General features: G+C 45.1%; 9 protein-coding genes and 2 long non-coding RNA genes across 20 annotated transcripts in view; 7 read left to right on the top strand and 4 right to left on the bottom strand.

The window, feature by feature from the left end:
• LOC111859957 (alpha-actinin-1-like) overlaps positions 1-10,367 on the bottom strand; it is a 30,081-nt gene extending 19,714 nt beyond the window's left edge. For 3 of the 5 annotated variants that reach the window (XM_023843164.2, XM_023843161.2, XM_023843163.2), the window contains exons 1-3: positions 10,001-10,367; positions 1,659-1,773; positions 1,286-1,405 (exon numbers count right to left, since the gene is read on the bottom strand). In XM_023843164.2, the coding sequence (XP_023698932.1) occupies positions 1,286-1,405; positions 1,659-1,773; positions 10,001-10,102 (337 nt within the window). In that variant the 5' untranslated portion in view covers positions 10,103-10,367. The remainder of the gene's footprint in view (positions 1-1,285; positions 1,406-1,658; positions 1,774-10,000) is intronic. The other 2 variants (XM_023843160.2, XM_023843162.2) reach the window with 1 other exon arrangement.
• A 6,244-nt stretch (positions 10,368-16,611) lies between these two features.
• Positions 16,612-22,162, top strand: LOC111859946 (thioredoxin-related transmembrane protein 1-like). The gene is made up of 8 exons (XM_023843134.2): positions 16,612-16,829; positions 17,085-17,200; positions 17,503-17,548; positions 18,402-18,530; positions 18,769-18,814; positions 19,836-19,937; positions 20,324-20,393; positions 20,747-22,162. The coding sequence occupies exons 1-8, from the start codon at positions 16,636-16,638 to the stop codon at positions 20,932-20,934; spliced, it is 891 nt and encodes a 296-aa protein (XP_023698902.1). The 5' UTR covers positions 16,612-16,635; the 3' UTR covers positions 20,935-22,162.
• A 475-nt stretch (positions 22,163-22,637) lies between these two features.
• LOC111859949 (uncharacterized) lies at positions 22,638-35,431 on the top strand. Its single transcript, XR_002841929.2, has 3 exons — positions 22,638-22,738; positions 25,938-26,146; positions 35,009-35,431. It is a non-coding gene; the product is annotated as an uncharacterized lncRNA (long non-coding RNA).
• Positions 22,648-37,252, bottom strand: LOC111859948 (nidogen-2). Of its 5 annotated transcripts, none has more exons than XM_023843139.2 (19): positions 36,650-37,252; positions 36,279-36,581; positions 35,423-35,664; positions 34,709-35,082; positions 34,170-34,301; positions 33,652-33,897; positions 33,300-33,500; positions 32,962-33,189; positions 30,795-30,929; positions 29,918-30,046; positions 29,560-29,685; positions 27,959-28,234; positions 27,087-27,256; positions 26,558-26,687; positions 25,962-26,133; positions 24,816-24,973; positions 24,233-24,356; positions 23,703-23,815; positions 22,648-22,725 (listed from the first exon to the last, which is right to left on the bottom strand). In XM_023843139.2, exons 1-19 carry the CDS (start codon positions 36,842-36,844, stop codon positions 22,700-22,702), a joined length of 3,480 nt encoding a protein of 1,159 aa, XP_023698907.2. In that variant the 5' UTR covers positions 36,845-37,252; the 3' UTR covers positions 22,648-22,699. The 5 variants fall into 5 exon arrangements, with proteins under 5 accessions (XP_023698907.2, XP_023698906.2, XP_023698905.2 ...); XM_023843138.2 differs by lacking the exon at positions 22,648-22,725 and adding an exon at positions 22,834-23,219; XM_023843137.2 differs by lacking the exon at positions 22,648-22,725 and having other exon boundaries at positions 23,468-23,815.
• A 6,306-nt stretch (positions 37,253-43,558) lies between these two features.
• On the top strand, positions 43,559-46,050 carry LOC111859947 (prostaglandin E2 receptor EP2 subtype-like). Its single transcript, XM_023843135.2, has 2 exons — positions 43,559-44,688; positions 45,453-46,050. Exons 1-2 carry the CDS (start codon positions 43,891-43,893, stop codon positions 45,726-45,728), a joined length of 1,074 nt encoding a protein of 357 aa, XP_023698903.1. The 5' UTR covers positions 43,559-43,890; the 3' UTR covers positions 45,729-46,050.
• A 25,484-nt stretch (positions 46,051-71,534) lies between these two features.
• On the top strand, positions 71,535-78,177 carry psmc6 (proteasome 26S subunit, ATPase 6). Its single transcript, XM_023843132.2, has 14 exons — positions 71,535-71,676; positions 72,064-72,143; positions 72,973-73,012; positions 73,181-73,233; positions 73,322-73,389; positions 73,981-74,095; positions 74,181-74,268; positions 74,458-74,519; positions 74,626-74,749; positions 75,142-75,203; positions 75,351-75,471; positions 76,905-76,985; positions 77,713-77,784; positions 77,876-78,177. The coding sequence occupies exons 1-14, from the start codon at positions 71,592-71,594 to the stop codon at positions 77,992-77,994; spliced, it is 1,170 nt and encodes a 389-aa protein (XP_023698900.1). The 5' UTR covers positions 71,535-71,591; the 3' UTR covers positions 77,995-78,177.
• Positions 78,178-79,688: 1,511 nt separating this feature from the next.
• Positions 79,689-85,150, top strand: styx (serine/threonine/tyrosine interacting protein). The gene is made up of 11 exons (XM_023843133.2): positions 79,689-79,931; positions 80,363-80,395; positions 81,362-81,415; positions 81,615-81,712; positions 81,848-81,908; positions 82,013-82,049; positions 82,231-82,270; positions 82,393-82,443; positions 82,595-82,667; positions 82,789-82,882; positions 83,755-85,150. The coding sequence occupies exons 1-11, from the start codon at positions 79,785-79,787 to the stop codon at positions 83,826-83,828; spliced, it is 762 nt and encodes a 253-aa protein (XP_023698901.1). The 5' UTR covers positions 79,689-79,784; the 3' UTR covers positions 83,829-85,150.
• A 6,318-nt stretch (positions 85,151-91,468) lies between these two features.
• On the top strand, positions 91,469-98,854 carry LOC111859966 (GTP cyclohydrolase 1-like). The gene is made up of 7 exons (XM_023843178.2): positions 91,469-91,482; positions 91,875-91,978; positions 93,450-93,559; positions 94,802-94,857; positions 96,827-96,858; positions 97,129-97,213; positions 97,349-98,854. The coding sequence occupies exons 2-7, from the start codon at positions 91,939-91,941 to the stop codon at positions 97,476-97,478; spliced, it is 453 nt and encodes a 150-aa protein (XP_023698946.1). The 5' UTR covers positions 91,469-91,482; positions 91,875-91,938; the 3' UTR covers positions 97,479-98,854.
• A 302-nt stretch (positions 98,855-99,156) lies between these two features.
• On the bottom strand, positions 99,157-102,197 carry cgrrf1 (cell growth regulator with ring finger domain 1). Its single transcript, XM_023843177.2, has 6 exons — positions 102,030-102,197; positions 101,440-101,576; positions 100,908-101,085; positions 100,548-100,695; positions 100,360-100,467; positions 99,157-99,976 (listed from the first exon to the last, which is right to left on the bottom strand). Exons 1-6 carry the CDS (start codon positions 102,131-102,133, stop codon positions 99,629-99,631), a joined length of 1,023 nt encoding a protein of 340 aa, XP_023698945.1. The 5' UTR covers positions 102,134-102,197; the 3' UTR covers positions 99,157-99,628.
• Positions 102,198-110,300: 8,103 nt separating this feature from the next.
• LOC111859968 (uncharacterized) lies at positions 110,301-125,188 on the bottom strand. The gene is made up of 3 exons (XR_002841932.2): positions 124,670-125,188; positions 123,930-124,050; positions 110,301-111,169 (listed from the first exon to the last, which is right to left on the bottom strand). It is a non-coding gene; the product is annotated as an uncharacterized lncRNA (long non-coding RNA).
• On the top strand, positions 123,377-130,112 carry bmp4 (bone morphogenetic protein 4). Of its 2 annotated transcripts, XM_023843179.2 has the most exons (4): positions 123,377-123,557; positions 126,464-126,586; positions 126,995-127,359; positions 129,046-130,112. In XM_023843179.2, exons 3-4 carry the CDS (start codon positions 127,002-127,004, stop codon positions 129,903-129,905), a joined length of 1,218 nt encoding a protein of 405 aa, XP_023698947.2. In that variant the 5' UTR covers positions 123,377-123,557; positions 126,464-126,586; positions 126,995-127,001; the 3' UTR covers positions 129,906-130,112. The 2 variants fall into 2 exon arrangements, with proteins under 2 accessions (XP_023698947.2, XP_072558895.1); XM_072702794.1 differs by lacking the exon at positions 123,377-123,557 and having other exon boundaries at positions 126,469-126,586.
• Positions 130,113-141,537: the final 11,425 nt, after the last annotated feature.

The following is a 141,537-nucleotide window of genomic DNA, read 5'->3' as shown; positions in this document are numbered from 1 at the left end:
TGAGCTACGTTAACATTACAAACTTTATTGCTCAATTCATATTTCTTGCTCAGATCAGATTTGCCCATCTTGACGGTTCACATTCATAACTGCAAATGATCTGTATCTAACTGACCTCCTCTGTCCTCCGGAACGGCATGCACACACACATCGATACATTTTTGCACAAGCCACCTGCATCACCCACAACAAAGAAATGCTCAGCATATTTGAATAGGCAAAAAACGATACGAATTCCGACCTGATCGTTCCCATTCATGCTGCATGGCCGGGAATCGGATACGTATCTGATCTAGGACAATGCATGGAAGTGACTCAAACCTGATCTGAAAAAACTGAGTTTCTGCATCCACACAGCCCCAAAAACATCAAATCTGTCACATTACGGCAAAAAAACAGACTTGAGTCAGTTGAGTCACTGTCAGTCTGGTAATGTGAACATTGCCTTAGTGTCAGTGCAGGTTTAACGTTACGGGCTGTGAAAAAAAAATTGGAAAAAAAACAACAGAGTACCAAGATGCCCCTATTTACCAAGTTCCTATGCTCTCTTATTGTCCGCTACATGTCTGCACACATCCTTGTGACCAGGTATGCAAACACCCAGCCAACTTTCCTTCGCTATACTGTAGTCCTTTGGTCTTGCATTTGTGCTGAACAGCTTCTCACCTATTTCCCCAATTCAAATACAAAGGGAGCTCAGACTTGACAACTGCTATTCAAAAGCCAGTAGCGAAAACTGCAACCTGACCGCCTTCCAACCAATCAAACTCAAAAAATGCCTCTGGCACCTCTTCACTGCGCTGCCTGTAAAATCCTAGACTTTTAACATGCAAATTGTTAAACCGCTGGCCACAAATGGCATTTTAAATGTAGTTACTCGCATATTTTACATGCATATTCCCATTAACGTTCATATGTCAGAATGCAGCAGCCCGCTGTAGCTATCTCTGCACCCATTATGTGCACTGTGTGAGCCGGGGGGGGGGGGGGGGGACGGTGCAGCATGTCACCACCAGCACAGCTTCAGCTTCAGATTCCAGGTGTACATCTCGTATTCCCCGCTAAGCATAACTTGCGACTGCGTCTGGCCAGCCACGCCTACACAGAGCCATAAAAACCCAGCAAAATGAGGCGTCATTGATTATGTGACACGGATTACTGCCCAACAGCCGAAATCGAACTGACTCGTCCGCCCCCACATAGAGCAGCAACCCAATTAAAATCGAAAGCCTCGGCCTTCCGACCGCTCTGGCCGGGGCCCATGGGCGGACAATGCCGAAATCACCTTCAGCTCCGATGGACACCAGCTTCACTCCTTTTCTGGTGATGAAATTCAGAGCCTTGTTGACGTTGGAGATCTTGTGTACTCTCATCTTCCCCCTCTCTGGCTTGGCAAGCCTCTCCCCTAGGGGCAGAAAGAGAAAAACAATGGTGTTTATCACTGTCCACCGATGAGTTGCACTTGTAAACATCTACCAATACATCACACGTGATTGGTGCATCACTGACCCCTCCCTTTTTTTTGAGCCACCCAATCCAGTACTAAGTTGTTAAGGATTTTTTTTTTATCACATCGCCACTGTTGGGTGTTCCAGAGACCCCAGATGCAGCCCCATCACCATAGAGACACCAGGGGGACCGGGGCACAGAGAACAGACCTGAGATGACCTCCAGCAGCAGCATCAGCTTCAGGCCATCCCGGAAATCCTCCTCGATGTTCTCGATCTGCGTGCCCGCCTTCCTCAGGTGGGAGTTGCACCAGGCGGTGAACGTCTATTGGGGGGGGATAAAGGGGACGGAGGTGAGGACACTCCTGGAAGAGCAGAGGCTCCACAAAGGGTGTGCCACTCGGCTTCCTTACACAGAGAGTTTCTATTCTAGAACCTGGTTGCCATGGAGTTCGTGTGAGGGGGAGACTGCGTTGGAGACGAGCTCGCCTGCGCTTTCGGCAGGCAGAACCGCATGCAGATCCCCGCATCCAGCACCAGCTCTGACATACGTACGCAGGCAGTGCGGGAACCACTGAAGTTCTGTGCACCCAAAACACTGAAGTTACCAGATAACCCCCTGCTCGCCTTGGGGCCTACCGCCATGGGGTGGATTACAAAGACGCTAGGATGAGCCTTTCGGTTCACAATGAACTTCTGGTCCTTCAGCAAGCAGATGAAAATCCCTATAAAGTCTTTCCACTGCACTGGAGTTATAAGCAGATCATTAAGGCTGAAACTTAGCTGAAGGTTCGTACAGTTTAGGGGGTAAAATGACTGCGTTCTAGATTAGCCCTGTACACGTGTTATAAAATTGAGGCATGTATTCAAAAGATACAACCCAGGGTACTGAAAGTGAAAGTGTAGAAGATGAAGGACTGCGAGAGGGGCATCCGGCAGCTACAAGAAGGCGTGGTATTTTCTGAAGATATTTTAAGCCAAATTATTATGTACTTATACTGTCAGTTTAACAAACAGAAAAACATTAAGCTAATGGCAATATTACAAAATAAATCACTCTGGCAAATCGCATGAAAGTCCATAATGCCTTTACCCCCCCCCCTCAGTGAGTCTGAGAGATTAAGGTGCACATTGAGATCAATCAGCCATCGCTCATATGCCTCTTGAGCTAGAACACGTATATGTAAGCCCATTCCAACAGGAGTCTCCTGGCACGCCCAGTGCATGCGTACGTACGTGTGTAAGGCAGCCTTAACGTTAGCATTACAACCGTGAACAGGCGCTAAGGAAAATAAGAATTCTCTGCCTAATGATTCCCTAATTATTACACTTTATATATTCTCTCAGTGAGCCACCCCTGTCCTTTTCATCTTATGATCGACAAACCATCATTACCATAACAAACAGAAAGCCTTCTAATTTATACTTTGTCATGGGTGCATGATTTTCTGCTTTAATAACCAGTTCTGTAACCAACAGTTCTGCTTTCTGTTACTTAACAAAAACATCCCCATTTCGACAGAGTTGCGATAGAGACCTAACTGTCAGTCTGATTAACTATAACCAGCAGCCGTCTGTGGTTATTGCCCGGCTGGTAAGGAATCATTGCCCGGCATCCCCTCTTTTCCAGTTCTACCTACACTGTGCTGATGCAGGAGTTTATTTCTGGGTGTTGGCCAGAAACCCGCTCGCGGTGCTCGGTCAGTGTCACCGGGCTCCGCCCACACCGCATGGTGCCTGAGCTGGCGTTTGGCTCGTGGTTTCAAAACATTTCCTACACCCAGCAGAAAGCACCTTTTGGTAAAGTTACACCACAATAACGCTAACGACAATCAGTGTGCTCACACGCACACACACGCTCACACGCACGCACACGCTCACACGCACGCACGCACACACACAGCAGCTGGGGTTACCCACTCTGCCTGGCTTTAATATGGTTCCCGCTCATCTCGCTGCCCTTTGATCTGATTCAGGGTTTAATATTCAGCTCTACCACCAAAAAGGAAAGGCCGGGCATCAAAGGAGTGACCCCCCCCCCCCCCCCCCCGCCGTAAACCCCCACCACATCCCATCCCTTCTCCCTTTCGGAAAATCTGACGCTCGTCAAGGGCCCTACTACCCGTCACCAACCGGGCAGCAGACTCCTGTCCATCGGAACCTTAAGATAGCACCTAATTGTGTGGTACACTCAACACCAAGATGTTCAGTTGGACGTTGGGATGTATGGGAGGAGGAAGGGGTGTATGGTACAAGCCTCCAATGTTAAGTCCCGTGGCGGAACATTATGATGTGACAGTGTGGCCATTTTGGGGTGTCACCCTAGCCTAGCGGGTGCTAATCTATTTGGTCGCATTAAAAAAAACACAAGCATGTTTTCACGTCAGTGACACGCAAGCTTCTGCGTGGTTCGGCTTGTTCGAATATGCTGGTGCACGCAAGTTGTGTGACAGCGTGCTGAGCTGCATGAGTCTCTGTACAGATCTCTGTCTTGAGGCTTCCTGTGAGACCCGCTATGAAATACTCCCTGTTCTGAGAGGGAAAAAAAAAAAAGACAGAATGCAGTCAAGGAGGTTGCCATAGTAACCGCAAAAGCTGAAAATTCATAAACGGAAGCGTCATGGCACAGCATCTGCCAAACTGCATGTCCTGCTCTCTCATAAGAAGTGTAGACGTGCACTGCTGGGTTTGAAATTATCGCCCTTTCCACCGAGGGAGGAGCATTTCCCATCTTACGCCTCGCTAACCCCAGTTACATTATCGCCACGGTGACAAACGGTCAGGATGTTCAGATCGTAAAGAAAGGACGTTCCCCTCATGCCACTCGTGTTTCTGCTTAAGTGCTGATAAATTCTGCATCCGTCGCATTTCTGGCATGTATCTTCATTGAGTGTGTAAAATGCTGAAGTAGCTAAGGGAAAAAAGAGACAGTAATTCTCTTAATCTTGACGGAAACAGTCGAATAAGAAGTGAAGAAAGAGATGAAGGTGAAGATGATATACAATTATTTCAGGCAAGCGGTCACGATGCTGCGATGTTGCATTGTTCAGTTAAAATGCGACATCCACAGCTTAGGGTGCTTCTGCAGCTAGTCCATCAGAGCATTGGTACAAATCCTACAGTAGATTCCCAAGGGGAAAAGGCAAACCCAGAGTAATGTACATTTAAGAGTGAAACAGAGAGGAAGACTACGAGGTTTATAGGAGTCGTTAGCCTGAATGTTAAGGATGGGCCAGAGTCTGACCTAAAGCTCACACCGTAACCATTTAGGGAAAACATCTTAATTAAAATGACAGCAGCAGTTTATCTGTGAGAAGATCCACATTTTGGCAAAGGCCTGTGTTTGTACTGCTCTATCAGCAGCACAGGAAGCAATCGTAGCACCGAGAGGTAGTCAGCATGAAAGTAACCGTTACGGTGCGGAGTCGTGGTGTCGGGGTAATGGAAACGCCGTTTTACACCTCCACCGCTGACAGCCTCGCTCGGCCAATCACACAGGGAATACAGGCAAATCTCAGGCGGCCAAATAACAGTCACGGAGCCATCCATTTCCTCACATGCTCGCTGCGGGGCACGAGGTGCAGCCCCATTAGTCAGACTGAAAAAGAGGGGAAGATGACAGAGAAGAGGAGTCTGAATTCAGGACTTTTTAATAATGCAGTCTGGTAAGATGTCAATCATTATTCCATCCATCCTCTAACGGCCTGTCCTGGTCAGGTTCCGAGGTTGACAGGATGCCATCATCATTCAATCATTATTGAAAAAGGAAAAATATATAGTAACTGGTTCAGACTGTTTAGTTGATTAGTCTTGCTGTACTGCAGCTCCCAAAAAGGTATGTTTTTCATCTGTGTAATTCTGGGTTTAAAATAAACTTTTTTTGAAGGAAAATTATCGGCCATCAGTGCAACAATGAATCAGCGGCCCGGTGTGACTCTGCTCGCTGTTCCGCTGAGCCCTGGGAGTACAGAGACGCGTCACGCCAGGCCGCAGCCCAGCAACGGTCCCAGACCGTGCGAGACGCGGAGGGTCCGGCTCCGGCCCGTCTTATCCCAAACTGCCTGCGCGTCGTTGGCATCTCAGTCACCATAAATGGTCAGAGACCGGCCTGAAAAGCAGAAATCTCTGGAATGTGCTGGAAAGAAACTCCGGGATGTTAGCGGTATGTTTGTCTTTGATTCTGCTCACTGATGTCAAGGAAAAACAGGCTCGTTCTCATCTGATCACACTCACTGCTTTCAGGCACTTTGAATTTCCCATGTAATGGATCTGCGGACGCTACCAATCGGATTACTTATTTAAGTATTGCATTAATAAATGAAGCAGGTACTTATTAACTGAGGTGTATGACGATACCCCAACAAGCATTAAAATAACGAGACCGTGCATAAGGATTAGAAAGTTCTAGGCACGCCCGACCTGCTCTGGGCCACACACTTCCATCCTCTCCCCATTTTGTCGAATCATTCCTCATTTTTCATGCATGTGTCAAAGCTCTTGCCAACATTTTTTCCCCAAACAATTCCTATTTAAAATATCTTCCCCGGGCTCCACCATCACTACGCTGTGGTATTACAACTATTGTGTGTTTAATTAAAGCATCCAAATCGATCTAACATTCTCCATATTCGCTAATTCACTGCTCTGTGCTATTTAAGGAAAGGTACACAAACAGGGTCACTGTGCTGCCTTTTTAAGTTTGAACTATATCAGTGTAGAGGATCTGCGTCTATTTATGATAATTACAAAACTGGTCATTTAGCTGCAGTACAGAAGGTAGGTCTTCACTGATATTCCGATGGTCACTAATTGTGTCTCACACTACTGCACTTTAATTGTTTATAGAACCCTTATTCAGCGTAACTGATAAATCTGAACTATTCCCTCATAATGGATCATAACTTGTGCATGACTGCAAAGAAAGTCTGCTTTCACTATTTACATAGTGTATGACAATCAGTGTTTTGATTTTACTTTCTCTTCGTTATGTCATTTTATTGGAACTGTGCCAAATCAATACTCAGTAATTATTAATTTTATTGTTCCCAGACTGATATTTGCTTTAGCGCATAAGTAGTTTAATAAATACCCAGTGAGCGGCCAAAAATGGGGATTTCCCATAGATGCCATTTCACATCTCCCAGTTCCACAAATCAATGGCATTCTCTAAAGTCTAGCCACTGAAATAAATATTTGACCCAATTACCGGCACCAAACAGAGTGAAAAGCCCCGCCCAAGTCTTTCTGCTGTACGGACTCAGGGTGGTGCTCCACTGCTTCGCAGTCATTCATCTCTACTTCCACTCAGTTTAGTTCAGTTTACTCTTACACATCACCCTTCTGAATACAGTCACCCCACAGAGCTCAAGAAAGATCTGGTAACAAAGCCAACAGTGGGTTTGGAATGAACTAGTGCAGAAGAATGAATGACATGACAGACAGACATAACAATGAATGACAATAAAATGTCATGTGATACTAAAAGTCAAGTGGAAAAATGAAAAAAGATAACAGACACTAAACAAAAACTTGTCTTGTGGTTATAGGGGAGACAAAAAACAACTTCTCTGGTTTCAAGGGCAGTGGGCTACCTAACCCTCTGCAAAGCTGATCTTAAGTCTAACAGATGATGTTTTACCTTGGAATAAACCATGACTATCACAGATGTGGTTATTCTATACCAAAAACATTGATGAGAACCTATAACCAAATCTATATTCTGGCACCTATCAAACAAACACAAAAGCAAACCAAGAAGTCAAGCGTATTTCCACAAAAAAAAAAGAGAGCGACAGATCTATACCCTCTGAGGCACAGACTTTTCATGTGGATAAGGCCTATACTCTCAAGATTTTTAGCTGTTTAACAGAGTGCCACTTTACCTTCTTAAATTAAATTTCTTAAAAATTATTTTTAGTCATTGTACTGCAGCCAGACATGGAAACAAAAACCACACATGTTTATAATTCAATCTGGGCTTCGTGCATATCAGCTCTGTCAGAACTTCAAAGGGTGTCAGAGCAGAAAGCATCACTTTGACTGATTCTCATATCACACAGTGCTTCGGAGATTCAAAATGATCCAGCGCACGTCACCCTGGGGACGACAGGGAGACCGGAAAAGACAAAAACAAGAGGGCGATACTGCGGAAGTACAGAGACCGAAGAATCCAGTGGGTTTGGCTGCCACAGATTCAGCAAGAGAATCGTCTGGTTTGAGCAGGCCATCTGTAAGGCTACCAGACTCGCAGGAATAACTAGGAAGTGTCTGATCCCAAAGCGTCCTGACAAATCGCTGCATGATTTCAAGGAACTGACAAGTCAAGTAATTTCTTTCCAAACAAATACCTTTGAGTATAGATTATTTCTGCACATGTTAGAGTGGCATATTAAAACTGTTTCATTACCTGGTTACAGGAGTCGTACCAGTGAGCATTTAGCTACATTCCGAAAGACTCTTTAATGTTTCTGAACAGCACAGTCACAAAAAACAATGGACCAAACCAGATAATGCTGGGAATATCCACATTCTACCATTACAGTACAGGACTGTTATTGTAAAAAAGCTGAAATCACCAGGAGACACTAAGATAAGGTGACTTTAAGGTGTGATTGGCATCATTTCCTGTGGACATTGAGGAAATAGTCTGCTGATGAACAAAGGGAATCGTTTTGGACGGGATCCCCATCCAGCACAGAAACACACCGGCAGTGAGGCTGAGCCGTATCTCGCGGGCAGGGCGGCACAGACACAACGTGGATAGGAGTCAAAGACGGATGCGGGGTGGTTCCGCAGGAAGCTGGTGCCGTTCGTTCCCAAGGAATTCCTTCAGTTCACTCCAGGTTCAGAGAAGCTCAGAGCGCTGACGTATGCTGCACAGGCATGTGCGCCAAAGCGCCAGTATCCCAGAACACCCAGCGGCGAGGAAGCTCTGCCTCGCGTGATGCAGATAATTACCTGAGGCATCGACACATCATGCTGCATTAACTTTGCCTTCCAGTGGACTGGAACCAAGCCAGGTCGGCAAAAATGGGCCCTCACACGGTGATGGGACAGCAAGAGCCTTCCATTACTGCATCTGGCTATTCTGGGGGGGGGGTTCCATTGCATGCACCATCACCTACCCCTCCCCCTCACTCTGCCAGTGGTTTATGCCATTCCTACTTAATCTTAGCCTCTCATCAGTGACATTCGGGTAACATCATTTTTTTTTCTAAACTAACCAATAAAAATATATTTTCCCATGAATCCCAGTAAGAACGAGCAAACCACATTCAAGTACAAACTGTGTAAGCGTTATTTAATGCTATAGTAAATATCTGTATCTGATTTTACAGGTTTTTTTTTCAGCCTTGATGCTGTTTGCATGAATTATTTGTAAAACTTTCTAGTGGTAGGCCATAAAGACACAACTTTTCATTATAAAAAGGATAAGATTTTTTTTCTTGAGCTTATTACCATTTTGGGGTACACTAGTTCTCAGGAATGCCCAAGCCAAAAACCACAAGGCTTACTCAGAATCTTAAAATCAGAAAAAAAGTTTCCATTCTAAAAACCAAGTAAAGCGTGGGAGCGACTGATCAGGAAAGGAGAAATATTTCACATATTCACTAAATTCCTCAAATGTCTTATAAATTGCGAGGAAGACACCCCTCGCGATTTAAGGACTCGGTGACAGAGATTAGCTGCCAACAGTAACACGCAACGTAAGGCGCCCTTTTAATACAATCTGATCTAATGCAATCTATCCCCCTCCATGATAAGATTCAGGAAGTAAACATTAAATGTTAAAAAGGTGTGGGTCCGATCTGTCTGTCTGACATTGAAACTGAGTGCTCGGGAGGTGGACGTTATACAAAATACAGTCACTAAGCACTCTAAACACACGATTTAGGAAATAATTAATAACACGATCTGGGCAGTTTAACTACACATGGGCGATATTGTGATGTATGACTCACCGACACAAGTCTGAGCTGCTCTGACAGGCGAGATTTTAGGTAGAAATTTTTAATAGCTTTGGGCGCGCTTTCTTTACAGTCCTTAACTATAAAGATTTTCGTATGTAAATAGAGAAGACATACTAAGAGACTGATTTTAAAAACCTTCCCAGTGAAGAGAAACTAATTCGCTTATAATGCTGGGAGTTTAAATAAATTCGTAATCTCTTTTTTTTTTTTTATCAGCACAAACATGACGAGAGAAAGAAAAAAAGCACACCAACAAGACATTACGGCAGTCGTTAAGTCCTTACGAATATAAATTACATGACGGAAAACAAACTAAACATTTGGAATTTAAATAAACGGAGTAGAAACGCCGATGGCCGGTGGTGCAAAACCGCGCTTATTTGCCAAGTAAACCGGTCAGAACTATATCGGTGTGATAAAAAAAATGCATCGTCGCACCGCAAAGAAAGAAAGCGGATTATTCAGGAGGTACGCGCGGTGGGCAGTGAAGATGAAGGAAGCCCAGGAACTGCATGCATGTTGCTGCACGTCGAAATTATACGAGCACCTCTCCTTTTTAACACATGCAGGATCACTTAATACCTTTCTCTGCTGCTTCTCCCACGCCGGGTCCAAGAGGAGATCCCGGTCCCAGTCATCCTCCTGCTGTCTGTAATCGTTAGTCTCCCCATCGTAATGATCCATAGTGAAATACGCGCTCTCCTGCTCACGGTGCTGCCCCAGTTGCCTCCACGGTGAAATGATGTTGCGGCGACGCAGCTCCCCCGATCACTGCCGTCTGAGGCGAGGCGTCGGGCGTCACGATGCCGCTGGCTAGATCCGGCTGCCTGTTTATCTCCGTCTCTTTATCTGGACACACACCGAGCCCAGAGTCACATCCGACCGCTCCCGTCACAGGGCCACCGTAAGGCAAATAGGTGGTGAGAACTTTCTCTAAAAGAATAAAATAAATCCATGACGACACCGGCTTCCTGATTGGTTGGAAGACTTTTCTTGAACCCGCCCTCCAGCCCTGCTGGCGACATGATTGGACGGTCTGCCTGTCAGTACAGTGATGGATTATTCCCAATACTACTGGCTATGCTCGCCGTCCACAGCTCTCCGTTGCATAGCCCGTGCGGTTGCACACCCACTCAGATATTCGGCACCCGTCCATTCTGTGCTTATTGGAGTTTTAATGAATGCCGTCTCCCTAACCCTCTGGAAATATAATCCAGGCCTCGGTATTTTAAATCACTTGAACAGCCTAGGATGTAACTCTCCACCTTGACATGCAAAGCCAAACTGATAAAAAAAAGCGCTGACATAGGCCATGTAAATAAATGCCGGAAATATCTTGCAACACTAAAATGTCCTTGGAAAAGTATTCTGTTTGTTATTGCCGAAAATCCAGCATCTGTATCTATGTTGCCTGTAAACAACATATATGACGTATTCAAAAACACTTCTGTTCATTAAAATTCAAGGGTTATAATGAACCACTTCATTAATTTTACATAATTTAAAAATACGCAGACACCTTGGAAAGTACAGTAATACTCACACTATAAAGGTAATTCAGAACAGTGATATTTTTGAATTGTGGTACACCACACTATCACAGCTAAATACATGTAAGATCAGACCCAGAACTGCGGCCACAGGAGTTCAAACCTGCCACAGAGGCTGGTTTTGTAAAAATAAGCCACACAAACATTGTCATGGACTCTGAGGGAAACAGTACAAAAGACAGACCAAAGGTGCCCAAAAATGCGAAGACTTTAAAACCAAGTTTCATTGAAATTTACTGCACCGGTGTGAGAGTATACCTCAGACCGGGCATTTACACTTCTTGGTGTCAGTTGTGACATTTGTAGCCAGAAGATTACTTATACCAGGCTAATTCTTATACCACAATTTAATAATTATTTTAAGCAATTATATTTTTATCTCTCCCTTTTGAAGAATAAAGACATTGCTCTATACTTTTTCATGCTCGCGAATATGTATCCTAGCAACATGGCTATCTGACAGTTGCATAACAGACAGAGAAGCAAGTTTGGGGGTGAATATTCAATGCTATTGTGGAAGATTCCTCTTTTTGGTTCACTTTGTCTATTAATTCAGACGTAGCTATTTCTGTGGCGATATAGGAGTAATTACATGGCCGTATTCACAATTTTGGTCATCTGCACTTCAACATGAGCAAAACCATGTAATTGTGCTCCTAGTAATGTCTGTAGTATATATTTTTTTGCTTTAATTAAGGGTTACTCACACATGTACATGGTTCTATTTATATATTTCATTTGTGGTGACACAAACTTGCTTGATATTTTTATATGGACCACAACATGTAGAAATAGTGATTGATGGGCTACATTTGCAGCAGATGGACTGTATGCTCAAACCTCCTGGGCTCTTTGCTGCATCACTACCATAAAATTTACAGATGGGAAGTGTAAAAATGTATGCAAGTCACTTTGGATATTTTTGGCTGTCTAACAAATATGGGCTGCCTCAGTTTTAGTGAGGTCAGTGTAATCCCAGACATTTTTCGTCCCACTAAGCAGGGTTGCATTCTTCACATCTAATGTCTCTGTTTCCCCCAAGTCACCCACCCTGAATTTACTTTCCAAAGTATGCGAACGGCCACAACGGACTGCCAAAACTTGGGCTGCAATGTAAACATGACAAACAGTAGGCCAGGTCTCCCTGCCTTGTAAGGTAAGACTTTGGTTCACAAAGCCATAGACATGCGTTGTGGCCACAGCCCCCCCGGAGGGGCAGAAAGGTGGGAAGCTCCTGCTTCCTTATATGGGCAAACTTACAATGGATGAGCATTTGGAAGGGTGATGTCATAGATAAAATGCAAGGAATGCTCCCTCATTTATGGATCGCTACTTAAAGAGGAAGCATATTTATACAACTAAGAAAACTTCCTCGGTAAGTGCAATCCAGAGCGTTGCCGTGATAGTCTAAAGCACTGAAGATTAAAGTGTATAATTAAAATGAATATTTCTATAACCATCACATAAGGCCCATATTTTTCCCTTCTTTGATCCAATATGCTAGCATTGCATATACTGGATCTTATGTGATTCCTATACAGACAGTTAATGAGCCGTTTAAAATTAAACCATTTAATAAAACGGTCATGTTCTCATTTCCTCCAAACTAAACATGTGTCAAAAGACCTTTCAGAAAAGACGAGTAAACGGTGAGTCTTGTGAAGTCTTTTGCACAACTGACCTAGAATCATCACTTCCTAAATGCTCTCTTCCCAGAATCGACAAATGCAATGAAGTGAAATCATGCAGTACATAGTTCCCTGTCCAAATACCTCTTCAGTCAGGATTGTTTAATGCACTTTAGAAACCATTAAAATCACACATGCAGAAAGGTCACCACGATTGCATTTGAAGGCCCAGGTCTGATAGCAGTACAGTATTTGTGTGTGTGAAGGTGGAGCCTAAACTGACAGGAGCCATAAATTGTTTAAATGAGCTGAATAAGGCTGAGCTCCATCTGCTCTGCTCTTCCTGCTGCTCCTTTTTGTAATACAGATACTGCAAAGCACAAAGATGAACCTTCAAATGGGGAACTGAAAATCAATGAGGAGTTCATAGTGAAGTTTTATGCTTTACGTTTCACAGGAATATTAGGTTTACCAAAGGCCGGCACTGAATAGCATGCACTTTCCAAAGGTCCATTCTCCTCATATCTGTTTTGATGACACATTCGCATTCCGAGTGTTGAATTGGAGCCTAGCCTGGGAAGCAGAGAGCATTAGGCAGGCCTCTAGTCCATCACAGGTCGCATGAGAACATTACTATACCTTTGTATGAGAGGCTTTAAATGTGGCTGAAACGTGGATAAAAATAGCGTGCCTTGTTCTTCTATGATTCACGGGGAAGTGCACCTCTTTGATTTCACATGTGCATCGCACGCACACATATGAAATCCTCTCATTCATCGTTCTGTTCCACAAAACGTTTCACATCAAGAATCTACCGTGTAAGCTACGGTCGCCTTCGCTGAATAAGTGTCCACAGGAAAGGTAAACGACATCAGGAACTGTCCCCAGTCACGTGACATGTTCCATTCTGCAACAGACAACAGGCAAATTTCATTGGGTTAACGGCCCACACCAATCAATGGCGATAAGCTTCCAGACCCGCGGCTGCATCACTAAAGCAGAATATTCCCAGATGAACCTTGTAACTCACATGCAAATCCAACAGACACAGATAAAACTCATCAAATTCACTAGCGGATTTCAATTTCCCTTGCGTGAGCCGGTGTTAAAAAAAAAAAGTTTTAAAAGCAATTTACATCATTTAGTTAAATAATGATGAAACCAAAGCAAAGAAACGTTTTTTGTCATTAAATCTAGAACTTTATGGGGGGAAAAAAACATATAAATATAATCTAAATTTGATAACTTTAATAAAATGAACTTGTAGGCCGCATAGTATGTAGAAGTCACTGCCACCCCTGGTAAATTTAATACAATCAAAACCACTAACGGTCAGAGCGTGACATGCGTCCGCTGCAATAGTACGAGGTAACGGTGAAAATTAGGTTTCAGAAGCAAAAGTTGTTAAATTTTACAGTGAAGTAATTTCAAAAAGGATGTGAAATATGGAAGCAGAAGTGATAAAAACAATGACGGTAGTCTACATTCAGAAGCAGAATAAATTGATAACGGAGGGAACCACAAACATCGCATAGTTCAGACTGAAAATTCTTAACGCTGGTACGGGTAAAATCAGACACACGTGTCATGTGCAGCGGAGATGCTTAAAGATACGGTTAAGTTTCCCCAGACATATGGACAGAGAAAAACCATATGTGCCGAGACTAATCCTTCAAGCGGTTAACATGTTACGAACGGGACACCAGCTGAAAGTGACGCTCCGACCTCCCAGAGAGAGATCAGGGAATATGATAACTGAAGCAGAATAAAATATGGCCTTTACACAATGCTACATCCTGGGCCAAAAGAAGCTGGAGAAAGAATCATACATCATATGCAGGATGGCTCCCAGATGGGAGGATCGTATTCTGAACAATATTTCTACGGTGAGAAAAAAATTGGGAGAATGCCATGTATGGCAGCACACATATCCAAGAATACACATATGAAAAACAATCTCGTTAACACATGCATGTGGTTTCCTCAAAACTCCCCAAATTACATATGTAAATATATTTCATGTATACAATGTATATTATGTTATTATTTAAATTATACATATTTTTTATTTCCATATAAAAGCACAATCTTTTAAGTGTATAATAATCAGTGATACTTTCAGTGATTCAGTATTTTGAAATACTTTTTAATTGGTTTTAACCTTGAAAAATGTAATATTGCATGTGTCAGATCATAAAATATTATTTTAAATAGCATTTTTGTAATGTTCTGTAGATTAAGCACGCTCCCTTTTCTCAGAGTACGCTGGCTCCTCCTGCTGGTAAAGACGATGCAATGCAGGTTACGATTATCCCCGCGTGGTAGTGTTTGCGCAGTCCAGTCTTATGTCAATCAGTGTGCATTTTGAATAAGGACAGTTAGAAAAGAGGTGATTTTTTTTTAAGTTTACTGATGAGTTAAAGTGATCTCTTTACCTTTGGAAGGCTTCCATCACCAGAGATTTTTTAATACACAATGTACTGTACACTTCTTACCGTACACTCAGTTAGTTACCCTGTACTTGTGAGTGGTTGGAAAATGGATGGATGCATACGCAATGTATTGCTTTTTGTGTTTTTTATTTTATTTTTCAAGACCCATCTGTGAGAGTTTTACCGTGGGGAGCTCATTGGCCGCGAGCTTCTATCAAGACTAATTGGTCTATTGCTCCAGTCCACCTCAGTCCTCACCATTTTTGGTGTGTGTGTGTATATATATATATATATTCCCAGTACCTATCGTACACAAATAGTTTGTACGATAGGTTTTGAAGCCGAGCGCACGTAAAAACAAGAAAAACAAGGAGCGCATGTGTGCCATATGATTTTTGATGATACTTGGCGCTCGTAATCCAGGACTTGCTCGGTTTCCAAGTCAAAATTTATTAAAAATCTTTGCTCGTCTTGCCGAACACTCGTAAACCGCGTTACTTGTAATCCGAGGTTCCACTGTATCATGGTTTTCGGTCAATGTTGTCTTTGCAGGTTTTATGGGAGTGTAACGCTAAACCTTGCAGTTGTCTGTATAGAGCAACAGATGGGTAAACCTGCACTGGGAATCATCTGGTTGGCCTCCTTGATCTTGAATATAGAAGTTGATCCTCTGTGTTGGTCAAGCATTCATGTGTGTACGAGTGATCAATCAGGAGACTACAGATGACCCCATAGTACAAAAACAAGAAATGTCATTGTGAAATCGCATATGTTAGGTTTCCATTGTCCAGCAAAGGACAAACAGTCTAGTTTTGCTTGTAATTTACCTTAAGTATCCTTTTCTTTTGTACTCAGAGGTTATGTTAAAAAATTCAGTCATGTTTTTAGGATGTCCTAATTCCTGTTTTTCTTTTGGATGTCCAAATAGTAATTAACAGCAAAAGAAGACACTGTGGTGACACACCAGAATCTGCCTGAAATATGAAGTTGCATTTGGGGCTGTTAGCTTTATTTAACTTTAAAAATGGCCTGTGATAGCAAGAGATTAAGTGCACGTCGCTGGAAAAACACATTTCTCATGAAAGTGAAAAGTAAGCATCAAATTAATATATATAAACGGTTATCAAATGTGAATGGATGTGCCGGATGCTAATGAAGGATCAAATGATATACTATGCAGCTACCTAATGATGAAGCATTGTTAAGTTATTAAATATCAAGTTATTATTCGTAGTGAGTTATTAATAAAGCCTTAGTGTCATTAATAAGTCGTCGAAAATCATTTCACTATTGAGGTTTAAATACTTCTATGAACCAGTGCTCTGAGTGATTACTTTATAATTATGCTTAAAATGGTGATAACAAACCATGCCGGTAGATTTAGCTACTCTCGTTACACATCACAAGACCTAATATAATTACTTTGAACTGAAACCTCCACCGAAAACCTTTTCTAGGTAAAAGCAGATTTTTTGTTGTTGTATGACAGTTTTCAGCGGTTGGCGTTTCCGCGGAAACAGCTGCCGCGTCTGATTGGCGGAGAGCGAGGAGGGCGGAGCGTCGTGCTAGAATACGGCGTTACGGAAGCCGCAGTGCTGCACCCGAACATGGCGCTCCTGCCCGCCCGTGTGCTGGAGGCCGCCCTTACCCGGTGTCGATCGGCGCCGCACCTTCTGCTGTTTTGCATCGTTTTTGCCGTTTTGCTTAAGTCGCGTCCCGTGCTAGGCAAAAAGAGTCAGCCTAAAGAGATCACTGACAGTAACTGGGAGGAAATTCTGCAAGGAGAATGGATGATAGAATTGTAAGTTTCATTACTTCCCACACATGCGCAAAAAAATGTTCTGGACGTGGGCTGAATGGTATACCTGTGATGCCCGAGTAGGCGATAATAAGTCGATATAAAGGATAATTAGAAAAATAAAACTCAGGAACCGCACTGGATTTAATAGTCTTTTAATGCCAGGTACTGCTGTGAAAATTTTGTAACCCATTTCCTGCTGAGGAGTACCTATAAATATATCTTGATTTAGGGTTCCGTTCTTATTTTTATTGCCAGCTTTGCTCCTTGGTGTCCAGCCTGCAAACAACTGCAGCCAGTCTGGGATGAGTTTGCAGAGTGGGGAGATGACCTGGGCATTAACATCGCCAAAGTGGACATCACTGAACAGCCCGGTACTGTAGAACCCAACGAAGTCATATAGCGAGGCTATTAGCATCAGATCTTTTTAAAGGTGTGCATCTTTAAAGTCTTTTAATCGCTGGATTAAAACAGATCCCCGGTTATCGCTGGCCTTCTGTCCCGGGCGTGCTGTTTTAAGCGCTCCGATTAACCTTATTAAGGTCACGATTAATAGGGTTGGGCATTAAGAAACAATGGTGACTCGAACTCATGCAGTTGCTGTTTCGAGATTGTGTCTATCTGGCTGGTCTTGTATCTGACCTCTTTATTGACATACTGCATGTCTCTGCTGCAGGCCTGAGTGGGCGATTTGCTGTCACATCCCTTCCTACAATCTACCAGTGAGTTCCTCATTTGACCTTACTTCAAGAGAGCCTGTGCTGAATGTTTAGATTATCACAGCAGCAGACAGATTATACAGTACACCCAGTGCTTTTGAGTGGTGCAGCAGAGGTTTAAGTTTGGTCTAAATGAAGGATTCTCTCCCACATTTTCACACTGATTATAGGTAAGCATTCATACAAGATTTCTGAAAGTATGTCACTCGCAGTCTGGCTGCTCTGCTCTTTCACTTGTTACTCATCATTCAGTTGAATGCAGCACTTGAACCTAAATTGTCTCTGATAACTCCATGATTATCACCCCTACGCCGCTTTGGACGAAAGCTTCTGGTAAATAAATGTAAATGTAATGGGCTATTTGTGTGCTGCTTGTGAAACTTGCACCATATGAGGTAATGTTGTATATTTTGCTAGAGGACGTTTGTTTTTTTATATATATATATATATCTCCTTGTGCCTTGCACTGGGATAAGGGTGCTTTTTTTTAGCATGTTAAGCCCTTTTGTTCAGGCATTCTTCAGGTTGTTGGCCACATGGTGGTCAGGATCAAAACGTAAACGATTGTTTTGACTTGTCAATGTCAAAACGTAGTTATACGTGGAGAATGGGAGACTTGCTTCTGGATTCTGCATTTATTATTTAGCCGATTGGTTATTATTGTTAGTGAAGCACCGCTCTGAAAGCAGGGCCAGCCAGGGTTAAGGACCTCGCTCAAGGACCTGATTGCGAAATCTCTTTGCCAACCATGGGATTTGAACCAGAGGTCTTCTGGCTATAGTGGCCTAGCCTGCTGAGCCACATATCACATCCCCGTGCCTTCAGCCTCGGTTTAAAACCTCGCTGTGCATTTCAGCTGTAAGGACGGCGAGTTCCGGGTCTACGATGGAGCCAGGACCAAGGATGACTTCTTGGGCTTCATCGATGAGAAGAAGTGGCAGAACATCAAGCCCATGTCCTCCTGGCTGGGACCCTCCTCCTTCCTGTGAGTGTGTGTCGGGCCTCCAAGGCGTCTGTCCTGTGGATGCGCATAGATCCTTTGGTGTCCTTGTGCTTTTTGAGTTCTAGTGGCACTGATTTCCAGGGATGTCCTTCAGATAAGTTAACTGTCTGCTGCCGCCTTCTGTGCTTACAGCATCCCTTATCTAATGCAGCCGTGTCAGATGATTCAGGAGTTGCATGGTTGTCTGATACTGTACCTGCTTCTCGTGTTCATTTTGCAGGATGAATGGCATTTCTGCAGTCTTCAGGCTCTCGGTGTCCATTCGGGTACTGTGACGTGATATTTCATTTTTGTTTTTCACTGAACGTTACCCACATTTTGTCACCCTACCGTTCTAGGTATGCACCTTAATAACTAACCTAACGGATCATTTAGCTTGTCATCAGGTATCAGGGTTAAAATGTTTGCGTGACGATCCCTGCATGTAGTGTAAACTGGGTTAATTACGTTGACTTTCCCAGTTGGCTGGTGTATTTTGTGCAGTGGAGAATGTCTTGTCATATAAAGTTTGTTCCCTATGCTCGTTAATGAAGTTGTTAGTGATTCTGTCCTAGTGCAAGGTAGGGCTGTACGGTATCACATCGTAATGTATTTATGGTTTTATGGCACATGCGCAATAATCACCAGGGCTTTAGATGACGGGTGAAACATTTGTCCAGACCCCAGATTTTTGGTACTATATGGACATTTACTTACACCCACAATTTTGTAAGCAGATTAGTAGTATGCCTAAAACACTAATGAGATGCGTATTGTAACGTCAAAAAGTTAGTAGTCTGTATTAATTCGGTGTATCCCTATGTTATTTAAGTTTGGATAGCAGAGCACGCCACATGCTCCTGTTTTGGTAAATCATGAATGGGTTGCGCACTGAAGTGGCGGTGAAGAAAGGGACGGCTCATCAGCCATCTTTCAAACATCTTTTAAAAGCAGAAATTGTGGATAAACACGGTAAAGACATTTCGGGTTGTGTCGGTACTTTTTGCAGTTTAAAGTCCCACACGTTTATTAAACATAAGGATGTGCTGAATTTCTACAGATTACTGACATTTTAGGCGTATTCTAATCTGCTTACCAAATTGTGGTTGTAAGTAAACGTTCGTCGAGTACTGAAAAGCTGGCGTCCGGACAAACGTTTCACCCGTCATGTAATTTCCTGGTGGTTGTTGCGCATGTGCCGTATAATCGCGAGTACGTTATGATGTGATGTCATGCAGTCCTAGTGCAAGGCAGCCCTTTCCGTCGCTTTGTAACGCCGTGGCTCCTCTGCCTTGTTCTCCTCTCCAGCAGTGGCACAGCTACCTGACGGAGCAGCTTGGCCTCCCCGCCTGGGGCTCCTACGTCCTCTTCACCTTGGCCGTGCTCTTCACTGGCCTGGCCCTCGGTCTGGTGAGTCCTCGCTGTCACAGTCCTGCAGACCGAGACGCTTCTCTGCGGCCCATGGGCGATGGGGACACACGCAGCTCTACCCGTGGTTTTTAGTAATGGCTGACTGGCAGGTTTGTGAATGGATCAATGAATGAATGAAAGACGCCCAAAGCGCTTCACAGAAGCAATGGGGAGCCACTTCAACCGCCACCACTGTGTAGTAGGGCTGTCACTGTGTAGTAGGGCTGTCACTCTGTAACCGATACATGAACATGATGTGAAAAATTCATATTCGAACTATAATTAATCCATTGGAATTTTAAACTGTCATTGTAGCCTATATTCTGAGGCTCCAGCATGAATTATGTGGTCTCCTTCATCCCCTCATACCCCTATGTCCTCCTCAGATCCTGGTGATCATCACGGATTTTGCCTTCTCCTCCCGCCGCCCCGATCCTCCCCCTGGATACTACCAGCGTTAGTATCCACAACTCTGTGCCTGAAACTGCTGACTGTATCCGCTTATTCTGGGATTGCTCAGTTTTGCTTAAATTCTGTTTTTTGGGGTTTCTGAAGAAAGTCAAGGGACTGTATATTTGTTCCATGGGTTATAAGTGTAATTTTATGTTGATATGTTTTATATTTTATACCTGGGGAAATGTCTGTGTACTGTAGGTAAGCCAGAGAACAGAGAACCGGTCTAACAACAAGCTTGACTGTTTAAAATTCTACTACCTGTAGTATGCATGTAGTTACATGGTGTTTGTGCTTGAGAATGTGTTTGTAAGCTTAATATTCCTTGCTTGTGTCATTACCGTCTTGTGATTCAGGGAGACGGCTCTTGGAACGGGCTCACTTGACAAAACTGGAGGAGGATGAACTGGAGGAGAATGAGGAAGAGGACGAGACTGAGGAAGAGGAGGCTGGCGGCAAGCCAGAACTCAGGGACGAGGACTTCCAGGAGGAATCTCTGCGGAGGAGGTTCCAGGGTCCTGGCAGGGAGGAGGAGGACACCTAGAGGCCAGGATGGGTACTGCAGATGTACCTAGAATGGCCCACCGGGGGATGGGGCACGAGCACAGGCGGCAGAGTTGTATCTTTGTGGGGCTGCCCTGTGAGTTTGGTGTGGTGTGTCCTCCCGGAGCAGCTCACCTGCCCTCCATCGCTCCCTCCCTTCCACTCCCTCCCTTCCACTCCCTCCACGCATGTTCCCCTGGAGACTGTTAACTGTTACTCTTCGGAAGCAATACTGCAGTTTCCTTTAATAGGGACATATCGTGCAGTATTCTTTTTTATTATTGGGTTTTTGAATTTGCCTTTCTTCGCTAATGTTTCTAATTTTAATCTCTGCTAGCTGAGTTGTGCCTGGAGCGCTCTCCCCATGTGCCGGGCCTCCCCCGCCACGCCCTGGACTTCCCGCTGCCCTCGCTGTGGTCTGTTTTTCCACTTATCAGCCAGTTAAATGGCCGCCTCAGATCCCCAGCAGCGTTCCGTCTGGGTCTGTGGGAGGTGGAAGCGTTTAACATCCGCGCTAAGCGATCCGCCGTGCTGGAGTGCCAGAGCGATGCACGCAGCACCATAGCCCACTTCCTGCAGCAGAAATGCAGTAAATGTTAAAGCCTACACCAGCCTCTCATTACTTAGCTCATGTGCCCATTTCATGTCAGTTTGTTGAAATGCATTAAAAGAAGTCCCCCCTCCCCCCCCCCCCCCCCCAGTTTGGAACAGCGCCCTCTACTTTCTGTCTTGGTCGTGAATTTTATAATGGAGTGATCAGCTTTATGTAAATTGGAATAGTTACTTGGCTCCCACAGTGCTGCAGATCCCATGTGCTGTGAGAATATTCTGTAACTTCCATGCTAAACACTAGAGGGAGTTATTCCTTTTAGGATGGTGAAATAAAAGCAGGCAGTTGTTAAACCTAAGACTGACAATTTACATGAATGCACCAAGCAACCAAGTGCAGAATTGAGGAAATCATTCTAAAATTAATATTCAACAAATGGCAATTTTAATGTGAGGTTTTAGTCATTCCTATCCATGCCCTGCACTGTATCCCTAATCATGCCCTGCACTGTATGCATAATCCCCTCTTTAGAGATTTCATTCTTCACTGTCTTGGAGACCAAATTAAACCCCGTTTTGTTTAAACTTAGCTCTTTTTTTAATTCCCCAAAAAAATGTTTTCATTCAAGTTTACTCAAGTTTCTTAAAATAAAAACTTTGATGTTTTGCTGTACCACAAAGTAAGAGTATGTGTTATTTCCATTATTAATCTGTTAATCTGTGTGGGGGAAGGACTGGTGTAGTCAGAAGCGGTTTTGGGCCTTCTAGAGATAACCGTAAGTTTCATTTTCCAGTAGCAGCTGTGTCACGGGGGTCATGGTATTTAAGGGCCCGACCGAAGTTTAAAAATACATTGAAAAATACAGCATTTTTCTAGTGAGGGGGCAGGAATGAGGGAGTGGAAAATTTTGTCCTCTGCTTTGGAGATGCTTGAAAATTCCGACGCAATGGAGGTTTTCACTGTGATGTGTGAATATTACGATCCACAGTAGGCATTGTAGTCGACGTGGACAGCACTCTGCGCCCGACTACCCGGTAATAAATACAGCATTTGAATTGTAAACATTAACCAAAGGAAAAACGAATACTGGATCTCATCTAGTAGAGAGAGATGATCAGTCCTTTGCCTTTGCCTAACAAAGTGCCAGTTTAACTAGCTTTGACTTGGTCTTGTGGAAGGATCAGATTTAGGGCTGGGATGGAAACCAATGACATCTTCAGGGAAAGGGAGCCAATCTCATCGCTGAAACACAAAGGTCAGTGATTGGAACTGCAGCTGGATGAAAGAGGGTGTTGTGGAGTGACTGATTCATCAACGTTTAAATCGCAATGGAGACTGACAAACTGCCCAACCTGTACCGTGAGCTTTTGTTGCCAGGGAAACCCATGAATGGAATTCTGGGTAATTCTGTGAAGCTTTACTAATTATATTCGGAGAAGACAACAGGAAGTCTGCTGCTATCATACAGTCTGTCTGTCTTATAAACTGAGACCCTGTGCTGCATAAACAACTATAAAAGATGGGTGGTGTTATTTACATAAAGATAAATGGATCTGTGAAAAAGAGCTACTTTAATGCAATATTTAATTTTTTAAAAGTCTGTGCATTGAGCATCCACATGGTTTTCTGCTGAGCAAGTTGTGACCATCTGCAGGCTTCGCTCGACAGTTACAGCGCCCCCCCTCATTGTCCCCACCCTGAAGCGAAGGGCTGTGGCACTCCGTCACGTGACCGGCCTGTTGGCGAAATGCATGTAAATGCCTGCCATCACATGACCCTCGCCTCGTGAGTTGTTCTGGCTGCAGACATTATTTGTTTCCTTCCTCGAATAAACTTTTAAGTGAGATAATCATAATATCATAAAGACAGAAGATTCCAGAACAATCAGTGATCCATCCATGATTGGTTATTACTAAAGTAAACATCAAGGGCACCACTTTTGGGAAAGAAAAAAAAAAAAGATCAACAGCGATTGCTTCAGAAATAATAGATCTGCTGGTGAAACAACAGTGTCTATTTAATGGTCGACATCCCAGGTTGGATAGACCTCATGGTACACGTTTATAGACCTCATGGTACACGTTTTGGTTCATTTCTTAAAAGCAGCATATCATCAGCTGAACTTTTAAAGCCTTCTGTATCTCTGTTGACACCTTGTGGGTAGTAAGCCTGGGCACAGGAGGCTGGGCGTTTCTGAAAGACTGTAGCTAGACTCTTACCTGATAGGCAGTGAGGAGAGACCACAGTAATTCCATATGGGCGGTGCCTCTGATCGGGCAGGTACTCATCCGGGGACTGACTGCTGTTTGGGTCCATCGCCAAGATGCCATCCCTGGATAAAACCAGGTATATATGTGTGATGTAGCTGCTATCCTCTTATGAGAACCATATCTGAAGCATCTCATGTATCTCCTAGCGTGGAGTGTAAGCAGAGTACTGCATAGTTTCAATCAATCAGCTATTAGAGTACTTTGTGACTGTGATTCTTTTTACTTGACTTGTGGTTATGAGGAGAGGTTAGCTGAGCTGAATCTGTTTAGCCTCGCGCATAGGAGACTAAGGGGGGACATGATCCAGGTATATAAGATTCTAACAGGCCTGGATGCTGTTATACCAAATGGCTACTTCAATATTAGTTTAAATGCTAGAACTCATGGCATAGTGGAAATCAGTGGGAGAACATTTTAAAATGAATTTGAGAAAGCACTTAGTTTTTTAAAAATACAGACAATCTGTAGTTAAGACGCACCTGAGCCAGTCTGTCCAGTAGAAGTGTCCAGCGTGGACCGCCAGAGCGAAGGGGTAGTTTAGAGTCCTTTGCAGCTGTCGTCTCCCTGTCCCGTTGGATGCTATGCACTCCAGCATCTTGGTGCCTGAGTGAATGCATTTCATTAGCAAAGCTGGGTTACTTACAAATACTCACTAAAGCTAAGGAGTTTATTTACTTGAACGCTACACAGCACCTTGTGAATACTCTTGGGAAACAAAAGCAAACCTAAAGGTGAATAATATGCAGTGAAGCTTTGCTATTATGGGATATAAGCTGGGAATTCACCCTTTTGGCTTTGATGTTGCGCAAGTGGCAATGCATCACAAATACAACAAAACAGTGTGGTGGCGAAATGGATATTTTCAAAGTCCCCATTAAGAATAAAGATTTAACCAACAGTTCCAGTAAAAACAAAAACAGTTAGTGTTACGTTTCATTGAGCAGGAAAGGATTTCCAGCGATTTCCTGCATTTCTCCCGTTTCCTAGATTAAATGAGTCACAGTTCAGTCATGTTGTCTTTGTAAAGCTTCATGTTTAAGCACCAATAAATAGAGTTTGTACCAGCGTCTGCCCAGCACAGCTGCCGAGCTGAGTCGTCGAAGGTCAAGGCGTTGGGGAGCTGGATGCCGTCATGCACCAGCACCTTCCGAAGCTGACCCTCCACCGTGCAGCTCTCAATCTTGGGTGCCTCTGGGTTCCAGTCGCTCCAGTACATAGATCTGCCAAGCACACCGAATGGGATGCCAGTCCGTCACATGGTACACACTGACACACTATGAGCCCATCAGAGACGCCAGCCCAGTGAAGCTCGATGTTATTTGAATGTTGGTGGAAACCCACCAATGTCGGTCCTTTCAGCTCCAGAAGATACAAATCCAGACCAAGAATTTGTTTATACCTTCCAGCTGAGTATAAAGAGTCACATTCACAGAATACTCAACTGGTAGGTAGAAACAAAATCTTGGTGCGGATTTATAGCTTATGGACCTGAAATGACCAATAGTGATACGCACACAAAGATAGGAAGGTGTTCAGACCCCACAAACGCAGGGCCTGGGGCTGGAAAGAAACCCTGGAGGGTGACATCACAGTCACGCCCACTGGGCCACTCTGCCATGGGTTTTGTTACCCTTTGAAACTTTTGTGTTGGAGATCCTTCATCTGGAAAACTTACCTTACTGTGATGTCCATTGTTGAGTCCAATCATCACATCACATCACATTACATATGGAATACGTCTATGACCTCATAAATATTTTGCAATAGAACACTGGATACCACCTATAATATTAAAAAGAGTGTTCAAAAATGGAGTCAGTGTGAATGAACTCCCCCCACCCTCCCTGACTGTGGTCTTCATCTCTGTTTCTCACTGTCTGGGTGGGTTAGCCGTGGCTGCTAAGCCTCTTAGCCTGTTATTTGTCCTGCTGCAGGATGTGTGTCTGTTCTGTCACTCATACATTCCACATGTTAGACAAGTCTGATTAAACAACGCTTTGGGGATGCTGTACTGTTAATAAAATTAAGTTAATAAAATAAAGTTAGCGAAAAGCACAGGTTTCTCAAAGCAGCCTTTATACTCTGCCGACTGAAACGCGAGGCAGTGACCAAGACAGGAACACAATGCAAAGTGCAGAACCTACGCAATGCTTATGTTGCCAGTTAACTGTAATTTCAATTCAGGCCACTTGGGGGCGGGAAACCTACCCGCCGCTGGAATCCACGACGATGGCTCGCGGGTTCACCAGACCATCGCGGAACATGGCCCTCCTGCCCCTGCCGTCCAGGCCTGAAGTCTCGATCCTGTCTGCTCCGCTGTCCACCCAGACCATCATCCCACGCACCGCATCCACCGCCAAACCCTCAGGTGCCACCAACCCTGGACATTTACAGTAAGTTTGCAGATGGCTGCTATCTCAGCCGGCATTTTGGGATTTATTTACACTGAAACATCACCCCTTTTTCCAGCTGGCATTTTATTATATTTAGAAAAATACAGTACGTAATTTTATTAACTGATCTGATTAATCATATTGGAATTTATTTAAACCAATGACTTCAATACTACAGTGTTGGAGTCTGTATTAAATCAAAGAGGAAATGCAGTGTTTTCTGGCTGATAGAGGCTGACTGTAAGTAGTTATTTTTATTTATGATGTGAACCTCATCTGTAAGCTTGTGTCAGCAATACTGGGTCAAAGGAGAACATGTCCAAACGCCCGGTGCTAGGCGTGGTACGTATAGTGTTAGTGGTTCTGCGTATGTGAGCTGGGCTGAAGGGGTTCTTGTAGTCTCAGGTTCACCTGTGCTGATGAGAACCTCTGGCTGCACCCCAGGTTCCAATCTCGCTCTGCTTATGGTCCGTTTTGCCAGGTCGGTCCAGTACACTATCCCTTCCTGGCAGTCATAGCCGATTCCGACTACAATGGAGCCCTGAGGTCAGAAGAGACAGATTGGACAGTGACCAACCACTAATATCAGGTCAACGAATCAAGCAGACAGACCTAACAGTAACCAACCAATAGCATAACACCACTGGGATACTTTTCATTGAAATAATAACCACCATTGAGTCTGGAGATTAATCTCTGCAATTTAACAGGATACTGGCTACTTTGGAAAATGCTTTGCACAAGGTTTAATACTTTTGGCTGAAACAATTTTGGTCAAATGCTCTGTTCAGGGCCAGAGGTGGCAGCGCCAACCAGATACTCAAACCATCAACCCTATTGCAATAAATCCATGTTCTTTTCTCCTAGATCACCTCATTCCGCTGTTAGAAGAGGGGCCCAATTTTCCATAAAGTTCACAGACAAGCCATTGTACTGTCACCTGCAGCCAGAGTAGCGATGAGGCGGACTCCTTATTCATGCGAGGCCCATCGAGAGGCACAATTCCAATATGGTGGCCCTGGGTGTACAAGATAGCAGGAGAGGCCAGGGGGAGGGTCATGGTGGGGCGGGGCTGGTGTCGCTCCGTAGGCGGGGCCACAGTGTCAATACCTAGTCAGGTGAAGAGCATTATTTGTCAAATGTACAGGAAATGCAGCTCTATGAGCAGACTAGTCACACACTTTAATATTTCATTGGATGCCTTCAGCTTGGATTATGATGCACATTCTTCACTGCATTGTTTCCACATGCTTATGCAACATCTCAACATTTTTATTCATCCAGATTTCATTTCTTGTCGAGATCCTGTATTGATGATAGTCTTCTTCAGTACATCTCAAAGACTTTCAGTGGGGTTTTGGTGGCCAAATCATGTGTAAAAATGATTCCTCGTGCTCCCTGAACCACTCTTTGACAATTCGAGCCTGATCAATCTTGACATTATCACTGCAGAATATGCCCATGCCATTAGGAAAGGAAAAATCCATTGCTGGGATAACCTGGCCGTTCAGTAGATTCAGGTACTCAGCTGATTTCACTTTATTGCTGCATAATGTCGCTGAACTGTAATAATGATCCAATAATTGGCTCTTAAGTATGTGTAGATTTAAATTCAAACGGTGACTTTTTATTGGTCAGACAGTGTATGTATATATACACACAAAGATGATATATGGAGATTTATACAATATAAACATATTTACATGAGCTCATTGGTACAACGTCTTAGCTGACGTCTTCACTGCACTGTGCATGCTTACACCATGTAGGGGACCTGAGTGTGATTTGTGCCATGGAGGCCTTCTGACTCACAGGGAGGTGTGACGGAATCCTGAGTTCGTGTCCCGATGATTTCCTGGCTTTCCCCGTCCACACACCAGCAGGAGCTACGGTGACACTGCACTGGGCTGAACTGGGCCGGGGAGTCACACTGCGGCAGGTACCCGTGTGAGCTTCCCTGGTCCCCATTCTGCGCTGTCGGCTTGTCGCGCTGGCGCCCACAGGCCGTTTCCTGCCGTCCCTCACTCCGGACCGCAGGCACACCGAGCAAACACCAAAGCAGCTGCATGATCCATCCAGCAGAATCTCCTGCGGATTTCAGTAATTAAATCTCCCTCCTGTCCTGCATTCACACCATAGCTGCGATTTCCTTTGTGGAGTGCAATACGGCAACTAATTTTTGTATTGGAATGTACAGAACAAAAAAAAAGACTCAACCTGTTATACATTTAACACTTGGCCTGGCCCACACTGGCTGATTTTTGTTACAAAACAGAGTTAATTCCGAGTGCTTGTCCTCAGCATCAGGTATTTCTGACCCCTGAGAGTGGAATAGAAGGCAGGTTAAAATGGTTCAAGGCAGAGATTCACATGTACAGCCTCAGGGACAGCAAATATAGCTTGTCTCCCTCTCACTGGATAATTATCTCAAATATAGATGTGGCTTGGCTTTGGCAGAGCTGGACAAATCAACTTAAACGTTACATCAAGGCAAAGCCCCTACGAGGAATATAATTTACATGTGTTCCTGACCAGTAGTATTTGTGGCTTAAATGCCGGATTTCATGCCCCTGGGCAAATCTGCTTGTGTTGTGTTGTCTTTGTAGCAGTTCCCAGTATCTCCGGTCCACTTCACAGTGAAAAGCCCAACAAAAAGAGCAAGCGGACTTCTGACAAGGACTGTGGAACACAGCTACACTGCCAGTCAGACGTTACCCTGTAGTTTAGCATTCCTGGTTAAACTTCAAGCAATGTGCCCATTGTAAGAGCTATTTGAAGAGGAAGAAAGTTACAGGGAAGTTGAAAGTGGAGATGCAGACTGTACAGTCCTCTGACCTTCACCCCACTGGAACTGTTAAAAAGATCATATGGGTCATGTGGGGGCTAATTGTCCAGCAGTGATGGAGTGAACTTCCAGAAAAACACCCTTGAGTCTAATTCTTAATTGAATTCCTACAGTTTGTTCACATGTAAAAGTGACTGTTGTGTCCAGCCTAAAATTTAGACTTTTTTTATTATGTCGGTGGTGTTTTTCATATCAGGGGTCTTCAACTCCAGTCCTGGAGAGCTACGATCCAGTAGTTTTCTATCCTACCGTGCTTCTGATGAGTGACACCTGTTCCTGGTATTTACCCAAAAACAGGTGTGGCTCATCAGAAGGCAGGTTGGATAGAAAACCTACTGGATAGTAGCACTCCAGGACCGGAGTTGGAGACCCCTGGTCTAACATATTGCTATAATTAATTGATATGCGATTCTGTACCTCTTTTTATGTAACACAGATAGGTCTTTAAATTGGAATTTAACACAAGAATCTCAGAAAGAAACAAGAAAGAAAACATCGTTGCACATCCATCTTTCCGGAGTAAATGTCATGGAGCTTAGGGGGCGAATGGGACTGTATAAATTCTTACTCTGCTGCTGCAGGCATGCGATGCCATCACCTTCGAAACCAGGATGGCAGCGGCACTCGAAGGAGCCTGGGTAGTTGGAGCATGTGGCCCTGGGGTGGCACGGCTGGGAGAGGCACTCATCAACATCTGTCACAGAGTAAACAAGGCAGAGTTACATGCATTAATACTCAATGAACAGTGTCACCTGCAAACATAGGCACCAAAATACCATGGGGCCGCGTGGGAAGTACATGCTTTGCATTATGCATGGTTTTGAATAATGGCCCTTAACTGATTTGTTTATGAACCACTGGCAGCTTTGCTTTATCTGTCTTTGTGCCCCGAGGGCAGTCAGATTCCACCTGCCGCTCACGCTCACCTACGCAGGCCTGCTTGTCGAAGCGAAACTCGAACCCGCTGTGGCACTGGCAGTGATGGCCACCCGGGGCGTTCACACACACGGAGTGATCCCCGCAGTCGCTGAGGCCCTCCTTGCACTCATCCAAGTCTGGGGGGGGGGGGGGGGGGGAGTCAGGGGCAGCAGCAGTGTCACCAACTTTGGTCAAATGGCTGGCGTGAGATTTTCAGATCGAGACAAGTCTGCACACTCATTTACATGTATGTAACAGTTTTATTAACTTGTAAATAAAACAGTCTGTGGGGTTTGCAAACTACCCCAGTGCTTTTGATGTAGCAAATTTTAGGTTTATAATGGAATAATACAAATTTGCTGTAAGATTTCTTGTGTAAGAATCAGAAAGTGTAAGTATCACACTAGATGCACTACTGCCCTTAGCAGGAGAGGCAATGCAGACATGCAGAATGAGGATGCAGAAGGCTTTTGCCATGAGTAAGTTTGAAATGATTATGCTTTATTAATCCCAATGGGAAAATTCTCTTCTTGGATCTTGCTCTCCATAAGTGAAAGCAAGCATGGAAGTGAAGGGCAGCCACCCACAGCAGCACCCAGGGAGCTGTACTAAGGCCAGGCTTGAACTGGGGACCTTCTCATCACAGGCACAGAGGCTTAGCTCACTGAGCCACACACTGTCCCTGAGATATATCCTTAAATTCGTACCTGGACTCCTACAGTATAGCCACCTTCTGGCGTTCCACATCAGTGCTCATTGACATCCACCTTCTAATGCTCATTATGGCTTCTAACCTACAAGCATCCATACAGATATATTTCCTGAACACCCCCCCCCCACACACACACACACACTCCACCCCCCGCAGGGTCCCGTCACTCTTACCATGACAGCTATGTCCATCCCCGTGGTATCCCAGGGGACACCGGCAGTGAAATCGCAGCCCCTGGCCGGGGAGGCAGAGTGCCTCCGAGTGACAATTATGGTTCTCTGAGACACAAGGATTCACCAGCTGGAGCTCTGAGAATGGGCAGAAGGTCAAAGTGCAAAGGTCACTGCTTCTCAGGTAACCTCCACTCTTGCACATATAAATTATAATACTGATTTTCTTTCGAGATATGACTTTGCAATATTATCCCAAGTAGTATGTAAGGGATCTTTTACATGATGAGTGTCAAGCGGTGCCCCGTTGGTGGGCGTTCCAGGTCTGCAGGGAGCTGAACGTTCACTCGCAACCCCGTGTCACGCCTCCTCGGGTGAACCGCTCTGCTCAGATTTTCCGTCTTGATGCTGCGCGGCTGACCTGTCTGCGGCTGACCTCTGCGCAGCTGACCTGTCTGCAGCTGACCTATGTGCGGCTGACCTGTCTGCGGCTGACCTCTGCACGGCTGACCTGTCTGCGGCTGACCTCTGCGCGACTGACCTCTGCGTGGCTGACCTGTCTGCAGCTGACCTCTGTGCGGCTGACCTATGTGCGGCTGACCTGTCTGCGCGGCTGACCTCTGCGCGGCTGACCTGTCTGCAGCTGACCTCTGCGCGGCTGACCTATGTGCGGCTGACCTGTCTGCGCGGCTGACATCTGCGCGGCTGACCTGTCTGCGGCTGACCTCTGCGCGACTGACCTCTGCGCGGCTGACCTGTCTGCGGCTGACCTCTGCGCGGCTGACCTGTCTGCGCGGCTGACCTCTGCGCGGCTGACCTGTCTGCGGCTGACCTCTGCGCGGCTGACCTGTCTGCGCGGCTGACCTGTCTGCAGCTGACCTCTGTGCGGCTGACCTATGTGCGGCTGACCTGTCTGCGCGGCTGACCTCTGCGCGGCTGACCTGTCTGCGGCTGACCTCTGCGCGGCTGACCTGTCTGCGCGGCTGACCTGTCTGCGGCTGACCTCTGCGCGACTGACCTCTGCGCGGCTGACCTGTCTGCGGCTGACCTCTAAAAAATACCTGGTTTTAAAAGTACTTAAGTATCAAAAGTAAAAAGTACTACATATTCAAATCTATTGAGCTTACAAACAGCAATCTATCCTTTTAATTTCACTCAAGAAAAGTTTGAAAATAGCATAATATTATACTGTATCACAATAAATAAAGCTGAATCACAACAGGATAAGCCAATATTTTCTCTTTGGTGGAGCAGTAGAGGTTACCGGCACAGATTAGCAGAATGACATTACATTATTTTTTTTAATCTGTGGAAACAAAAGATTGATCTACGGACCAGACTTAATAATGGATTATGAACATGTCGCCTTTAGACCAATGGCTGATCTTTCAGTGCAGTCATCCCCATTATTTCAGTGCTCGTGTCTTTAGCTCTGGTGCTGCTAACTCTGAATATTGATAATGTTTAAATTTTGGCCGGCAATTTAGGTGTGTTAACTGATATTTTGCGTATCTCTACATATTGTTTTTGCATCTTCATAAGAGAAATACATTGCTCAAGAATCGTGAGATGAAATCGCAATCTCAATTCTGGGTGAAAAAAAATCATGATTCATATTTTACTCAGAATCATATGAGTATGTAGTATGGCTGTTACCTCCTGCCCATTTCCTTATTTCTTTGTATTATTACCAGTAATCATTAACTAATGTTAATCTACATCTACGTAACACCTATTATAGCATATTCCATTAATATGAATTTCTAATATTCTATGTAATACAAGCTGGTGACAAAGTAGATACTATGGTATCCTATTATATGAGGTACAGCTTCCATACATTATCTAGCTTGTGGTAGTTTTACTTACAGAAAAATGTCCTGAGGGCAGAATGAATAATGATTGGTTCAGAGCGATAACCAATGAGTTTGCCTTGGTCCTGCCTCCTCTAGTTGCTTGGACCCACCTCCTCTACAATCTGATTGGTTATCTCTCTGAGTCAATAATTTTTTTTCTGTCCACAGAACATCTTTTGCAAGTAACGCACCCACAAGCCATTAACAAGTCCTACATTTATATTATACTTAGTATTTTAGGTTTAAAAAAGTGCATTCAGAGTCACTATCTCACCATGTACAAACTACAGACCCATATGTACCTGGAACCTCACCTTCCACAGGGCCAACCTTACTTAACATCATGTATCGAAGTGCTCTCTCCGTCTCCTCATACAGGACCATAACCAGCTCTGTGCTGAGCTGCTGGATCTCGGGGCTCGTCCAGGGCCCGTGTGGGCAGTGCCGGAAGGTCACATTCTGCTGTATCTGATAGGAGAAGGTCTCTGACCCACCCTCCGGTGAAAGAACTGTGTACTCTCGCATCGACCTCGAGGTTGCCGCTGGACCATGGAGACACACATCATTACTCAAAATACTCTAAACTGATCATCACCTCACTCACAGCTGGCACTGAATGCAAAAGATAACTGAGTATGGGCCTTAGGTGTACCTGATGAGTGGTAATGGTATATTTCTTTGTAGGGCTTGATTTTCACCATGGTACCAGGTGGCAGACTAGGTATGTCGCCGTATATAAGAGTGTCCATGCTGAGGTAACCGTGGGGGTCCAGATCTCGGGCCTCCTGAACAATGGTGAGATGTTTGTTGCCCGGGTAGAAAATCACTTCTGTGTGGCATGTAAACTCAGCACCTGAGCCAGAGGAGGAAATGAAGCATTTACCACAGAGCTGAAGGCTTTACGTTTCTAGGAACCAAAGTGCAAATATCCTAAATGCATTAGGGTAAAAAGATGCGTTAGATGTGACCTGTAATGTCAGTAATGAAATAGCTCAAAACCTTACCAGTGATACTGAAACCATTCTGATGGTCATATTGTTCCAAAGCAAACAGCCAGCCAAAGACCGCCCCAGTGGGGACTACTGGTAACAAAGCCCATCCGACTGGTTCAGGGATCCGGCTAATTGCTGCATGGATCCGACCATCCACTACCATGACATAGGCATGCAGGTCCACGCTGGCCAGCTTCACTGGAGTGTCCCCCACGAAGACAAGGCCACTCACCTTTCCACTGACACGCTGGGGCAAGCCTGGAAAGCAAGACATCAACACACTGCTGAGTGAATTTGCAGAAAAGTCCCTTCCTAACTGGAGCAGTCATCTACTTCACGTCTGTGAAGATTCTCAGTCATCCAGGTCATGGTAATCCAAATTAATGAATTGGGAAATTGAGAAAGCCCTCTGGATTGAAGGGTGAAACATTTTCAAAGAACTAAATAAGTCCAGTTGCCCTGAAAAACCTTTCTTGGGATAGTCATCTACTTTGTTCAAGGGGCATATGAGGTCATCACGTGAACCTCACCCTCTGCCAGACACTGCTGCCCGTTACCATAGAAGCCAGACTGACAGTGGCAACAACGTCCTGTGGGATAGTCCATGCAGTAGCCGTCTTGTGAGCAATGAAACTGGGACCAGGCACACATCTCCTTGATTTCTGTGTTATATTTGAAAACAGCACGGAACGAGGGAACAAAGGATTAAACTCTGCTAAACAGTGATAATGCTTTTTGAGCAATGATGAAATGACATGACATGATATTAAGATCAACTAAATGACAGAGTTGGATAGTTCAGGTCCAGAAAGTACAAATCCAGATCAAGGCTTTGTTTCAACCAACGAATTGAGTACTCTGTGACTGTGACTTTTTGTACTGGTTGGCTGAAACAAAATCTTGATCTGGATTTTTAATTTTATGGACCTGAAAATTCCACCACTGCTAAATGAAATGTTCATTTCAATTAAATAGTCCCCTACCTTAATACCAGGCCTTGATCTCATAGGTTAATTAGTTGAGACAGAAATGAGTCTCCATTTGTTTTCACACTCAATGACGAGCTCACCTCCAGACCCTGAGTCCAGGTCTTCATCCCCACTAAATGTATCAGATGGAAGGTGGAGGGCAGACTTCCCACCATGTCCACTGAGGTGGACTTTAGGCTCACGCACCCCCCTACTGGAGATGAAGAGTTCTTGCCTCAAAAATTCTGGCAACAATGGAGGCAGAACCTTAGACAGGAGATGAGGATGCGATGATGAGACAGAAAAGTCTTCATGTTGAGGGTTATAGGCCAGTTTCTCTGCACAGTCCATCCTGCTGAAGTCGACACTGGATGATTCCTGACTTGCTGGTGCTGTTGCAGGAACCACATTCTGGAAAGAGAATCTACTACCGATGTGGAAGATCCAGACTCCTGGACAGCCTGCATTTCCCTGCCTGAGAACGAAAACTGGGTCAAAATCACAGCAGTACAGTGGCAGAAAAAATAATGTAAATTAATGAGGCATTCTACCATTCATTGCCAAAATGTATTTATGCTTATGATACATTTTCTTTGTTCAGGTTAACGATGTGGTTCTAAACAGCTTCCTCTCTTTAGCCTATTTAAAGCGTCTCATATTTTCCGGGAGCGAATCAAGTTAAGTCGCCAAAATCATGTGCAGTACGACTTTTGAACATCGGTGTTAGGTGACAGACTTTAACTACCGACGCCTTTCCCAGTGTATCTGGCACTCCCGTGCTTCCGGCACTCGCTCATGCTAGGTCAGAGACTCACTGGTAGAGGTCCTTCAGAGATCGCTCTGTGTTGGCAACACTGTAATAAAGTTCCTCCCCGCGGGACACTGTGAAAGCGGGAACTCCCCCCCTGCTAAATCCCACTCGGGCTGGGATTTCCAAGCCAGTGCTGTAGGGATTCTTCGGCCTTGTCCCAAAGAACTGCAATCCACCCTCTGGATACAGGAACAATGCGTATGACTCTGTCTCATTGTAGGCTAATACCACCTGAAATGTGTTCAGCTAGAACAAAGGAAATTAAATTACTTCACCTGTGACAGAGCCTTAGTGTATTCCATCAATATCAACTTGTCTACTTTCAGCGTACATTCAAAGTCAAACTAATCTTGCAGAGAGTTCTTCTCCGGCTGATACATCAGCCTTCCTGACTGCTCCCAGGAAATAAGCAAATGCCTCAAAGTATTCTGACAAATTGTGACAATATGCTTTACAGCTATACACACTGTCACTGCTGGCATGCATTCAATTTCAGCAGAGCAACAGCGCCCTACTTTCAGACAGTGCAGTGATGCTAAAACAGCATATAAATGACCAATAACTAGTTTCAACATTGTTGAAACTGGACACCGGCCAAAATGGGAAAATTAACCTTTGCAGTTAATATATGTGTTTAGTAATACTTTATTTTCTCTTCTATATAGTGTTCAAGGGGCATTCAAGTTGGGATTCAAGACATTGAGATGATTCTGTAAATTTTTCCAGAAAACAAATTTTCAGCAAGTGTCCAATTTGAACTATACTCACCCTACCTGCTTGTATTAATGCACAGTACAGAACAGTCACTGATAACCCAAAATCCACGTGAAACACGGAATAGCGATGTAGGTTTTACTCACCATACTAGATGCACTGTAGTGGGTGGTAACCTCTTCGTAAGATGCCACATCTTCCCAGGTGATAATGGCAGCATGGGAGGGCATGAACTGAGCCTCGGGGAAGCCACTCCGGACCTCCTTCGCGACCCGCTGCAAGATGCACCATGTATCCTCCACGCGATAGTAGATCGTCCCTCTCCCCTGGCTGGTGTCAAGGTCGGCCAGGAATGGCGCAATAACAGGGAAGGCAAGGGGAAAGCCGCTGTTCACGTACTGACTCTCCAGGGGTGGGACCTGGGTGGAGATGACGCCGTTGGTGGCCACCTGCACAAAGACAAAAAGCTGGTCACAGGGGACCGACACAGCCCAACGGACACAAATGGTTTACTTACATATAAACTGCTGAATCGTGATCCGTAAAAATACATCGGCAGCTTCAGATCGGGAATCCGAGAGATCCTGTCATCTCCCTCATGAAGTGTCAAATCCCTGTTAAGTGTTCCGTAGGGAAACATATCTTTCCGTCTGATGGCTGATATGATGTAGACTTTAAGAATGAGCACTGTTAACTTGTTTCTGATCTGCATGTTTTTTGAGGTAGAGGCGATAGATCTTGTAATGTTTATTTAGTCGGGGATTATTTTCAAACACTTCCTTAAATGCAAGTGAAATCCTCTATAGTTAGACAGGGCGGTCTAGTCGGAAAAGTAGGCAGTTCACTCACAAGACAAAATCGTGTGACATTTTATATTTGAGGTAAAAATGCTCCGAATTAAGCAAACTACAGTTCATTTGCAATAAGACGGATAACATAACCACTGTCTTATTGTCTTTTTTTTTATTATTTCTATGTGCCATATATACTAGTTATACGATGTATTAAACAGAAGATTCCATTGACTTAACTGATGCTTTTGCCGTATGCAGATGAAAAAATGTACAAGTTGCGTTGAATAAAAGACACAAATAAATACGCTAAAACGTGACACCAAACGCGTATCTTTATTTCATTGGAAATATAAGGAAAGTCATGGTTAGCAGGTCTATACTATTTGGATAGAAATTTAGATATATAGATAGAATTCATATAATTTCACTTTTAAAACAATATTATTTTGTTTATAAGATATAGAAAACAGAATTGTACAAATAAAAATTTAAATTCGACAAAGTACTGAAAATTGGTGTTAACTCCATAAGGTGGCGCTCGCGTGAAACATAAGCGAAAAATCTTCGGCTGATAATGTTTTGGGGAGGAAAGTTGAAGCCTTTCAATAGAGTCGTTTCAAATAAAGTCTTCAAGCGTGGCGACCTGTGATCCTGTGTCATATAGACAACAAACACAGGAGCAGCACCAAAGCTAATCAGGTATTTTGGCCTTAGGCAGGGAACTTACTTTTCTTCAGACAAATTAATTCGATCATCCGAGTGAAATTTTTACGTGGTAGATATCGAAGGTTTTGCATTAATATCCGCATGATTTTATCACTAAATTAACACGGTGAGTGTAGCATGTAACACTGCCGCCCAATAGTAGCCGACCAGAGATTATGGTGAACAAACCGATCTTTAAATTAAAAAATAAAAAGGGGCCAAATTCATTAATTTAATCCTAACATTACCATTAGAAATACATGACCATAACATTGCTTTGAAGGTTATGCTCCAGCAACAACGTCTGTCTTGTGATAAGATTTGCAAAGAGGTAAATGTGTGTGTGTTTTTTTTCCGTGGGATTGTGTAATGTTTACTTTTAGCTCTGGCCATTAATCACACTGCTGTTTAAAGTAAGCGCGATGTCTTAATGTGCTTAATGGAAACTATCTTAAGTGATTAGCCTGCTCCTTAGTGCCCCCATCTACCCTTTCATTTTAGTTTTTACAGGAAAATTATGCTCTAGTTCCATATAAACGTGCTTCCGTGCTTCCTGGGAAGGGCATCCATTCATTTTCATTAATGTCAATTACACATCATTTTTAAATTAAACTAGCTGATACTTGACCTGTAGTCCTTTTTCGAAAGAAGAAAGTGAAAATGACCTACGTTTAAACTAAAAAAAAACTGCACTTCTGTCAGTTAATAATGGCCTTCTTCATGATCTGCTGTATGAAGCTTAGAAATCCTGTGAGTCGATAGCCATTACCGCCGAAAAATGAACACAAACTGCACACCAGTGACAAACTCGAAACCTCTGCAGTGAGAGTTGTAACCAGAAGCTAAAACTATGAGCACATTGCACCGGTTCTGAGGGTCTGTTCACTCGCTGCGTGTTCCTTTCCAGACAAACTGCAGAATCGGCCTACCCACTCGTACGCCATTAAAATGTCACATCGCCGCATTTCTAGCCTGAAGTGTGCAGACCCAGTTCACAGAATGCAGACCTTGCAATTCCTTGAACAAACAGAAGCCAATAAGGCCTTTAAGGAGAGCTCTGTGTGCCAGTCTGCCCCTTGCTGTTGTTTAAATGTAGACAGACAACCTGCTATTTAAGTCTATGTTACCCTGAATAATGCACTGCTCTACAAGTAGCTTTATGTGTTTATGAATGTCTGTCATACTTCAGTATAAGTAGGAACCCACTATGTTTCTTAACTCCCATCTGTGCCTGGGTGCTGCCTGTGCCCCCCAGGGGGTGGAATTAGCACAACGCCAGATGTAACCCTAATCCACACCATGGCTGCTGTCCCCAGGCCGAAACGCTGTCTGCCACTGGCTCTCCTAACCGTGATGGACAAGCACTGTACAAGTGACAAGTGACTGTATTTCTGAAGTTACATTCATATATTTTTCATTACATATCATATACTTTTATCCAGAGCAATGTGCAATTGCGGAAGCAGTATCAGCCGATCCCTGGAGGGAAATCATTCTTCCAACTAGGGGATTTGAACCAGTGACCATCTGATGATGGGCACAGAGCCACAAAAACTCCACACACAAATCCCTTGCAGGGTTTGCCAGTAACCCTTTTCCCTTCTATAACTACCATAAAAGCTTTTTTTAAAATTTTCTTTCTTCTGTTGTCTTTCAGATTTTTTCCTACTGAGATTTCTAATGAGATTCTATATTTTCTGTTGCTGTTTCATTCCACGCTGCCCGGCGTTGTCGTTATTTGAATTTATATCAGCAAATACTTAAAAGCCAATGACTGGATTATTATTACAGCTCAGCAACGTTATGCAGCAATAAAATAAAGTCAGCTGAGTACCTGAATCTACTGAATGGCCAGGTTTCACCTCCATCCATCATCAATGGATTTTTTTCTTCCCTGTTGGCATGGGCATATTCCAGGACAAGAATGCCAAGATTCATTGGGTTCGAATTGTCCTAGAGTGGTTCAGGCAGCATGAGGAATCATTTTCACGCGTGACTTGGTCACCACAGAGTTGTGACCTTAACCTCATTGAAGGTCTTTGGGATGTGCTGAAGGAGGCTTTATGGAGTGGTTCAACTCACTTGTCAATACAGGACCTCGGTGAGAAATGAATGCAAATCTGGAAGAAAATAAAGGGTGAGATGTTGCATTAGCCTGTGGAAACAATGCCATGTCAAATGTGCGCCATAATCAAAGCTAAAGACGGTCCAATGAAAAATTGAAATGGCGACTTTTTTTTGGCCAGGTACTGTAGTGTATAATGCAGTTCAACCATTGATAAGAGCTTTTGAAGGGCACTACTTAAAGATAAAGTGAATATGAACTAATAGCCAGTGGAAATAAAGTCTTGCTGTCAGACAATGACGTTTGTGAGATGTTTCTGCTTTACTGCCTTTTCCAGGTACAGACTCTCAACTTTTTGACTAGTGATTAAGGCAGCGGGAAACACAGAGTGCCCTCCGTTGTCGCATTACTGCGGGAAACACAGAGTGCCCTCTGTTGTTGCATTACCGCTGGAAACACAGAGCGCCCTCCGTTGTCGCATTACTGCAGCAGTACATTCTCCAGTTCAGTTTATATCTTCACCCACAAATTGGGCAGACCGGCGCCACTTCATGCGAAAATCCTCTAAATCTGTGTTTAAGATAAATGTGTTTGCCTTGTTGCCAGGCAATACTAATCTAAGGAATATCTTTACAGTCTTTGTACTCCAAGTAATGTCTTTATAGGTCCTGTAGACATCCCATTAATGACCCCATTAATCTGTGGGGTGCTTACAGACCGCTGTATGCAATGTGGTTTTAAGGGTATTATGAAACAAAGAAATTTTGATAGCATCAGGACACGGATTAATTGTTAAAAGAGAGTCAGCTGGACTATAGGATGAAAGAAGTGCTCCTCCTCAACTAGTATTAATGCCATTTTTAGTCAATTCGGTTTAGCCTTGTTGGGCACAAAGTGTAGGGAAGACCTTGCAAATCAGGGAGCATCTTATTTGCATGTGAAATCCAGAAGAGTGCACCGATGTCATCTGCCTGAGTTAAGAAATACACTCAGTTCACAGGCCAAGTCTGCCAGCGTCTGTACCAGACAGACAAACAGGCAGCAGCTCACATGGGGTTTGTCTGAGTCTTGCAATGTGTCGGACATCAAAAGGGAACGTGCCAAACGGGCATGAGTTTTGGTAGGAGGCTGGTGGGTCATGCTCAGTTACACAACAGTTTATTTCCACATTCCTATTTGGAGTAACATGCGAAAACAAAATTTCTAGTTCAATTGGTTCACTTAGGACATGACTTGAGCGTCATAACAATGCTCAGCCAATGGGAAATCTAATGTCACTGTCTAGCGGTTTATTTCCCCTCTTAGAGAATAAGAATATGGAAAGACAACTGTCACATCTGCTCCAGAATCCAGTCACTAATAACCTGATGCAAGCGTGGTCCTTCCACAAGCTACAGTCACCTCCTAATGATCCTGATGTCCCATTAGCGACATCTGCAATTAATGTATCTAAGACCATTCTGATCAGTCTCTGCTTGCATAGTCTTGCGCTTTCATTTTGCCTGCTTGGTTTCAGTTTTTGGGGCTCTTGATCTGGGTTTCGAGTCAGTTAATGTTCTTTTGCTCTCTGATTATGGTTCTGGTTCTGCAGTGTGGGTCTGTTTCATTGACTCTGCTTCTGACTTTCAGTTTGTTTTCCAGTTCCTGCTCCTGTTCTTTGTGTCCCTTTAGACAATTGTTCTTGCTTAGTTATGAAACGTTGTCTTTCACCTGATCAATTTGTATACGGTACAACCTCAAATGGACTCCACACAGCCAGTGGCTCATGTCCTGTCAGTACTGGCTGCTAGGAATCTTGCCAGATGATGAGGTAAATATTGACAGGCAGGAAATATGGCCGCGAGGGTGTGTGGTTTAGGGGAACCCCTTCTCCCTGAGGCTGTGTACGGTGTTCAGCACCTTGCTAATAAAGTTATTATGGCAACCAATTGTGTTTCATGTTAATAAGTCTGTCTTTAATAACCACTTATCCATTGCAAAGCATAATTTTGAGCCAGGAGCTAATAGCAGGAGGTACAGGGAAGGAGGCAGGTGACAGCCGGGATGCGGGGCAGGTCACACAAACACATAATGCCGCTGGAGTGACAGGAAACCAGATGAAACATGCATGAATGTGAGTGTTCAAATTCCACACACACACACACACACACAATCATGTAATCATATCTTTTTGGGGACCGCTCATTTATTTCTATGGGAAAAATGCTAACTCTAACTATGAGAACCTTAACCCCTACCCAGCCCTAACCATAACCATAAGTAACCAAAGAAAATACAAGAGTTTTTACATTTTTAGTTCTTGTAGTCATGGATTTTTATGAAATAGTTTTCCCATGTGGGAACCAGGAAACTGGTCCCCATAAGGTTACAAAAACTGGTATTCATCATGATGTGGGGACATTTGGTCCCCACAAGGTAAGGTATACCTGGACCACACACACACACACACACTCCTCGTTTTCTGCTTGGAGGTGTGTTTGATGTCCCTAGGGGTGGGAGGCTGCAGTGCAGCTCCAAGCCTCAGCTGCTTTATGTGTGTCTTCATATTTAATATATAATGTTTATAATTCATCAAACAATAAGACTGTATTGTAAAAACCAGAATGACAGAAAAGGACTGAATTCTTTAACACTCTGTAACTTTCGCCTGACGTTTTTTCCCCGAAGCAGCGCCTTCTGATCATGCTGAGGCAGCAGAAACAGCAGTAAATTGTGAAACCAATGTGCCATTTTCTGCTTCAGCAACCTGAGGAAAGAAAAACAGTAATTTCCTAAATTGCGGAAATCTTTGAAGTTCATGGTGTAAATATAGATGATTTGTGCACACAGAATTTACAAACCAAAGAAATCTAACAAGATGGATGCACACTGTTTAAACAAATATTTGTATGTAATATAGACAATTTTGTAGTCTATGCAAAAATAGCACGATTCAGAATCAGTTCAGTTACATTGGATTTTTCATTAGACTTGGAGATGATCGCGATATTAGCGTGGTGGAACCTAGACACTGTCAAGTAGCTTATTTCTACTGGGGCATAGCCAGAGAAAATCTGCGTCATTCAGAGGATATCAGAGCAGCACCACGCGGTCCCTATCTAATTACAATATTTATCCATCAGCCAACATATTATTAGTTTAAACAATATCGTGACAGACAACCACTGAACATATGCTGTCCAATAAATTGAATTGATATGCTGATGAACATTTATGCAGGGCAATGAAAGACACTTATTGCTAAGAACAAAAGGCGTAACATAATCCTATATATTTTTTTGCTGATGATTCAAGACGGCGCTTTATGTATGGTACTCCGCTTTCGATTACATCTACGTGGTCATCAGTAAGTACCATATATTTCATAACACGTTTTCATCTGATTTTGTTTGTGGCAAAAGTACTCAGTAAAAATGGGCTCGATCTCAGGATTCTCCTAGAATGACCCTGGAGAACCGTAGGTTCTACACATTATTGATGAAATAATTATGTTACACAGTGCGACATACAAACATATGTGTATCCATCATTAACGGATCTGAAAACGTGTTATGAACTAATTTAGACTGAGTTTTTGACAACTCATAAAAGTGATGTCTATTCAAAAAGTTCTGTCAACATGAATTACTAAAATTGAGTTTGAGGGTGCGTAACTCAGAGTTTCCCGTCTGTGGGCTCGGTCATCTTTCTTATGAGCCCCGGACCCGGCGCCCCCGAGCAGGGGGTGTGTCACCAGCCCCGTGATGTCACAGGTCCTCGTTCCTCGGGGGGGGGCTCGCCTGGCTCGCCTCCACTCCGCCTTCTCCTTGAAGGTCCGTTTCCACACCTGCCCCACGCCGCCTTGACCCCACCCAAGGTAGTTATAAATCTCTACAGGACGAACTCAGTCGAGAAGAAAAGATAGCAGATATGAACCAAGAGATATTCACAAATTTCCGGTGATATTACGTAGGCGTGAATGACTCCTCGCTTATTAGTGCATGGGCGGTTTCAGTAAGTTAGAGCAGTAGTTTCGGAGACAGTATCGGTATTAGTAGCGCTTTTCCATGTTTCACCTAATCGGCTTGTGGAGGAATGCAGCAGAAGATGAGCGACGATCTAGTACCAACGGCAGAGATGAATGGAAAACTGAACTTTAAGTTTCTGCGAATCATATTAAAACAGGAGTGAAAAGATCTGAAGAAGAGGGAGCCTATGGCGGTGGAGAATGGAATTTGTCCTCTTATAAACCATACTATGTCCGGGAGCCCCACAATGTCGGGTCTGATGTTCTCAGGCGGAGTCGTGGGAAACCTAGTCGCTCTTTTGCTTCTGGAGGTCCATCGGAGGAGGGAGCAGGTCCGTCAGCGCCAGTCGCTCTTCCACATACTGGTGACTGTACTTGTGGTTACGGACCTTCTGGGAACCATATCCTTAAGCCCACTTGTACTGGCTTCTTACGCGACTAAAGTGTCTCTGGTGGGAATGAATAAGCACGTCTGTACATACTTCGGATTTAGCATGACTTTTTTCAGCCTGAGCACCTTGGCCATTCTTTTCACCATGGCTCTGGAGCGCTGGATCTCAATAGGAAATCCTTATTTCTACGAGAGGCACGTTACCAAGCGTTGCGGATACATCTCGGTAGCTTTCATATTCATCGTTTGCATCTGTTTCTCCGTGTTACCCTTAATGAACTTCGGGGAATTTGTGCAGTACTGCCCGGGCACCTGGTGCTTCATTCACATGCAACACGAAATGATCCAGCACATAGTTTACGTCAACCTGTATGCCACTCTGATGCTCGTCATCATATCCTCGGTAGTGCTCTGTAACGTGTCCGTCATCTGTCACTTGGTCCTCATGTACCGAAGGCGCAAACTCAACCAAGGATCCACAGTAAGAAGGAACCGGCGGTATAAGAGGTCCCTGTCTATGTCAGAAGAAGTCGAACATATGATCCTATTGGTGTTTATGACGGTGGCTTTCCTCATTTGCTCAGTTCCACTAGTGGTGAGACTTTTCTTTATTGTTCATTAAAGCACGTCAAGTTAATGATTAAAAACGCGCATCCATTTACGTTGCAGTCCCGTACTTTTGCAGTAATCAGAGGTCAAGGTAGTGTTCCCTGTGCACTTCTAATTTATGCAAAGCACCTCAGATTTGCTTAACCTGTTTTATTTAGGCGTGTGTATTGAAGTGAACTGGAGACATTGCTGACCTTCAGGAATAAGCTGTTTTTGTTAGCAAACATGCATCCTTAAAATTAGTTTATATATTGTAAAAATATTTGTCCTTCAGAAGTAAATTTTTTTTACAGTACAAGAAACTGGTAGATATTTTGTAGAACATCAATGTGGAATATATGGGAGAAGAAAGCTCTGAAGAGCAAGGTTTTCCAATTTTCTAAGTATTTTTCCAAGTACGAAAGCTGATAATGAATCATCTTGAGGAAAATTACCAACATGTCACTGTCTAGTTTAGAAGACTCTCTCAGACACACTTGAGGTGCCATTGGTCTTTAGCAAACAGGACTGAGACAGGCTAGAGTGGCAGTGTAGTGGTTTGTAATCACTGCAATTTCAAATTATAGTGCATTTAGAAAATTATTTCCGCTGGTATACTAAAAGGAAGGAGGAAGCTTCCTTCAAACAAAGATGTGTCCCATAGATGACCCTAAATATAACTACAGTCTTCAGGGAAAAAGGCTTTAAGCAATTTTGCGTAATATGTGTATTGTTTATCTAATGATGATTTGAACTTTGTTCCCACTGTAGATCCATGTGTACATCAACACAGCATCCAAGTCTGCAAGTGGCTCCAAGAATTACCTTGGAGCTCTCCGCCTCCTCTCCATGAACTCTATCATAGATCCCTGGGTCTATATTATCCTTAGCCCATCTGTGCTGCGCTTTCTGCGCAGGACCTTGTGCAAACAGGGCCAGCGAAGCAGGCATGGAGTGGATGAAGATGTGGGCACCCCGTCAAGGCTCTCCAATTACAGCACCTCTGTGGAGCTCAACAAAGTCCAGATCATGCCCTGGGTTAACTAGCTGAATGCCAGACAGGCAATTCCCAGATCCCCGATGACTCTTTACTTGACCGCCATTTCTATAATGTGTCCTCTCTATAACCGGACAATTTTTGGCACTTTTTCCACTGATCCCATCGAACTTGAATGCAAACAGCAAATACCAGCTCCAGAGAAGGTTCCCGGGAATTACGAGTGCGTAAGCGGCTATAGGGGCGGGTTACACCCCTCTGGCTTTGCCAGAGCTTGACAACATGACTGTAAGACTTTGATAGTAAACATCACTCTCATTAATGTGTAATTGCAAAGTTATTTGTAAAATAAATCAAAATGTTTTACTCTTATTTGTGGTATATATTATTAATTATTCTGATTGTGAGCCTGTATTTAAAAACATTTGGCAGACCACAGTAACGTTGTGGTAACATTTCGGTTAAGAAAATATACTTCTTATTAACAATGACATTTATGAAATTGTTCGAAGAATGTCCATCCATCCATCCACCTTCAAGCCGATTTCCTGGTAAGGGTCACAGGAGGCATCACAGGATGCACTGCATGGGCTGGGATGCACCCTGGATGGGATGCTAATCCATTAAAGCCAAGGAATTTCCAAAATGTAAAATTATATTCAAAACGTCCTCACCTGTTTTGGAGGAATTATGGGTAAATGAGTCATTTATTTGTGATCAGTTGTTGCATTATCAACATCTACACCTACATCTAATGTACATCCGGCTTGATGTTTTAATAGCTTGGCATGTTAAAGGTCCATACAACAATATTATCTCTCCTTATCTTATCGTACTGATGTAGATTATTTTTCTAGTAATGGTAATTTACTCTGGTGCTTTTTTAGACAGAGAAAATTAAATTGTGATTCTCTGCCTTTTAGTTGTTTGTTTTTTTCTGATCTTGGTTCCGAGTAGTTAGGTGACTTCTGATTTGTATGCACTCAAAGTGGAAAATGTGGAAGTTTCAAAAATGAAAGCGATGTCAAAACCTTCGCACGCTTTCCTAGCAGCAGAGTCTCAAACCCGGGAAGCAGCGAGAGCTTTGAAAAGCGCCAGGGTATGTTGTCTGGCTGCAGAACAGACATCACTGCCGGCTGCTCAGGCGCCTGCCAGTTGCTTTTCACCAGTGGCTGCGCCTCACCGCCAGTTAGCATGTCATTTTTTAAATAGTGCCAAGTCGCTTGACTGGGAAGAGAACTGGAAGAGTGCCCTCAGCTATCTGGCACACAAGGAGATATGCGTTATTTATTCAGCTGTTTCATAGTAAAAGCCCTTCATCCACACAGGGTCTAAATAACCTTACAGTTGGTTACATTTAAGCTTTACTTCAATACATGTTTATGAAAGACAGATAAATATTCTATGTTTTTCAGTTTTTTACTGCCATGGTTCTTTGCTCCTTATTGGTCATTTGAATCACCAAGGCCACCATGGTAGATTGGAACAGTTTTAGGACAGTGACCTGGAAGCACTTGAGTGTGACAGTATGTTTATTCCCCGAACCCAGCAACTACTGCGCAGCAGAGACAGGAAACGGCAGCATTGTGCATTGACAGAAATTGCAGTTGTGCATCACGTTCCCACGCATACACACACACACACACACACACACACACACGCATCACAGAGTGTACGTGACATGGGTCCAACCAACAAGCACGCTCAGTACAAGTATGAGGGGGAGGCCACTTTCTAGGTCCTTCTCAGTGTGTGTGTGGCGGGGGAGGGGGGGGGACACGGTACGTTAAGGCAGACTCAGTCAGGGGCCAGTGGGGAGTGCAGAATGCTGACAAAGTGTGGCTGTGGGAGCAGAGAGGGGAACAAGACATTCCAGATGTTCTGTAGCAACCAGAAAGCAGTGCTGATACGGTTCCATTCTTCTTCCTCAAATGAGTCATTTATTATGTTAGAATGAAAACCCCAGAATGAACAGCAGAATCAGAAAAACCCCCTGTTGGTGATTATATGATCTTTCCCTATTTTTCAGATGAACCCTTATTACTTGACCAGATAGTGTCCTAACTGCAAGTAAACAAAAGGACAATTTTTGGGATGTAGATGCGACCTCATTCAGCAGTGCTATAATTTGCTGAAAATGAATAGTGGGTAGCTGGATGGATGGATGGATGGATGGATGGATGAACTGTAGGAATAATGCTCTGTCATCTTAACATGCACACACATAAACTCAGAAGAGTTTCTGAAAGGCTGCAAGGAAATCATAAGCCTTTCTTAAGATCATAACCACCAGAAAATATGAAACTTGGAGCTCTTCCCATGGCATTTTTAATCAAAATAGGCCTATTTTAAAACCAGAAGTGATTGTTTTAATTTTGTTTACCAGATGTTACTTCACTAAACTTCCAGCTTGGGAAAACATCTAACTTTTTAAAATAAAAATGATTTGACTGGAATACATAGTTCGGTTTTGTTCCTCAAGACATGTTTCTGTCAAACAAACCAGTTCTGTGCACGTTTTGAGGCCTTTTCTGCTTGGGTTACGGTGGAGGGAGAGTAACAACAACATTCATTAGCTCTGATGTTGGAAAGAAGTGTACTTTTCGCACTATTTGGGATCAGCTGGTCTATTTTTATTGGACATTCTTTATTCCTGCTTAAATCTTTATTTCTTAAGAACAGGAGCACATTATTAATCAATAATTATTGGTGGCAATTTCAAGGCATGCACTTTTATCTAACGGAAAATGCAGTGCAGTATATTACACTCAACTTGTGTTACTGAATTGTTCTACTGGATGTATATAAACAATTGCATTCAATGTACTCAGCTTAGCCTAAATGTATCAGTAGTATTAATAAATTGTAAATAATCAGGAATTAGGGTAGCTTACTAGACTGAAAAGCTCGTAGAAGTGTTGTGGAGCTTATTAACTAAAGAGAGAAATGTTATCTTCAGTCAATCTTCAGTCAATGACGCATCTTGTCTTTAGATTGTGATCACTGAGGATATCGAGATCAGCGATCTGCTCTATTCACAAACCCATGCCTTTTTTTTGGCAGTTAGGTGTTTTGACATTAACATATGATATGTCCATCACAGAGATGCTGGTCTCATTTCTTGTGCCATCCAGAGTAATTCCCCACCCTGTATCTATTCTAAGAACATTCCAGTAATTCTTGTCAGTTCTACTACAGTCCTACCAAAACATTACTATCTCCTTGCAACATGTATATCTTTTCCCCTTCTGTAACCACAAAGGAAGTTGCACCGACAGGAAAAAGCTGTATTAAAGGAATAAGTGTAACTGGAGCCCAGTCATTCCCACGAGAAGTCTAATAAAACAGCCTAATCTCTTAATTTTGAAGCAGCTGTGCATTATTGATATGTTGGACATTTCAATGTCAGATCATGTGTCCCCCTTGGCATTAACGCTTGCAAATATGTATGTAGGCATGCATAAATGTTTTTTTGCTATGTGTATTTATAGTTTGGAAATTTATTACTCTCTCCATCAGGAGTTGAATATGAATCTGACACACTATGCTGGGTATCATCTAAAACACAGTGAATACATAATGTTATTTCTGTCGTGTATGATCAAGGGATGGGAGAAAGTCACTCCTTGGTGAGTCCAAGTGTTGAGTCAAAATATTGCAAATCTGAGTCAAATCTCAATCCATGTGCCTTCAAGTCCAAGTCTTTCCATCATTTTTGGTGTTGAGTCATCAAATTTGTGACTCAAATCTGAGTCGATTTATGAGTCATGTAACTCGAGTTACCTCTCATATGATCTAGATATAATCAGCCCTGAGTCTTTGGTTCTGAGTACAGGTTTAACTTCGAAAGAACAAGGACTTAGAACAAGGTAACTCAGTGTCATGACGCATGTTTGAGATGCTGAATTTTTCATTTTATGCAAACGCAAAGAACATAATTCATGTCCCACGGCAGATCATTTTGTGTTTTAGCAAGGATACTGATGAATGCTGAAATGACAGATTTTTTTTGACTCAGAAAAAGTCCTTTGTTCATTGACAAACATCCGCATGTGATTCCAACCGCAAGAACTAAAAAAATGAAGGCGTGTGCCTAAAATGCGTGCATTTTTTACTCATGCTTGGGCTTGTCCCGCATACTGCACGCAAGATGGTTACCTCATTTTGATATTCCCGCGGTGCCAGCAGCTCTCCCTTCACACACATCCCCGCCGCTTCCTGACCGGCGCTGAGCGAATGGCCCTTCCGTTGGGCTGTGGACCGGTGCCACCAGCCGGCACGTCCAGGAACCTGGAGCTCACTGTCCAGCCAGACTCAGGCTGGGAAGACGCCAACTATGGTCGAAGTGTGAGCGCGAGGCGGCGGTGAAGGCCACCGGCAGGATATCATGAACTCTGCTCCACTCGAAAGGAGCGTCTTACAACCGATAAGTACCAGATAGTACAAAAATGCAAGAATGAAGCCCGGGATTATTTACGGAATCTGGACATTTGAGCTTGCTCAAAATCCCAGAAGTCCTGCAACAACTTTGTACCCTTGAGCAATTTATTACTCAAGTGAACTTCCAGCTGTAGTAACAAAAAAGAAACAAAAGAAACAACAGCAACCATTTAGGGCTACTTCAAATGAGAGTGTGCCGTTTGACCATCAGATGTATGGTAATGGTGAAAAGTCACCTACCGTCCTGGCCAGTTTTTTTTTTTTAAATCATTATGTTTTTCCATGACTGACAAAGTAATTATGAAGAAATTCCCCTCAAAAGCACTCTCGGCCCATTTTCTTCATGACTGAACATTGGGCCACCCAAAGGAAACTATTAATCCTGTGTGAAAAAAAGACGCTTCTGAAAACAATCCACAAATCGACAGCATGTCTACGATTTTCATTAACAGCATATGACCTATAAGCTTTACTTTTTCCTCAGATCACCAGTATTTTACCACTGGGAAATGACACTACACCTGTACCAGGTGTCTCTGTCTGGTAGTCAGTGTGGTAACAATTTTAAAATAATATGTAAAAGTCGGCAGTGAAGTGTTCGTCCTGGCTGGGAATTGCATGAAGATACCAACTATGGGCTGTGATCCATACGCCAAGAAAAGTACTCAAAAGTGCTGTCAGGGATCGTGAAAAGGGAAAGAACATTATTTGGTGTAGCTTCCAATACGAACAACAACATGAGAAGATACCATCAGTTCTTGGTGCAATTTCTTCTACAATTTAAAAATTAATGTACCGGATAGGTTTGTACCTCCTTACTTATTAAGAGCAATTTGTGCTGTAAAAACACAGTCTAGCACTTCGGCATAGCAGAAATAAACAACCTGCATGTGTAAAACAGAAAATGAAATGACTGTCTGGCAACAAAGGCCAAAGGGCCCCATGTGGTCTTTGTTACTATAGAGGCCACCGTAACTGGTCAGGTGCTGGTGTGAGATTCCGGTAGGCGGCTGGCAACCTTTATAAGCCTCTAGAGTGTCCTTGTAAACAGGCAGCAGAGTGTCATAACATGTCGGTGAGCACGATGGGAAGGGAAGCACGGCAATTAGGGAAAGGAGGGATTTATTGGGAGAAACAACACTGAATACGGGAAGAGGACTGGCAGCATCGTTAAACTGACGTTAATGACAGGACTTGGGAAACATACTCTAACGCAGACTGAAATACACAGGAATCAGGAAAACAATTAGAATGATCACAACGGGGATTCCACACGAGGTTAACGAGGGGGCGTGTCACACAGGAGGGTCAGACGGGCAGGGTGTGACACAGAGTGCTGACAGAGTCCGGTGTTATATATTTTACTCAGAGATGGATACACGCTGGACCCGGCCCCTTCAAGACAAAAAACAAAGAAAACCACAACGAAAAATATCCCACAACTATTTTTAAAACAGCAGCCACTGCCCTCACTGCTCTCTTCCTTATTAGTTCTTGTTCTCCTTTCTTCCTCTCCTTCTCCTCCCCTCCTTTGCTCACCCCAGCTCTCCTGTCGTCTGCTTGTTGATTGGAGCCAGCTGACCTTCAGAAGAAGAAGTCCAATGGAGGCCTGACCCGTCAAATTCGGGAATACGCCAACTCCATGCCGTCACATGAGTCAAAACTGATTAAACAATGAAAATAATTAAATCGAATTAAAAAACTCCAGTAGTTTCATTCATAATGCACAGAAATCACTGCCAGCAAAACATCTCAGCTAATGCACATTTTTTTTTTTTTAAGAGAAGAGTAAACATTGTAACTGTAACCAGAATGTTGCAGTGGATCTTTCCAGCACATTCCAGAATGAACTGTTTGTGCTTTCGGTTTTTTTTATGGCATAACATTTTTACTCCTCAATACTCGATGTGTGACTGGGAAGAGCACCATACAGGCCATGTTTGTCGCAACATTTCTCTGTGGAGCACAGTGGACTTTCTCCAGTGTTCACTGATGTTCGCTGATGTCAAATGCTGCATGCGTCACACTGTGACTGACAGTTGACAGTTAATCATTTCTACCCTCCTGCAAGGGCTCAGCAGACATACTGAAGAGGGCGTGTTTATTAAATTCCCATAAAATGAAAGGAGTTACTTGCTTTAAGCTGACTCTGCTAAGCTAGGCTAGGGAAACAGAAGGCTGGTCTATGGTTTGGGCTTAATTAAAACAGTTTCCTCTATTTGGCAAGGCGTCTGACAGTTAAAGTTAACTTCTTGACTGTTGATGATGTGTTTTGTCCCTGTTAATTGGGTTGCTCACTAAATACATGGCGATAATGATTGCGATCTGGAGTTCACCCTCCTGCTGCTCAGCATAATCACATGACAACCAGACATACTGCAGGCAAACCTCACAGGCAGAGGTGCAGCGACAGGGCTGGCAATGGCCAGGGGCCCCGAGCTGGGAAGGGGCCCCAAGGGGGCCGATTACATTGCAAAGACAAGTCTGCTTTATTTGTGTATTTTGTTTTTCACAAAAGTAAAAGTAAAGATCTTCTGTTCATAAAATTCTCTTTGTTAATATTACTAAGTAATATTACTATTAATAATACATTAATGCTATATCGCGGTTCAGCTGTCGCACCCCTGCTATATCGCAGGTTTTTCCCCGACACATCACAGTTCTCTGAGTATCGCGTACCTTGCTTGTAGTCTGATTGTGGTCCGAAGATACCCCTCCTAAACCACCTGAAGGCGAGCCTTCAGAAAAGCTGCAAATGCTCTGCTTTGCTGTGCAGTACGTACTCATCACCTTCATCACCTACATCTGTACTTCATCATGTACTGCACAGCTAATTCATCATCACCATTCAAGTTATGGAGTGTATCTTCACTGGTAAGCACCCATACTGAGCTTAAAATGTTTTTATTTTTACATATTCCATTGCGTATACATATAGCATATATATAAATATTATTATTATTATTGTTGTTGTTATGTTACTCATATCCTTAGCCAGACACCCATATATCATATGTGTTTACAAATTGTGTTTTAATAAGTTTACATGTGTTTAAAGCATGTGGGAGGGCTATTTTAAGGCTTAAACTATTAAAAAATGTTTATTTATATGGTCTTTCTATATCACGGATTTTCACCTATCGCTGATGGGTCTGGAATGTAACTTCCGCGATAGGTGGGGGGGGTCACTGTATTACTAAGATACTAAGAGTTAGGGGGGCCCATGGAGTTTTTTGCCTAGGGCTCCCAGAGTCCCTAAAATCACCTCTGTTCATAGGCTGTGTGCGTGTGTGTGTGTGTGTGTGTGTTGCCCTGGTTTCCTGCAAGTACTTTACATTTCTCCTATAGCCCAAAAGCATGCAGTTAGGCTTCTGTACATTACCCATAGAGTGTGATTATATGTGTGAGTGTATTTGTGTGCATCCCATCCAGGGTGTACCCCAACCATGTGCCCTTTGAGGCCTGGGACAGGCCCCCCGGCTCCCATAATCCTCTCTATAATAAGGATGAAACATTGTAATAGACAATAATATTCTTCTAATAACAAAGGAACAAAGGCAAAGTTCTTGTACATCCAGTAAGACAAAGTGCATATGCTTAATTACTATACTTTCCCTTATAATAGTTAGATGGCAAACTGTCAGTGCATGGTGATTAGTGCTTAGTACAGATTTAATTACCGGTAGAAAATGGCTTAAAACTTGGACTGTATAAAAATGATTTTGTTCATCTTGTTCATCTCTGTCGGCCCCCGTAGGATGGGCTCCCCCTTTGTGTCTGGTTCCTGCCAAGGTTTCTTCCTACTAGGAAGTTTTTCCTTGGCACTTTTGCCTCTGTCTTGCTCACTGGGGACTTTATGCAGGGATAATGTAAAGTGCTTTGAGACAATGTAATACCATAAAAAGCACTATAAAAATAAAACTGAATTGAACTGAATCAATACAGTTCCAGCTGCGAGTCAACGCTTTCCAGGTTTTTCTATAGCAGTGCTCACCAAGTGGCGCGCTCCAATCCAGGTCTGGACCAAAACAAAATTGAATCTGGACCTTATGATTGACCCCTCTCCTGATTGGCAAATTTAACTGTTGGAAACCCCCTCCCTGGTCTTCAAAATTTATCATCAAGGGACTGTGTTGCTCATGATACAGTATACGGCTCTGGGGGAAAAATAGCTGGGGAGCTCTGTTTGATAGCATTTCTGGCATGAGTTAATCGGCAGCTGGTCTTTGTGTGCTCAAAGTGTTATATGACTGGGAATGCAGCAGACTAAGTGTGTTTATTCCTCTCAATATAGCTTCATCAGGAGCACAGGGCAGCACAGCATAATGGACCTGACAGATGCAAGTAGAAGCCTGTGTCCGCGGGTCAGTTTATACAACCCAAATAATGACAGATGTGCTGCCATTTCAGCATCCGTGTAATGGAAGCCAATTGGCCGTATCTGAGGCCACGGTAACATAGGCAGTTTGTTATTCAAAGTCACAGATTGTGTATATGTTACAAAACTCTCTTGTCGAGTCATGGCGTGGCTCTGGTGTCCGGGAACAGGCAGAGTGGCAGACAGAAGCAACCGAGACCCAAAGACTCGTGATTGAGGTCAACTGCAGGAAGTGATGCGAGGAAGACAGGAAGTGAAATGTGGCTGCTCATTTCGGTGTCACTAAATGATGATTACAGCCCGATCGCCTTTGAAAGGTCAGGAGAAGGTGGCAGAGAGATACTGAGCTTTGAAATAGGTTCCCAAGTCTGGTGGGTGACTGCATAGTGCTGCTGGGTAGCACTTCTGTGGTTGGTGGTTTGAATCCTGCTTCTTCCTGTGTTGTGAAGGGCTTCTGCTTGGTGCTCTGGCCTTATATGCTTTTCTATGCGTTCTGTAATATGCCAGAATTCCACAAATGGAAATGAACAGCAGAAAATGAACTACTGCTCCTCAGTCTTCTGACTGTATGCCTGTAACCAGCAACCCTTTCTTGCTAAGCTGAATGTAACTCTACTTATAAACAGAAAATATTATCTGAGATTTAAAGGACTGAAATCCCAAGCCAGGAATTTAATAACAGTGGACTTTTAAAATATTAAAACATTCTTTTGAAGGTTCATTCGTATATGCAACCTTTAGGTATCGTAATGAAAAGTTGATTATCTGTGCCTTGTCATCGAGGTATCAAGACAAAAATTTTGATTATCTGGAAAGTACCTTGTCTGACTCAACACCTGCTGTTCCATGGCTTAGGCGGTTACATCATTATTATTTTGTATTTTACTTTGTTTGCAGGGTCTGAAATCAATTACAGAAAGTAATACCCAGGAAATAACAAGAGGACATGTTCAACTAATGTAGTAATGGAGAAACTGACTTCAGATGTTTACAAATCTGAATGCTGTTGACATTTAATATTTCATTGCTTTAAAATATATTGGGGAAAATGTCTCTGTATCTATAAACTGACTTCAGATGTTTACAAATCTGAATGCAGTTGACATTTAATATTTCATTGCTTTAAAATATATTGGGGAAAATCTCTGTGCAAGGTCTCTGTTTCTATAAACTTTTTGTATAGCTCAATACACCTTTGGTGAACAATTAAAGATGATGCCAAATGAGATTTCTGGCTGAGATGAGGACACACCCCTACAATGATACATACAGGCAGCACTCCTGTCCAATTTATACGCGATGTCAAAACCAACTGCAGTTCTGTACTCTGCAGTTCTGGGATACCGGACTGCTCCATCTCAGGCACCAATATTTTGAAGGATTTCTTCCACAGCTGTGGCACTTTCTGCAAGTTCTAGAAAAAGGTGGACATGTTCTGGGAATGTCCACACAGCTGGCTCACACATGCTTTGAGCGCCCTTGGACTGATTGTGTGCCCACAGCCTTCTCTGTGTGGAGCTTCCAGTATTCAACCCTTGCTGGATGGTGTGCTTTTGTGCGTGCTGTCCTCTATGGTTTGGGAGAGGAGAGGCGTAACAGGAGGGAGACCCCCCCCCCCCCCCCCCCCCCATGTGAGGATGGGCTGAAGCAGTAAGAGAGAGGAGGCAGGGCAGGGAATGAGCTGTAGCCTGACCATCTAGAATCTTGGAGCTGGGGGTGCTAAGGGAGGACTAGACTGCTACCAAGGGCAGATCCTGGCAAGGACAAAATGGGGAATTGCCCAGCTACCGATGGTGCCAAGACATGTGGACATCTGAGACAAAGTGAAATTAGGTGGTGAAGTTTGCATGGGCTGCTGGTGTTGAAGCTTGTCTAGAGCAGCACATGGCCTTCGACTGGGACTGACTGGCGCATTGGTGTTAAATACTTAATATTTAAGTCCCTCCAATGGCTGATTATTGATCTGTTTGTTTTCATTCTTTCCATTAATTTCCACACTTCCTTCGAGTTCTTCTTCTGGGTCCTATACCAGTATTTCCCCTCACTGAGCACACCCACAATATATTCCTAATGTCCCAGAGCCGAATGGCCCCTTATTTCCATTCAGAAGGCCCATCAAGGCCATCTGTGATCTAGGGTTTGTTGTTGTGATGTCTCCCACAATGTTCTCACTATTGGCCTTAAAAACCATATCACAACCAATCACTTCTAAGCTGTCTCTCCAAGCTTTCTCTGTCATCTTTGTTCAGCCACTCATAGTCACAAATGTGGCCGGTACTTGTTGGATGATGAGTTTTTGTTTAGGATTCGGATGAATCAACAGATTCCTGAATACAAGAATCGTGATCCTGAGAGTCATGTGACTATGGTTAATGCAACCCATTCACTCAATTGTTTCTTAAATGCTTACAGATTGTGTTTTGTTGTTTTTTGGCATTTTGTGCTCAGTAATACTAACCAGAGTACCAAAGCCTGGGAAGTGTAGGCCTGAGAACTGTAATTGTGACATGCTCATTAAGCACCCATTGCCTTATTCTGCTGTTTTAGCTCTCTAATTGTCCAATTCCGTCCTATATGTGTCTGCTAAATCCCTGAGAATCGTCTGCTTCACAGCCAAGTGCCTTAGTCCTTTGACTATTCCATTTAGTAAGTAGAGCTTGATTGAAGCCATTCATTGCATCACTCAGTTTACAGTGTTAAGGTGCAAACAGCGGCAACACCAAACATCCCACAATGTAATTAGAAGAGCAATAGTGACATTATGAGACTAAAGACAAGCGGCACAGGGCTAGATGAGAAAGAGGCATGACAATGTCCATTAAGCTTATTCGTGCCTGAGTGTGTGTGTGTTTCAGTCCCACCATGGGACTCAAACACACACACTCCCGCCATCCAATTAGGAAATATGCTTGTAAATGCCCTGTGCTTCCTGGGATAACTTCCAGGCTGCCTGGGACTTTATTCTGGGTTAGTAGTTGTGGAAAATGGTTACATGAATGCGAAACAAGTTAGTAATGCTTTTTATGAGGTGTCAGGAATATTCTGGCATGCTCTACTGAATATTCATGCTTTTCAGTAAATGCAAATATTTACAGGCTATTTTTATATTTCCTGCTTAGTCATGTGATATTTTACACATGTCCCTTCTGAATTTTGAATATGCCTGCCACACAGTAAAATATTTAAGTATGGAGCCCATCTCAGTTTTGCTGTGCCAAACACCTCTGGTAGACATCCCTGAGCTAAAGACACAATCTAGCGTTGTACCAGTGTCAATTCAGGTGGACACTCGGCTTGGACCCATAAGTCAGTAAAGTCAGTAAAGCTGCACCCCCCCCCCCAACCGATTTAGAGTTCCACCTTAAGTGGGGGCATTTTCATCATTTCAGGCCAAAACTAAGCCTTGGCAAAGAAGCAGCAGACAGTACTTCGTCTGGGATTTCTACAGGGGTAGGTGGGAAACTTTACTGTGTGTAATCTATGGAATTTGCAATTTGCTCTATGAATCTGGAGCAGGGCTCTTTTAAATTCTTAGCCGGGGTGGTAATTTGGTGGTGGAGAACGGTATCCATTAAGTCCATTAGCTGTTGATAGTTAGATTATCTTCGAGTCACAAAGCCAAAAACACAGAAACTGACCTTTCAAATCTCTTTACTTCGTTTAAAACATGAACTTAGACTAAAGTAAATGTCGACAGGATGGCAGTACCTCCATCTTTATTCTCTTTTCGTCTACTCCCCCCTCCCGTTACATCAGTAAACCCACACAGGATTATGGGTAATGTAGAACATAAATATGTAAATACATTAACGAATAAATTAAAGGACACATTTAGGTAACTCAAGCATCTCTTTATACAAAAAACACAAATCGTAAGGATTAAATCAAAATATCCAACACATTAAATTCAAAACATTCTCCCCCCTCCTGCCGGTAGGCTGCAGTTTACTTAAATCTCAAGGGGATGAAGTAGTTGGACTGGTCTTCTCAAGGTCCCTGAAACAGTACGAACAATACAAGACTTTACATGCCCATCACGGCCAGGAAACAATTCTTCAACTCTTCCCAGCTTCCAACACTGCCGTAGAACATTGTTCTCTCAATCATCACCACATCACCTTCCTTCAGGGAAGTATTAGTGTTAGAGTCACAATGGTGAGCTGATCTAAAATCCAACATGTAATCCGTTCGCCAGCTGTTCCAAAAACTGTTCATGAGTCTCTGTCTGTATTTCCACCTTCTCGTCATCTCCTCCTTGTTGGCAGTTGGATGCTGCTGGTCCCTTTGAAATGGCTTTGGGGGTAGAGCGGTAAGCCCCTGTCCCACCAGAAAGTGAGCTGGAGATAACGGCTGTGGTTCACATACGTCTGTATATACATATGTGAGGGGTCTAGAATTCACAATGTCTTCAACTTCAGTCAGGACAATACACATCTCTTTGAAACTGAGAGAAGCCTTTCCTAAAACCCTCCTTAAATAGGTTTTAACCCCACCATGCTGCCCTTTCTATGATAAATCTCCAAATGATTCCCTTTTCCGAAAAGAAATTCTGTAATAGAGTACCCCTTATGATTTTCCATAACTCCTTTGTGTCCTGATCTGCTCTTTTAAATGTTTTGGCATTATCTGAATAACTCACACAGCATATTCCTCTTCTTGAAATGAACCTTTTCAGTGCCAGAGGAAAACATTCTGTGGACTGACTGGAAACTAACTCTAAGTGGACAGCTCTAGTAACCGCACAAGTGAATAGTGCGACATATGACTTAGTCATCGGACCATTGCCTCTTACATACAAAGGGCCTCCAAAATCAACACCTGTGACCTCAAAAGGTGGAGATTGTGTTATTCTTCCCCTTGGCAAAGGTGCTGTGGTTTGTTGCACAGCAACTGCCTTGAAGCTCCTACAAGGGACACAACTTGACAGGACTCCTTTGATTACCTGCCTTGCTCTCAGTATCCAGTATGTTTCCCTTATTTGAACTAAGGTGTCTCTTACTCTTGCATACATCATTAGATCATGCTGATGCGGTACTATCATCTCTGTATATTTGTGTTTATCTGGCAAAATCCACAGATGCTGTTCCCTGTGCGTGAAATCAGTCTTCCACCTACACAGAGCAACCCATCCTCATCAAAAATAGGCTTCAGTTGTCTTATTCGGGAGTCTACACTAAGTTCCCTCCCACCCTTCAACAGGTTTACCTCTGGACTGAAACTTTGTTGCTGAACTATTCTGACCCAATATTTCTCAGCCTCATAAAGTTCTTCTGAAGTCAATTCCCCACACAATTTTGACTTTGCGTGTTCACTCATAACAAATCGCTTTATCCGAGCAGTAACTCAACACAAATTTCAGCTTACTGTACCTTTCCAATTCCATTATGGGCTCCGGTAATTCCGTATTTTAATTAATAAACTGCACGGCAACCTGGCAACCCCCTTTATATTCTCTAATCACATCCTCCTCAAACACTGTTTCTTCAACATTATTCTGCTCTGGTTGGCTGAACGACACCAGACCGCATGGTCCATTCCACCCACCATAATTTGTTATATGTTAGGTTCCGTACCGATAACCCTCTGGTTGGAAGATCGGCTGGATTCATTTTACCGTCACAGTGGGCCCACGCCTCTGGTTTGTCAAGGCCTGAATTTCGGCAACCATATTTGCAATGAGTGGTTTCCATTTGGATGCGGAACTGCGTATCCAATGCAATGCTATCATTGAATCAGTCCAAAATCTAATTTGTGTCTCATTCAGATGTAGTGCCTTTAAAAGACCATTCCCTAGCCTGGCTCCTATTACTGCTCCCATAAGCTGTAAGAGTGGCAACGTTAACCTCTTCAGTGCTGCCACCCTAGACCTCGCCATCACAAAACTGGCAACCATCTCTGCCTGTGTTGTTCCTCCCTGCAGATAAGCTACTGCACTGTAGGCCTTCTGGCTTGCATCTGAAAACACATGCAGTTTTGTGTCATGGCTAGTCTGGTTCATATCTATCTTATACCACCGTTGGATGGTAAGCTGGTATAATGGTGGGAGTTCTAAACACCACTGATGCCACTCCTGAGCAAGGTCAGGTGGTAACTTCTCATCCCATTGTAGCCCTCTTCTCCACATTTCCTGAAACATACACTTTGTTTGGTGCATCCGAAATTTGATCAGAATGCTGTGTAAATCTAGCTTCAGATTTGGTCCAGTATACAGACAATCATTTAGAGAGGGATTATTGATGTTTATGACTGTTGTCATAAACATCACTGTTGTCATAATGTGTCATTCGGTTTTTGGAACTGAATGACACATTATGACAACAGTCATAAACATCAATAATTGGTCATTAATGTGCATGACATGTGTCATGTCATTCTTATGACGGTTATATGTCACCCTTATGTAGACTGCTTCAAGTAAAGTGTTGCCAAGGTTTTATTACCAGACTGGCTCTCTCTGGCAGAATAGGGTCTTACAGTCTGTATGGTTCTTTCTCTAGTATGAACCTCCTTCATAATAAACCTCATACCATCTTACACCCTCCAATTGTCCCCATCTACTTGGGCTATACTCTAGGGTCAATTCTTCTGGAATTGCCTGCAGTAGGATCATACAACATATAACTGCCTTAGGGCTTTACTATCAGATGATTTCTTTACTGGATTGAGGTTCAACAATTTGGTCATGTGCGCATTTATGATCAAATCCTGTCTGCCAAACCTATCATGCAGCATTTTAATAGCACATAGGATTATGGGTAAAGTAGGACATAAACATGTAAATACATTAACGAATAAATTAAAGCACACATTTAGATAACTCAAGCATCTCTTTAAGCAAAAACACAAATCATAAGGATTAAATCAAAATATCCAAAACATCAATTTCACAACATTAACCTCTGTGTATTGATCGTTACAGCACTGACATTGTGGCCCATGCTTATGATGTAATTGGTGGTTGAAACCTCTGCACCTGTGATCAGAAGGTCACTGATTTGAGCCTGGCCTCAGCAGTACAGTACCTGTGGGCCCTTGAGCAAGGCCCTTAACCCCCCCGCCCCCCCTCCAGTTCCCTGGGTGCCACTGCTGTAGGTGGCTGCCCTTCACTGCCAAGCTGGCGCTCACTTACATATGTGTCATGGAGAGCAAGATGGAGTAGAATTTCCCCATAGAGATCAATAACGTATCACTATTTATGGGCAAATGGGGCACTCATGGGAGAAATTTGGCAACAATGTATCAAAGACGGAGGCTCTCTTGTTCTGCAAGCCACATTTGCACAGCCGTGGTCAAACATTACAGATGAGGCTGGAGCCCCATCTCTTGAATCGTATGGTGACATCATTGTATCCTCAGGGGATCCCGTATTTGTGTTCTATTGCATAAAAATGTTTGCATGAAGAGTGTTTCTGTGAAGAGCCCAGACCCTGTATTTGGCCCTTGCACCACAGTTTAACTACTAAGAATTAAGCATAATTGCTGTCTTTCCACTGAAGACCCAAGTGCTCTCCAGGCTCTCCAGCTGCACATCTTGGAAGATCTTGGCAGTGATCCTTTCCCCAGTCCTGTCATGCAATAATAGATATGCAATTTAAGAGTTCCTCAGAAGAGCTTATGTTTCTGCATTATGCAACTGATGTAAGTGAACACAGTTGCAATAGACTCAGTCAAAGCTGTTTGGGCCTTTTGAAGCTTCAAAGCAGCAGGCCAATTAAAGCTCCCCTAGGGTTGCCTTATAAATTGAAAGGTGCGATTACATATATACAGGGGGTCGGCTTCTAGAACCCCACATCCATCCATCCATTTTCTCCCGCTTATCCGAGGTCGGGTCGCGGGGGCAGCAGTCTCAGCAGGGAAACCCAGACTTCCCTCTCCCCGGCCACTTCCTCCAGCTCCTCTGGGGGAATCCCGAGGCGTTCCCAGGCCAGCCGAGAGACATAGTCCCTCCAGCGTGTCCTGGGTCTTCCCCGGGGCCTCCTCCCAGTGGGACATGCCCGGAACACCTCACCAGGGAGGCGCCCAGGAGGCATCCTAATCAGATGCCCGAGCCACCTCATCTGACTCCTCTCAATGCGGAGGAGCAGCGGCTCTACTCTGAGTCCCTCCCGAATGACCGAGCTCCTCACCCTATCTCTAAGGGAGAGCCCAGCCACCCTGCGGAGGAAACTCATTTCGGCCGCTTGCACTCGCGATCTCGTTCTTTCGGTCACTACCCACAGCTCGTGACCATAGGTGAGGGTAGGAACGTAGATCGACTGGTAAATCGAGAGCTTCGCCTTTTGGCTCAGCTCCTTCTTCACCATGACAGACCGATGCAGCGCCCGCATCACTGCGGACGCCGCACCGATCCGCCTGTCGACCTCCCGCTCCATCGTCCCCCCACTCGTGAACAAGACCCCGAGATACTTAAACTCCTCCACTTGGGGAAGGATCCCATCCCCGACCCGGAGAGAGCATTCTACCCTTTTCCGGCTGAGGACCATGGTCTCGGATTTGGAGGTGCTGATTCTCATCCCAGCCGCTTCACACTCGGCTGCGAACTGTCCCAGCGAGAGCCGAAGGTCAAGGTCTGATGAGGCCAACAGGACCACATCATCTGCAAAAAGCAGAGACCTACTCCTGAGGTCACCAAACCGGACACCCTCAACGCCCTGGCTGCGCCTAGAAATTCTGTCCATAAAAGTTATGAACAGAATCGGTGACAAAGGACAGCCCTGACGGAGTCCAACCCTCACCGGAAACAAGTCCGACTTATTGCCGCTCATGCGGACCAGACTCTGGCACCGGTCATACAGGGACCGAACAGCCCTTAAAAGGAAGCCCGGCACCCCATACTCCCGGAGCACCCCCCACAGGACTGCCCGAGGGACACGGTCGAATGCCTTCTCCAAGTCTACAAAACACATGTAGACTGGTTGGGCAAACTCCCATGAACCCTCCAGAACCCTGCGGAGAGTATAGAGCTGGTCCACTGTTCCACGGCCGGGGCGAAAACCACACTGCTGAACCCCACATGAATACCAAAAATTGTGGATGCTCAAGTCCCTTAGATAAAATGGTGTGGTATTTGCATATAACTTGTGCACATGCTCCGTTGTACTTAATATCATCACTGTCTTACTAATAATACCTAACAGCTTTGACCTCAGTTGTGATGAAGTGCTTTGAAAGGCTGGTCAGAGACATCATCACCTCTTCACTACTTGACACCCTGTACCCATTACAGTTTGCATACCATCCCAATCGCTCCACCAACCACACCATAACATATTGTATCTCCTACCCACTGCCCTGAGTCATTTGGATACCAGAAAGGGTCATTATATTAAAATGCTGTTTGTTGACTGCAGCTCAGCATTTAATACTATAATTCCTTTAAAACTCACCAACAAGTTGGCAGATCTGGAACTTTGCCCATCACTGTGCTGGTGGATCTTCAACTTCCTGACCAAGAAACCGCAAGTAATACTCACTGTCAGCACTGGATTCCCCCAGGGCTGTTTAATGAACCCTCTACTCTACCCATTGTATACCATTAACTGTGTGGCCACTTCCAACTCTATCACTGTGATCAGGTTTGCTGATGACACTGTTGGGTGGCTCTAATCTCTGACCATGATAAGAAGGCCTACCTGGAGGAGATGAAAGTCCTGGAAAACTGGTGTCAGGACAATAACCTCCCCCTGAACATCAGCAGGATAAAGGAGTTAATTATGGACTTCAGCACAAAGCAGAAGAGGAGCTACCATCCACTCATAATCAACAAAGCCCCAGTGGAGAGAGTGGACAGTTTCCAGTACCTTGATGTTATCATTACGTAGGATCTGCCATAGTCCTGTCACACTAACCCCCTGGTAAAGAAGGCCCACACGCATTTATACCACCTCAGATGCCTCAGGGACTTCAAACTGCCTACAAAGGTGTTAAGAAACTTTTACTCTTGTACCACTGAGAGCATCCTGAAATGTAGCATCAAAGCCCGGTTCAGGAACTGCACCATGCAAGACAGACATGCTCTGTAGTGGGTGGAGCAATCAGCGCAACATTCGCACCAAGCTCCCTGCCCTGCAGTCCATCTACAGCAAGTGGTGCTGGACCAAGATCAGGAAGATAATGAAGGAGCCCAGCCACCCAAACAATGAACTCTTTTCTCTGTTGCGGTCAGGGAAGCTCTTCTGCTCTTTAAAGGACAACACAGATAGAATGAGAAGGAGCTTCTTCCCTTCTCTTCCCATTCGGACCCTCGACCAGGGCATCACATAGGGCCACTTGGTTGTTAATTATTTGCACATATTACTATTTTCACACATACTCTGCCCGCCGTTGCACTACTTTATTATTGCTTTATTATTTGCACATACAGTATTACTATTTGCACATGCATACTCTGCCTGATGTTGCACTGCTTTATTATTGCTTTATTATTTGCACATATTACTATTTGCATATACTACTACATCTGTACCTTATGACACCCGTACCCGCCCAACTCTCCTATATGCAATTTTCCATCTAAATCCGTCTAACTCCGCTACATCTGTATCCCATTATTGTTCTTATGTCACAGGGTGTCATAAAGTAATATTTCACTGGAAGTCATACTGTGTATGATTGGTATGTGACAAATAAAATTTGAATTTGAATAAAATTTGAATTACAATACAATGCAAATGCTACAGTATGTAAATAGTTGTTATACTGTATTATTTAGAGCAAGGGTCACCAACATGGTTTTATCCTGTTGCTATTCTTCTTTAATCACATTTGCATTTATATAGATTTGAAAATGACAATATCTAAAAAATGCATTTAAAACATGTTTATTATTCATGAAGTTTAGATAAGTTTAGGACCTAAACTTAAACTGGTAGTCGTATGGCTCAGTACCTGTGAAGTAGCTCTCAGTTTCAAAAAGGTTGGTGACCCCTGGTTTAGAGAATGTCAAGGAAAAAAAAGTCTGTACATATTCAGTTCAGATGCAACCATCATAATACATATAGAGAATAAAATTCATATAATTATGAATAAAAAATAAATAAATTCATTCTCTCTCTCTCACACACACACACACGCACACACACATTGTATTAACACTCATTCAGGAATATTTTCAATTCACAATTGCTTGAATCCATGGATGCGGAACTCGCAGATATAGAGGGCTGACTTGTATTAATGTTACTAAAGACACCCCAAAAAGCCATTGCACCTTTTTCTCTCTCCACCTACTTCTGACACACAGTGAAACATATCCGGAGTCATACGACAACATGCAGTGAAGTCATAGGAAACAGGCATCACATCTCTTTCACTGCCGTCACCCCCAAGGGTAACTTTGAGGAACTCCTGCTGTTCAGAAATTCCCTGTTTCTCACTGCATTGATGATTAAGGGTCAGTGCACAGCAAACTCCACAAGTTTCACCAATGACCCAAAGGTTACTTCTCATGGGAATATGATGTGTAATGGTGCTTAAATTGAAGACGCTTAGCCACTTACATGTTTCCTGTTTAATGAAGAAAGAGGGTCAGCTAAAAAAAAAGACTGAGAGATTGCTCATACTGTCAAGGCATCCAGTCTCACTGTATCACACACTGTATAAGGTCATTGAAATCGAGTTCTCCGCTGTAATGAGAAAGGTCCCTTTGTAGTGACACCGATGACCTGCCTTTGGCCTTGGATGGCTGCCACACTCTCCCACGTTTGCACAGCAAAGAAATCGGTAACACGAGTTCAAGCACCAGTCAAATCAATGTCAAAAATCATTTTAAAAACCAAGAACCATATCAACCATCCTGTCAGCCTTTTTAAATTTTTTTGCTTGGCTTTGACCAAAAATATGTCTTGAGTATCAGTTTTTGTCCATCCATTTTCTGTAACTGCTAATCCTGTTCTGGGTTGCAGGGGGTCTGGAGCCTATGGGCACAAGGCAGGGAACAGTTTGGAATGGGGCACCAAGCCATCAAACGGCACAATCACATACACACCTACAGTATGGGCCAATTTGGTCCAGTTAATCTCAGCATATTTTTTGATCATGGGGAGAAACCAGAGTACATGCAAGCTCCACACACGTGGAGCCATTGGTCGAGACTCAAACCCTGGTCCCAGAGGTGGGGGGGCAGCAGGGCTAACCACTGGGTCACCATGCCACCCCTATCCTCTTTTTATCATCAGTTTTCTCTCATTCACCCAGAAGAGCATTTGTGAAGTCTGGCACTGATGTTGTATGTGAAGGCCTGGCTCACAATCTCCATCCTAGTTCATCCCAAAGGTGTTCAGTGGGGTTGAGGTCGGGGTTTTGTGCAGACCAGTGAAGTTATTCCACACCAAACCCAACCATGTCTTTATGGACTATGCTTTGTGCACTGGGGCACAGTTATACTGGAACAGAAAAGGAACTTCCTCAGATTGGTCTCACAAAAGAAGCATAGAATTACCTAAAATGTCTTGGTATGGACTTCTGGATGAATGGGCAATATTTTCCACAGATACACTCCAAAATCTTGTGAAAGCCTTCCCACAAGTGTGGCAGCTGTTATAGCTGCAAAGGAGTGACCAATTCCATATCGATGCCCTATGGATTTATAATGTGATGCCATAAAAGTTCCTGTAGATGTAATGGCCAGGTGTCCCAATACTTTTGTCCATATAGTGTAAATCCTTTTGAGAGCAGGCCTGCATTCCAGTTCCAAATTCTCAGACACTGTGATATTTTCACATAATGTCTGGATGGTGTGGGGTTCGATGATGACATGCCTCTGATAATAGTGCTGATATGAACCTGGTAGCTTTTGTCCTAGTGTCACCACCTTTTCTCTATTGTGAGCAAAGCCTTTATTAGGTGCCTTCCTGTTTGCAAGGGGAAGATTCCGGTTTCTATTGTATAACCTATATTACGGAAAATGACACAATGTCAGAACACCCGCTGCAGGGCATACCGTCAGCACCGGGCTGGAATTTATTTTGGGGATTATATGTTTATCTGCCCCAATGGCACAAGTCCACCTGGCCTCCACCACTGGTTACGCTGCTCCCAAGCTGTTGGCAAAGTTGTTGACTGGGTGGGGGGTGACAATGGCACTCACGGTTTGCTAAATCAGCAGCCCCTCAGCATCCATAATGCCCTTGCCAGGATCCACCATTGGAGAACAATATTAGTTCTGAACCACCACAGTGTGAAACTTCTGTGTGTTGCTGCTGCGGTCAATTTTCATTTAGGAAGAGTGTTACCATATGTGCAGGACTGCCTTTCTCAGGATATTAAAAAAACACACGTGCTTTGATCTTTCTGAGAAAAACAAGAAGGTGTCCAATATGTGTTTGATTAAGACAGGATAACGGAGGCTGTCTGAGAATCGGTGGACTTTTTTGCACTGTTAATGTAATGGAAACTACAAGGCAGTTGTTTTGAGGCGTGACCAGGATGCCCCTCACCTGCGTGTCTGAGAGCCTTATGCGTGTGACAGTGAAAATTTTTACTCACATTTGAGCTTCAGGAAAACATCCAGTTCTCCATGGAGAAAGTATATCTTTACTTAGCAGAATAAATGGCACAGCCTTAAAGACCTCACTGAGATGAGTGCACTCTGTCACTGTTTTGGTTTTTAGGGCTTATTCTGGTGTAATAAACGTTTCTTATTAAAGAAAAAACAAGAAAAACGATGTAGGATTGTTTCCAAATAAGCGTATAACCAAGCCTCCGATTAGCTCCCATCTTTATGGTGTCGTCCCACAGCCAGACGGGTGGATAAGTTTTGTTTTTCAGGAACTCTGCATTGTGAATACCTGCTACTGGGGTTTTAAATAAAAATGCAGCAGTCTCACTGCCATAAAACTGCTAAATGAATGTCCCGGATGTGTTCCATGTCATTCTCCCAGCAGCAACTCGAACACCAGATGTTCTCGTTCGTGACTTGCAGCAGATTCTTTCGTTGTCCCCGATGATTGGTGACAGCAGAGACAAGTGAAAGGAACGCGGGGGCTACGGGGGTGTCCCAAATGCTACTGGTGGCAATCCTCTTGTCGGCTGAGAATAACTCCAGCGGCATTGGCCTTAGCCTGGGACTAATGAGTATTCACAAACTTTAATTTGGGGTCGTTGACCATGGGGTCACCCAGAGTACAAGAGACTCCACTACTGCCCAAGGGAGCTCACACTGCGTGTGGCGGTAAGGTCCTCTCTAGGTGCAAACACATTTCTATCTCACATGCTGGCCTCAGTTCTTTCCCTACCAGAGAGGTAATGTTCCATGTTTCCAGTTGCCAAAGTTTAATCCATCTGGGTCCTGGTCGCTCATGCCTGTCGCCTAAGGTACTGAAGCTGACCCCTACCTGATATCTTCTTCTTAGCACATTTCATTAGAGCCGTTGTTGATTATAGTTTGTCTGGCCCCTCCCCACTGACTTGTTTGTCCTATCAGGAGCTCCAGTTTCAGATGACATAGCTCTGAGGATTTAGGCACACAAATCCCTCAAACACACATCAGGTCATGATACTGAGAGTGGATTGCTGATAGTGTATATGTGGGAGTGTGCACTACAATAGACCGGCACATCCTCCAGGGTCTACCCCTGCCTTATGCCCTGTGCAGCCTGGGATAGGTAAGCGGTTAGAACATAGATAGATGGAAAACAGGCCTTTCTCTTCTCCAAAATTTTTTAGAAAATTATAATCACTACCTATCGATATATTATCTATTATTGTTACACAGAACAGAAAATGTTGACACTTTCCTGGACTGTAAAAGCTACATTAAGTGACAAGTTAAGGACCGGGAAAGAAGGAAAACAAGTAAAAATGGTCACCATTTCCCTTCGGTCTATTTTTTGAGGTTCTGTTATTGAATGATGCTTTAAATGAAGCAGATTCCAAAATCATTGTATATCTGAGAAGACTTCCACACCCATAACTGCGGCACAATAAATTAAGACCAGACAAGAAACATTCGAAAAGAAGCATTTGAAAATGTTTAACTGCACATTCCCCTTAAAAAAAGCTTCACATATTTTTAGATGGTTAATAGTCATGTAAATATTCTCACATAATACTGTAGATAAGCTCATGGACTTCTGATGGTCCTTTTTACTTATATGGCAACTCTTCTGTCCAAGACTTGAATCTTCCCACACTGAAGAGACTGACTCAGCCACAACACCAACAGGTTAAGATGTCTAGCACAGGATGTCAGGATCACTACAATGCTACGTTGTGCTGGGCGTTACTTCAGACCAACTAAGGCTGCCATGATAAGGAGAACACTGAGGGAACACGATGCTGGGCATACTTGGCATCTACAGGCTTGGAATATGCATGTTCTCATGTGACACAAATGTCGTAATTTTGCTTTGGAGAGCGTGCGATGAGACTGAAACTGCCACGTTTGGTTAGACACACAAACAACATAGATATGGCCTGCTAAATTAAACACAGTCTTCAGTCTCACACATCCAACCGTTGCAAATTTTATAGCCCGTATTTCTGAGTTTACAAATATAAAATAAATTGTCCTACTGAAATCCATAGTCAAACCAAAAGCAAATATTTTTGCATGGACTTGATGTTTGACTTTAAATGTTGGCTTTAGTATTGGGAGAAGAATCAGGTTTGACAACAGGTTGTGAGACAGGACAAAAGTCTACAGACTGCTACAGGAATGGCTTTAGCTTATCGTCTGTCAAAAATTAAAACTATAGAATATATAAAGAATAAAGGCTTCACAATTAAAAGATAACAACACCATCCAGTGTCTGGAGGCACTGGAACTATTTTGGATGTTATGCTTCATCCAGACATACCTATATTTATTCTTTCCAAATTAGCTTCCAACAGACAGAAAAGGAAATGCATGCAATTGAATGACATAAACGTTTACAGAAACTCGAGAAATATCTCCAAAAGTTTATACAGACGGACCTGACTGCAACCCCCCAGCAACTCAACTCAGTGAAGCAGTGTATGGACAACAGCCACAGCAAAGACTGGATTCACATGCACCTCATGGAAAACCAGTGGAAGACGTCTGTGCTTATGTTGACAACCACAGGGAAAGCTCTCTCATTTACAGCAGAAGGAGCAACATATACTTAAATGTCTCGAATCAGAAGCAACCAAAGACCTCCCTGTTTGAAAATGAAAGTATAATAGTTGGACTCAAAATAGAAGCTGCATTATGCACATGAGGAATACATGGATGGAGTACTGTGTGTGCAGTATTTACTTGTATTTAGGCATAGTCACATCCTGCTGCTTATTTAAACATCCTAAACTAGCTGAAAAATCATTAATTTCCCTCAATGACAGACTTAAGTGAGCTAAATTGCATGATCAGGTATAATATACATCTAAAATTCTTATTGTGCTTTGGGTCTAAGTGGCAGCTATATGTTTTAGTCTGGACTTGTGCAAGAGGATAATTAAATATGCCCAAAGCAAAAGGATGCAAGAGGATAATTAAATAGCTGTTTATTTAATCTATCTATCTATCTATCTATCTATCTATCTATCTATCTATCTATCTATCTATCTATCTATCTATCTATCTATATACTGTATATATATATAGATAGATAGATAGATAACACGTCAATTAAACATGAAGAAGGACATGAAATCTGCAAAAGGAGTATATTAAAATCCACGTAAGATGGTTGGAAGCTCGGGCATTTTAAATTGACGACTTGAATATAAGCGAGTCTAGATCTTCCTCTACAGGCTGATATCTGTCACTACAAGTAAAGTTTAAGAATGAAGGAAACCTGCATGATTATCAGTAGACTACCAACAACAGCTTCAGAAGTTGATTTTTGATAAAAGTAACATTTAAATAAGTGGAATTTGCACACTTTTACTTTTACATCATCACTGATTTCCACACAGCAAAAATAAAATAACATTACAGTATTAACTCCTAGGGTCACAAAATCCACCACATCACGTGGTTTCGATGCCTGCATCTCTACGCAGCAAGGTTTCTAAAGCGATTACACAACATCATTAAAGCTGATTGGCCAGCCCGGATGTGGGGGCGGGGCCCCGGAAAGTCTACCCCAGGCATTCCCACAATGCCGCGCGGGGTCCGTGCAGTCAATACAACATGGCGGATAACAGGGAGAAGGGTCTGCAGGACTACAGAAAGAAGCTTCTTGAGCATAAGGAAATAGATGGGCGTTTGAAAGAGCGTACGTGTTGTATAGTAATATTTTATTTTATACTGTAAGGTTTACCGTACGTCGTGCCACAGAACCCTTTGTTACAAGTGTTAAAACGAGCGGAGTAAGCAAAAATGAGCCAAGTCGCTTTGTCATCCTTGAGACCGGCTGCTAGCTACTCAGCTAGCACACCTGACATTTACTTTCGGGGCATTTTAATATATTGCCTCTATTATGACTGTAAACGATTAAAGTAAAAAATAAATGTATTAAGTACTGAGATCTGTTTTATTGATGTTTTATATCACGGCAGTTTTATTAACCTAGTTGCCATTTGTCTCTGATGGGAAATTGCCACCGATCGCATAGGGGCTATTATGTTTGATGATGTTAATATTTGAGCTTTGCTTCTTATAGTGAGAGAGCAGCTGAAAGAACTGACGAAGCAGTATGAAAAGTCTGAAAATGATCTGAAGGCGTTGCAAAGTGTGGGTCAGGTAAGAATATTTGTCATTTAAGCGTTGCATCTGGGTCACTAAAAATGCAATGACTACAGCTTCTCCCCAGGTTACGATGGGGTTACATTCCGATAAAACTATCGTAAGGCGAAAATGCCTTTTAATAGAGTGCACCTAACCTGACGAGCATCATAGCCTAACATGTAGCAGGCCTTAAACATGCTCAGAACACTTACATTAGCCTACTGTTGGGCAAAACCATTAACACAAAAACTATTTTGTAATAAAATGTTGAATATCTCAGTTAATTCATTGAATAATGCACTGAAAATGAAAAAAAATTATCCATCGCCGAAATATCGTGACTGGAACCGTCGTGACCCGGGAACATTTTATTTTTGACCGCGAAGCTGACTGTGCCACCGTTGTAGTTTAACTAGTATGATTTGTCGTTAATAATGGTGTGTGTTTTATTGCAAATAACTATTACTTACTGACAACTTATTTTTGAGCTACAAAGTAGACTAACAATTAGGAATTTCGATTTACCAAGTAAAAGTTACGCATTCTTAGGAATTTGGATTTAATCACGCTCCTTTTTATCCTAAACGGACATTTCCACTTTTAAATGCATAGAACTATCCACCTCGCTGGGAAATAAGTTATGAGACAGTTTTTGTGAACATGTCGCAGAATACCACTAATCAACGCTATAGGTGTGAGATGATAAACAAAATTACCCGTTCATGTTTAGGCTTATTAAAAACAAGAACATCCTTTTGAGTTTTCTGTTTACGCTTTGGCATTTTATGCTGAAGTATACTATGGTAATATGATGCTGGTGCTACTGAACGTATTTCTTTTGCAGATTGTTGGTGAAGTCCTCAAGCAGCTGACTGAGGAGAAATGTGAGTACAGTGTCAGCACCGCATATTGACACAAATCTTTTACTGGAATGTCTTGGAATGTACATTGCTAAATGGGTTTAGAATTTGTGTGATCATTGGGACTGCTTTTCCATGCAGTCTTTCCGTACGAGTCCTGTAACTGCAGTGTCACCCTTCATTATCTTGTAGTCATTGTCAAAGCCACCAATGGACCTCGATATGTCGTTGGCTGCCGTCGACAGGTAGGGTCTTAGTCATAAAGTGAAAATTCAGTCCCTGGGCTGTTGCGATTGGCATGAGTGAGTGACCGTGCCTTTCTGTTGGACACAGCTGGATAAATCTAAGCTTAAGCCTGGGACGCGAGTGGCCCTTGATATGACCACCCTGACCATCATGAGGTATGAAAACCAGAGGGAGAACCTGCAGCCCTGACGCTATCACCGGTTATATACATAAAATAGCCTTTCCAGCACATTTAGAATCAGCCATATTGTTCCTCTTACCATGTATGTACAGGGGTGGCACCAGAGATTTTTTTGCTGATGTTATACGGTAGCTTGGCTTTTCAAGCAAGGCTGCTCTGATAGTTATGGTTTCTCCTTAATATGCCCGTTTCCACAGTTTAATGTTTACTGCAACACTCCCGACACCTGTAAGCAAACACGCCTGCACATACACAGTACCTGCTCTGTGCCAGTTACAATGGCATTCAGTGTTAAACATAAGGCAATATGTTACATTATAGTATTCATGCTATGCTATGGCTGTTATAGGGGTAGTTACAGTGCCCCCAAACCCCTCCCTAGTGCCACCCCTGGATAGTTAAACATCCAGAGCTAGCAGTTCTACGACCAGCTAAATCATGCATCCCCCCCCCGTCCCATGACAGATTTTTTATTGAACTCACTAAGTGAGATTCTTTGTTTCCCGGTCAAGTGCTGTGTGTTTGGCCCATTTTAATTTGATTCATTTGTGATCTGCTCTTACAGGTACCTGCCCAGAGAAGTGGATCCTTTGGTTTATAACATGTCCCACGAGGACCCGGGGAGTGTGTCCTACTCTGAGATCGGGGGCCTGTCAGAGCAGATCCGAGAGCTCCGAGAGGTTCGTGCCAGCGACCTGTCCCATGTCCCTTAGACTCCCCACTCTTATCCTCCCTGCACAGTCTTACTTTAAATTCCCTGTTCAGGTGATCGAGCTGCCGCTGACCAACCCTGAGCTCTTCCACAGGGTGGGCATTATCCCCCCAAAGGGCTGCCTTCTCTATGGACCCCCAGGTGAACATATCCCCTTAGATACTAAGACTCGTAATATTTCAGGATTTCTAGCTTTTGCAAAGCAGGGCTGTGATTACTACACTGATGTTGTAAAAGCTGTCAGATTCTCAGTAGTTAAATTTTTGTATGTAATTTCTTGAGCATAAATATGAGCCTGTCATAATTATTTTTTGTCTCTTTTTGCAAAAGGTACTGGAAAGACCCTTTTGGCCAGAGCAGTTGCCAGTCAGCTTGACTGCAATTTCCTGAAGGTGGGCTCTCTCCCCCCCACCCCCCCCCCACCGCTGCCCTGTATCTCTCGCATTATTACCTAATCTGTTTGCCTGGCAGTGAATACACTCGTTCTGTGCGCTGTAGGTGGTGTCCAGCTCTATTGTGGACAAGTACATTGGGGAGAGTGCTAGGCTGATCCGAGAAATGTTCAACTACGCCAGGGACCATCAGCCCTGCATCATCTTCATGGACGAGATTGATGCTATAGGTAATCACATAGTCGGAGGTCTCACCATGGGCTCCGTTCCAGCCGAGGGAGAAAGGAGGAGTTGTGCCTAGTTGGATTGCACAGAATACTAAATCTCTCCCAAAATCTCATGCTTTACTTTTCTTTGACTATTACGTTGGAAGGTTTAACAGATAATTGAGAAAAATAACGAGAGTGTTAAGTAAGGTTGCAAAGGGGCGGAAAATATCTGGAAACTTTCCATTTCATGAGAAGTTTAGATGGGGAATTTTGGAAATATTCCAAGTTGGAAAGTTTAGATGGGAATGAATGGGAATATATGGGAAATAACCGGAAAATTCCCAGAATTTTGCAGCCCTACATGGGATTGGGGCTGACCTCTGAGGAATGATGCTATCTCTGGCTTTTTAAAGGTGGCCGTCGTTTTTCTGAGGGAACATCAGCTGACAGAGAAATTCAGAGGACGCTGATGGAGGTGAGCTTCTAGTCTGTCTGCAACATACGATCAGCTAACTTTTTTTTTTATTATTTTTGGTGCAAACCTTTTTGTTTCAATATTGTTTGTTTTTCAGATGACATTGTACATGTTAAATATTTCTTCATATTTTTGTTTGCCATTTAGTTGCTAAACCAGATGGATGGATTTGACACTCTGCACCGAGTCAAAATGATTATGGCCACCAACCGGCCCGACACCCTGGACCCTGCCCTCTTACGACCTGGCAGATTGGACCGCAAGATTCGTAAGCTTTCTCTCTTGTTGCCTTTACCTGACTGTGGTCATTATATTTATGCTCTGTTTCAGTATCCAAAGCAACAGGAGCGTGTATAAAACAAATCAGTATATTTGTCACTCTGCCTGGTACGGCTGCATGATATTGGAAAAAATATCATGAAGTGATCTTTTTTTTTTGTTGCAATAAGTATTGTAATATTTATAAAGAAAAAAAGGAGTTGAAAACTTACCCAAAAATAAACTATAGCCAAATAGAATTTATCTGCCAAGAGTCTGTCAAATAATTTGGTGGCGTTACTGCGAGTTGTGCTAACAGACACACAAAGTGCTGACAAAATACTTGCTTTAGCTCAATGCCGTCTCTGTGGAATCCAGAATTTTTCTGAACTGCAGGAAGATAATGTCCTTTTGATGACCAGTTCTTATTAGCTTTACTCCACTCAATTTGTTCAATTTCTCATAAATCATAATCATTATGAATGAATTCGATAGCAAAGATGAAATATATTGATTTACTCGGAGAGCGGATGCAGAGTTCGTGCAACAGCAGCGGCGGTAAACATGAAACTGGTTTTTAAAATGTATACAGTGGTGCCTGCGGTTCAAGCATTGAAATTCGATTAATTCGTTCGCAAGCCTACCAAACAATCATTTTTTGTTAATTTTCTGGTTTTATAGTAAAAACTTGAAAGAAAAACACAATATAGTGTGGCGACGGGCGGAAATCATGTGTAAATCTTACACTGTGTGTGCATCTTGCAGTTCGGCGTCTGACAACTTTGTTTCCTGTCTGTGTATTTGGGTTCGGTGCTGGTTGGGTGCCTGTTGTGGTCCTTCTATTTACAGTTGCACGTGGGGCATGCTGGGGCATGCTGGGACACTGTATAAAAAGAAGGAATCTGTTTGTCGGCCAAATTTTGTACGCGAATCAATGAATTTTTTTCACTAAATTTTTGGTCGTGAACCGAATTGTTCGTAGACCACAGTGTTCGTGAACCACAAGCACCACTGTATTAGATAATCTTGATAAAGAACAGTCATTAAAATTGCAAAGTGTACTAGTTTTGTTTCCTATGACAGTAAAAAAAAAAAAAAAAAAAGTCTTACAATAACTTATTCATGAGTGGAATTGCGGTAATAAACTATTCCACGGTATTTCGGATTTTCAGGGGGTGAGTGGATGATATTGGTGAACTTTATCACTGAGATTTCAAAATACCGGATTACTGTTGCTTATGAAAAGTTAAAATACCATATACCACGATACAGTGTCTGAATGATATGAAAAACTAGATATTGACCAATTTCTCAACCCAGTTGACTATTATGCTCTTTGTGGTGCATGTGCATAAAATGCAATGTTATTATTAACATTTTACGTCATAGAAGCCTCGTGCCTTGGCTTACAAACATGGTGCTTTATGTCTCCATCACTTTCAGACATTGAGCTACCCAATGAGCAGGCCCGCCTTGACATCCTGAAGATTCATTCTGGCCCCATCACCAAGCATGGAGACATAGGTCGGTCTTACAGTGAGATGTGAATCTGTCTGCCATTTAATACATGGGGTATGTCCAGGGAATAGTATGTCATTGGTTACCTGCAAAAGTTAGTGCTTGTGTTTAGTCTCATTCTGAGTCCAGATAACAGCAATAGGGAGAAAATGATCTATCCAGAACTGAGAATTGTCACTCTGTTCTGCAATAACTGTAACAGAGCAGTTAATTTTTTTCCAAAAGCAGTCCTATACCTAGTCTGTCACATTGACATACAGTTCTGTATGAAAGTCTTAGGCAGTGAAAGAAATGCTTAAATGATCTGTATGTTGATGTGAAACCTGTAATATTGTCTGTCAAAGCTGTTAGCCATTTGAAAACCTAAAATCACGCCAGTATATGTAGCATTCAATGCACCCATGTGTTATTTTTTCAGCTTGACCTCTAGCACATCTTGTTTGGCTGATTAATACCTCATTGAATTATTTAACTATCAGTTAATTGAGCTGCTGGTGAAATTTAATGAACACATGGAATGTCTAAGGTGCCCCTGAGGAGAGGTGTAAAAACCAAAGTGGCATTCATCCTGCTCACATTTTAATTAAGACATTCCAAATAGACTGTGGGAAACTAAATGCAAATTTTGACGATACCTCAACTTTTTGGGACTTTTAGGTGTTTTAACATTAACAGTAGCAGATTGTGTAAGGTTAAAAGAGCAGTTTTTAAGGTGTTTTACTTTTATTTGCAGATTATGAAGCGATCGTGAAGCTTTCTGACGGGTTTAATGGAGCAGATTTAAGGAATGTGTGCACTGAAGCAGGTGAATTACTAAAATCTGAGTGGAAATACAGTGGAATATGTATGACTTTTTTGTAACATTTTTTACCCTTTTTCCCCCCCCCCTCCCATAGGTATGTTTGCGATCCGTGCATTTAAGGAGTACGTGACTCAGGAAGACTTCATGAAGGCGGTGCGCAAGGTGGCCGATTCTAAAAAGCTTGAATCCAAGCTGGATTACAAGCCTGTTTAAAGCCAGTAACAAACTGGTGTGTTAAAAAAAAAAAAAACAAAAAAAAAACAAAAAAAAACTTGGAACGTTTGTCATTTCTGTATTAAGAATATAACTTTAGAGCAAGTACACAACTATTACCCACCCATGTTCTTTTTCTGTATGTCCAATAAAAAAAAAACTTGTTTTGTTTATTTGATCGGTTGACTTTGTCAGTGGTTGAGTTTTTGGGTCTGATGTCCAAATTCCAGTACAAATACAGGGGGGGGGGGGGGGCAGATTAACTAGAATCACTTGAACATGTATGTGCTACACCAGTGTTTCTCAATCCGATCCTCGGAGACCCCCACACACTCCATCTTTTTGCTCCCTCTCAGCTCTTGGTAGGGAGCAGGGAGGGAGCAAAATGTGGACTGTCTGGAGGGTCCCCAAGGACTCCGCTGAGTAAACCGCTCTAGAACAGCCTGTAAACTGTCTGTGTCCCCTGATGAAACCTGTATACATAATCACTACAGTGTAAAATACTCCCATTTGAAAAAAAGAATCAGAATAAAACTGAACAGGCCACTGTACTATTTGCAGATGTGTTTTCAGACCATTGAAACTTGCAGTTTGTATGTCTGTGAATATCTTCTATGGCAAGGAAACTTAAGTGTGGAGTTAGCTAAATAATGCCCTATTTCCAGTGAGAGTTTTGTGTAATCTTTGCTTAATTTTGGTCTCTTGCAGGGTGTGAGACAAAGTGTCATGAAATGTGTGTAAATTATGAGGGCAGTTGTGTGTTGGGGTATCAGCTGAGTAAGCTGGTGGGTATTTTACTTGGTAGATAGTGGAGATGCATTAAGCACTGCTGGCCATTACTGTATGCTGGGAGATGGACTGCGAGTGCGGTCAGGGCAGGGGAAAGGCGATGGGGGAAGGAAAAGCTGTGGACTAGAGAGATGAACAAGGTTCTGTGAAAAAGAAGAGGAGGATGACATGATCAAATGCCTGATTGATGAGGAGACTATAAAGCATGGAAAGTGAAAAGGATACATTGGGGTCCTAAGGAATGAAGGAGGAGAAAAGGACATGGGGAAGAATGAGATCCCATGCAGGGGCACTGGGATGGGACGACCTCCCAAATGGAAACGGGACCGAGGGACGGATCAGGACTGTATCTGTACCTCGACTTCCTGCAGCAAGAGCTTTCTGAAGTTGTGGTAGATCCTTGGTTTTGTCCCACTGTCCATAGACAGACTAGGTAGTGTTTGTAAGACATGTGAAAGCGTGTGTGCTATGCAGTGGGTTGGAATCACATCCATGGTACACCCCGGCCTCCATCTCTCATGTGCTCTCTCTCTAACAATTTCATGTGATCTCACAATTATAATAAAAGAACTTTATTTTTACATTAGACATGGCTGGAACAACGTGTAATATCTCTTTTTGTTGGTTGTCATAATTTTACAGGTTTATAATTATTTATTTTATTTCATTGGTACGAATTGGTTAGCTGTTCCTGGGAGTTGGATCTCTGATCTCGCACGCAAATTCACGTAATTAAATATAATAAAATTGTTTCACATCTAGAGATCACGGGACCCATGAAGAGATCCATGAAGGTACATGAAAATCGCGGGATTAAGTCTGAGATTTGTGTGCCGTATTACGCCGCACCTACAGGAACAGACCAGCTCCAAAGGGATCAATGAGTGACACGTTTACGCTGTGCTGCGCGCGATCACAGGAGCACGGCGCGAGCTCGCAGTCCCCAGCGCGTGCGGCGGTCACGTGACGAGCCGATAGCGGAAGCGGCATGGCGGACCTGCATGTGGACGTCGTGGAGGTCCCCAACAAACCACTTCGGCGGCGCTCCCGTTGTTCCGTTTTTGAATAACGGCCTAAAATATTACACCATGGACGAAAAGAACAAACTCCAGTTTCCGTCTCTTCCATCCGCAAAGGAGGAACAGCTGGTGAGAAACATTACAGAAAATACTACTGCTGAGCTAGCCTGGTTTCTTATTAGTACCAGGGCAGTACTGAGGCATTTCGGTAACGTGTAATCTTGAGAATGTACTGTTCAGTAATAAATGGCTAACAATCAACAAACAGCTCGCCTTTAAGTGGTATTACCATAGTAATGTAAGTTTATTGATGAAAAGCAAGCTAACTTTACATACCCTGTCATGTAAATAATAGGTTAATTAGCTTTTAGCATCTTAATTTCACTTTGACTGTAAAAACAACTGCACGTAGGAGGTAACTTTAGATAATTTTATTGGCGGTTATTAAGCAGTATGAAGTGACTTTGTTTTGTATGTTGTAGGTGTGGTACCTAACGCTAATGATCGATATTTTGCCACTCAGTCACTTATACGTGTGCTCTTCCTTTTGCTTTTCGTAGGACTGGGCATATCCGATGAGGCGAGAGATGCAGGTATCTGAAATCGTGGTTTATCATACCTAGTGTCCCACTGCAGGGCATAAGTACTTACTGAAAAAAGTAATTTATCGTAAAACTTCACGTTTGTGGATTGTAATCAACCTTTTTTTTTTTTTTTTTTTTAAATAAAAATGATAAAAAATGAAAAAGCTGTAAAGTAAGTAATGTTGCCGATTTAAACACGAGAATTATGTGTACTTAGTATTCGACAAATATAAATAGTTGGGTTGTAGTTATGATTCTATGCGAGCGTTTTACATTTTTTTTTTTAACTTTCCATATTTTTTTCAATAGTAAGGTTGATCGGCACACCGGGTTATTAACATCAGGACATACACTCTCAGAAGAAAGGGTAAAAATTTGTACTTTTGTTTGTCACTGGGGTTGTACCCTCAAGGGTCTGCCAATTGTACCCTTAGCTGTAGGTAATTGTAACTTTTAAGGTACAGAAATGGACTCTGAAGAACATTTATGGTACATTAATGCTGTTTGTGCTTTTGGGATGTTCCTCAGAGTCCAAGATACAATTACAAGGGTACTGCCCGAGTGACAAGTAGAGATACACATTTTTACCCTTTTTTTCCTGAATGTACCTGTTAAAAAATCAAACAATTGTTTGAATATAAAAAATTTGATTATAGTAGATTTCACACTGATTACCTTGCACTATGACAAAACAGCAGAATACTCGGTCATTTTAGTAGGAGAAACATTTTCACTCCTGTCTTTTAGCAGTTTACTGCAATGATGTTACACAGTTACCATAATCATACCATTTTTTTTTAATTTGCCTGAATACATACTGTTAAAAAGCATTCAATTTAATCAGTGTCGTATCATAGAGAGATCACACTGCACAGGGATGGATAAGCGCCGGTTTCCACTGGACATAGGTGTCGATCATCAACAGCAACTTTATCTCAATCCATGTTTACCACATCTAGAACTTCATTGTTTCAGGAAATCCTTCCTGGTCTTTTTCTGGGTCCTTATTCGGCAGCAATGAAGAGCAAGGTAATGATGGTGTTTAGGAAGGCTAAGAACGTTGCTAATGATTAAAGGTCAGACAGCTCCCTGCTTGGTTTGTTTATTTCTCGTTGAATTTTGGTGAGCTTTTGTTACCCAGGTTACCTCACCGTGTTGAGTATGTCATTATTCCCTGCTATTTTATGGAAAAAAATGTAGCTAATTATACAATCTAATTATTCTCCAGCTTTCTACTCTGGAAAAAAGAGGGATAACTCATATAGTTTGCATCAGACAGGATATTGAAGCTAATTTCATCAAGCCCAACTTCCCACAGGAGTTTAGGTGAGAGGCTTCTCTGCATACTGCTATACTTGGGCTAACTGAAAAGCAATCATACCTTGCTTTATATTGACTGCATTTTTTTCTGTAGTTGCATGAGTTAAAACATTAAAACAGTAATATTTCTCTAACATACAGATACCTTGTTCTGGATATTGCTGACAACCCTGTGGAGAATATAATTAGGTTTTTCCCCATGGTGAGTGACCATGCACATTACATGAGTCCAGTACCTTTAAACAGCCTTGAAAGTTTCCAGAACTTGTGTATGGCTCCTTATTTTGTCTTAATTTTGTTCCTCAGACAAAAGAGTTCATCGATGAGAGTTTAAGTACCGGAGGTACAGGACATTAAAGTTATGCTACTATATGTTATTTATTTCACTTTTAGTTTAACTCTGTAGTAATGTTTATTTTCCTGCGCTCTAAATTGTCATGCATTGCAATCTCTTATGTATTTTTGCTGATTTCTTTCCTTTTTTTTTTTTTTTGCTCTTTTTATTGCCCAAACCTTGTCTGCAGGGAAGGTCCTTGTTCATGGAAACGCAGGGATATCTAGAAGGTGGGTCGGCTTTGCGTTTTCACCAGCTGTACCTAATTGTGGACGATTCCCTCTTGTATTCCCATTGCAAGATCTTTGCCTCTCGTCGACCGTTCTTGTAACATTCTTGTCTATTGTTGTAGTGCTGCCTTAGTGATTGCTTACCTTATGGAGACGTTTGGTGTCAAATACAGGTAAGATTAAATACAGGTTAAATCGTTAATCCTTCTGCTTTGTTTTTAAAATTATTTTTGACAGTGTAGAGTATGTGCTTGATTTATAGAATATTTAAGTATACTTGAATTTTTTATTAAAGATTTCTGACACTGTGTTTTTGGTGTACAGAGATGCTTTCAGCCATGTACAAGAGAGAAGATTTTGCATTAATCCCAATGTGGGCTTTGTACATCAGTTACAGGTAAATGTCTCTGTAACCCTTTTGGGGAGTTTTTGAGGTTTCTGCCTCTGTTTGTACTCAGCTTGGTCATATTAATCTGCTTTGATTTTCACCCAAAGAAAATTTTCTCCTGGTCTTACAGGAGTACGAGGCGATATACTTAGCCAAGCTCACTATTCAAATGATGTCACCGGTCCAGCTTGGCAGGTCGTTCTCCATGCAGGCTGGGATGCCAGGTCAGTGACACAGAAACCATTTCAACCAATGAGGGTGATTTGCGTAAGTGGAGTGGAACGCACAGAAACAGTGAGGAGATCCATTCAATATTTACATCTGCCTATTCTGAGTCCTGATTGGATAAATAAATATAATTATAATAATATAATAAATGCTAAGTATACATAGGCTTCACATACAGTAGGCATCAGTGCATTTTCCATCTGTGTGAGCCTCAACATTTCCCAGTATTCTTCCATATGATTTTTCTGCAAGTGCCTAATTAAATTTGTTGCTGTAAATGACGCTCTGTCGCTATCTGTTCTCGGAAGGATGGTGTTGTAAATGTTGCAGGTAGCTACTGGGCTACTTTGAGAATTTCCACACGGCTGACATCTCTTTGTACTTTCAAGTCGTGTGCCTCAGGCTTTACTGCAGCGTGTGACGTAACGTTACAGTCTGCATCTGACGTAAATTGGGCAGATGTGGGAAATGAAATAGATCAGGCTGTGGTAGCTGATACCGACCAGCTTAAAAAATGCCTCAATTGGCTCCAATTGCGATCTGTGATATCGGCTCAGTGCAATATTTAGAATATTTAATCGTAGAATAATATATATCCCGGTTGCCTTCAGACAAGGGGGAACACAAGGATGGGATTGTTTGTGTGATTATAAATATTAAAACTATGCAGAGATCCTAAATTAAGAATGCAGACCTTCATTGTACGTCAGAAACAGAGAAAGAATCTCTGTTCGAAGTGTTACTGTTGTTTGGGAATAGTATACCTGTATTTGATGATAGACAGTCAGCAATAATCTGAGTATAACTTCTTATGTGGACTTCGACCATAAGCTTAGAGTGATTTCCCTGGCTGCTGTCTCCCTTCTAGGCAGTCTGAAGCGTACTCTGGAAGAGGATGAGGACTGTGGGAACCTTTCAGTCACTGCTGCACAGAACAGATAGGCCCGGCCCGGCCCGGCCCGGAGACACACAGCGCTTTGTTGTTAAGGGTTTTTTTTTCTTTCCTTTTTTTACATTTTATAAAAATTGAAAAAGGAAGCATCTCTTTGGAGATTAGGTGCACACTGCTTGGGTTTATCATTTTAAGGGATGACCGTACTCTTGGCTCCTGGTGCTACAGACCTTTTTCGTCTTTCATATTTAAACCCTGAAGAGAATATATATATATATATAATTCTGCAGATATTAGAATGTTTTAAAGCATTCTGTGTTTTCAGCAGCACGGTATTTAAGCAATGCACTTTTCAAACTTTATTTTTTTTCCTGGTCCCACCATTGTGGTAGACACTATTAAGGATGGAGAATATGATCTGAAGGATTGGATGTGAAAATGGGCTCGGCTAAGATTATTTGTACCTGTACTGTCTGTTAACTCCTGAGGCAGGAAGGACCTTCCAGCAGTTAGATGCTGTGAGCCAGGCTGCGCAATGAAGGTCGGGTTTCTGAGCTGCAAATGGATTTTCTGCCTTTGTTCATCTGTTCAACTGGTACAAGTAAGAAAGCTTCAGTAGAACCGCCTGCAGTGAAACCGCATGTCCATTGAGAGGCGATAAGGAGCATTCTGTAGATTTATGGAAGCTACAAGAGCGTATCATACAATTTTATCAGGGCAGCTAAACCAAAACTTACATTTTGTGAGTTCTAGGCTTCTGTGTGCATATGACCACAATTTGTCCATATACTGAAGGTCGAATGGAATTGGTTAATTAAGAGTAGGCATTGAAGGGCAATGTAATGCATCGCAAACCTTTAGCACAGAGAGCATGTGGATATGCACCACCCCCATCCCAAGGAAATGTTGCCCCCAGCAGTGCAGGATATTGGGTGCCCAGGAGCCATGAAGTGTCTGTGGCTCTTTCTCTGGATAGTAATTACAGTTGTAAATTTTGACAGCTGTTCCTAAAATACATGCAAGAGTCACATGGCCTGACTTGTATGCACAGGGTCAGTCCTGTGACCCAAGGGAATCGGCGTCTTCTAAGCTTCCGTTTTCAGTAGGTCCGTCAGCAGACACAATGCGTTTTTTAAAAAAAAAAAAGCTTTAATTTGGAGAGAAGCGAATTCCGCTAATCCCCGTGCAGTGTGCTCACTCGCTGTCATCCCCATGTGAGAGCTGTCCCCCCCCCCCCCCCCCCCTTGTAAATAGACGAACCCTGTGGAAGAAATGGGTCAGTTTATAGCAGACGTTGTAAATAGAATATAGGTGCAAAGCAGTTAGTTAAAAATGCAATTTGAAAAATAAAATGAATTCTTTTTGCTATTAATATCAGTAGTATTCTTTGTCGTTGTCATTATTATTATTATGCATATCATTATTATGCTGCAATGTAATTTATGCTGGTAATCACTGAGCTGTACTTCCCCACACAAGTTTTAATTACATACAGTGTTTTGAAATTTTACTTTGGTAATGAAAATATCAGGATTAATTTTAATATGCATACGTACGTTGACAGACTTGATTTGTTTGCTTCCACACCATATACCAGGTTAATCTGTGATTAGTAACCTTAAACTTGTCATCTCCTCTGATTTTAATTAATAAAAACACCTGTAGTCTTTCAATGCAGTCAATAGGAGGAAAGCATAGGCCAAACAGGCCATGATCGACTACACTGGACAGTAATGAATGCAGTGTTTCTCGACCTAGATGCCTATAGGCTTTCTGTCCACGTTGGCATGCCAACAGTGACCTGGCATCACATGACTGCCGTGATCACATCACATGGGCGCTGAGCTGATCTCAGCATCTACTTCTGAAGTGACAGAGTGTTGGACGGTCATCCATTGAGGTTAAAGCAACACGCAGCCTTGGAGTGACCCTGATTCACAGCCACCACTCAAGCTTGGTAACTGGTACCAGGTGCTGTCTCAGTCTGAGCCGGAGTCCCTCATTGAGGAATGCTTCCGCATACCCAAGCCCCAACCACCCTTCCAGGCTCACTGCGCTCAGTCTTCGCAGCCCCCCACACCAGCCAGTCTGTAGCCACAGCATCACCAGCACCATCGGGGTCCTGACAGCCCCCAGCATCACCAGCACTGTGCAACCTACAGCACCACACAGCCTGGCCGCTCTGCAAGCAAGCCAGAAAATCCCCCCGCCCCCCCCCCCCATGGATGCAAACACACCCAGGACCCTACTCATCAATAATCAGGGATGTGTGTAACAAATCTACGTAAAAAATTCTGCTACCCTGTTGCCTCAGTCATCGGCATAACAAAGAAAATCCCAGCGTTCCTACATATCCACCGGATTGTTGGCCAGATTGTGCATGTGGGCAGAAATGACATCCCTAAAGAGCAGTCTGAGACTCTGAAAAGGAATTTTGTCCACCTACTGGAGCTCCTTACATCTCTCACACTACAAATACATGTATCAAGCCCGTTGCTCATAGTCATTCGAAGGATCAGTTGTTTTAGCAGGCCGCCGAGACCACATACCTGGCTCACGTCTGCGTGCGGGACTCACAAAAAGTACGTTTAATCTACATCTGTAATCTGTTCTGGCGACACACATATTTGTTTAAAGGTGATGGGTTGTACCTCAACTTTTCTATGGCAAAAATGCTTATATCAAGTCTGCAGTACAACATCTCTCACTCACCCAGGAATCTTATCAGAGACAGCGTCACTCCTGAAAAGCCACAGTCACCTTCTAAGGAGGTTTGACATATTCAGAAGCGTGCTTGGGGGAATGAATGAGGATCGGTGCCATATGAACGACATTTACACCCATCTTTATCATGCACAACAGTGAGAACAACTATTGGTAATTGATGTGTAAGTATCCATGCCACTAGCCAACATATCCCTGGTATTTGTAACAAATGGTGGCATGGTTGCATTAGAAAACGTCAGTAGAAAGGTTCAGAGAAGTATAATTTAATTAGCGTGATGTGTGTCCACCTTAATGAAGAGAAATTAAAACTCCAGGTTCTTAAAGCTGTGGTACTGAATGTCTACTCACTCAACAAATCTTTCATAGTCGGCCAGCCAGCTGATTGCAAACCAAAAGAGCCTAATGGTCATAATAAGAATGTGCAATTTCATAATATTAAATGATTAAAACCTCTCCATGACCTGATCCTTAGTATCATGCTACGGTGCCCATTCTTTCAGCTGGAGTTCCACTTATTCACGCATCTAAAGTTGTTTCGTCAGCCAAATCAATTTCAATACTCAAATAAACCGGGAATGGCAAACAGTAAGTAATGCCATGGATTACTTCCTCTCTCTCTTTCTCGCCCAACATCCAACGCACACCATGCAGCACATTCCCTAAATGACAACTTGGCGGCATGGATGACATGGAGGAGTGGATCCCTGAAAAAATTAGACATCGGTAACTTGCAAATTGTTTGGATTTACCAAAATCGACACCGTACTGTTCAGCAACTTGCAAAACAGTCTTAAAAACCATCATGAAAACAATCATAACACCATGGATTGTAATACTGTCTGAAAATAATTGTGATATATTTTTTCCATATTGTCCACCCCTATACTATATAATCATTAAGCTCATTAAAACATACCTGTGTTCATCTCCCTCTCTCTCTCTCTCTCTCTCTATATATATATATATATATATATATATATACACACACACACACACACACACACAGAACTTTCTAGAACACTTCCAGGCACATTGGTGGGGGTATTTTCCATACTGAGACCTGGCTTAATAGTAATGCTGCTCGAATAGCAGATGTTTTGGATTCTGACCATTATTGTCTCTTCTTTGAGATGCCAGTGTACACCTTGAACTGGGACAGTAAGCTGAAGGCCAATAAACGCTATCTCACGGCTGATTCCGATGACGCTTTTAACAACCTTATGCTCACTCCCTGCACTTGAACTCTCCCTCCCTTGTAATGCATCTGTAGAGAGAAAGACAGAATATAAATATCATCACCCCACTGAACACTAAGACTGTATCAGACAGAATGAGACCCATATGGAGGAACCAAGTTCAATTTTAAAACTCAAAAGACACACATGTAGAAAGAAAATAAAGGGCAAAAATAATGTATAAGACAAAGAGTGAACTGAAGCATACCAGAAAGGTCTAGTTTTCAAATCTGATACAAAAAAAACCAAGTCAACCCCAAATTTCATTTTTCTACTATTGCTAGATTGATAACTCCTGCCCCCCCCCCCCCCCCGCCCCCCTCCTCCGTATCCCATCTGAACTTCTTACAACTAAAAAATTGGGGCTATTACTGAAAACACAGGGAGAGCTCGTTCCCAATATCTGGATGTTATTTCTCCACGCTGCATTGTTCAAAGTAATCTCTGTGTTTTCTACCATCGACCTTAATTCATTAATCAACATTAAACTACCTCTAAACTCATTGAGCCATCCTCTTAATCCCCTCTCTTGATTTTAAACAAGTTCTAAGCTTGTTGTCGGCCAATGATATGAATATTGTTAATCTTTCCACAGTCTTAAGACTGCCATTGTTAGGCCTTTGTAGAAGAAATGTAATTGTGATGGTACTGTGGTCAGTAATTATAGGCCAATATCTATCTTACCTTTTCTTGGTAAAATAATAGAGAAACCTCTCCATCCTTCGTCTAGATCTCAGTGCTGCCTTTGACACAGCAGACCATGAGATTGTTTGAACCAGCTATACACCTGGGCAGGTCTCTCTGGTGCCCCCTTGAGCATGAATGCTGTGTTGCACTTGATACCTGTGTCTCAAAGCTTCACGCTATCATATGTGGCATCCCCCAAGGCTCAATTTTAGGCCCTATATTATTTAACCTTTACATGCTACCACCATTAAGTGTAATAAATATACATAAAATTGGCTTTCGTCAGTATGCAGATGACACTGAACTATATCTATCTCTAGCTCCTAATGCACATGGGTCTATCCCCTGCACAGATGACATAAACTCACAGATGTCACAAACTTTTCTGCAACTGAACAAGGAGAAAACAGAGATGCCTGTTATTGGGACTAAAGTACAGAGGAAGCATATACTGCTGTACTTAGAATCAATGTCTCTCAAGGCCAAACAACAAGTTAGAAACCTGGGAGTCCAGTTTGACGGTGAACTTAGCTTCAACAGCCATATCACCAAAGCCCAGGGTGTGCTGTCATATGTTGACCGTAAAAAAAACGGACTCATGCTTTTGTTTCAAGTAGAATAGATTACTGGAATGCTCTCTTGTCTGGTCTACCTAAGAAATTAATTTCAAATCTACAATGGATCAATAATGCCACTACCAGAATGTTAAAAGGCATCAATCACAGGGACCACATCACATCTACTCTTAAATCCCTACACTGGCTTCCGAAGGCCTTATTTTGTTCATTCTTAAATGTATATATGGTCTTGCTCCATCCTATCTCAGTGATATGATTGTAAAGCATGTCACAGGCAGATCACTCAGACCATCCCATAGTAATTTACTGATCATTCCTTAAAGCTGGCTGAGGAGGGAGGAGGCAGCTTTTAGGGCATACTCACAGTCCGTGACCCCTCCCCATTTTCCCACTGGTCTGCCCCCATGCTGCATTTAACGATCCTGGTCCAAGCATGCTTTTGTCATCACCGCTTGACTTTTTGTCTCGAAGAAAATATAGGAAGGGAAGCGCTGTGGGACGGCAGAATGGAATTCGTGATTAATGTTATTTTGTGGCTTATTTGGACTCGTTTTAGGTGTGATGACACATGCCCCCCCATAAATTTATCGAGTATGTAACACCACGATTTTCATTTAATCGTCTTGTATGTATAAGAAGACAGGCCTGTATTTTACCAAAAATCTCTAAATTTATGTGTATTGCATCCAGTTGTTCCTGGATATTCTTGTCAGCTCAAATTTTCAGCAAACACTGCACCTCTGCCTTAGACCAAAGTGGTCCTTTTTTGCCATGCTTGTTAAATGTCGCTACCTGATCTGTACAGCCTACGCTATCCGTTTCTTCCAGGTCCAGGTTCCGTCCTCGGACAGGGTTAGAGATCACGCTAGTCAAACTATACTCTGAACTATACTTTGAACTATACTTTGGGGTTCAGACATGCTCAGGTCAGACCCTTAGTCACTATGGTCCCAAACTGTGGACCTCTCTCCCAGAAAACATGAGAGCTATTGGATGACTTAATACTTTCAGAACTAGGCTGAAAATTCATCTTTTAGAAACTGCGTATAATACTCCATGATAATCAGTTATTTTATTTTATGCACATATTATATAATTAATTTATCCTTTTATTAATCGAGAATATTGGGGGTTGTTCCCCTCGAAGGGGCTGGAGTCCCCAGTGAGGTTGGGATTGATGTCACTGATGACGTAGGGGCTGGGGTCTCCTGAGAGGTAGGGATTAAAGTCTACAATAGAGACCATGGGTGATGGGTGGTTAAAGTTCCGTTGTTCCGGTGGTATTTTATTTATTTTTGTGCTTATTTTATATTCTTACGAAAGAAAAAGAAACAATAAAGACAAAAGAGATAATTCGGTCTTAAAAGAGATCTTTCCTGCTGCACTTGGTACATGAAATTGCAGCAGTGACGCATAACTACGGCTGAATCATCCACTTGTTCAGCGCGAATACCTTTATTCACTGTATTTTTCCGTGGCTTGGATGTGAACCACCCTTTCAGCCTTCAATACACTTCCATAGGAACTGATACATTGTGATATCAGCAGCTCCAAGTTCCAAACGCCGGACAAAAGATATTGACATATTCATAAGGCCGGAGTTTTTATTGTTAGCTTTTAAACGAACTGTCGTCCAACCCAGAAGCAAAACTAAATGTCAACGTACACCCCACCGTCACCGAGACATGTTGATCAGGGTGGGTTCTACACACGGGAAGAATTTACAAAGCGGTTACAGACACACGAGGATCGGTCAGGACTCACACACGACTAAGGCAACGGCACAGGCAACGATCAGGGACACAGCACAGCTGTTTACAACAACAACAACAACAGGCAAAGGCTATTTACAACACCCGGAGCGTGCTGAGCAATGCCAGTAAGCCATCCCGTCGACGCAACACATATATAATCAAGTACGATATAAATAAGCTATAATTAGAACAATACCCTGGAATGTTGTAACGCTGGATAGCGCATGTATAGTTAATTCCAAACATTGCCCTAACATTGTTCAGTGGTAATAATAATAATAATAATAATAATAATAATAAACTTCTGCGGTCAAAAATACTTATATTGCATTGTGTTTTCCGTATAGAGCAGCACATTACACAACGTTCAACAATCATCACAAAGGTCTATGTGAAAAAAAACAAAAAACAAGCATCATATAAATTAACTGTACTTTCGATCACGGTGTTATTACAGATAGGCGTATTAGTGTCATGCTGCGTTGTTGGTACTGCTATGTGTCACTTAAAAACCAATCGGTTGAACACAGCGTGCCCACGGCAGGTTATACATTCTGAAAAATACTCGGACTCAAATGTACTAGCTGTCATCCACAGGCTCAGCCCCCATCGGTTTACGGTGCTCGCCGCTGATTTATGTGACGCAATTCAGCGGGGCATCCAATAGCAAATACAGAGTATACTGGGGGGCGGAGGAAGCAAAATAATTTTCTTGATCTTCAGGTATATGGAATAGAGAGAACTGCCAACTAGCAGTGGCGCGCGCTCACCAGGGAGACATATAGATACAGAACAAGAAAACGCAAAGGATTAGATTGATGACAGTACACCGTTATCTCTTATAAACAGTGGAAAAAAGTCAGACTATAACCTGGAATAATGGATGGTTCAAGCACGAGGCAAGGGGTTAGTTTTAACGACAAGTCCGGACATTTGGCGGAGACGGGGCCAATATCCAATTCCCTAAAGGAGACTAACAGTAAGCAAGTAGTCTTGGTACCAAACCCTCAGAAGGGCTGCAGCAGTGTTACTTGGAATGAAATGCGCACCCGAAGTGTGGAAGATAACGAGATCAGCTTGCCCAGTCTTATTTCAGCCTACTCCACTATTCTCAGGGGTCTGGGAGAAAATCCCGAGAGACCCGGACTCCTCCAAACGCCTTCAAGAGCGGCCAAGGCCATGCAGTATTTTACCAAAGGCTATCAGGAGAACATCCAAGGTGAGTTATAAAGGGGGATACTTGCTACTTCGGCGTCACTTTGAAAAAAAGAATTAAGTAAGCTGTCAAGTTACTTACAAATGCACATGATGTTTGAATTGAACTTGGATGTTTTAAGTTTTCCGATGACACAAACATATTATGCAGGAAGAGGATTGGTATCGCCTGAGCATTACGTTTGTTTAATTAGCTATCCTCGGTGCTCACTCCAACAGGTATATCATAACTTGGTTTAATTCATTCTGCCCCTAGTGAATGTCCAGTTTAAAATATTTTTTAAAGGAGCAGCATGTCTTCCTCAAGAATCTCTGGAAAAAGTATAGGTTGGCATGGAAGGCTTACGTTAACCAGTTTAGTCAAGTAATGGTTAGTCGTTTGGTACCATTCACGAACAAACGCACCAATCAGTTGCATGCTGTGACGTGATTGGCTGGACCAGTCTGACTCCCACTACATCTGTAACAAATTTTTTTTTTGTTGGGGGTGGGGAGGATTGACATAAAGAGAATCAATTAGTGTGTGTTATTTATTTATTTATTTTTTTAAAACGAGAGAAAACATGAAGCAGTGACTACACTAGTAGCTAAAATTGTGGAAACAATTTTAAGAGATTACAGAACCTTATTCATCGGATGCTCCAGTTACTTATTTAATTGTCCAATGTAATGGTAATTTTTATAGCTTAATGCTAAAAATGTTAGGTGTTTCCACAATTTTGGCCACTAGTGTAGAACATGAGTCCATGGACTCTGCCCTTGCCATGCCTTGGGTGTGATCACAGTATGGCGAGAACAGAAGGCGTGTTTCTAAATGTACACACGTGCACACTGCTGTGTCTAGACCCAAGTGCTGGTGGCTCTTGTCATACCTGGTTAAGTGCAACATAAAGTTCATGCTACAGCGTACGATGCTAGGAAGAGCACACCACGGGACCTCAGAGTCACACGTCAGAGTCTGCTTACCTCGTCTCCATGGAAACATTGCCCTTTATGAGGTAGCCAGTCAGGAAATTAAAAATCCTGAACCAGAAGATTCTGTTCTGTCTGTAAACAGAGGAAGCTGGATTTCATTTGAATAATGATATGATCCTGTTGAGAGTGTGGAGTTGGGGGGGGGGAAGGTCAAGGATGGCACAGGCAGTCTGATATCAGACATGAAGAGGAGAATACTCTATTTATTTATCCATCCAAAGCAACATACAATAGAGAAATCAGGGTCAGCCACTCCTTGGAGCAACTGGGGTTAAGGGTCTTGCTTAAGAGCCCAATAGAAAAATTACTCTGCCAAGCAAGGGGTTTAAACCAACAACCTTCTGATAATGGGCACTAATAGCAGAACCACACATATCGGAATAGTGCTGCAAATTCACCAGATTTATATATATATATATATATATATATATATATATATATATATATATATATATATGATATAGAGGCATATAGAGCATGTTGCTTTCTTTATCTTTCAGATGTGCTGAATGATGCTATTTTCGACGAAGGCCACGACGACATGGTGATAGTTAAGGACATCGATATGTTTTCCATGTGTGAGCATCACTTGGTGCCCTTCACTGGAACGGTAGGACCACTGTCTTCCTGCTTATGACCTGGGAAGAATTCACCAAATATTTTGGTTTTTGAGGTCCTCACATGAACTAACTGAATCACAAAGACATATATAAAGGAGCTGTAGCTGGTGACTTAGTGGTGACATCATGGGTTGTTCATTGTTGAGATTAGGGCTATGCAACTGATGGTCCTCTAGGTCTGAGCACTGCTGATTTCCCAGCCTTCCTTTACCTGTGAGCCAGGTGTGAAGCCCCTGTGGCCAATCAGAATCAGTAATTGGTAGAACTGTAAACAAGGCCTGGATTTGCAATAGTGGTCCAGATTTGAAGAGCCCTGGTCTAGATGAAATGCTGTGGTAGCCCAAGTCTGATCTGAGATGTGCTAAGAGGTATATCTCTCTGAGATGTGTCTACTCAGGAAAGCTCTGGGATTCTATTATCAACAGTAAAAGAAAAATCTTCTTGGAGGGAAACTTTCATAGGTGAGAGCCTCCATACAATCATGAAACGTGAACCTTCAACTTTATTCATACACATAACATCTTTTAACATAACACTTCACTTTTAGATGTTTAAATATTGCAAATGCTTATACAAACAGCAGTGTCTCATAGTCTGATAAGCCCATGATTCATGAGCTCCTTATTTTTTCCGGATCATGAAATGTGCTTGATCCCTTGTGAGAATCTGGATGTGTAATAGTCTCTTAGTAGATGTGGCCTGTCTAATGTCCACATCTGGCCCATGAGCATGAAACTCAATGATCCCTGTAAAACGATCACTAAACAGCTTCCACGTGATCATGATGCTCTGACTCAGACCAAACCGTGGCCCGTCATCACGATGAACTGGGAGATCCTGTAGCTCCACCCAGCACCATCACAATACCTATTCTGCCTGCAAACCGTAAGCAAAGAGTGATGTAATTCCTTCCAAGCTGACCTTAAAGTTTACATGATGAAGGTTGCCTGTTCTGATGCCCACGAGGCAACCCGGTAATGTGACACCAGTATGGATTGTGCTGTATGTATACAACACATGGATCTATAACATAATGACTAATTGTTCCACCCTTTTTGCACTCTAGGTGTACGGTAATGGCTTGTATGTCCTAACCAAAGACTTGATACTGTCATTTCATTGAGTTCTGATGTGTTATTAGGGCAGATTTTTCACAACCATGCTGGTAACTCAATGAAAATCACCCATGCCTTGGAACTGCCAGCACACTTTGCGGTGTCCATCTCTTGTAGGTTCATGTTGGCTACCTTCCCTGCAAGAAGGTACTGGGACTCAGTAAACTGGTCAGGTGAGTGCAGCAGCTGGCAGCAGTCATCGCCTTTTCATTTTGGTGAGAGCTTTCCCCTGAAGTATTCCAGGGCGCCACCTGACATTACTCTGTGGCTGACAGCAGTATCAAATAGCATTCGTATGACATATGGAGCAGTTTTAATAAAAAGTGCAAGAACAAGAATCATAGGAATGTTATGTACGGTGTAAATTACCTATTTATTGACATTCTTCCTGCAGAAGTATTTTTGAAAATCTGGAAAAATGCACAGTGAAAGTGGATTTCTACTCAATACACACATTATTTATAATATTTTGCATATTTACTGTTGTGCCAGTTCAGTCTCATATGATTTGCTTTGCAATGTAATCCATCGTCAGAGGTGGATAGTTCAGGTCCAGAAAGTACAAATCCAGACCAAGACTTCATTTCAACCAACCAGTTGAGTATAAAGAGTCACAGAGTACGCAACTGGTTGGTTGAAACAAAATCTTGGTATGGATTTGTACTTTCTGTACCTGAAATATCCACCTCTGACGATCAGACTGATCTCCAGGAATGTAGGCCACAGACAAATTATGGACAGAGGCGTGTTTTCTCCTTTCTCATGTTTCTGCATGCTTGAAATGAACTTGGCAAGTTTGATATATGCAGTAGGGTTTGGATTTTATTGAAGCTATGTATTCTAAAAAATGTTCTACATGGGAATTATTTGAAACTACCAAACACCAACAGAAATACACACACCAGATCATTCACTTATTTTTTTCTGAATGAAAATTAACATGTTATAAATTGACTAATGGCTGATTTAAGAAAGGTGTAAAATTCTAAAGATGTAAAGCTTTTGATGTAATTTGAATGAACCAAGTTCCATTTGGACACATCATGTTTCTGGATACTAGTCTAAGGAACAAGTATCTCGGTGCCGTGCATGTTTGCATTGTGGGTGATGTCAACAGTCGCCCTCCTTCCTGAAGGGCTGTGTCCTCCTAAGGGGCAGTTCACTGGCTGTAAGCAGATTAAGCGTGATGTGAGTGGGGCACTCATCCTGCCTGACCTCTTTGTCTGGCTCACTCGCACTCAAGCAGAAAGCCAAGAAACGCAGACAGTGGTCATAAGCTGCTTCCACTCTCCCCGATTGGTGGGATGTGAACGCGTCATCTCGCCTCCACACCAATAGGGAGCTCAGGAACACACCAAGATGGAGCTGGCTCATCTGCAGAGCCAGTGCGGGCCTCCCATTAAGGCTCGCAGAGGGACGCCACTCACGCTGCACTGAACCTAGACACCGTCAATAGGCATGAGAACCACAAGATGGCCTCCACGCATGACACGCTGCTGAGATTAAAAGCAGCTTTAAAGATCAGTTCTTACTAATGTTGTTCTTGCCTATTAAGTAGCATAGTCAGTGCTGCACAAAAAACATGCCTTGGCTTCAGAAAGTCTCCCCCCTCCTCCCCCCATATGGGCAGCCTTGAGCATATTTATCCGAAGCTGACCTGCTCTGTGGATATAGATACCCCATTTGGGACTCCTGTAAGGAAGGAAATGTTAGTGTGAAGCACCTGTTTGTTGGCGTTTTTAATTTGCCCTTATTCTCAAATTATTGTCATCAGGGTGGGGGCTCCCTCAGTGACTCACAAGTCATGGCAAACAGCGCCCCCTGGGGACTAAATGGGATGAATTGGTCATCCCAGATGAGGTGAAAATGGGGATGCAAATGTTGAAAAACACCTCAGATGTGCCAGAGCTTCCTGTAGAAGCCTTCAGAGAACCTCCTCGGGGTCACGCCTGTGCCGTGATGCGGCCGTCTTAGATTAACTGCAGCCTGCGCGTCTTTGTAAGATAATCTGATTACAGATGTCTGTCGTTTCCCCAATTCACATGGGTTTAATCCTGCATTGAAGTTGCAGTCATGTTGTTACTGGTCTCAGGGTTTTTATTTCATGAATTTATATTCAGTATATTTTTTCTGTCCTTCCAGGGTTGTTGAAATGTACAGCAGGCGATTACAAGGTAATTTTTTTTATCATGTAGTTTTGTAACTTGTCTTTTACACTCATTGAGAAGTTAGTGTTAATGTAACAAATGCCTGTTAAAATGTCCCTATTCAAGTGAATTTAAATTTAGTGAAGTTACGATGAACACATGGCATTTGGTGTCCATAGAGACTATGTGGGAGTGTGAGTGCGGAACTGGCCGTCCTGGGAAGCGCCTGCATCTTTAATCAGGGCTCTCTGTGAGCCTTATTGTGACGCTTTCCGTGTGTGTGTGTCTGTGTCCCAGTCCAGGAGCGTCTCACCAAGCAGATCGCCACCGCCATCACGGACGCCCTGCAGCCGGCTGGTGTTGGGGTCGTCGTCGAGGCCACGTGAGTCTTTATGCATCCGTGTGACACTCTTGTATGAATGACGCAGTGCTGTGTCCCCCGTCGCTTGGGAAGTCGTCACTGCTCGCACTTGTCTGGGGGTTTCCTCCAAACTCCAGCCGTTTCCCTCCCTTACAGTCACATGTGCATGGTGATGAGGGGCGTGCAGAAGACAAACTCCAAGACGGTCACCAGCACCATGCTGGGAGTTTTCCGTGACGACCCCAAGACGCGGGACGAGTTCCTGAAGCTCATCCGTAGGTCTTAGAAGCACGTGCCGTAACGCCACGCCTCGCCAGCTCATCATGCCAACCCGTGTGTAAAATCCACGTGCCGTCTGTGTGTGTGTCAGTGCACCTGTATGAGTTCCACTGAACTACCTCCAAGACATGCAGAACATGGCCTATCTACATGTGTCTAGATGTGCTTAGTGTGTGTCCAGTCTGGTTTTAAATTCATCGTGAGCTGAACCTACCAAGCACAGAAATCCCAGTGAAATAATTTTTCAGTGTGCCAATCAGAGGTATTGTTTCCATTTGAGGTATAAATTATAAGGCCTGCCTATTACCCATCTGCAGATGTCCTGCAACAAATCGCCAGCAGGGGTCACTCACATCTAAATTAGTCCAGAAGCAGTCCCTTACCTTTACAACTAGCTGTGGATGCTAACTAGATGTTTAATTTCATTATGACTGACTGCAAATGCCACATTGTCATGGATGTAGTTATGTTAACTGTGAATTATAAAAAAGCTGATGAGTTTTATTGTGAACACTTTGAGAACTGGACAACCAAACAGTATATTAGCATTGTTAGCATCCTTTTTAGCATATACACAGGTCTGAATATGGGGAACATTATTAATATGTGGCAAGGCCTTGAGATGAAGAACATTTTGTGCTTAAGCAGTATTTACAATCATTAAGTAGTGAATATATCGAATAGTAGTACTCAGTGGTAGTTTGTAGACAGCCATGTTAAATATATTGGGACATCAGAAGCTCTAGGGGTGAGTTTTGGTAAGAATCCATTTTACACCAGAGGCCAGATATGAGTGTCAAGCAAACGTAAGGCCGTAGCAGGTCTGAGATTCAGAAGTTAATACTGAAATCAGCCAATGTACACAGGCAGTGAAACTATGAAATAAACACTGGTGTTTTTCTGACCCAGTAATGTGTGGTGGCAGCCACAGGTAATGATGTTTACAGTGATAAAGAACAGCTACGGTGTGTGTGTGTGCTGCTACATCTTTCAGCTGGCTGATGGCCCCAAGATGGAAATGGCTGTTGTACCCTAGATCAGTGTTTCCCTACCCAGTCCTCAGAGATCCCCAGACAGTCTGTGTTTCGGGGATGCCGAGGGCCAGGCTGGGAAACACTGACTAGAAGTCAGTGTTTAACTGAAACTGTATTTGAAATGACCAACCACCTCAATTCATGTTGCTTTGGACAGAAACATCTGATGAACAAGTAAAAGTAATCCAACTGGTTTAAATCTGTATCGTATAAAAACATTAAGCACATCTGGGTACTTCTGTTGCAAAGCATTGGCGTGTAATCTGTGTTACTGTATGTTATATGTAATTTTATGTCATATGCTATGTGTTTCATGGCTAAAGGGTAAGAATAAACCTTAAGAACATCATGGGGATGTGCTATGGATGAAAGTGCGATTTCAGTGAGGGGAAACTATTTTTCCACGTTGAGGCTTCTTTGTGTCCTTGCTTGTTCCACAATGGTGTCACCCAAAGGAATGTACCAATCAGACACTCATAGGTGAGGATTCAAATTACAGGACCTCCCACACGTCTCCCCGTGTTGTGCAGTGTAACCAAGACAAGATATTTACCACAGTCATGCTAAGCAATGTGAGATGACACAGATGACAGAAACCTGGTCTCCAAATCAGCGGCTAAAGAAGCTCAACGCTCACCTGCAACTGAGCAGTACTGAGCACTTTCCAGTTTAATTTAGTCCACAATCAACAACACAAATATAATATATACAACTTCCACTCAAACATTGCTCCAAAGTGTGCATAGTTGCATGGGATTCATTTGATTGAGTCGGTAACACCTAACACAGTCGTCTTATCTTGATGAGCACCATGGCAACTTGTGACTGTACACAGGGGGGCAGTCTCTTGAATGAATGCATGGGAGGTACTCTACTGATGCTGATGTCACTGAACTACAGCAGTATGCAGTAATGGTAAGGTTAGCTGTTAGCTGAGTACATAGGACACCCCACTGCAGAAGGAATAGCATCTCCACAGGAATAACATCCCCAAAGACCATGTTATGCATTCCTCTCATCTATTGGGGGGGGGGGTTAATGCCCCCCCCCCTGCCCCCGCCAATGCGCACATCTTGGTGGACTGAAGAAGCTGTCCTCAAACATCCGAAGTCGCGCTGGGAATTTACTCTCCCCTGTGGTGCCCCTCTTGCTCGTCCTCCAGGGGGCGCCGACACAGAGCGAAGGCCTCGAGGACGAAGGCGCGGCACATGGGGCAGTGCTGGACGCGCGATACACAGCCGTCGCACAGGCAGGTGTGCCGGCAGGGCAGCAGCACACGGTTTACCGGGGCGTTCTGGCACACCACGCAGTCTCGGCCCGCCCCAGGGGCCGCCCCCTCGTCTTCATCCTCGTCCTCTTGAGTCGTCCCGGTCTGGGGCCCTCCGGCCTCATTTGGCCTTTCCTGCTCCGTGTCTGGGGCGGGGTCTGTGCTTTCGGCCTGACTGCCATCTCCAGTGGACATGAAGAGTGGCTGAGGACAGAGGGAGCCCAAAGTGACGAGGGCTGGTCAAAGCAGGCAGCCGTTCGTAGGCCTCAGATCCCACTGCATGGCATCGTCTAATGGTCACACATCTGTGACCGTGCCGGAGTTAGCACTGTCCTAGGTAACTTAATTTAAGGGCTTATATTTTGGAAAAGCAAGTATGAAATCTGTAAAGAACTCAGTCTGGCCCAAAATTGCACAATTAATTGATTACATTACAGATATTCAGCTTGTTTAGGTTCCGTATGCCTGCTAAATGCGAAAGACAGGCTGTTAATGGGGTTCTTTTTGGAACCACAAAGCACATTGAACCATAAACCCTGCAAACTGTGATAAGAAAACATTTAGGTTTCGAGAGGACAGCGCTGTACCTTCAGCTCGTACATGTTCCCCTGCACCGTGAGCAGGTACTGAAATAAGATCCGCTCCGATAGCTGGTATTTCTCATCCGGAACATGGACCACAGTCACACTGGCTACCTGAAATGGCAGAGCACAGGCTAGAGCGTGCGGCATAGACACGGAGCCCTACCGCCACTCGTGGAGACACGGTGTCTTACAATGTTGTATATGTCCCGTGTATCCGGCTCCGCGAGCGTGAGCAGCACCACCAGGGGGTAACACGCCCGAGGCAGCACCCCAAAGTGAGAGATGCCCAAACTAGCAGGCATCTGTGTCAGACGCTCCCCTGGGTCCTCCGTCTCGATGCTGACGGTTTGGTCAAGCTTCAACTCGAGTGTGGGGGAGGGGTAAGCTTGATATTGCGCCTCACTTGACAGTCATTCTGAATCAATCCAAATTCATTATCCAGCTTAATGAATGGCCACTTTGGGTAAGAACTAATAATTTCCTGCATTTATACATTAAAGAGACAGTGCTGCTGCGGAATGATGGTTCCCCAGTGTGTGCTGAAAGGATACTGGAAGGTCTGGACGTGCTGGTACTGGAAATGCAGGGCTTCCTGGAAGCGCTGCGGGGTGCTAATGGGAGGCCCACACCGGTGGGCATGGAGGGCGGCCTGGAGACCCTGAATCCCGCAGCCCCAGTAGCAGCTCAGCGTGCACTCCTCCAGACAGCGAGGCCGCAGAACCACGCCCCCTGTGGCGGGACACCGTTACAATCACCTTGTGGGGACTGCGGAAGCTTCAAACGGATTTCTCAGACTATTAGGCAAAGCAGGAAATACTGATTTTTATCTAGCAGTTTTAACTCCCCCTAATCCCTTTCTTCCTTCATCAACTGTTCACGACGTGCCTGGTCTGGACTGCAATTGCCTGTTAACGATCTTAATCTACAGGTAATAATACTGGTTGAGGTACTAATACAGATTTAGCAATCATTTGCCAACTATTTTGCGAAGATTGCTGGGCTATATTGTGGAACTGCCCGGAATTGCAAATCCATGTAAGATCTTCCCTCAACAGCCCTGATCGGCAGCCGGTGTGTCTTTACCTGTCACGGAGGAAGGAGCTGAACCCAGTTCCAGGGCAAACGGGTTAGTCACTTGGACCATCCGCTTTTCTGGAATGTTCGCTACTGAGTCCGCATCGTCCGAACTACGCAAAATTATCGGTACATCAAACCCAAACCTTGAGAAACAAGAGAAACTGTCAGTGCAGGTTCTTCAACATAATTTGCCTGCCCCCCCCTTCTCCTCGCCCACTGACACTTGAACAACTAGTGAACGCTAGTGCAGGCTCTGCTACCGATGCTGGTATTAGTCTTGTCTTTGAATGAACGACAAACGCGTATTTCCCGAGATGTCATAACTCTGTGCAGTTACTGTGCTATGCAATTGCATCCGGGGGCAAGTTATCTTTAACTGAAACCTCTAAAATATGAACACTACAAAAAGTGATTAAATACGCAATAAAATAGTGATATAAGATACATGATATAAGATCATAAACAGTCATATCATTCGATCAACATTAACCAACCCACTTTACTAAGTAATCCAACACAGGACAGTGTCAATAAGAATACGCTACCAGCCCCTTACGCCGCATTTTCAATTAGAGCGATTTTAACAGCGGACGTACCAGCCTAGAACCATTGCTACGGTAATGATAAAACAGAGCGACACGATGCTAATATAAAAAGGAGGGCAGTATTCGTAAAGCATCACTAAAAACCCCGCAGCCATGTCGGAACTGTATCAGCATACAAATACAAGACAACAACATCTTCCGTCATGTAACTACGGTGGCCGAGAGGGGACAGTCATTAAAAAAGGTGTCGTGTGAGAGTTCGCGAACTGCGCAGCACTGCAGTGTGACTTGCGGTCAGGGTGTAACCCACAATATTCAAACAACACCAGGCATATTTATTTATTAATGAAAATACATCAAGAAATAAACTGAAGCGGATAGTCAATAGCCATACAAACAACTGTAAACCACTGGTGTACAAGTGGTGTACAACTCCACTTCAGACCTCTCAATTCTGGTGTCACATCAGTTAAAAAGATACAGAAATATAAATATCTATTATGCATTTTTTTTTAATGACGTAAATCTACATTATTTCAGTTTGATCTTGCGAGGAATTGATGTATAGTTTCTGTAAATGGCCTCTAGGGGGCATGCTGTATCAAAAAATGCTTGTAAAACTTAAAAACATAAAAAGAAATAAAAACCGTCCTTCGGGAAAAGGTTTAGAAGACTTAAACTCATAAAATAAAATAAAACCCACCGTTTTCTGAGAACATTAATATTCCTGTATACTATTACTATTTTATAATTTTGTTTGAAACATTAGCATGTAATGGCCTGTAGACAGAAACTTAAATGCTTTCATACTGACTGAGTGTAAAGATTTTGTGTGAGGTAACCTCTGTCAGATTCATCCTATGAGGCCGTAATGTTGGTGGTTATTTCGAAATATGAAAATATCAGTGATAGGTTTCCAGTTAAATCAAGTGTACCAGTAGCAGTTGGGACTCTAACTGGAATGCTGTTGATATATAACCCTGCAGTATTGCACTGGACCATAAACTCTTGCAGTGTCTGCACACATAGGCATAATTTCAGCTTAATAACAGTGAAGTGCAAAGTGTGACAGTTATCAGTGTCATTAATGAACTGGAATATAAAATCTGTAACAAAACGAACAAAAAGTTTGTGATGAAAATCAAATTTGATGTTTTAATGACATGTTTAAGTGTTTGATGACTGATGCAAAATTAATGGCTTGCATGTTTCTGAACAGATTGGTAAATGTAGGCAATATTTACCTTACATACTGATTCCATATTTGGAAAAATTCAATTTTATCCATCCATCCATCCATCCATCAATCCATCTATCCGTCCATCCACCTTCTAACTGTTTAATCCAATCAGAGTTGTAGTGGAATTATATAATCATTAATTACAGAGAAACCATTAATATGCAATGTATCCTACTGAACTTATGAGCAGACATACTCTCAGGAGCACAAGAACATTCGAGTGTCCATTCTTCCATGTCAAGTGTTTCCTCACAATGCCCCATTACTTGCTCTGCTCTTTATAAACGCTGTTCCCCAGTTTCAGACTAAAAATAGTTTTACAGATGAGCCTGCTTCTAGCAAGGTTCTCATTTTGAAATAACACGTGTCTGTTGGACGGCATCCAGCTTGGACAAGTTGTTTTTCTCCTTCTTCCTTTCTCTCTCTCTCTTGAGAGAGTTCGGCAGTGATCTGCTGCCTCCCCACCTGGTTCCCGTGGCAGGAACATGCTCCCAGTAACCTTAGTTGTGAGCGAGCGAGAGGGGGGTAAACATTTCTGACGGCAGAGAGGCGAGTCGACGCGGCGAGTGACCTTAAGGAAGGGCTGTGACTCGCTTCTTTGGCTTCTCCCCGCAGAGACCCTTGTTTGGCCCTGAGCGAGGCCGCAGCTGGAATGTGGCTCGTATCTCCGCACAGCCGTTACTGTGCTGGCGGGGATTTTGGGGGGGGGCTGAGAATCCCTCTGACCCGCCGGAGAGGCCCTCGCTCTGAGGCTAACAGCTAACAGCTGACGGGCCTTGCTCCCGCCCAAAGTGGAGGCCACGCCTCCTCCTGCAACCTCCCCGACCCGGATGACCCCACCCCACCATTCTGCAGGTCTCTGGTACCCTGGCATATGTCCCTTTTGTGTCCCTGTGGAGACAGTCGCATCTCAGGGTGGGCTGAGTATGCAGTGAAGGAGCTGTATGGACCCCCCCTCCCCCCAGTCTTGGCCGCAGCGTCTCCATTTCCCCAGAGTGATAAGCCCGTCTGTGGCCCAGGTGCCAGGTAGACGTCCCTGTGACACTGGCCCCCACACACAGCCCCCAGAGGGCCCCTGAAGGGCTGCCAGGCCATTGTGACCCCAGCCCTGCAATTCACACGTCTGATACCCCTCCGTGGCGGAGCCTGGGCGTATGTGTCTGGGAGGGGGGGGGGGGTGGGCTGTCTCCTCCAGGCCCGCACTATTCATGGGTGGGGGGAGGATGGAGATAGGGTGGTGACAAGGTAGGCAGTGAGAACAGAGCTCTGTGGGGATGGGGCCCAGGGTTTTTATAGAGAGCTGCAGCTCCCCAGGGTTTACACCCCCCAAGACAGACGGAGCTCCATCGAAACGCCAGGGCTGTCACTGGTGTCACTCTTTATGCCGATGGAGCCATGCAAAAGATCGTGGGTCTGCCCTCGCCAGCCGGCGGCCTGGCCTATGAAGGAGGCCAAGCAGCTCGCACGGTTACTGAGTCCACACTGCTTCTGCGTCGGTTCCGGTCCGCCTCCCTGGTCCAGGAACCACAGCTGGGCCGCTTGTAGCAATCCACAGGCGGCAGGTAACGAGCTTAACCCCTAAGACGGCCGTATCTAATTTGCATAACGTGGATAAGTGACTCGGCCTGACGCCGATAACCTGTTGTGTTTTTACTACTCCTGGCTGGGGGGGGGAGGGGGACCCGTTTAGCACTCATTCATTATCTTTGGTATTAATGGGGAGGGCAATTAAAGATCAGGGAGCCTGGAATGTTTGGGCCTCGATCTCCCACCAAGGCCTGAGCTGACCCTATTTATTAGCTTAGCTATTGATAAACCCAAGCCGCTAATATCCTTTGAAGCATTCAGCATTATCCGAAGAGATTCATGCCTATAACCTTTCGGCCACCCCCACGCCCGCCCCTGACACCCCCACCAGCGCAGGTTACAAATCCAACACCTCTGAGGCCTCCCAAATGTCACAGAAGAGGAGGAAGCGTGACGTGAATGGCACGTAGCAAAGAGATGCTCCTCCACGCTCATACGTTTCTCCTTCCGCCGCCGGGACGCCGACGTCGTGGCTGTAACCCTGGTGTTGGTGGTTTGGATTTGTTAGCCATCTAGGCCGGTCGTCATAGCTACTGACTAAAGTTAGCGGGTGAGAAATGAAAAAAATGAGTGTACAGGAAAATGGAAAACCCGAGCCGTCTGACTAGCTGGTTGTCTTGCGAGCAGCTCCCCAACCCAGCCCTCCATCTCCCCACTCATCCTGTCATCATCACGTTCCCAGGACCGAACCCTCGCTGACCACAGCAGAGGCGCCATTTCACACGTGCGCCAAGCCTGCCGGCCCCCTCCAAGTGTTTACTCTCCCACCCCTTTGAAACGTGCGGCTCTCCAAAACGTTTATTCCCTATATCTGCAGTGCGACGGGGCTGGGAACGTCTTGTGTGGAGTGTTATTCTCAGCGAATGTGAAGCTTTCTGTACACGTGCGTGTGTGGAGTTTTGTATGTATGCTCTCTGTCTGTTTGGGAGTGTCACAGCCTGGGAGAAGGGCTAGTAATGTATATATAAATTATATATATATATATATATATATATATATATATAAAAGTGAGTGTGTCTGTATATATATATACACACACACACGCACATCGTTCTTTCCTGGGCCGGGCAGGACACTGGGCAGACTGGTGACATCTGTGTGCCCCTGCACGGCCACAGTGATGTGCTCACACAGATTGGTTTGGGGTGGGACTGGGGAGAGTGTTTCACTGAAGTTCAATATCCCAGCTCCCCAGAGATGAGGCCATGAGCTGGTAAACAAAGCCTGCCTGCTGATTGCTGCCACCCATGCAGGGCTGCCCCACATATTAACTTTCCTCTCTTTTCTTCTCCGTGCCCCTTACAATAGAATCACTTACCCACTTGACCTGCCGCCCGGATTGAGTTAACTGGGCCTATCGGGCTCCTTTGCCTGTGTAGTCAATTGTGTTTTGCTTTGAAACCCGATGCACAGTTAAATTCCAGCTGCACTGTTTTCCTTTTCGCATAAATTATCAGTGGGATATTCTTGTTTTCACCAACGTGTCGTCAGCGTGGTTAACCAGGGCATGTTTTGTTTACGATGGAATTCTCTAGAAGGGGAAAAAAAAAGCAATGTTCACTCGCTAGCTAAATAAAACATTGCTACGGCTTTCAAGGAGAAGGATACGTGTTTTCCAGCTTCTCTGTTCTCCAGATTTTACAATCCTCTTAACGCTGGATTTCCATGAAGCCACTTATAGCCGTTGGTTTGAATTATAGCGTAACGACTGATTGCAAATGTAGGGGGGAAACAGGGTGGAAGCTGGGAAAACAGGCCGGGGCAAGTAAGAACTTGTGGGGGGGGGTCTAAGGTTCCTCAGAGGGTTCTGTCCAGGTCTAGACTCGCACACATTCAAAGCTGGACATAGCAGTGATGCATGATGCCCACTCCAAGAGGGGTAGCAGACATGACTGAGAGAGGGAAGAGGACAGGGGAACATCATTCTGTGCCCTGCACACAGAACTGGGGGGGGGAGTCCTACCCTAAACTCCCAGGGCAGCAGAATCACGGAGCAGCATTCAGCGCACAGGAAGAAGATCCGCTCATGGACAAGGCCGCCCCTGGGGGCCGTGGTGGACCGTTTAGAGCATATCGCGCTTTGTGCGGCTGCCAGAACCCGCACGAAGAAATACAGCCCCCTGGCCTCTCTTTATCGCCCCCCAGAGGTGGATCCCAGCACCATTTTCAGCAGGTGCAGTAAGCGGGGATGGAACAAACAGAGTGCTCTCGGGGGGGCACGGAAGGAGAAGGGGGGCACTAGGGCCCAGAGGAATCTGCTATCTGACCCTCTCACATTACATTTGTAACACATGTAAATTTATTCGTTTAGCAGACGCTCTTACCCAGAGCGACTCACAAGGTCTTTAAAGGTGTGGGGGGGGGGGGGGGGGGGCAGAGAGGGGGCTGTTTAAGTAGAGGAGGCCTGGACGTTTGTGGGGTACATAATGGTCACAGAGGTGTGGCTCAACATTTGAACAAAGGCCTTTAAGGGACCATTTAGATTGTACCTTTAAATTCAACTGCCTCCCCCAGCCCTTGAACACGCTCACTCCCACCCCATCACTTACTGTGAAAACGGCCAAGGGAGAGGAATGGCGCCCCCCAGGCCCTGTAAAATTGACGTTCCTTGTTGTTGCACTGATTTGCGTACATAACAGCAGATGAAAGGTGCCTTCCTAGAGTGACTTGGGCAGGAATGCCTCTGGTGTCCCGCCCTCCGCAGTCAAAGCGCGGCCCCCGCTTCCCATGCCCGGGGCCTCACATGGTGCACCTTAGGCAGAGGGGAACTTTCACAATTAAAAACAAAAAAAAAAGAAACAGATCAAGCAGTAACCAATCACAGACCACCATGCCAGGATATCGAGTTTCAGCTGTAACCGAGTGCTAAACCCCAACAGGACAGAGACCCAATGCCCCCCCCATCATACCCTTTTTTTATCAGCGATGCTGGACAGAGAACAGGAAGTACATAAAACGCCCAAGTGTGTGAGAGATTTTTTTCAGAAGGAAAAAAACTTAGGAATGAGAGAGCAGTGCTGAGTATTATGGAGCCTGTGGCTGAGGTGGGGGGGGGGGTGTAAGGTGTGTGTGGGTTTTGGGTGGGGGGGAGTGGTTGACATGTTAGCAGCCCTGGGGGCCACGAGGCCTGGAATGCGAGGGCCCCGTGGCATTAATGGATTAGCATGCTAATGGAGATTGTGATGTAATGAGCTCTAACCATCCCCGCTTGATCCCTCTTACAACAGGGTGGGGGGGGGGGTGCGCCCAAATAGCCTGCCAGAGTGAAAGCAGCGAGATGGTGCACCATCAGCCCTGGCACTTTCTCCCTGCCTTCCCAGCATGCCCCTCTCTCAGCTCTGATTGGCTGACTGTGTGATGGGGCCTCATCATAAGGAGACCTCAGGACCCTGGCCCCCGTGGCCCCTCTTCTGCTGCGACGTGTCGGTGGGCGGGGTCTCCGTCATGGTCACACGCTGCCCCCCCCCCCCTTCGTCACGGTTTGCAGTCTTCATTAGGAGTCCGTAAAGCGGGTCCCTCCTAATGGGCAGTGCACTGTAAAGCCAGCCTCGCGGGGATAATCAGCTCTGAGTAGGAAGTTGTCCATCTTGACGGCCGGCCTCTTTTCTCAGCGGTGGTCCGGGGCGCCATGCACCCCCTTCCCCCCCTCCCGTCACCCACGCGCTCAAACCACACAGGCCCTTCCCACTGTTCCTCTGTCCGTCGCTCTCTCGGGTTCGAGCTTCACTGCCTTCATGCACTGGGTGGCTTATTAAAAACTGCTCCCTTACTGGCTTTTCACAGTGACTCACACTCCTCAGTTACGCGTCCTGATTAGCACGTGCTTTTGGGCACAACTGCAACCTTTTATAGGTGACCCCCCCCACCCCCTCCAGTGCCATGCTAGTACTTTAGGTGTTTGTCACCCTCCCCAGTCTGCCGCTGTGCTCTACCCGTAGCTACTTATCAAATGGACACTGTCACCCGAAGGGGATTATTTCTGACTTAACATTAAGCGATTTTCTGAACCTCAGTCTTGTTCCTCAGTCCGCAGCCTTGGGAGGGAGTTTTACCCATCAGCTTCACTCCCACACGCTGGCCTGTCATCTTCTTCCATTTATTGCCGGAAGGCAGATGCCCAAAACCCACCAGCTGGGGTACAGCCTTGCTAGGGCCGCCCCCGCTCTGAACGTGGGCTTCAGGGAACGGCGATCCTGGGCCAGTTTGAGCCTGTCTGTCAGGTGTGGGTGGGAAACCACCCCTAAAGCAGAGCTTGAGTTCCCACGCTGGACAGGCACACGGCCAAGGGACATACCAGAAGAGGAGAGGCACTCCTTACACCTCACTCACCTACATGTGGTGGCTACTTCTCAGCCCAGCAGGTCAGTACCAGGAGAGTGTGGGGTCATGGCCCATACAGCAGAAGGATGGAGGATCACAGGAGCGTCTCGTGGGCAAAAGTCTCACAGTCCTTACAGGTCGGGCCGAGCTCCAAATGAGCAAGCAGGGAAACATCTCCCGCTCCAGATGTTTACTTTAAAGGTCAGAGGCCACTTATCGTTTACATCAAGCACGGAGGCGGGGGGGGGGGACCTTGTTTACCGCTGGATATGCTGCTGTAGGCAATTACCATAATGAAATGACCTTTCCCTCTCCTTCTGTCTCTGTCCCACAGAATAATTACACAGATTTGAAACAACTGCCATTGCAGTTTTACTGAATTATTGATGCCACAGTAAATGCCGCCTAGCACAAACTGCCAAGCTTATTTCCCAAGTAATACATATAATTTCTAGCTGTAATTGATAATCAATGGAAGCATGTACATTTTGTTAACAAAAAGCCTGCGGTACCTTCATATATTTTAGCATCGTTTTCAGTCAAAAATGTGTATGCAGTGGTGAGGAGCTAATTACCAATGGGATTAGTTTGCTTTGTCCAGTCGCTGCAGAGATTAGAGTCACTTCTGCTGGAACCAAAGGGATTGCAGTTAGTTCCCATCTCTTACCACTAGCAAAGAGATTAACGTCAGTTCTCCTGTTTTGCTGTGCAACATTGTTGACGGACCATTGTAACCATCTCACTGCTTTCACTCCGGCAGTATAAAACTTTCACTTATGTTGATGAAGAGCGCAGCCATCTTGAATTCTTAGCTCAGGATTTAGAGGTTCCTCCGTCTTTTTGAGTCAGAACTCCGACTTCAGGGAGCGTTCCACTTGAAATTTCCAACCAGGAACTCAGAAATTCTTACTTCCCAATTCACATGGAACACACCTTTAGTTCCCTTGTCTTACCCATATCAAAGAGTTTAGGGTAACACTGTACTTGAAGGGGCACAATTAGCGTACTAACTCAGTTTCTACAAATCATGTACAAATATAGTACCTGCATGAAATACATGAACCGATGACTAATGATGAATGAACATCGGATCAGTATGTAATTAACATTTATTTTCTGGTTAATTAATACATTAAGTAATAGTGTACTGCTACATTACTTATGACCCCTCGTAGTTTTACAGTTTAACGTTAGTTCCCTTGTCTAACCCGTACCAAAAAGTTTAACGTTAGTTCCCTTGTCAAACCCGTACCAAAAAGTTTAACGTTAGTTCCCTTGTCTAACCCGTACCAAAAAGTTTAACGTTAGTTCCCTTGTCTAACCCGTACCAAAAAGTTTAACGTTAGTTCCCTTGTCTAACCCGTACCAAAGAGTTTAACGTTAGTTCCCTTGTCTAACCCGTAACAAAGAGTTTAAAGTTAGTTCCCTTGTCTAACCCATACCAAAGAGTTTAACGTTAGTTCCCTTGTCTCACCCATACCAAAGAGTTTACAGTTAGTTTCCCGCTGTTCTGTCTCGAGTTAGTTCCCTTTCCCTCAACTCTCCCAAAACGAGATCAAAGTCTCATTCTTGTCTCATCTCCCCCATATACTGTTCATGCTCTTCGCCCCACCAAAGGGACCCAAAAAAAACGTCTACTGTAATTCAGTAAGTCGGTAATATGCTATCTGCCACCCGCCATTGTGTCAGACTACAATGAGAGGTTCACTGTAAAAGAAAGGGTGGAGCGGACTGAGAACAGAGAGAGACCCCAGGAGAGTCGAAGCATTGGAGAAGGGCATCGGCAGCAAGTGACGGCACAGAGTGAGGACAGACAGGGGAAAGGGGAAAATGACTGGATGATGGAACAATGTTTTCTTTAGGAGGAAAAATCTAAACATGTCTGCCTCGGAGATGTGACCCCAGGGCAGGACGGGGGTCTCAGCCTGGTCACTCACAGGGCGCCTCGTGCTTCCATCGCAGCATTCGAGGGCTTGGAACAACATGTCAGGCTGGAAGTTGGGTGGTGTCACTTGGGTGGGGGTGTCTCTGGGGGTCACACCAACTATGAGAAGTTGAGAAAACAGAGATTTTTCGTATTAAAGCTTTTTTTGGTTAGTTTGTTTTCACTGAACCACACAAGTATATTTTGTTCCAGTTAGAGACACTACACAGCGGTCGATGAAAATTTTAAAGAAAATATCAGGATATTTCTTCAGCTGGATGGATGCATATTTTATTAAATCAGATGAGCCATACTTAGAAGACTGTGACTGAGAGAGTCGTGCAAATTACACCGGGAAAATCCCAGTGAAGGCTGAGGTGGCCTTCTGCATCTGAAGGAGTGTGGGCGAGCTGTGGCTATTTAATGCACCACACTTCCCCATATGTACAGCAGGTGGCATGGCGGTTAAGGAAGTGTGGCCCGAGGGCTGACAGACTACATTCCAGGAGGGGGCCCCCACTGCTGGAAATGTGCACAAAGCCCCAACTTGGGTGAAGTGTGACGGATTTCATAAATGGACAAAACATAAATCTGCATGGTAAGAGAGTCTGCCAAGTAAATGGAACAATTCGTACAAGAACAGGGCTCAGAAGCACAGGAAAGTAACGTTAAATTGCAAATAAAGAACAACACTTTTAAATAAATCTAATCTCCAATGCTGTTGACTATTTATGTCAGAATTAAAGGGTCGTACATCACATCAGCATAGCAACAAAGATGATAGAGACAATGAAACTCACTGCATATCACTAAGAGGTAATAACACAGTAATAACATATTAAGCAATACTAAAACAAGCAACAAAAAAAAATTCAGATATAATACTGTAAAAATAATAACTAGAAGGTTTTTCATAGAATCGCACCAAATCATTACGAATGGAATCTGCCAAAGTTGTGATGTCACCCCACAAGGTGCAGTGGGAGCTCCCACGAGAAAACAGACGCACCGAGCTTTCAGACCAGTGACCAGGATCTCCTGATGGCAGGCTATTGACTCTCAGGGTTTTTTGCGCAACGAATTAATTTAAATTACACACAGGAACTCCTGGAAATAATCTCGTTTTCCAAGTGGACCTGCAATTAATTTCTTTTGGGCCGGGGCAAAGCAAACGGGAGGCGACCGCAGGGCCGTAGTTAGAGGGCCACGTCTGGGAGTCTCCAGAGTACGTACACATTATCTCACAGACCCATCACGCACTGCCCAGCCCGCCCTGAACCGGCCCCGCCTTCCATGTGGCTTCATGTGGGCGGGGCCTGGCCGGACTCCCCCCTCCACGCACACACACACACCCCCGTACCGAGCAAGGGGCTCGCTTGGTGGGGGAGGGGCCGGACACAAACGGATGCCTGATTACAAACCTGAACTAGTCAGCAAGCAACTCAGGAGGCGTCTGATGCCCACCCGGCCTGCACCCAGCCTGCACCCCCCGCCTGCACCCCCCGCCTGCCCGCTGACATCACGCACATAATTACACGCGCCGTGGGATGATTATGTGCCTTCGCTGGAATCTGGACGACTGCCTGTCCAGAGATCCTCTCGGAGCTGATTCCTCATGAAGCTTCTCTTGAGAAAAAAGAAAAAAAAGAACACAAACAAAACAAAGACATTTTTGCGGCGGCCTGATATAATATTTATTTTTTATCACTCTGGCAAGACACCTCCCTCCCTGTCTCTCTGTTTAATTCATACATGCTCCTCGTTCTCCAGAAATGTGCAGAAATCAACCGGCGGCTCACCGAGGAACGCAAAATGTCTCCGAAGGAATTCGCCTCATGTTTATAAGACCGTTTAAATGTAGTCTCATCCATAAAAAAAGACACGCATCTCGCAACACAGTTCAACGCATTTGCCCCATAGTATATGTTTAGATTTAAGATCACTTAAACATATCCTCTAACACACACACACACATACATATATATATATATATGTGTGTGTGTGTTTTACGGTTTCCTCCACTGCAAGCCTGAGCCAAACAGAATAACGTCTTTCATGTTTTCCTTTTAGACTGTGGTGGTAGGAAGCCAAATATATATGCTTTTTTCATCACATCCACGATACGTGTGGGGGTGGAAAGTGGGGCCGCAGTCTGGGATGGCTGGAGGAGACGTCCGCGCCCGGGTGTGTTTTCGTAAGGCACAGTGGGCACAGGAGGGTATTTTGGGAGATGCACGGTGTTGGAGACGAGCTGCTTTGGGAGTGCGTGTGTGGAAGGTAGGGTGAGAAGGTGTCGACCCAGACTGGGAAGATGCAGACGAAGAGAAGAGGGTCCAGGGGAAGCTGTGGAGTGTCTCTGTAGCTGGCAGTAAAGGTGAACACCTCCGCCGTCACATACATTACAGCAAGATGGAAAATTTCATTCCTTGTTTTATGACCGCCTTTCCTATAGGTGCTCCCACAACCTTCCGCCGCTTCATCTTCGCTGTATTCGTCGCTCATCCTCAAAGAGCCTTGTTCGACCGCAGCGAGGAGGACTCAGAGGATGCTCACGTCCATCGTGAATGCCAGCAGGCGCGATTGTTGCAGGGTGTTTCCAGGTGCCACAAACAAATCGACGCCCTCCCCGAATCTATCTGGATTCTCAGCAGGACTCCTACTGCGGAATCAGGAACGACCACGGGGTGTACTTCCACTGTCGCCTAGGCAGCGAATCTCGGCTTTACGGCTGTAAATTTGGATGCCTGGAAGGGTTTAGTGGACGTGCTTACAGAGAGACCAGGTATTACCTGCTTCACAGCGGCAGACGAGTGGTGACGTCAGGGCAGTGCCCGCATCCCTCAGTTGGCCGGTTTGCTCGTAAAACTTCCCCGCTATAAAATTCTCCCTAATTTCCTTTTTCGTATAAAATGCTAAACTGGCAATTAGCCGTTAGCATTAGCTCGGCTGCTCCTTAAGCTCTGCTAGGGGCAGGTTTGCAGCTCTGGCGTGACGCCCTGTCGGATCGAAGACGGACGACTTGGGAAAAATGGGGGGGGGGGGGGGTGGGGTGTGGAAAACAATGTCATCTGTAATTCTTTAACTGTTGTGTATAAAGTATACTGCCATGGTGGGAAATGAATTAAACCACCACCACCCCCTGCATTAAATCTTGGTAATTAAAAGCAACACAGCGAGGCTGCGGGCTGTTTCAGGCGGCGCATCGCTTCACCGCGTCAGTCCTCCGGCGGCGTGCTAACAAGCTGGGGAACTGGCGACAGGACAGCAGTAAGCACTGGTATCAGGGACTGCAGGGGCGAGTCACGCGTTCCACCGCACTGGGGTGCGAACACCGTGCTCTCGCCACGTACACGTGTTTGTGATATTGGGGGTTGCCGTCCATTTCCCGCGGAGCCCGTTGCCGGGTTCTCCCCGGCCCATAGCGAAGCAAAGCAGGCGGTCCAATTTCCCTGGACCTCACCAGAGAACCGAGCCCCTGTCCGACCTTCCACGCACTTGCTCGGGTGCCTCTCCTGATGCTGTTTACTTCGAGTCCGTGACAGCTGACCTATCAGCCTATCAGACTTCTGTGCCAGGTGAAGAGCCGCTGCTATTAGTTAGATTGTTTTGCAGTAACACTTGAAGGATGTTAAGAGGAGCACCATCATTTGACCAGTTGAAGCCTGACTGGACCCATGATGGGTCCTCTATATGATGGGATGGGAAGTGAGTTGAGACACTGGTTTGAACCCCTGATCCGAAGATCTCTGCTATGCAGCAGCAGATGCCATTAGGCACCGGGTTCTTGTAGCGCGACCCCCTTAGCTTTGCAGCAGAGGGCATCTGTCTTCAATGCGCATCTCGAACCACTGGCTCCTCGATGCCAACCAATCGTGTTCTGGAAGACCGTAAAGGATGCAGTGACTGTTTTCCTCGGGGCGAGTGACACGCATTCCCAGGTGGAGCAGAAGTCGCCCATTAACTGGCTACTCTCCACGGGTCCGACCCGGACCCCAGTACCGCCCGGGAGGCAGGAGGCTTCCGGCCCCTACCATAAAACGCGAGCAGGCTTAACGCGCGGGAGAGACGCCTTTTATTGATTTTTTATTAACAGCGGAAAATGTGTGTCACGTCCACTTGCTCCTGAGGGCTCCGTCCTGCAATGTGGAGCTAATTATCTGGGCTGCTCTCTCCCTCTCTCTCTCTCTTGAGGTCTTTATTGTAGACAGAGATGCAGCGTGGCCCACAGGCTCTGCTTCGGATAAGCGGGCCCCCCCCGTGGGAGCCCGGCCATGCGGGGAGGCCATGAGGGCCTCCATTCTCCTGCATTTACACTGTGCCCAGCCTCACCCATTCTGTCAGCCCTTCACCAAGCGGCCTGGTTTCAGCAAAGGTAGCATTCACCAGTTAATCATCTCGCACGTACTGAAGCATCCCATCCAAAGTGTCCCTTTGCCACGAAATCTCTAGGTTCCATATGGGAAAAGTGTTTGAAAGATGGATTGCAGGCAAGGGAAGGTGTGGATCTATATTCCCAGTAGGTAAAAATAATACCTAAAATTCACAGACACCACACACACACAAAAGGTACTTTCTGTTCAGCCTTAAAAATATCTCATATCTTCCTAGTGTGAGTATCTCGAGGCCTAACTCTGTAGGCATGCTGTGGCATTAAGCTGCAGGTTTGGGGGGGGGGGGGGGGCGCTTCTGAAAACGACTGCTGACTGGACACGATTACCAAGAGCGTACCCCAGTGTCCCATTAGTGTGCTTGTCGAAATGCTTTTAGGGTACGGTGAAATTGGTGTAACCTGAAAATTTGATTAAATGCTTACTTTGTCATTTTTTTCTGTGTATGCTGAGGGTTTCATAGCTAAAACATTACCCCCGCTGCAAATATGTTATACAACTATTTCCTTTTTTCTCCTGTTTTCCAAATTTGTCATTTTGAGCCGTTGTTTGGAATTTTCAGCTTAACACTTCAATTATTCATTACTTACAAAAACATCTATGTCTGTATATGTAGAGTGCAGACAAATATTTATTGAAGCGGGACAAGAAATATGTTCAGGCTTGTAAAACCGAACAAGCAAAGATTAATATAAAGCGGCAATATCTAAATTCGCTCTTTGTTCGCCTGTTCCGTTCGAGTTTCAAACTTGTCATGAACGGTAAGAGCAAAAATAATGAGTGTACACTAATTTTCACGAATCCTGTGTCAGTTTACGCAAAATACATCAGCGTGTTTACTTCAGTCGCCCATTAATCAGCACATAACCGAAGAGAGATAGCACTGCAGCTGGTGGCCGAGCGAGCGGGGAGCGAGCGAGCGGGGAGCGAGCGAGCGCGGGGAATGGCATGGAAGCCCTCCTCAGGTTGTGGGTGGCTGGACGAACACGTGTTTTCTGGGGGAGGCTCTTTCACAACTGATATCCCCCTCCTTGGCTGGGGTGGGGGCTGCTGAGATAAATCCAATGGAGGTTCAGAGTTCAGAACACAGATCAATGCGCACGAATGTCACTCAAAAAGATGGCGATTTCAGAGGGCATGTCTGGACCATCGCACCAAAGGCCCTCCCTGACCTAGGCTAGTTCCTACACTCCTACGGCACTGAGAATTGTGATTCTTCGGCCAACTCACTTTTTTTACATGTCCAGGCCCACGGCCTTCTGCCCAAAATGTGGCGGCCGTGAACACACGTGTCCCCTCGGCGTCCCCCCGGCCCGCGCCCCGTCCCCAGACGGGGGTTTATATAGGGACGTGGCACATTCCCGCCGCTTCGGAATTCCTTCCTGTTGTCCTACAAGCGCTCACTTGGGTTTAAAACACGCAGACCCTTTCAAGTTTTATTTGAGAGCATGTAATTGCATTCTTGAAAGAACAACGGTTCCAACGAGTGATTTATATAGTGTATTAAATGTCAATGTTTGAAAAGAGACAGTTAACACTTAAGAGCTTCTCAATGGGCTGAAATGTTAAGGGGGCTTTGGACTGAGGGGCCGTAATAAAAAGAATATATGGAGAGAAAACAAGTCGAGAGGAAGGGAAAAAGAGACCAACAGTCCTGAAACTATTTACCTTTTCCTGGTCTTTTGCTGGCAAGGGACCAGAGTGTGTCACAAAACACGTGCTGATTTCCTACAAGCCTGTTCCTCTGTGGAGTTAACTCACTCTGTTCCACTGCCTGAACATATTGGGAAGGGTGGGGGGGGTTTAGAAAAAGCCTTTTGTATGGCGTTTATGGATTCAACATGAATTATTTGAGTTATTTAAAGCTTGTCTATGCTGTCGATCACTGTAATGGTTTCATTCTGGGTCAAAGTGTGTCGGGTACCATATGTTTACTTCAAGGTCTGAGGGCAACTGCAATTGATTTAGGAAAAAGCCGTGTTTAGATTGGAATCTTGCTTCCTGCAGTCAGTATGCAAGTGTTTAAGATCAGAGCCGGGTTCCGCGTTGAGTTACTTTTCACCAGTCATTTGATGTCCTCCCCCCGCCCCCCACCTCAGCTTTTCCAGGCACGCCTCCTGTCTGAGTTTTACTACGACCTCGAGCAGATGACTGGGAAGACAATGGTAACCGATTGTCCCTGCCCCAGGGCATGCTGGGAGCTCTGGTGAGCGGTACTGGTTCCGACTGCATTACTCAACATTACCTGCCTTCAAATTTCCACAGTTCCCTTTTCTGGGGACTGACTGGAGCTCTTTACTGTGCCAACACAGTAGGAGAGAGTTTGACATTGAGGAGCGGGGAACGGCGATGTAAATGCAAAGGTCTATTTATTGGGGGGAGGAATGAAGCCAAATTAAATACTGAGGGGGACACATCTCACGCCACTTGATCCTGACACCCCTGGGTGCCGTGAGACGCTACGCACCAGGCCGGGGGTTAGTGAGGGGGCAGCGGGGCTGGGTAGCGGCTTGCTGGGGCGGCGTTTGTGTGGGCCGAGCTGGTACAGGCAAGAGTGGAAGGACGAGCATGGAGGGAATGGAAGAATGAGAGAGAACACGGCTGGACACCCTGGTCCGCGGCACAGCACTGGGTGACTCCGCCTGCCCCCCCCTCACAGCACTGGGTGACTCCGCTTGCCCCCCACTCCCCACCCCCACAGCACTGCAGGACCCCTGCATGCGGCAGACATGCCGCCCTGTACTCCCTTCATCTCTTTTCCTCTTTCCCTCATTGCATTAAATCCCGACAGGATTTCCCAGCATCCCCGCTCTGATACAGTATTACAGATGTAATACTCATCCATCTGGGGGTTAATACCAGCTGCCTTTAAATTTTCCCCTAATTAAAATGTTTATCTGGTGTTATTAGCATGCAGGTGGAACATGGGTACGGGAATCCTGTTAGTCACTGGGCTTTGGGGAAAAAAAAATAAAAACAGATTGAGAGAATGGAGAGGGATCCTTCCCGCCTGTCGTTAGACGCTGGGTTTGCACTGTTTCCCTGTGCTTGTTTATTTAACATTACCTTGGGCTTCGGAGACGAAACCGGAGGAGCCTGTGATCTCGCCTGGGGGTCAGCGGGTTAGCCCCAGGTCGCGGCGAGACGGCCCGGCCAGACCAGCGTCCCAGGACTCACACTGTTTGCTTGTACTTTCACGAGTTTACATGCTGCTTCCATTTGGAGGATTAGGGTGTTTGTCCAATTTCCACTGTATAAATGCGTGGGCTTGAAATGAATGGACTGAGAATTTAGGGTTGGATGGAAACCGGAGGAGGGATGGGATGGGGGGTGGGGGAGGGGGATCAGAGAGGCGGAGAGGGTGGAGGTTACAGCGGGGCACAGGAGAACATTACAGAGGGCGAGGATGGCTGCGGTGAAGGATGTTCGTGCCAAAAGGCGGCCCGGGGGAACGCTGTGGTTAATGGATGACTAAGACGGTGCAGGTTTGCTGTGGGCCATGCATCACGCCGACCGGCGCGCTTTCAGGAAGGTGCACAGCGATGCCGAGAGGCGGGGCCACGTCCCCGGGTCACAGCGTGTACACAGAGATGCCGAGAGGCGGGGCCATGTCCCCGGGTCACAGCGTGTACACAGCGATGCCGAGAGGCGGGGCCACGTCCCCGGGTCACAGCGTGTACACAGCGATGCCGAGAGGCGGGGCCACGTCCCCGGGTCACAGCGTGTACACAGCGATGCCGAGAGGCGGGGCCACGTCCCCGGGTCACAGCGTGTACACAGCGATGCCGAGAGGCGGGGCCACGTCCCCGGGTCACAGCGTGCGCACAGCGATGCCCAGGGGCGGGGCCACATCCCCGGGTCACAGCGTGCACACAGAGATGCTGAGGGGCGGGGCCACGTCCCCGGGTCACAGCGTGCGCACAGAGATGCCGAGAGGCGGGGCCACGTCTCCGGGTCACAGCGTGCGCACAGCGATGCCCAGGGGCGGGGCCACACAGCATACAGCAGACAAGCTCACAGGTGAACGCTCTCAGGGGCACTTTACTACGGTGACTCACCACACCATTTAAAACCAGTCATTTCTCCCCAGGGGGGCGGGGGGGGGTTGCATGTCTGCTACACTGGCTAACGTTAGTGAAGGTTGAGCAATGGCAGTGTTTACTGGCTCGTAGGGGGGGATGCAGAACACTTCCCGAACTGTTTGTACCTATTTATAAGAAGATGCACTTAGAATTCATTTAGGTCCAGGGATAAAAACGAATAAGAAAATTCTATTTACAATAAGCTAAAATAATAAAGTCTTCGAACACACACAAACAGAGAAAATGTATACCTAAACCAACTGACCGATGATTCAAATCGGTCATATAACCTAATTTAGTGCATCTGGAATTAGTTCAATGATTTATGTGGTTATAGCTGGTAGTTATTTGTCATGACTACATATCTATATATTTACATTGAAATGAATACCGCTTATTGTAGGCTGTTCTCTTACTTGTGGAGCAGAGAGCTGGTAGACTGGTACTGCCCACAGTCAGCCTTGGCACCCAGTGCGGCTCAGTCTGGCGACCGGTGCGCTGCAGATGTCCAGTTAAAACCAGCAGGTGCGGTCAGACCACAGAGACACTTTATCTTTGAGTTTGTGTATAGATGCCTTTCGCAATACAGGAACTGTATGCAGACACATTTTAAGGGAAGCAAGTTGTTTTTGAAGGAAAAATTAAGGTATGGGTAAAAGAATCACTTTTGGGAGTCACGGAACATTCCGGAACGTGGGTCCGGTGTCCTCGGCGATTGGGAAAAAGGAAATCCCATCATGGTATGCCTCAGCTGATAAATCTGGATCAAACCATTAGTGTGGGGGTCAAGGAGGAGCCCACCTGAAACAGATGGGGGGGGGGGGGGGGCGATATTGTGGGGGCAGTCCAAAATAAGAGGCACACAGATGCTGGCCTTCTTCGTGGAGCTGTGGAGAGACACATGGGGCGGTAAACGCTTTTTAACACGGCTTTTGATCTCGTGAACTTAATTACCGTCCAGCAGGGTGCTATCTCTCCACATCTCCTCTGAAATTTGGCAACGTGCAAACCGCAGGGCAGCTTATCCCGCTGGAGGAAGGCCCGTGAGGAGCCAGAGCTTGGCCGCTTCAGCTGTGAAGGCGAGGCACTGACTTTCACATTGTGGTTTGAATGTGAGACTGAAAAAAATAAAACGGCTATCCATCATGCTGCAGCTTGCTCGCCTCAAAGGCTGAATTATTTCCTTTGCCGATAGCCGCACATAATTTGTGTCCTTGTATGAGTGCAGCTCAGCGTTCTTTAGGATGCATGGCTCAGCAGTAAGCATTCATAGCACCTACATAATCGATGTCACAGCTTTATATGCGACATACAAACGCTCATAAACACCTGCGTGAGGAGCCAGAGGTTGCTAAATAACACTTAGCTTATGCGAAGATGCCTGTCTTTCAAAGACACGTCCGAAAAGCACGTTCACAACTTCACAGATGCAGCCTATGAAGGTGCTATGAAGCCCCTGAGGTTTTATGAAGAAGCACACTCTTCTGTCCTGAGTCCTGGGGGTATTCCACAAAGCAGGATATCTTTATTAGCCAGATAACTTAAGCCAAATGTCAGGATTGTCCAATAGGAATGTCACTTTCCTTTCTTCCTGTTGGACAGTTATCACGTTTGGCTTAAGTTATCCAACTAACTGTGAAATCCCACTTTGTGGAATACCCCCCTGATCTCCAGCCCAAAGAGTCCACCCCATCACGCTACACCTTTATGAAGTTCTTAATTACAGCGTCGACACCAGCGTCACTCGAGAGACAAGTTTTGTCTCCGTCTGACAGCTAACAATGGTGGGAAGGAGCATCTGTGGGCTGATTGGACTAATGAACTTAATGAGTGCAATTTAGAAGGAGTTACTAAACACCTGCGGGGAATGGGAGAGATAGGCAGAGGCCCCAACTCTGTGATCAGTTAAGGCTTTGTGATGTAGAAGATGGCCACATGTGAGCGTTCTCCCGGTACCTTTCACAATAGGACTACCTCATAAGGCAAGGCACTGATTAAGCACCAGTTTTGCATATCTGTTGAGTTTTGGGGGCAGACCAATCATTGGTAATGGGTTAAACCAGCTTCTCATGCAGACACACTGTGTGCATGTGTGTGTGTTTCTGTGTCAGTCAATATATATATTGCAATGTGGGGACTAAATATTATTTTAACATTTATTTTGACAATTTTTTCACTCGCCACAAGGGGGAAATTCAATTTTATAAAAATCTGTGACTGTAATCAAAAAACTAAAAATGCCAAAAGACGTGTATGTTGTTTGGTTACTTATGGTTAAGGTTAGGGCTGGGTAGGGGTTAAGGTTGTCATTGTTGGGATTAGCATTTTGCCCATAGAGATGAATGGACAGTCCCCACAAACATATGAGTATAGGTCTGTGTGTGTGTGTGTGTGTGTGTGTGTGAGAGAGAGAGAGAGAGAGAGAGAGTGTAAGCGCCAGGAGCAGATAAAGTTACTGTGTTGACAGTAAAGTTCACATTCTCAGCCCCTGAAGCCATATGGTGGATGTTTCTGCTGTTTTGTGCAATTAATAAACAAGGGAATGAAAGTAAATAAACTGGGAGAAATAACAGGGCCATTTGTGTTGAGCCCCTGGCAAATATTTCCTGTTTAGACCACTGTTCAGTCTCACCCTAATCCTCTCTACTTGATGCGCATTCTCAGGGCGCGTGTGTGACCCACCAGGAGGAGCGGGGACAGCCTCCGCAGATTTACAGCTTAACATCCACAGTGGGCCAGTTTTCTGCCCCGATGCCCCGGGAAAGGTGCTTCGCTAGGTCTGTCACAAGACACACAGGGCCACAGCTACAATTATGCAAAGCCGGCTGCTTCGCCAGAGTGTACAGTTACCTTATCTGAATCCAAGGTACAGCTTCACCTGAAGGAACAGCAAAGAACCTTCCAGAAATCCGTTAATAGAATAACATTTGCTTGTACGCATCTGTGAACCTTGATACAGGTCATTATAAGAGGAGCAACGCTTCCCTCGTAGATTGCGGGTCTGGCCGAGCGGGGATAATGGTCACATGACCCCCTAGTCTCCCTCGGTCGCTCCCTTTAACTCTCAGCTGAGGGAATGTGGAGCAGATAATCATTTCATTTCCATAGACCAGTATAAACAGAGCAGCCCAGAACAAAGGCGGGGTCTTTAACCTTTAAGCAATGATTATCAGGTCATTAACGTGAAAGGATATAAGGACATAATGGGCCAGTAAAGATCACTTATTAGTTATAAAAGGGACCAAATGTCCACATAGAGATTTGCAGCTGCAAACATATTCCTATGCACAACCAGCCTGCCTTAGAACATAAAGCTTTGTATTGACACAGTTAAAGTGGGTCAACAGCTTTAACTTGTATAATACTAAGTGTTGATGTTTGATAGATGAATAATTATTAATAAAAATGAAATTACATGAATTTTGTTTTAAATGCTGTGTTTGTCTTCATAATGCAAATTTGTAAACGTGTTACTACATGTTTGATTTAGGGTGAAGTTATGCAAAATAGATACAGATTCCTACCGAATGGTACACTTTAAAAGGCTAATCGATCATTGTTTGAGTTTTTTCTATGTTTCTTTCTTTACTTCAGTCGAGTGCGAGAAGGGAAAAGAGAGGAGAGAGGGAGTGGGGGAGGAGGCAGCAGGATGAATTGGGCGGACACACAAAGTCTACATGTAGCCTCAGATGCCAGAACAGTTAGTGGCTTTCATGTGTGCGCGACGCTGCGCTCCGCAGCTTCTGAGAAAGGAGCCCGGTGGCGTCCCAGTAAGAGCCGCCTCCGCACTCCTCCGCCGGACGGCCATCGGATGGACTTTCGCGGTCATGCGCGAATCACACCGAAAGCACGGTGACTCTCCGGAATACTATTCGGTGGCATCTTCGTGTCACTTCCTACGGTTTTCGGCTTTTTGAACATTTTTTGTTCCTTTTTTCTTGGATTTTTTCTTCTGTTGGAGATTTACAGTTTTGCTCTTTTGTGTGATATAACTAACTTCGATCAGACAATTTACCCATATTCGGACCGCAACTTATGGTAAGAGATTAAACGCACCGACTTGTTTTATTTGCGATGTTTTTTACAACAGCTTGATGAATAAATTTACAGTTGCTCCGCGAAGTATGCATCATTTTGCTTTCTTCAAATGGAAGCCGGTAAACATATATTTAACAGTATCCATAGTAGGTAAACTGGTAATTAAAATGTGTTTAGAAGCTATAATAACTGAGTACATAACTCAAACGCTACTTATATTATTGTAACTGATCTGATCTCAGAAAGGGCTGAGTATTACAATACATAAAGTGCGTAAGGCATTTGGTGCGCAGTTGCGGTGGCGATGTTTTCCTTCGCTGCAGTAAAGTAAAGTTTATTAGAAGATTATGGTTGTCGAAGGCATGCACGTACCTGGACTTTGTCCCATATTCCCCCTCCTTGGCCGGCGATCTCTCAAACACCTGCCCCACGCACCCATTGATTAGGCTGGGTTTCGCCATACAGCCGTTTTGGGATTAGTGAGATTACCTGTCTTTTAGAAGAAAAGGTGCGTTCAGATTGTCTATGTAAACAACCCCTTACTCGGTGCTGACATATTTGTTTCTAATTCACTAATGTAACCCAGCTGCAAAGTTCCCTTTTCCATAAGCGCTCTCGTAGTATTTCGCACGAAAAGGCGAGCACGAAAGCGATGGCCCCGAGTTCATTAAACGACATGAATTATTGACTTTCAGCAAAACAAAGAAAACGGGCAATTATAAATGCTCCCCTGTCCAGAATGTGCACACCGCCTAGTCACGCAATCTGCTGTAAAAATGTCCATTGTTCATGCGTGGGCTTGCAATTATTGCTTTTTCGTCGGATGAACGAAAGTCCGCAGTTCGGCTAATGACTTTATTCTGATAAAACTGCTGGACTGATATCCGGTCTCATTTCATCTTATTACTGCCTGTCGCAGTTTATTTACAAATGCGTCATTGATGAACAGCACGTAAAAATCCTGTAATCACCTCCTATTTGTTTTACACCAAATTACCTAACTGTAAATAAATAATTGCGTATTACCTAGATATAAATAAATATCTGCCCGATCTATCCGTTGTCCATCGCCAAACTTCGTGCGTGTATGTTGGTTAAGCGGGTGATCGTACCTTTTTTGTGTAGTTTCTGTAGGAAAAGTGTCATCTTTGAATGGACTCGCAGCCATCGCGGCGGACTGGGGCGCACTCGCAGTCCGCCGCTTTCGGCGCATCGGAGACGGTTACTTTGTGCTTCTCAGTTGGAGACCAAAGCAAAGAACTTATGTTCCCAATTTTTCTTAAAAAGCGTTGACCTCGCCGCTAAGTATAACCAGACACTGACAAACATGTCAGTACCTCGTAAGGAGAACAGGTTTTAAACTTAAGCGATTAGATGTCATGACTTACTGTTCGGTCGAAAGCGCGCAAATAAATCCCGCAGAGACTGCTTGCTGGTCCGCGTATTTTTTCGCCATGTAACACAGCAGTTAGTGGAAATTATTTGATCATCATTTTACAACAAGATTAATTTAAATAGACCCAGTTAGATCTGCTGCGTGCGTCTTAATTTGGCTTAAGAAAACAGTTTAGTCTTTTCCGGAAAAAATTATGATTCTCTTGTAAGAGGGACCGCTTCACGTGGACACGAATATCCTTCACTGCACTCTGCTGTGCGAAAATTTAACATGTCTGCTTGTTCAAGCTCATCTTGCAAGACATTGCAGTCCTATCAGATGCTGTAGGTGTGAGGTTGGACAATAGCATAACCAGTTGAAGGGCAAATCGACATTTCATTAATACACTGGACCACATGGTGATGGGTTTGAATCCCTTACTCAGGTCTTCCTGTTGAATCTTTGTGTAGTGTAGTTTATCTGGCACTGTTTACTATGGTGACAAGGCTGGTAATTTGTGGTAAGGGCATTATTCCAAACACACATATTATGTGATCTAATGGAAGCATTACATGACTAAACTTTAACAATTTATCAGCCTATCACCTGGGGGATCTGCTGACAGTAACGACTTCACTTGGGGGGGGGGGGGGGGGGTACATCAGAGAGCACAGAGTTTCTCATCGTCTCCACTCCAGGGACGGCTGCTGGGGGGGAGGGTGGCACAGTTTAGATAAGTGCACTGGAATTGCTGGTCGACGGTTTGCGATGATATTCAGGCAGGAGTTTTCTGCTGCCCTTTGTTGACAAATGAACCCCCCCATTCGGATGCAGATGGGGGAGGCTGATCAACGGCTCCTCACCATGTGCCATTTTTCCATGGATACTTTTAGGGAGGGAGGGGTAGAGTGGGGGGGGGTGGATTGTGGTGGTTTTTCTCTCTAGGTTTTTCAGTTGGTCCTTCGGGGTCGTCGCCCCATAGCGGCCAGTGCTGTCCTTAGGGGAAACTCTGGCCCACAGCTGCCGCCGTTGTTTGGGGTGAGAGATGAGCGGATCCAGATATGAGCTTGAAGCTTAATTGGCCTCACATAACTCTGTGTGTGGCCCTGCGCAGATTTTTATTCGTGACTGGCCTCTGATTCTTGTTCTTTAGTCATACCATTAGGCTTCATTGCACAATCCATTCAGATGTTTCTGTGACCTAAAAATGCTTGAGATTTTTTTTTTTTTGCCTCTAATTACCGGGGTATGGTCATGTGCGCAGCTTTTTCCAGGAGCAGCAGGTGGCAGAGTGGCTAAGGAGTCCAGTGGATTATACTGGGGAGAAGGATGTGTGTTTATAAGCTGGGATTTTTTTTCTTCCCCGGCAGTGAACTGAATCTGCTTGGAGATGTATTCTGAAGAAATGCTTACAGTGTAAACGGTGTGAGGATCGAAACGACACCTGAGCCCTGAATTGTACGCTAACAATGCGCCGGCCTTTCAAAGACCCGGCTTTGTCCGCTTTAACAAGTATCCCCCTGTGTCTTAGGATCGGGTTCACCCTGACGACCTCGAGCAGCCCCAGGGTGGCGAGTGACGTTTCCTCCAGGATCGCGTCCACGGCCACAGTCTCACAAACATGGACTGTTTCTCCCAACTCTACTTCCTGTCGGTATGTAGACAGGAGCCGTCCGTCTGAGAGCCTGGTCTCTTATACGGCGCGCTTGCCCAGCCCTGCCTGCTCTCCTGAGGCTTCATTGGTGCCCGTGTGTCTGCCTGAGCCTCTTCACCAATCAGGGAGCCATTCTCATGCTCTGTCCTTTTTCTATTCTGCGAGTGAATGATTTGATTGTAGTGCAGGTACAGGGTGTATCTGATCAGAGGCCAGATGACTGTGAAAACAAGACAATAGTTATTGCCAATTGAAGATCCCTGCTGGAGGAGCCATTGTTTCTTTTAAGTGTTTTTTTGCCATACATGTGTGGGGGGTTAAGGGGATTCTCAGATGAGACTCCACCCCCTGTCCACCCTCATCCTTATACCTCACCTCTCCCCCCCCTCCTTGTACCCTCTGACCCAGAGACATCATGGTCGCTGGTAACCGAATGCTGATGGTGCTGTTACTCTGCCAAGCCCTGCTGTGCGAGGGCACGCATGCCAGCCTGGTGCCGGAACTGGGCCGGCGCCGGGTGCTGGGCCTGCAGGGCCGCCTCCCGGAGCAGAACGACGCCGCCCTGCGGGACTTCGAGGCCACGCTGTTGCGCATGTTTGGCCTGCAGTGCCGGCCGCGACCCTCCCGCTCTGCCGTGGTGCCGCAGTACCTGGTGGACCTGTACCACGCACAGTCCGGTGAGGCCGAGCAGCCTGGCCCGCCCGGCGCCACTTTCCAGTACCCCGAGAGGTCCGCTAGCCGCGCCAACACCGTGCGGGCCTTCCATCACCAAGGTAAGGGGGGATGCCGCTGGGATTGGGGCGGGAAACCCAGACATGTTGCAGCGCTCCGTACGCACACTGGGGGGAGCTGACGGGGTCATCATTGTGCGTTTGGACCTGCTGTGATCAAATACTTAAATCCCGACTTCAGTTTGTTCGTCACTCATTATAAGAATTACAATCAGAATCATTATTGCGTCATCTTTAAGGCATAATAGAATCTTTAAAGAAGATATCGAGGGATACATAGTGCAGGATGGAGCCTTTCACAATTCCCCATTTTCGTCTGATAGTTTTCTCTGGGGTGGAATCCTGTGGTGGGATAGGGCCCTGTGGCCAGCCGGCATGAGAGGACCCCCCCCGGTGCTGTGTCGTGCTGGAGGGACACGTACCGTTGTATTACCGAGTCCGGCTCGACTCCACCCAGCTGGAGCACGGAGTCCTGCAGGCCCGGTGCCCCGCTCGCCTGCTATACGCATCTTTGCAGAGGCCTCCCCACCATGTAATTATGTTTAATGGTAGCCCAGTGCAGCCGGCTAAATATGGCCCTCCTGTGCAGCGGCAGCGGCGAGCGGAGCGACCGCTGGCTGGGCCTCCATCGCTGGCGGCTGGGGCACAAGCATCCAGGACACGTGTCTAATCACAAGTGTAATGAGCGGCGTCAAGTGGCAGGGGGCAGCGGTGGGGGGTATCGGGGGAGGGGACGATAGCGCCGCCCTTTCAGGTATACTTGGTACAGCAGGATGATGATGTGACAAATATTCACATAGAGTGAATGGAAATTTGGGGATTATATGTACAGTGTCGTTAAAATGCACAATTTTTTTGTAGTTTATACACTGCTCCGTTTTCACACGTGAGAGCATATAAGTGGAGTTTTCGGTCACCGATCTCAACCTGCTTTATCCTCGGTATCAGGCCTGCAGGGCTGAGAGGCCGCTCTTCTCAGAGGGAGGGGTTGTGCCCCCCCATCTCGGTCTCCATGCAGACAGCAGGGGGCTCCAGGGAGACTTCAGCAGCTCTGGCGTCGTCAGGTCGTGGCCGGTAGCCATCACCGATGTTCTTGTCTTACTAGGCAAGGCTAATTGCTGCCTCGCGAGCTGGGGCATTGTTACCGGCCTTTGAGTATCTGTTCCTCCCTCCTTTGAGCCATGGCTTAATGATACCCCATGGCCCATTGTTTTGGCGTCACTGTATCGCGAGGAATTTCGGCACAGCCACCCGACATGCTGCGTGACTCCTGCTCTCTGCAGGCACTCTCACGCCGACTGACACGTGCAGCTGCATGCTTGCAGGAAATCAACCAGCTTAAGAGTCTGTATTCAAGGGTCCACCTTTGTGAACCACCCTTTTGTGGGATTTAGACGAGCTGGCCAGTGATCCGATGACTCGCTGGAGAGCGTGAAGGTGTCTCACACAGACCTGGAGACTCAGAGATATGGGGTCAAGGCAGGGTCTGCGTTACAGGAAGTGGGCCAGACCGGAAGTGGTCTGTTACGGGACGTGGGTGGTGCAGGAAGTGGTCTGTGTTACCGGAGGTGGGTGGTGCAGGAAGTGGTCAGGCTGAGAGTTACTTTGGTGTAAGGGGAGTCCCAGTTAGGAGGTATATTGTGTCCAGAGATGCAGAAGAAGGTGTCGGAATCCAAAGGTAGGTGTAGGCAGCAGCTCTAACGTGTCCCTGCTCTGCCCCCCCCCCAGAGAGCCTGGAGCAGGTGGTGGCAGACGAGTGGGCGGATGTCAGTGGTGACGACTCCCCCCTGCGCTTCGTCTTCAACCTCAGCAGCATCCCGCCAGGGGAGCTGCTCTCGTCGGCAGAGCTGCGGCTGTACCGGCAGCGGATCCCGGGCGCGGAGCTACACAGTGCCGACCAGCGGCGGCACCGCATCAACGTCTATGAGGTGTTGAAGGTGGTGCGGGGCGGCCAGCTGATCACGCGGCTGCTGGACACGCGGCTGGTGCAGCACGACACGTCAGGCTGGGAGAGCTTCGACGTGAGCCCTGCCGCGCTGCGCTGGACCCATGAGCACGTGCCCAACCTGGGCCTGGCCGTGGAGGTGCTGCACCTCAACCGCACGGCGGCCCAGCAAGGCCGGCACGTGCGCCTCTCCCGCTCGCTGCACACCACTCCCGAGGAGGACTGGTCTCAGCTGCGCCCCCTGCTGGTCACCTTCGGCCATGACGGTAAGGGCCACCCGCTGACACGCCGGAGCAAGCGCAGTGCCAAGCCACGGGGCCGCAAGAAGAACCGCCACTGCCGGCGGCACCCACTTTATGTGGACTTCAGCGACGTGGGTTGGAACGACTGGATTGTGGCCCCGCCTGGCTACCACGCTTTCTACTGCCAGGGCGAGTGCCCGTTCCCGCTGGCGGACCACCTCAACTCTACCAACCACGCCATCGTGCAGACTCTGGTGAACTCGGTGAACTCCAGCGTACCCAAAGCCTGCTGCGTGCCCACGGAACTGAGTGCAATCTCCATGCTGTACCTGGATGAGCACGACAAGGTTGTCCTCAAAAACTACCAGGAGATGGTGGTTGAGGGCTGTGGGTGTCGCTGAGTGAAGGACGCTTCAGTCACAGGCTTGCTGCCGAAATATCTCCACTCGGGCCCTTATTTATAATTAGATGTAAAATTCTTTCGTTTTTTTTTTTTTGTTGACAATATGATCATATATTTTGACAAAAATATATATATTTATAACTACATATTACAAATAAATGTGCATCCTTATTTTAAACATAAATAAAAAGAGTAAAACATTTTATACTGTATATGCAGTGGCATTTTTTTGAATGTGGCAAAGAGAAACATTTTTGCTGGTACAGGAAACGGCGGTCAGAGCGATGGATTAAAGATAATGTTACTGTACACAAAGCAGCTCTCACACACGCACCTTTTGGAAATACACTGGTAAGAAGGCCTTTTCACTTTAATGATTTTGTTTAATGAATTACCTCCTGTTTCATTTGATAAATTTGTCCACAGTTTTGGGACTATGAGACAGATACCATAGAATCACAACAGGAAGTTCCATACCTTAAAAATGCATTTAATTATGTGAGAAATACAAAGTAATTGAGATGAATGTGGGGTGGCTTTGTAAGTAGCACGCTAGGGTTGGAGGTTCGAATCCCTTCACTCTATTTGTGCAGTTTGCATGTGCTTGTGTGTTGTGAATTTTCCCATGTAGTCAGACACAGTGGTTTCTTTAAATTGCCCGTAGTGTGAAATTGGATTCGCGCCCCATAATAGACTCACATCCCATCTGGGATTGTAGTTCTGGTTGGGCTCCAGGCCCTCCCGTGACACTGCCTGGGCTAAGGGGTTAGAAGATGGATGGGGTGGATGTCGATGAGAGTGATTGCCATCTTGCTGTGCTACGTTTGCCATTGCTAGTCTCATGCCGGTCCTTAAGGGACAGGGACTCTGTCATTTCTGTGCATTGCTTGTTGGCAGCGGATGGGAGACCACAGGCTTTTGGCGCCCAGGGCTGGCAGGGGGCGCTGTGTCAGGCTTGGTTCACACTGCTTCTCACACTGCTTTGCTTGCCGAGGCCTGAACTCTCCCTTACCCACTTTATGTAGCCGGACAGTGGATAAAGAGCTGTTTTCCTCATAAACACTGGAGTCAGGATCCTGCCTGACGGCATGCGATACGTTTCACACTCGCTAATGAGCCCCATTTGAGTCTCCCCGGACGCACCCGTGGCCCTCCATACAGATGACCCCCCCCCCCCTCTGACAGTGCGTGGGTTGACTGCCCTTCTCTTTAATGAGTTTGTGGCCCCTTTCCAAACCCATGTAGCCCAGAAAGACCCATGGCAAGCAGATGTGCCAAAGCGAACCGTGCATTCTGGGAAATCTGCAGTCAACCGCCCCAATCCTCCCAGTGTCCTCTAATGGTCAGGAAGGTAACCGCTTGGCAGATCCAACAAAGATGTGAGAGGAAGGAAGCCGTGATCCCTGCAAGGATAAACATAATCTCGCCTGTCCTGGGGCACCACGGCAAATTATGTTTGTCCCGAACGGAACCTTACAGGAGTTTCCTTTGAGTTTGCGGACCAGCATTCGCTTTCAATTCAGCGTTAAAGCTCTAAAGACATTATGTAGCAACAGACGTCGTTCAAATCAGCAAAACACGAAGAAAGCTCATTAGGGCACTGAGAGTCCTTCGTTTTTTAAATGATAAAAGGCAGTGACTGATCATGGACAGCTCTGGAACTTCATTCTTTTATCATTCAGGGAAAAAAACTCTGTCTTTGAAAGAAGAACAGATGCCACAGAGTGAAGAGCCCTCTGTGAGGAAGGGACTGTTTCTTATCAGCTAACGCTTATAAATAAATTGTACTGTCTGGCAGGAAATGCTAATGGTGGATCCAGTTGTTTAACTCTTTCACTTTGTTATAATCTGTTGCCCACTGGGGTCTCTCTCTCTCTCTCTCTCTCTACACACATGTAAATCGAAGTCTTTGTACACATAGCAAAGCACAGCTTACATGAGCTGGTTTGTTTGGCGGCCATTTCACAAGGACAGATTGGGCTTTGAAAGTCTACTGGACAAATGCATTCCTCCGCAGTAGGATGGTGGGCCATGTATCCAACCATCCTTCCATTTTCTCTACCCTCTTGTCCTTTCCTGCAAAGATTACCGCACATTAAGTGCGTTCAAAGCAGCGTTTTCAAAATGAGTGCAGCAAAGCGGGAAGCAAATAGGCCACAAAAGACCTACCCAACCGCAGCCGAGAATGAAGCCCTTTTATCAGCGTTAGCTAGCCGCTCCAAGGCGTCATGATTGCTTGTCATCACCTCGGAGATGCACAGCGACGTGCCACGTGCCGTCGCTGCAAGTGCCACGCTGTCAACAGTGAGCGGCCGAGCGTGGAAGCGACGGGTCTTCCATCCCGTAGCGGGGCCTAACCTGCTTAGTTTATAGGGTAGTTCTTGTTCCATAACACAGTGGTTGTGGGTATCCCACCAGTCACGACAAAGATCAAAGTGACTCTCTGGTTCACCAGCCACTTGAGCCAGTGGTCGGGCCTCAGGCGGCCCAGTGTAGCTTGACGGCCCTGCTTCTCTGGGATTACCCGTCTGCACCTGCTAGTAGGTGGTTTCTTTGGCTTTATGAGGCACAACACGGCGTCTATTAAGCGTTGGGAGGAACGAGGCTCGGTCTATCCAATGACTCAGCTTTCCATTGGTTACTTAGTCGGTTCCGTTGGTCACTCGCTTGGTTTGCTCTCGGTGGGTTAACCCAGGAAGTCATGGTTGGCGCATAGTGATCCCACCCACTGTGGCTTTTGAAGCTCTTACCCTGTTTAGAAATAACCTGTCTGCTCATGCCGACACCCATGCCGGCACCACCACCTACCCCGGTGCTCAGTGCTCCGGAGTCTCTGACTCGAGCGCTCGAAAAATGCATAATCAATCAGAAATCATGTCTTCTGTTGCCTTCAAATCCTGGAATGCCTTCGAAAATTAAATTAAGTCGTGCTCCCCGCCCTCCCCCCCCCCCCATGCCTAACTCTGGAAGGAGTATGACCCTCGGCTTTGCCCAGATGAAAGCTGAGATTCGTTACGGGTGTTTGTACGCTGACGAGCTTATCCGCATGCTGCTCCGCCCTTTCCGGGGTGACCCGGGGCTTGCCGTGGGCTGGGTAGCAGCCTCCGGGAGCCACTGTGCGGGAGAGCTTTCCAGAAAATGAAAGGAGTGCGGCTGGAATGCACGGTAGCCTCCACGCCGTGCCTGGGACCGGGGGGGGGGGGGCTGCAGCGGCCATTCAGCTGCAATAACTCAACACTTCCTGGGTGGAATTCAGGCCTGAGATCATCCGTGTTTGCTGTTTGTTCCCGTGAGTCTTTCCTTCCCTCTCGGATTCACCCGCAAAGAGAGGAAGCCTGGGATTGATTTTGGCGGGGGTGGGGAGGTGGGGGAGAGGCTTGTTGGGAACGCGCTGGGGTCGGCTCGGACGCCCGGAATGGAGGGGACCCGCACCCAACAGGACGATCCAAGCGGCGACCGCTAGCCGCTACGACAAACAGATGTGTGCTTTCGTGGCTGAGGGGCCAAACATGATACAAATCTGGGGAATTTATACAGAGAGGGAGGGCCATACAAATCTTAATCAAAATGGGGAAAAAAAGAGAGTCCACCGCAGAGGGCTTCCAGATTGCTGACGGTTTACGAGAGCCATCTGGGGGGGACCAAACTCCACTGGCTGGGAAGCAGGAGGGAAGGGAGCCAGAGTTTGCCGGGGGACTGAGGGACAAACGCAGAGACATTCCTCCATTCCAGACGAGAAAACTCCCTCGCTGGTTTTGAGGACTGCGGTCTGGATTTAGAAATGAGGAGTAACCCCATTAAACTTGGCATTCGGGTGCTGAAGGCTATTTTGCTTTAAATCAAGAGGACAGTTGTTTGGTCATTGTAATCTAATTGAATTTACAGGCTTTTGGAGGGTGCAGTATAAACGGCGCCCTCTGCTGGAGATGGAATTCTGTCAGGTGAAAACATGGGGGTGTTGGTGGGGGGGGGGGCGCTTAGTGGGAGAATGGCACTCAGCATGATGAAGAGGTCTCATACGCGATGGGATCGCATGTCAAAGCCCCGCCAAGATCAACGAGTCGAGCTTCCATAGTGGCGCTGGCACCGTGTTACGCAGTGTGCATGGGCTCTAGTCCCAGTGGTGACCGTGAACAAGTCAAAAGCTTTGGTTTTTTTATTGTATGTGAACAGACAGATGTGTCGAGTCCTCGAGTGGAGGAGAAAAGGAATGTGTTAGTCTCATAACATGCTCGCGTCCCCGGGGTTTGGGTTGACCTCTTAACTCCGCAGTTACAGGCGTCCAGACTCTAGTCCGTACGCTGACACTACCTTTCATCTGTCTTTATCAGCATGAGCCCAAGACTGCCATCCATGTGAAACAGTGAGGAAAAAAATGTACAACCTGTTATTATGACTTTTATTGTGAGAGGAGCGTAGGAGGCCATATAATTCTCTCTGCAGTGTGTACGATCTTGGAGCAAATACCTCGGTTGGGGTACAACAGTAAAAGAAAATACCACAAACTTCCGATTAAGCAGATCCTTATGTTGTACATGAAAAAATGGCCAAACAAACAAGGATGTTGCCATTGGCAACCAAGCAACTGAATTCCACAGATCCATCAAGAGAGGTCCACGGTGAAACGATGCTTCAGAGGCCGAAAGCTTTCCTGGAGCCTGTCCAGCCACTTTGTGTGTGGTTATATGCCCTAATGCAATTCTGAGGAATTTGATAAACTGGGCCTGAAGGGAAAAATCCAAAGTGATCCAGATCAAACCGAACCAGACCAGACCAAACCTGACCAAACCGAACAAGACCAAACCAAACCAGACCAAAGTGAACCACGCCAAATCAAACCTGTCCAAACTGAACCAGACTAAACTGAACCCGATCAAACAGATCCAGATCAAACCCGAGCAAACCGAACCAGACCTAACCAAACCTGACCAAACCAAACCAAACCAGACCAGCCCAAACTTGGCCAAACAGAACCTTACCAAACCAAACCAAACCTGACCAAATCAGACTGGAGCAAACCAAAGCAAACCAGACCAAAACTACCCAGACCAAAGTGAACCCAACCAAACCGAACCTGACTAAACTGAACTAGACCACACGGAAGCCGACAAAACCAAACCCAACCAAACCGAATCTGATACAAACTGAACCAGACCAAACAAGTCCTGAGCCTGTGGGCATTTTGGCCTTGTGGCTTGTTGCTCTCACCCCTGTCTGGCATACTAGAATGGGAGGCCTCAACACCCCCTGCACTAGAGTCCTTCCATAGAGAGGGGGTGGGGGACTGGGGGTGGAGGCAGGGTGGAGGAGCAGGGAAGCAGGTGAGGACCCCCCCAGCCTGGCCACCATGTGTGTTAGGGTGGCTGCTACCCACAACTGTGTCCAGAAAAGCTCCGAGCACAACAAGTCATTAAGAAGTAAAAATGTCTGGAGCATATTATTTCCGGCACTGTAACTCCTACAGGAAAAGGCTGGTAGTAATTCCAGTCGAGAGAGAGAAAGAGAGAGAGAAAGAGAGATGAGGAGGAGGAGAGACAGGGACTGAGGTACGAGAGAGAAGGCTATTTTTTCATTACTACCATTATTATCATTCTTTCGCCAATGAGAATTGCTCGGAGCAGCCGCAAAACATTCCTGCAGACAAGCTGAAGCGTTTTCAGAAGCCCGCTGCACTCATTGGAGAGCAAATTAATGACTGAAAACTCTGCTCAGTACGAGAAAGCTCTGCATGTCGGGGCAGAAAACAATCTTTCCTGAATAAAAACACCCTTGTTTCTAAGTAGGTTTACAACAGCACATCATCGTCATTTCCGGAAGCATCCAGTGCAGAGGAGAGTGTGTGTGGTGGCCTGACATTGCGGCACTGTGCAGATGTGTTAATTAAAATATAATCAGGCCCGGCTGAGGCTGATGGGTGCGCATGAGGCATGGGAACATAGCCCTAGGATGATATTTGTTATGGTAGTTCGCTGTCAGCAATACGCTCCAAATGTTTCTGAGTATGACTCCAGACCTGGATTTTGACAGCAGTTATTTCACACTTTGGCAGCCCGCGGTGACTGTTGTCAGACCCTGGCGGCTCACTGTGTTTGCACAGGCTGCGGTCATCCAGCTCCGTCGCCGCTCCAAACCTGATTCTTTTTAGATGAGAGAAATTTCACATCTGCCTCTTCCAAGGCAATTTGTCTGCGGGCCCCTGAAGCAGGAGAAGGAGGCCGGAGGGGGCGGGGGGGGGGGGGACCGGACGGCAAGCCGCGAGTGAGGGATTCCTGCGGCCGCACTGAGAGGAACGTGGTTTTCCGGACGGCCGATGCACCCGGGCTGCAGGTGTGTGCAGAGGCTGGCCCCGGAGACGCAGGTGTGCATACCCATTCATTAGCAGCCCGCAAACAACAGCTGCAGCCCGGCAGCTGCAGGTGTAGCGGCCCGCTAATTACAGGTGGGCGGCAAACGGGTTGGAGGCGCAGGTGAAATTGCTCCCTAACTACAGGAGCGCCAACGACGCCCCTAACTCTGAAGTAGCGCTCACGCTACTAAAACTAGAGTTAGTGGGTAAGCGGCCGCGAGAACCGGCAGAGATGTCTGAGAAAGGCTGCTGGGCTTTTTATAAAGACAGTGGCACCACAGCCCAGTGATGCGTTCAGGGACACTGCATCCACCCGACCTCCAGTACATGCTTGTGGAGACTCTGGAACTGATTCAGAGAAGCACAGGACGTACATATATCTCATTGCACGCATGGCGCTGTGTCTTGCAGTAATCCTGCAGTTACACCCACAGATATATCTGCACTGGGCCTCCTTCGTCTCATTCCCAAACTTCTCGCCTCCCTATGTGTGACCCCGGGGGATTACCGGCTTGTTTACGCTCAACGGCGCCCCTGTGATCGCCGCAGGCTGCGGCACTGTGCACGAACATGGCAAGAGGGGGGGGCGTAGCGCGGTCGGGTCCCAAATGGGGAGGATCTCAGGATGTCACCCCGTGCCTTTTTACGGGACCAGCGGGAATGAGCAGAGGCGCTGGCAAATGTGTCCAAAACGGAACCATCTGTAGAACAGGGAGAGAAATACCTGGAATACCGGCCCAGGAAAGACCAGAGCAGGGGGGAAATCATTTGCCGGCTAATGCTCAGGTTCCTGTACGTGCATGGAGGGATCCACAGGCAAGTGAGAAAAATGCAAGCGGGAACGAGAGACACACGTGCAGGCAATGTGTCGCATGGATTCTGCAAGAGATGCGATGAGAGTGCGGGAAAAAGCACAAAAAAACAACAACAAAGGGAGATTAAAGTGACATCTTCTTTGGAGAGCCCAGCCAGATGCAGGCAGGCCCAGGCAGCTTGCGCCGGAGCAGCTCGGAATTAATTCTTCCAGGAGGAGACGTGGGGGGGGGGGGGGGGGGGTTGTTTCCCAGAATGCAGCTGTTTCCCCGACCCACACCTGCAGAGCAGTTATGAAACTGTCCTGCGCTGAAGCTGCCAACCATAACATCCTCTTCCTCAAGGGGTCGCCGGTTCTCTTGCCAAGTCCCGTCCTCTGGCCTGCGAGGAGCATCGACCGGGCCCGGGAGCAGGGCGTGCAGGCAGGCAGCATGGCCAGTGGAGTCTCCATGGAAACGCCATAAAAGGAACACAAAAAAAAAGCCGATCGTCTTCGACACGGCGGGACGTTTCAGCACGTGTGACCGACGATCCCCAAACTGGAAGCCTCTGTTTATTTTCCCTCTCAAGATTTTCTGCCAAATGAATCCAGCGTGTGTGCATGTGTGTGTGTGTGTGCGTGTGTGTGTGTGTGGGGGGGGGGGGGGCGGGAGAAGAATAGCTGGCCACACATCTGCGCACAAAGGTTGTCTAGGAAAAGTTGTAATGATGCGGTCAGGGTGGGTTGTGAAATATTTTCTCATTCTTCTCTTCCATTTGCGCTAATCAAGTCATAGATGATTGCGGGCAGGTCGATATAACGAGAAACTGTGTTCTGCGGTCACAGCGCGACGGGCAGCCGAAAAGGACCATGCTGATCTAATCAAGAGCCAAAAGCACGATAACGTTACATCCCACCTCTGGCCATGTCGGCTTCAAAGCTCCAAGGCAAAGCCGTGATTGGCTAATGAATATTAGAAACTCAGTATGCTGTAAGGTCTGCATGGTCACACTGAAACTCATTCCCGTACGGTTAATGTATGCAGAAGGCCGGGCCACTATGAATAGAGAGATTTATACATATGGATATATAGATATGTGTGTGTGTGTGTGTGTGTAGGGGAGACTGAGGAGAGTTGAGTGAGGTCAGTTCTTCAAAGTGACAGTTATCTTTCTGCATAGCTTAGTCTCCCCTAAACAACACAGATGTTTATCAAACTAATACAACTTTAAAAGAAAATGTGCCTTTTGTTTTAATGTTTTACATTTTATGAAAATTAGAGAAAGTTTGTCAGTTGTTCCCAGTCTCCCCATATTCCGCAGTGCAAACACGTTCTAGTGGGGACTCTATTTGCACAGGAAATGAGAGTAAGCCAGTTTAATTGCGGCCTGCTTTGCCTGTAAGGTGCAAACATTGAGGGATGACATGTAAGTGACCGACAGGAACAGGAACCGCTGTGGATCCCGCCTTGGGTTACTGGAGTGCAGTATCCCACCTCTCACTTACCAAACTGGAACCAGCCCACTGACTTCCATTAACTCATCTTAAATACACGAGGCGGGGCTGCACACACATAGTAACACCATCGCCAAGCAGAACAGGCGGTGATCAAGATGGCGCACGTACACACGGGTTGCCAAATGTGTGTTTCGTAATGCGAGGCTAATGGATCTGCCAAAAGGCCTGCATTTTTCATGGAGGATAACAAACAGGGATTATCCTCTGTTTATTGCTGTTCTGCTTTAGCCGGGGAAGGGTCTCTCTGTTTGTACGTTTGTTTCCTGGTTACATTGCGATCTCTCTGACCCGCTGCATTCTCATGGTGACGGGTGCAACAATTTCCTTCCCATACCTCCCAGATAGAGAAGGTGGTCGGCGACTCAGGTCGGCCTGGAAATGTATGGGATGGGGACCAGATCCCTCTTGATCCCGCTAAACTCCAGCAGAGGGTCGGGACAGGCCAGGGGAATGTGCGTCCCCACATAATGGATTTCGTGGTTGCTGGCACAGGAAAGATGCTGCATTCTCCCATCCCAAATAATTCATCTGTTCCAGTCAAAGAGTACCAGACCCTGGATCCTCATTTCTGATGGGAATTTAAGTGTTTTTTTCGTTCTTTGAGAGGGGATGCCAGGAGGTTTGCAGCTTGCTACAGAGAAACTCCAGATGGTGTCGCTGGACTTTCTTAGCATGGCGCTCCATCCGTGTCGCTCCCTCAAAGGCGTCCAAACACGGGGACACCAGCAAACCAGCTGCAGGCTGGAGTTTCGTAACCGTAGCAGCCTACCGCACATCCGTGTCAGCCAAAAGGAGCTCCGATCTACGTTAACGACATTCCAGTTGTTTCTCTTTGAGGCTTCCCACCCTGTGGTTTGGGGCACAGGCTCCTTGCTACGGGTAAAGCTCTATTAAGGCTTCAGACATACAAAACTCCAAATTACGTTTTCATGCTTGGGAACGGAGCGGTTTCAAAACACACCAACATGCGCGAGAGCTTTGACGCGCTTTAATCTGAGCGAAGCGCCGCTTAAAAGCGAAAGGCGTGGTAAATAATCCCTTCTGGATGACGGCTTCACAGATTGATTTCTCACTGCTTGGGATGCCAAATCGTGAGAGTGATTTTCTGTTGGGTTTGGAGTCAGACCTTTCTCCTTCCGTGTTGCCTTTTGTTCGGCATATCTGGCCTGTGACGAATGGAATACCTTTGACAAACCCTTTGTTGTTTAAACAAATCCCTGGAGGAAGGCCAATATGTCAGCGGCAACTTGCCGTTTCGTATTTTTGGAGGGAAAAAACCTGCAGGTGTGTGACCCTTTGAGAGTGTGGGCGTGGCCTGATGCCTCCGTGCTTGTCGGCCCCTTTGAAATCCCTACATAGGTGCCATGGTTAAATGGGGCTTGTAGGGTCACTAACCACAGGGGCTTTATCCTAAGGATTGGTGTGGATGTCTGTTAAGGGCCAGGCATGGAGGAGACCCAGGCAGTCCAGTACATGAACTCCTGAATGCTGGGACAGATGCTTTACAGCACATTTTGCAGAGAAGGGAGTTGAATAAATTGAATCCTACAGGTCGTAACTGAGAATAACTCTCTAAAGCGACTCCTAGACAGTGGGACTGAGAATGACTCTCTAAAGCGACTCCTGTACGGTGGGACTGAGAATGACTCTCTGAAGCGACTCCTGTATGGTGGGAGTGAGAATGACTCTCTAAAGCGAGTCCTGCATTGTGGGACTGAGAATGACTCTCTAAAGGGACTCCTGCACGGTACGAGTGAGAATAACCCTCTAAAGCGACTCCTGCACGGTGGGAGTGAGAATGACTCTCTAAAGTGACTACTGCACGGTGGGAGTGAGAATGACTCTCTAAAGCGACTCCTGCACGGTGGGAGTGAGAATAACCCTCTAAAGTGACTACTGCATGGTGGAGGTGAGAATAACCCTCTAAAGCGACTCCTGCACGGTGGGAGTGAGAATGACTCTCTAAAGCGACTCCTGCACGGTGGGAGTGAGAATAACCCTCTAAAGTGACTACTGCATGGTGGGAGTGAGAATGACTCTCTAAAGTGACTCCTGCACGGTGGGAGTGAGAATAACCCTCTAAAGTGACTCCTGCATGGTGGAGGTGAGAATAACCCTCTAAAGCGACTCCTGCACGGTGGGAGTGAGAATGACTCTCTAAAGCGACTCCTGCACGATGGGAGTGAGAATAACCCTCTAAAGCCACTCCTGCACGGTGGGAGTGAGAACGACTCTCTAAAGCGACTCCTGCACGGTGGGAGTGAGAATAACCCTCTAAAGCGACTCCTGCACGGAGGGACTGGGAATGACTCTCTAAAGCGACTCCTGCATGGTGGGAGTGAGAATAACCCTCTAAAGTGACTACTGCACGGTGGGAGTGAGAATAACCCTCTAAAGTGACTACTGCATGGTGGAGGTGAGAATAACCCTCTAAAGCCACTCCTGCACGGTGGGAGTGAGAATGACTCTCTAAAGCGACTCCTGCACGATGGGGGTGAGAATAACCCTCTAAAGCGACTCCTGCACGGTGGGAGTGAGAATAACCCTCTAAAGCGACTCCTGCACGGTGGGAGTGAGAATGACTCTCTAAAGCGACTCCTGCACGGTGGGAGTGAGAATGACTCTCTAAAGTGACTCCTGCACGGTGGGACTGGGAATGACTCTCTAAAGTGACTCCTGCACGGTGGGAGTGAGAATAACCCTCTAAAGCGACTCCTGCACGATGGGAGTGAGAATAACCCTCTAAAGCGACTCCTGCACGGTGGGAGTGAGAATGACTCTCTAAAGCGACTCCTGCACGGTGGGAGTGAGAATAACCCTCTAAAGCGACTCCTGCACGGTGGGAGTGAGAATGACTCTCTAAAGCGACTCCTGCACGGTGGGAGTGAGAATAACCCTCTAAAGTGACTACTGCATGGTGGAGGTGAGAATAACCCTCTAAAGCGACTCCTGCACGGTGGGAGTGAGAATAAC

This window comes from Paramormyrops kingsleyae, chromosome 19 (genome assembly GCF_048594095.1).
Source record: "Paramormyrops kingsleyae isolate MSU_618 chromosome 19, PKINGS_0.4, whole genome shotgun sequence".
Taxonomy (NCBI): Eukaryota; Metazoa; Chordata; class Actinopteri; order Osteoglossiformes; family Mormyridae; genus Paramormyrops; species Paramormyrops kingsleyae.
This window is presented reverse-complemented; position numbering and strand designations above follow the sequence as displayed.

Excerpts from the sequence above, each read along its gene's own strand:
- bmp4 (XM_023843179.2), top strand. The coding sequence starts at position 127,002 with ATGGTCGCTGGTAACCGAATGCTGATGGTGCTGTTACTCTGCCAAGCC. Across the intron at positions 127,360-129,045 it reads GCGGGCCTTCCATCACCAAG|AGAGCCTGGAGCAGGTGGTG; the intron begins GTAAGGGGGGAT and ends CCCCCCCCCCAG.
- LOC111859966 (XM_023843178.2), top strand. The coding sequence starts at position 91,939 with ATGCAGTATTTTACCAAAGGCTATCAGGAGAACATCCAAG. Across the intron at positions 91,979-93,449 it reads CTATCAGGAGAACATCCAAG|ATGTGCTGAATGATGCTATT; the intron begins GTGAGTTATAAA and ends TTTATCTTTCAG. Across the intron at positions 97,214-97,348 it reads GGGGTCGTCGTCGAGGCCAC|TCACATGTGCATGGTGATGA; the intron begins GTGAGTCTTTAT and ends CCTCCCTTACAG.
- LOC111859948 (XM_023843137.2), bottom strand. The coding sequence starts at position 36,844 with ATGCAGATCAGAAACAAGTTAACAGTGCTCATTCTTAAAGTCTACATC. Across the intron at positions 36,582-36,649 it reads CACGATTCAGCAGTTTATAT|GTGGCCACCAACGGCGTCAT; the intron begins GTAAGTAAACCA and ends GTCTTTGTGCAG. Across the intron at positions 33,190-33,299 it reads ATACCATTACCACTCATCAG|CGGCAACCTCGAGGTCGATG; the intron begins GTACACCTAAGG and ends TCCATGGTCCAG.
- cgrrf1 (XM_023843177.2), bottom strand. The coding sequence starts at position 102,133 with ATGGCTGCGGGGTTTTTAGTGATGCTTTACGAATACTGCCCTCCTTTT. Across the intron at positions 101,086-101,439 it reads AGCTCCTTCCTCCGTGACAG|GGGGCGTGGTTCTGCGGCCT; the intron begins GTAAAGACACAC and ends GTCCCGCCACAG. Across the intron at positions 100,696-100,907 it reads CAGCACGTCCAGACCTTCCA|CATCGAGACGGAGGACCCAG; the intron begins GTATCCTTTCAG and ends CCAAACCGTCAG.
- LOC111859947 (XM_023843135.2), top strand. The coding sequence starts at position 43,891 with ATGGCGGTGGAGAATGGAATTTGTCCTCTTATAAACCATACTATGTCC. Across the intron at positions 44,689-45,452 it reads TTTGCTCAGTTCCACTAGTG|ATCCATGTGTACATCAACAC; the intron begins GTGAGACTTTTC and ends TTCCCACTGTAG.
- styx (XM_023843133.2), top strand. The coding sequence starts at position 79,785 with ATGTGGACGTCGTGGAGGTCCCCAACAAACCACTTCGGCGGCGCTCCC. Across the intron at positions 81,713-81,847 it reads AACTTCCCACAGGAGTTTAG|ATACCTTGTTCTGGATATTG; the intron begins GTGAGAGGCTTC and ends TCTAACATACAG. Across the intron at positions 82,883-83,754 it reads CATGCAGGCTGGGATGCCAG|GCAGTCTGAAGCGTACTCTG; the intron begins GTCAGTGACACA and ends TCTCCCTTCTAG.
- LOC111859946 (XM_023843134.2), top strand. The coding sequence starts at position 16,636 with ATGGCGCTCCTGCCCGCCCGTGTGCTGGAGGCCGCCCTTACCCGGTGT. Across the intron at positions 18,531-18,768 it reads CTGGGACCCTCCTCCTTCCT|GATGAATGGCATTTCTGCAG; the intron begins GTGAGTGTGTGT and ends TTCATTTTGCAG. Across the intron at positions 18,815-19,835 it reads GGCTCTCGGTGTCCATTCGG|CAGTGGCACAGCTACCTGAC; the intron begins GTACTGTGACGT and ends TCTCCTCTCCAG.
- psmc6 (XM_023843132.2), top strand. The coding sequence starts at position 71,592 with ATGGCGGATAACAGGGAGAAGGGTCTGCAGGACTACAGAAAGAAGCTT. Across the intron at positions 74,096-74,180 it reads AGATCCGAGAGCTCCGAGAG|GTGATCGAGCTGCCGCTGAC; the intron begins GTTCGTGCCAGC and ends TTCCCTGTTCAG. Across the intron at positions 75,204-75,350 it reads TTCAGAGGACGCTGATGGAG|TTGCTAAACCAGATGGATGG; the intron begins GTGAGCTTCTAG and ends TTTGCCATTTAG.